The following is a 136,913-nucleotide window of genomic DNA, read 5'->3' on the forward strand; positions in this document are numbered from 1 at the left end:
AAAAAATAAAGCTATATAGATACACATACATAATACATATACGTATGTGACACACACATACATAATACATGTATGTGTATGTATATTCATATCATGTATATATACAGTTTCCTATTGATATGCATAGACACATATGTATCTATGTATATACACACATTGATAAATATAAATGTTTTTTCTGAACCATTTGAGATAAGTCACACACATACCACACATATCACCTTCACCCTAAGTATTTCTTTCTACCTTTAAATATGTCTATTTCCTAAGAATGGGGATAGTCTCTCATACAACCACAGAGTGTTATCGACTTCTTATATTCACCCTGTTGTAATAATTTCACCTGATCCACCTTTCGTACTATGATTTTGCCAGTTGATCTGACGATATCCTTTATAACATTTCCTCTTGCTGAAGTACAGTGCGGTATCAAGCATTGCATTTACTTGCATGTCTCTCCATCTGCTTTTTATGTGCAAGATTTCCACAGCCTTACCTTGTGTTTTATGACATTCATATTTTTAATAAATACACTTCAGGGTTTTCTTTAAATGAAATACTTCATCATTCTTGTTAGGCTGATCTTTCCTTACAATTAGATTGAATTACACTGAGATTACACATTTGTGGGTGGCATATTGCTTGGGTCATGTTCCTCGCAGGGTACATCCCTATGTCCCTCAGATCTGATGTTAAGTTTTGTGTATGTGATGTCAATTTTGCTCCTCAGGTCAAGGTGTTGCCTGACTTCTCCACTGCATAATTACTGTTTAGCAGGCAGTTACTCTTCCATCTTGTTGTTTTCACTTAGCATTATAGAAGATTGAAAAGAGCGGCGCCTGAGTGGCTCAGTCATTAAGCATCATTAAGCTTCTGCCTTTGGCTCAAGTCATGATCCCCAGGTCCTGGAAGCCCGCTTCTGGCTCCCTGCTCAGTGGGAAGCCTGCTTCTCCCACTCCCCTGCTTGTATTCCCTCTCTCGCTGTGTCTCTCTCTCTCTCTCTGTCAAATAAATAAAATTTTTAAATCTTTTAAAAAATTGAAAAGAAAAAAAAAAATCAAAGATTGGCAGACTCTACTTTCCCTTCAACATCCATTCTCCAAAGTTTTTAGCTGGTTATAATCATGTGACTTGAAACTGGTTATAATCACATGACTAAGTACTGTCCAGCAATGTGGGAACAGAAGTGACACGTGATTTCCAGGCATATGTTTTAGAGGGAAAGAACATTTCTGTTACACTTTTCTATTTCCCTCTTCCCATTGGCTGGGATTTAATCATGACAGCTAAGGCAAAATTATGGACTGTGCAATGGAAGCCGCATGTGTAGAACAGTAGAGCAACAAGTTAGAAGGAGCCTAGCATCCTGGGAATTTCATGGAGGAGAGCCACCATACCAGTTGACACTTCTACAAAGAGAGAGAAGTAAACTTCCACTGCATTTGTGATATATTTGGGGGTTTTCTAACAGCTTCAGTACCTGTAACTTAACTAACATAGGTGTTTCCCCTCATTGCCAGTTTTTACAATTGTTAATTGCTTCATAATATCCCATCATAATATATAATATATATAATTATATAATATTACTTCATATTTCATCAAGTGATGTGTTAATAAATTAACAACTGTTCTCCTATTAAGTACTTATTGCTTATGTTTTTCCACTATTATATATATAACTATATTCTACTATATTATATATATAGCATTATATTCAATCTAGCATTACATATAATCTTGCATTATATATACCATATATATATCTAGCTATATATATATAGTGCTATATAACATAGCAAATATATAGCATTATATATAATCTAGCATTGTTATAATTAGGAGTTATATATGTTATATATGTATGTTATATATGTCATATATAATTAGGAGTTTAGTGTATATAACTTTTTCATTTTTGTGGATTATTTCCTTAAGATAAATTCCTAAATATGTGATTAGGCTAGAATTAGAAAAGAGATCATGGCTCTAGGTAGATTTTGTTCAAATGCTTTCCAAAAAGAAATTCTGTGGTTGGATTCTGATGTGCAGTACTGAACAACTTATGCTTCTAGATAATTAACTGAATGTGATGCTAAGTGATATGCTTTAGCAATTAATATATAACTTTAAAAAATCAAAATGTGAATTAAGGTTAATTATAATTGATATGTTAGAGGATATTTATTTACATATTTTTCAATGTCAATAGTAGTGCCATCTTAATAAAATAACGTAAAAATTTATAAAATGTGGGCATATGTAGAACTACCATACAATCTAGCAATTCCACTTCTAGGTATTTATTTAAAAAAAAGTGAAAACACTAATTTGAAAAGATATATGCATTACTATGTTCATCACAGCATCATTTACAATAGCCAAAATATGAAAGCAACCTAAATGTCCATCCATGATGAATGGATAAAGCAGATGTGACACATATATAATGAAATATTACTCAGCCATTAAAAAAAAGGATGAATTTGGGGCGCCTGGGTGGCTCAGTGGATTAAAGCCTCTGCCTTTGGCTCGGGTCATGATCCCAGGGTCTTGGGATCAAGCCCCGCGTCGGGCTCTCTGCTCGGCAGGGAGCCTGCTTCCTCCTCTCTCTCTCTCTGCCTGCCTCTCTGCCTACTTGTGATCTCTATCTGTCAAATAAAATAAATAAATAAAATCTTAAAAAAAAAAAAAAGGATGAATTCTTGCCATTTGAGACAATACAGACAGACCTGGATGGTATTGTGCTAAATGAAGTAAGTCAGACAGAAAAAGAGAAGTACCATGACTTCACTTTTGTGTGGAATCTAAAAAACAAAACAGAAACTGACTCATAGATACAGAAAACAAAGTGATGGAAGAGGAAAGGGTGTTGGGTGGTGGTGGTGGACGAATAGGTGAAAGGGATTAAAAAATACTAATTTACAGTTGTAATAAGACACGGGATTATAATGTACAGCATAGGGAATATAGTCAATAATACTGCAACCACTTTAAATGGTGTCAGATGATAATTAGGCTTATTGCAGTGACCATTTCATAATGTATATAAATACTGAATTACTGTTATACACCTGTAACTAGTACAATATTGCATGCCAATTATTCTTCAATAAAAAATGAGAAAATACAAAACCACTATGATGTGGGCATATACGTAGAGGATATAATTCATCACTTCATGACTAAGTTATTGCTTTTTCAATTCTCCATTTGATTACATCAAGGAAAGCCTCCATTTGGTACTGGCATGTTTTTAACAACACTAATTTTCTTTTTAAATTCCCCATTTTCAACAAAAAGAGAGCCAGGCCTTAGGCCCACAGCTTTGGGTGGGCAACAGAATCTAGGGGGAAGAGAATAGTTATATCTGCGATTACTTCTTAATTATGACAAGGGGCTGATTTCCTATTCATCATCACGATGTAACATTTCTTTTTTCAACTTAAAGTTTAAAAAGGTCAATTTAAAGAGAATATTAAGTATATACCATACCTGGAAGCAAAATAGAAAGTTAAAATCAAGGACTGAAACTTGAAAAATAGTGACATAAGGAAAGAGACTGAACCCAGGAATTTACTACAAACTCTTTTTTGATCTCCAGCAGAGTGCATTTGTTTCCTTTTTTCTTTTTTAAGATTTTATTTATTATTTATTTGACAGACAGAGATCACAAGTAGGCAGAGAGGCAGGCAGAGAGAGAGGAAGGGAAGCAGGCTCGCTGCTGAGCAGAGAGCCTGATGCAGGGCTCGATGCAGGGCTTGATCCCAGAACCCTGGGATTATGACCTGAGCTGAAGGCAGAGGCTTAACCCACTGAGCCACCCAGGCGCCCCGAGTGTATTTGTTTTTAATGAGGATAGTCTGGCTAACTTAATAGAATTTAGGCTTTTTCCATGGTTTGAAAGTAGTGTCAAAAACATTACTCATTGGCTCTAGTCTACTTGTAACTCTACCACTCTTTGAAGTGAAGCGGAGACAATATGGAGTGTTTAGTAATTTTTTTGAAATTTCCATCTATAGTTGGCAAAGAGAAGTCTTCATCACCTATTATTTACTAGTGTAGTAGGCACTTTAGATACGTTGTCCCAGTAATCTTTACAACATTACTGGGATACGAAGATCATCATTTCTTTTAGAGATAGGGCTCAAAGCAGTGATGGCAATCTCCCAATATAAGATAGAAAGGAAGATTAAAGTTTCTAGTGTAGTGTCTGGCACATTAGCAGATACCAAGTAGATGGTAATCATCATTACTATCCTAGCAATTAGCAAGCTCAGGATTTAGTCTGAGGTCTGCTGAATTCCAGCAAGCCCATGCCTTTTTATAACACCATGCTGGGCTCTGTAGAATCCCAGAAGAAAAAAAAATAAAGATAACTCAAAACAATGTTAAATCCATGTACCATCCACTCACCAGATCTTCACTCAGTGTCTAGTACAGTCCAGTTGCTATGAAATGAGCATATAATCATTCCATGTTGCCTTAAGCTAGCTTGGGATCTCACAGCATCCTATAGTGTCATTCTTCCTGTCAAACCCAATGCATGTAACTTCTGCTTTAACATCTACCATTTATTCTAAAGACAAAACTTTTTGGAGGAAATATGTCTACTGTGATGACCTCTTTATCCTTTGCCTGTATCATACTAATATATAATAAGCTTAAATATTTGAATTACAAAAGAATTACATAAAAATCTATATATATATACACACACACATACACACACATTAAAACTTCCCTTCAAGAAACACTTTCAAACCTAAAAAGAAATTCATATGATCCCAGCTATGTTAAAAGTAGGAAGAGTGAAAGGAATTTCTCAAATTTCTTTATGGATGGTGGCATTAACAGTATTTGCCATACTTTCGATATTTCTATGTTCTGTTTTCTTACATCTATATTAGTAGAAAGGAGAAAATAAAGAAAAACCTAATAATGCCAGAAAATAACCTGTAAACTCTTAAAAGTGTTAACATAAATGTACATAGATGTAGCATCATCTACAATTACCATTCTCAAGACCTATCTGCTTCCATTCTCCTTACCCCTCATGTAAACAGAGATTCATGTAACAGACGCTTAGGGACAGCATGCCCTTCCCTCAAATCCTTTGTTAGAATTATGAGGTGGTAATTAGATTGCATGGGGAAACTTCCGAATGAAATCTGGAAGTAGTTGGGTGAGGCAGCCCTCTTCTGGGGAAATAAGAAAATGCACCTACTCCAAAGGATCTTGACGGACTGAAAACGGCACGAAATGCCTCCAGGGCACGAGGATACCGAAATATATTTCCTGAAAACAATGGATTTTTTAAGCTAAAGGTCATTGTGAAAGTTGAAGTGTAAATATTTATTTCTGTAAATATTGATTACGTGTTTAAAATCTCTGAACTTCAATTTCTTATCCATAAAACATAAGTAATAGTACCTCATAAGATGACTCTGAAATTACTGTGAAAAAATACAATCATTTAACACAGTGCTCAGGAAGGCAGACAGGAAACGCTTAATAAATGATAGCCATTATTTTAGCTGTTACTCACATTTTATAATCTTTGCAGTAATCATTTTACCTTGTGCAGCTTTTCCAGTATTTACAAAAAAAGGACTCTAGGAATCTTAAGAGATTGCATATAAGAAAACAGGTGCAAGTCTGTATGCATTTAAAAAGCATAATATACTACACTACATCTGAAACTAATATAACATTGTATGTCTATTATACTTCAGTAAAAATCACTTTAGTGACAAAGTTTTAAGGCAGAAAGCATGAAAATATTCAACTGAGATTTGTACACTGAAAAATTGTTTATTAAGATGTTAATGTTTTATATAGTTAGTTCAGTAATTATATAATTTAAAATTCTGAATCACCTCTGGATAATCTAGACATGTATGTAAACTACTATATTTCCTGATATTTAACATCATTAGACTTCTCTAACTTTCAATTATCAGACAAAATATTAAACTTTCAAAGTCACATCCTTAGGAGTTCATAAATTCCTATTTGCCCCAGTTTTTTAAATATATGATAAACCTTAAAGGAGGAAGCCAAAATCCACAAATCAAGTCTTATTCTGCCTTTCACAATGTATATCAAATCAACACAATGTACACTTTAAATATCTTCATTTTGTGAATTATGCCTCAATAAAGCTAAAAAAAATGAAATCCCACACAAAAGTCTTAATCTGCACCAATGCTGAGAAAGAGTGCAATGAAAGATATTTTATTCATCATGTGAGCAAAAATACAGAATATATTTACTGATTAATTTTCCCCTAAAGAGAATATACTTTGTATGTAGAGAAGTAAATGGTTAATTGTCGGGAGTTGCTTTTGGAGAATAATCTATCAGTGCCTTATCAACAGTCGGATACTGATACCAGGGACCATCACCTCTCGCACGCATTAACCTTCGCACTTCCAGCTCCTGTAACCTGTAACAAACAGGATAGCAATATTGTGAGTCCAGTATTTCCAACTGCAAAGTTATCTCCATAAAGAATAACCACTAGAGAGTCTTTTGCTTTTATGTAAAGTATTATCTAAAGAATTTATGTATTCATGTACCTCAATAGATCCATGTGTATGCATATATCTGATATGCACCTATGAGCAAAATTTGGGACTTATTTTTGACTTTCATTATCTTGCTTGGGTAGTTAGCCAACAAATCCTGTTTTTAATCTCCCGAACACCACCTGAGTTGATAATCTATTCTCTCCTCTTGTCCGTGCTGTTTATCTGGACAGATCACTTTTACATAAATAATGGTAATGCATTTCCTGTCTTCCTGCCTTTTAGAAAACCTCTTGGAGACCACATACTCCTGAAATAGTCCCTCTCCAAAGTAAACCATAAGAGACTCTTAACTATAGAGAACAAAAAGGGTTGCAGGAGGCGGAGGTGAGTGGGGGATGGGCTAAATGGGTGATGGGTACTAAGGAGTGCACTTGTGTTGAGCACTAGGTGTTGTATCTAAGTGATGAATCGCTAAATTCTACTCCTGAAACCAATATTACACTATATGCTAATTAGAATTTAGATAAAAACTTCAAAAATAAAAAATGAAAGTCTCTTCTCCATCAAACCTTTTTCCTTCCATTTTTACAGATTATATATTAAATTTTTCATATGACTGAAAATTTATCACAGTTAAATAATTCACTTTATTAACCTTAACCAGCTTACTAACCCTATATCTCCTGTCTATGAGAAATTACAAACCTTTGTGATTGTTATCTAATAGAGTACACATCTTCCTTTTTTTTTTTTTTTTTTTAGGATTATGTATCTTCATATTATCCTTTTTCTTTTCTATTCTTTAGAATGTAATTATCCAAGGGGCACCTGGGTGGCTCAGCCATTAAGCAGCTGCCTTCATCTCAGATCATGATCCCCTCAGTCCTGGGATTGAGCCCCGAGTCTGGTTCCCTCCTCGGTGGGAAGCCTACTTCTCCATCTCCATCTCCCCCTGCTTGTGTTCCTACTCTTGCTGTCTCTCTCTTTGCTAAATAAATAAATAATTAATCTTTTAAAAAATCAGAATGTAATTATCCAAAATCAAATATTAAAATACTCATCAAAAGGACTGGTTAAATGACTAATGTTTCCCCCTTGTAAGAGAATACTAGGCACCTGTTAAAAAGAATGAGGAAAACCTATATACAGTAAATATAGATGCTACATATATGGTTAAATTAAAAATGCAGGGTCTATAGTAGCAACGTTCACAATAGCCAAACTGTGGAAAGAGCAGAAATGCCCTTCAACAGACCAATGGATAAATAAGATGGGGCACAGATTGCATGGATCACTACACCAAACAATAAATCATGGAACACTACACCAAAACTAATGATGTACTGTATGGTGACTAACATAATAAAAAAAAAAAAAATGCAAGGTATAAAATGAGGATGTGTAGCATCTTCTCATTTCATTAAAAAATAGAAAGTAATCATCTGTGACTATGTAGATGTACACATGCAGAGAGTTTAAAAAACCTGGAGGGTCATAATTAATAGTTATCTCTAGGGAGAGCCATTATGGGAGAAAGTCCCTTTCTATTTTGTATCTTTCTTTTATGCTTAAGTTTTCCAAATACCTAAATACACTTTTTAAAAAATGTAGGTACTTAAAAAAAAAAAAAAAAAAAAAGTAGGTACTCTCATTCCATCCTCACAATGGCATCTTTTCTTTGGGGATAGAAGGCAGGGTTTTGTTTTTGTTTTTACTTTGTTTTGTCTGGAAATTTTATCTAAGGAATTCTGGGACTTTTTTTTTTTTTTTTTAAGATTTTATGTATTTGACAGAGAGATCACAAGTAGGCAGAAAGGCAGGCAGAGAGAGAGAGGAGGAAGCAGGCTCCCCGCAGGGCAGAGAGCCCGATTCAGGGCTCTATCCCAGTACCTTGGGACCATGACCTGAGCTGAAAGTAGAATCTCAACCCACTGAACCACCCAGGTGCCCCTAAAACATTATTTTTTTTAAAAAGATTTTATTTGGGGCATCTGCCTTCAGCTCGGGTCATGGTCCCAGGGTACTGGGATCGAGTCCCGCATCAGGGCTCTCTGCTCAGCAGGGAGCCTGCTTCCCTTCCTCTCTCTCTGCCTGCCTCTCTGCCTACTTGTGATCTCTGTCTGTCAAATAAATAAATAAAATCTTAAAAAAAATTTAAAACATATAACATTTGGTTTATCAGTGCCACTGCTAGGAATTTATATTTCAGATACACTAAATAAATATGCAGAAATCTACGTATGAGGATATTCACCATAGCACTATGTATATTATCAAAAAACTTGGAAAGAACCTAAGTACCAACAACACGGGACTGGTCAAAAAAATTAAGGCACATCCATCCAGCGAAATATATATGACCAGCCATTGAAACGAATGGGGTATATACTATTATAGAAAGATCACCAAGATATATTTAAGAGAAATGAAGACAGGGTGTAGAACAGTGTTTATAAGAGGATTCTATTTGTGTTAATATATTTTTATTTTTTTATTTAAATTCAATTAGCCAACGTACAGTACATCATTACTCTCAGATGTAGTGTTCAATAATTCATCAGTTGCATATAACACCCAAGCCTCATCAAATCACATGCCCTCCTTAATGCACATCACCCAATTACCCCATCCTCCCACCCACCTCCCCTCCAGCAGCCCCCAGTTTGCTCCCTATAGTTAAGTGTCTCTCATGGTTCTTCTCCCTCTCTGATGACTTCCCATTCAGTTTTCCCTCCCTTCACTTATGGTTCTCTGCACTGTTTCTTATATTCCATATATGAGTGAAACTGTGTGATAATTGACTTTCTCTGATTGACTTATTTCCCTCAGCATAATACCCTCCAGTTCCACCCACATTGATAAATGATAAGTATTAGTGTTAATACTTATAAATAAAAATACTAGTGTATTTTTAATGCACAGGTGTTTTTTTAGCAACAGATGAAAGAAATAACTAAATAGTAGTCACTTTCAAATATGAGACTAGGTAGAAGAGGAAAGGAAACTGAGGGATGGGGCAGAGGGAGGGGAGGGCTGCCCTGCACTTAAGAGTGGGATATTTTAAAAAAGAATTTCTTTTATTCTGACAGATATTATCAACTAATAGTCTCTCAGTCTCCAACTTATAAACTCACTACAAACAAGCTATTCCCTCCCTATCTTTACCTTTTACATGGAGCATCCTGTGCTGCTCTAGTTTATTAAATTTTTTCTCATGGCTTGCAACAGTAAAAAAGGATTTTCTTCCTTGCTCCCTTTCCTTATTTATTTATTTATTTACCGTAAATCAGACTTCTCAGCTTCAACCTGAAGGATAGCCATTGTTTTTTCATAATTCTTTTCAGGACTATCAAAGAAAGTTCGGGCAATCCATCTTGATATAGGATGCTACAAGAGAAAATTTGTTTATTTTTGTGAACAGTACTTTGCTCTTCTAGTTTCCTATTCTTTAAAATGGCCATCTCAGTTAAACCGATAATACTTACTAAATGCCAACTACTTCATATGTACTTTAAATAATTTTAATCCATTACATGGATACTATTTTTGTCCCCATTTTATACACAAGCAACTTGCACAATGTTATACAGTTACTAAGTGCCAGCATCTGGACTCAAACCAGGTCTGTCTAACTCCAAAACCTGTGCTTTTGCCGTTATACTACATGGAGTACCTTAAGTGGCAGATTTAGGAACCAAACCCAGAGTTTGGTGATCAAAAACTGAAGCTCCTTCTCTCAGCACTCCTTCTCTCTGTATGGCCTGCCTTAAGTTGCAATAATGATACATTTCTTTTCTGAAATACAGTTCATTTAGGTAATAAAACACTATAGTATTTAATCTAGGCCATCTCACTACAATACTTATAAAGACAAGTAACAGACTTAACTTCAGGTTTTAGTAGCAGTGATAGCATAGTAAAATGACTAACAGTATGGGCTGTCGGGCCATGCCTACCTAGGTTCCAATACTGGCCCTACTTCTTGGACAGGTCACTTATCCTATTTTAAGCCTCAGTCTCTTCATCTCTGAATTGGGAATAATAATAGCACATTTCACATGGGATAAGAGAGTATTTGCAAAATACTACCATAGTGCCTGCTACACAGCTGATGCTCAATAAAGAACAGCTAGCATTAGCACAGGTAACATCTTTCCTCGGGCATTGAACTGAGGATAAATGCTGACTGTTACTCTGCTAGGATAAGAACACACTACAGAGTCATTCTTTAAAAAAAAAAAAACCATGAAGATTAAAGTAATAAAACAGAAAATTACCAAAAGAAGTTGTTTGTAAAAGGTTAGGACAAAATGCATCATCTACTTGTTATCGAAAACTGAATATAAAACAGTATTGTAATTGCTAAATTAAGACATTAATCAGTGCACCGACAAGATACCCAACAGAAAGTAACTTTCAATGGCCCAGACCCACCTTGAAATATTCCCAGTGTTCTGGGATGTAGCCTTCTGGAATCTCTGCTAACTCAGCTTCACCTAATAAGAGAAAACAGTGATGTCCAATTTTAGTATCAGGAGTTTATAATATTAATTCTTCCCCATTTAAGTAAGAAACCAACTTCTTGTGATTTTAAAGGAACTTCTGTTTGTACCAATGAAGATTAAAACACAGCTGACCCTTGAACAACATGAGTTTGAATGGCATGGGTCTACTTACACATGGAGTTTTCTACTGTATAGTACTGTAAATGTATTTTCTCTTCCTTAAGATTTTCTTAGTAACATTTGTTCTCTAGCTTACTTTATTTTTTCATTTAATTTTATTTATCTGAGAAATAGAACATACGCATAGGTGGGGAGGGGCAGAGAAAGAGGGAGAAGGAGAGAAGCAGACTCTCTGCTGGGGAGTGGCCGAGCCTGATGTGGGGTTGGATCTTACAACCATGAAATCATGACCTGATCTGAAACCAAGAGGTGGACACTTAACCAACTGAGCCACCTAAGCACCCCTCTCTAACTTACTTTATTAATAAGAATACACTATATAATTAAAAAAACATTCAAAGTATGTGTTAATCCACTCTTTTTTTTTTAAAGATATTATTTATTTATTTGACAGATAGAGATCACAAGTAGGCAGAGAGGCAGGCAGAGAGAGAGAGAGAGAGGAAGAGAAGCAGGCCTCCTGCTGAGCAGAGAGCCTGACGTGGGGCTCGATCCCAGGACCCTGGGATCACGACCCGAGCCGAAAGCAGTGGCTTTAACCCACTGAGCCACCCAGGCGCCCCTGTGTTAATCCACTCTTTATGTTATTGATAAGGCTTCTGGTCAACAAGAGGCTATTAGTAAAATTTTGCGGGGAGTCAAAAATTACATGTGATTTTTGACTGAGCAGGGGGTTGACACCCCAACACTATTCAAGGATCAAGGAGCAACTGTATTTTAATCACTTTAATGTGGTTGAAAATCATTTCATTCATTAGATATTTTTAGATGTCTTCTATGTGTAAGGCATTGCCTATAGACGTTGTGTAAGAGTTTCAAACTTTGTTTTTATATAGTATAACAAAATATAATAAAGAACACATTCCTTTTGGTTTTTCCTATCATTGCCAGACAAAGCATTTTAGAATTCAAGATGTTAGAAGTACTTTGGGCAGAATTTCCCATGGAAACCTAATGTTAGCTGTCTTTCACAGTTTCATTCTTTTTTATTTAGAAGATTATAATTTTATGTGTTCCAAGAAGGATAAAAAAAATTCTTCCATCACTCAGCCTCTCTTCCACCTCTCTTTCTATTTTCCTTATTCAGATTTGTCCAAACTGGTTTGGAGAAATGAGGAGGAGGAAAACAAGGCTTTTTGAAGCCTTCTATAGCCTCTACAGAGTTGATGACCTTAAAGGTTTTTGGAGGGAAAAAAAAAATTTAAAAAAAACATTGTATACTATTGCAGATTGTTATTTGGTTACTGTAAAATAAAATCTCATGCCTATGTTTATTATTTAAATAATTTTTCTCAGGGCACCTGGGTGGCTCAGTTAGTTAAGCATCTGCCTTTGGCTCAGGTCATGATGCCAGGGTCCTGGGATCGAGTCCTGCATCAGGCTCCCTGTTCAGCAGTGCCTGCCATGCCCCCGTTTGTGTTACCTCTCTGTCAAATAAATAAATAAAATCTTAAAAAAAAAGATTAAAAAACAAATAACTTTCTTTATAATATCCATAACTTCTGTTATTAATGTAGAGGTCTTAAAATTTTACCAATTCAGTCAGAGAGGTACTTACCAATGAATATATTCACCAGAGTTATGCCAATGACTACTGGAATCCCAGTCAACAAAATGTAGAATTTCTGTTGAGATTAAAAAATGGTTTTCAAATAATCATTTTCTAACTCTCTTTCCCCACTCTCAAACTGTCTACCATTTTTTAATTCCTTACATTTCCTATAAAATAAACTGGCCAAATTGGAGATGTGGTACCAAATTACTTCTGAGATTTTCTTTCACTCTAACTTCTAGATGCCTATGTTTGGCACTAAAAATGAAAGAAAAAAGTAAGGATGAATTAATTATATAATACCATATCTATTTAAGTGGTTTTTCATTTTTTGGTTGACACAATGTAATAATAGTTGAGAAGTTTTTGTAGTAAGATGAAAATGGTAAAAACATCTGAGTGACTTCAACCACTACAGAGTTTGAGTTGGTGATGACAAGAAATGTGGGAGCTTAACCATGAGGATGAAGAGGGACATTAAGCACAAAGGGCAAGCAAGAGGTCTAGAGGGCAGCCATTGCTCAAACGGTCAGAGCTGAAGGAAGTGTGGCAGAGTCCAGACACTCTTCCATCTTCCAAGACTCTACTTTTCCTTATAGAACCTTGATATACAAATATACAGCCAGTAGCCCACTTGATCCTCTGAAATCAATGTTCCTGAACAATACAGAAATAAAAAATTATAACCCAAAATAATGGAGTTATTTATTTAAAGAAGTCTTTCAATGAGTTCCCTGGTAATTTAAAGAATATTTAAGTAATACAGATAACTATCCCCAAGCAAATACATTTTCAAAGTCCTATAATTTATAGATTTTGGTGTGTGTGTGTGTGTGTGTGTGTGTGTGTGTGCATGTGCAAGGGAACACAGATTATATTTCAAAACCCCACAATCTTAAGAATAAGGGAATGGCTCAAATTTTACCTCTAATGCATATGAGTCCTTTTTATAAAGAAGTAAAGGTTCACTAATTTAAAAAGAAATTCAGGAACAAATCAGACATTACTCAAAATCTCAGTATCAATTGAGAAAAGAAATATGAATTTACAAAATAACAACTTTTTAAAATGAAAGATGTTCTCTAAATAAACAACAACAAAAAAAAACCACATTCCTATTTGTATGTAAAGAGTTTAGTTCAGCAAAATTTTTAACTCACCATTAACCTCAAAAAACGCTTGTCATAGAATGCAGATGGTTTGATGATAAATAGTCTTTTCCCATGGTCTCCACTATGTCGCACAGGAGCTGGAAATATTAAACTACCCTGTTATATGCAAGGCTCAAGTTATACTGTTATATTCTGAGATCAAAGCAGGTTATAAGAAAATATACACGCATAAATGTTTAATGTGAATTAAGATAAAAATACATATTTTTATTTGAGTACTAAAGGCAGAGTAGATATCTTTAAACAGAGACTGGTATACTGTTGTAAACTATAGTTCTCTCCATTTTTCAACATTAAAGAAATATCTAAATCATGTTTGAATTTGTTTCCATTGCAGGCAAGAAGGTCAGATACTTGGCAGGCTACTTATCTTTGTTTACCTCTACAATAAATATTTGCTACAGTTATTAAGTAAACAAACTTAAATTGTGTCATTTCACATGATGAGGCAATATACATTAGGAGCTCACAGCAAACTAGATAGAAAGACATTTATTTAACATATCTCCAGCAGGAATTTGAACTTGTTCAAAAGTAAACACTCTAACATACCTCGATAAAATCATTCGGTAATACGTTTCTGATTGTGAGTATCATCCTCTTCATATTCTCACTCAGATGGAATGTAATCAATTCTCACTGGAGATAAACTGAGGCAAAATTTCACTCCTGATCTTTTTTCTACATGATTTCCCTTTCTTGGATGTCTGGAAGGACCAATGCAAACACTGTAAGCCCTTTCTGCTGAAAGCAGGAAAGGATCTTACTGTTACTGGGAAACTGAAGTTACTGTTTCTGCTGAGTGTAACTGTATTCAAGGAAATTTCACGTGAGAGTCACTGTGGGATAAAAACTACTTCCCATTAAAGGAATTTCAGTCATTACAGAGCTCATAAAGATTTGTATCCTTTGTTCAAGCTTAAATGTCTGGAATGCCCTCCCCTCTCCTGAAATCTATTCTTTAGGCCCAGATGACATTTTATCCTCCAAGAAACCAACCCTCTTTCCAAGCATGTGAGATCTCCACCTTTCAACTGCTGTACATTCTAGTGATATTCATACTTGTTTTCACTGTTCCCACTGAAACATAAACGTCCCACTGAAATATAAATGTCTTGAAGTTAAGAATACAGGAACTGTATTCTTAATTTTGGCATCACATACAGCAGCTTGTAATGAATTTAGAAGGTTAATTCATAAAAGAATTAGAAGCTGGCATGAATTTACTGGGTACAATTCATACTATTAAGGCTTCTAAAATAACAAGAGAATGTGACAAAGTAATTATGTATTTCAGAAAACAATTTGAAAGATACAATGGAATTCTTTATGGACTACGTGGGGAAAAAAGGGCTGGATAACAGTATAAACCACTCATTAATTAAATAAATATCTAAGTGCCTACTATGCAGAGGTCCTATGCTAGGCCTACAGTCTCAAAGGGATATAGATCCTGCTGGGAGAAACAAATAAACATAATTAGACATCTGTAAGGACAAAACAGAGAAGAAACAGGATGCAATGTCAGAGAAAAAACAGGCCCAGGAGTTTCTATTTACACAGGATGGTGAGGATGGGGGAGTATGAAGAAGGTGCATTATAAGCTGAGCGAAAGAGCAATTTAGGTGAATTTGTAAGGGGTAACTGATTGATTGATTACACCCAAAGGTGCTGGTTACTTAATTCAGTAACCTGCCAAAAGGCTCTCTCCACAGCCCTGAGAGGTCAAGACTTCTATACATGGCCTGGATGAGGTGAAAATGACATTCCTGATGACACAAAGCTACTACTACCAGAGTGACTACTACACTGATGATGAAGTGGGATCCCAAAAGTCTTCATACTGATTTTTTTAAAATTTTATTAACATATAATGTGTTATTTGCTTCCAGACTACAGGTCTGTGAATCATCAGTCTTACACAATTCACAACACTCACCATAGCACATATCGTCCTCAATTTCCATAACCTAGCCACCCCAACCCTCCCACCCCCCAACCCCCTGCAATCCTCAGTTTATTTCCTGAGATTAAGAGTGTCTTATGGTGTCTCCCTCCCCAGTCCCATCTTGCTTCTTCATACACATTTACAAAAGGCTGATTCTAAAAGGATTAAATAGAGTTAAGTGGAAGTTCCTGACTGCATCCTCTGAAAGTTGCTCACAGGTTTAAGAAGAATCATTGGTGTGATGTGGTTATCAAGAATGCCAAAGACAGGGCGCCTGGGTGGCTCAGTGGGTTAAGCCGCTACCTTCGGCTCAGGTCATGATCTCAGGGTCCTGGGATCGAGTCCCGCATCGGGCTCTCTGCTTGGCAGGGAGCCTGCTTCCCTCCCTCTCTCTGCCTGCCTCTCTGTCTACTTGTGATCTCTCTCTGTCAAATAAATAAATAAAATCTTAAAAAAAAAAAAAAAAAAAGAATGCCAAAGACAGTTCAATCTTAATCTTATGTACTAGAAGCATAGGGTCAAAATAGGAGAAGCACCCACCCCCATCTCCTAACCACACCTGCAGAAGTGTATCCATCCCAGAGCACACTGTTTTAGAGAAACAATCTGGAGAACACTCCAATTTTAGCAACCAGGATGGCAAACAACCTGGAAACTGATACAGTGAACCTTAAAGAACTGAAACTGATTGGCCTACAAAAAAGAAGTCTGGGTAGAAACCAGATAAATGTCTTTAAATAGCTAAAGGGCAAAAAAAAAAAAAAAAAAAGCAAGCTAAAGGGCTGTCCCATGACAAAGGGCTTATACTAGTCTGTATTGGCCTGAAAGGAAGAACCAGGATCAATGTGTGAAAGAAAAATTTTCAGCTTAATACAAGGAACAAATTTCTAACAATTTTACTGGTTCAAAATAAAATTGGACTATATCTCCAGTTCCCCTTTATGGAATTATTCAATATCAACAATGGGAGGTAACAAGGATACTCTGGGGGTTGGCCTAGAGGATTTCTAAGGTCCTTTTCCTCAAAGAATCTGAACATATGGCCTATCTTAGAACAAAAGGGCATACCATTGGACTTTATCAGTCTGAATGATTCCCTTCCAACTCCGAGAACTCTTCTTTTGAACTTACTTTCCTCTTTTCCGAAAGGTTTTCCCCAGGCTCTTTGAACAGTTACCTCCACACCTCGTGCTTCAGGGTCAAGATCAAATGTAACCTCCTCGAAGAGGTCTTCTCTGGCTACCCTATTTAAAGCTGGCCTCCCACTTATCCTCCTTAACATCATTTGGTTAGTTCCCTTAGAACAATACACACTAGGCCTGATTTTTTTTTTTCCCAAGGCCTGATTTTTTTTTAAGCCTGATTATTTTGCTGAAGTCCATCAGGTGAAGGACTAGATTATTCAGTACTTCATCTCTAGTACCTTTAGCGTCTGCCACATGGAAGGTGCCCCATAAATATTGCTGAATTTACATTTAAGTAAATTAAATGTTAGTCAGGATCCTTCCTTGCCTTCTGAAAGTACTCAGAAGAGATAGTGTCCTCCCAATTTTCCTTTTCAATCTGGCAGACAGGCACAGAAAGACACATACACACAAACATACATACTCCACAGAAAGTGAGATGGATGACACTGCACGTTTTAAGGACAACTGATTATGAAAAACACTATTCATAGATATGGAAAATGTAACAAAAACTATGGGAGAATGCTTGGTCTGATTGCCTTCTAGCAATATTAATGCAGTTAGGAAAGTGAATTGCTTGCTTTCTTTACATACAATTACCCTAATGTTAAACAATAATTATTTTTGTCATTAAATGTGGTAAATAACTATTATTATTATTAGCTGTTCTAAAGTATACTTCATAGCACTAAACTCTTTTCAAATATTCTAAACCTTCATGATTTGTTGTTGATGTAGTAAGGCCATCTGCTTACAATCTAAAAATATTAGGGTGAACATTGCTTACAACCAGGTGACTGCCAGGATTTCTGGAACTCGATTCTCCTTCCACCAAAATACACATCTTCTACCATTCTCTAAAGCCTGAAATTTCTCAACTAGGTTTTCATTTAGCTTTATGAAACTAATTTAGCTTTATGAAACTAAATTTTTTTTTTTTAAGATTTTATTTATTTGACAGACGGAGATCACAAGTAGGCAGAGAAGCAGGTAGAGAGAGAGGAGGAAGCAGGCTCCATGCTAAGCAGAGATCCCGACGCAGGGCTTGATCCCAGGACCCTGGGATCATGACCTGAGCCGAAGGCAGAGGCTTTAACCCACTGAGCCACCCAGGTGCCCCTCAATAACTAATTTTTTTAAATGCAAATAACCTCAGGAAAGTTATGTTTTTGACAACTGTGGTATTTGTGAGGAACAAATAAGGTAGATTTTGTGTCTTCATGACAATAGAAAATTGGCCATTTTCTTTTTCTCATTCTCAGACTATTCCCAGTTAATGACTCCACCAACTCAATTACCCAGGATAAAAATCTCACTCATCTTCCTTGCACCTACTCCACGTTCATCAGCTGACAAGGCCTCTTGATTCTAAGATTCAAATTTTGTATTTCTTTCCATGCTGTCTTCACCTCACTCACTGGCTAAAGTAATCAACACCCCCTTAGAAGTCAACCAATATTCAGAAGCATCTTCCCAAAACACTACTGATGTTGCTCTCCTGCTAAAACATTCTCTCTCTGCAGCCTACAAAAGAGTTAAGATACTTTGGTTTCATATTCAGTGCTTCCACTCCTCCAATTTAACCCCCAACTTCCCGTTGTTAAGCTTTTTCTCTCAACACTTACCTATCCCGAGAGTCCCACATTCAGATCTATCAGAAAATACATCCTTGGGGCACCTGGGTGGCTCGTGGGTTGGGCTCTGCCTTCAGCCCAGGTCATGATCCCGATGTCCTGGGACTGAGCCCCACATTGGGCTCTCTGCTTAGCGGGGAGCCTGCTTCCCCCTCTCTCTCTGCCTGCCTCTCTGCTTACTTGTGATCTCTCTCTTTGTGTCAAACAAATAAATAAAATCTTAAAAAAAAAAAAAAAGAAAGAAAAGAAAATACTTCCTCTACTTTTCTGCCAATTGCATTTTTAAAACTATCCAGAATCCAGTTAAAATGTCTCACCTTCTATGTCTGAATTAACTCCATACTCTTTTGTTTATATAATCATTTAAATACTCTTCTCAGTTTTTTTAAACCATAATATGCACACATCAGTCTTCAAGTTAAAGCTCCTGCAGCTGAGGGAAGAACTTAAGCTTATTTCTCGAATCCTTTGATAGAAGACAATAAATAATTTAATAAAATAGAATACTTGCATCTCCTTACCTCCTGATTAAGGTTTTCAATGACAGTGGATGAAGATAACGGGACAGTACCAGATGTTTAAGAAAGGGGTGGCCACAGGGCTCTGTAGAAGGCTAATGCTTCTAAATCCAGGTGCTGTAGATTTTCCCACTCACTCTCACAACTTTCTTATGAGGTAGGTTAAAAATCACCCTCTTTTTTTTTTTTTTTTTAAGCAGTTCTTATGGTAAAATAAGTACCTTTCAAAACGACACTCTAAAAAGATGCAAACTTTTGCAGAAACGTATAAATTCTTGTCAGTTATAAATTCTTGTCAGTAGGAAAGAGTTTAGATTTATTTTATTTCTCTTGTCAACAGAATATAAGCATAGTTGTAATAAACATCCTCTTTTTTTAAAGATGAAGAAACGTAGGCTCCAAGTAATTGCCTTCCACTTGGCTTCCAAGATATGATGACCCAAAACCACATAGCTACTAAACTCTGAAGGCAGGATTTGAACATAGGCAGTCTAGCTCCAGGCAAAACAAAACAAGGCAAGGTTCTCTTCACTGCTGGATCTTACAGTCTCATAGGAGCAAACATAAGCAGTAAGAGATTAAAACCTTTTATTCCATGGTGAGAGTTGAGACCACCTGCAAAATACCTTGGAAAACAGGTATAAGGCTGCAACACAGTAACTCTAGCATAGCTATTAGATCCTTTCCTGCTCCCAGGTGTAGATTATAGATCCTTCCAGAATTCCATGAATGGGGAATAATATATAAAGAGGATTTGGGAATGATATTTTACCTGAGTTTATCTCCAGCAAGGCATGATTAAATACTATACCCAGCAAGTATTTGAAGAGGATATTTGTAATCAGAAATGGCTTACAAACAGGATTTATCAAAAAATGTTTGCACATGGAGTTTTTTAACAGGTTCAAATTTCTGCTGGAAATTTATTCAATACCACTGGTTCTTCCCATCATTTTTGCAACAAGTCTCTGTATAATGCTTCATCATGTGAAGTGACATAACTCAAATTAAACTGGAAGAAGAAAAAGGGTAAACAGATATTTTGAGGGTGGAGACCTTTTTGGCTTCACTTCCTCTCTACCTGCTTGTATTGCATAGAGCAGATAGCTTATGGTATATTTTTTTACCAAGAGCATTAAATGAATTAATACATTTAAAATCTTAGGATGGTACATGGCACATAGATGTTCAATAAATGTTAGCTACTGTTACTATTAAATTTGATGCAGTACTGCATTATTTTTGTAATAACGAAGTCACAGTTCCTTCATTAGTAAAATGGGGATAATAACATTATACGTACTTTGCAGAGTCTTTGAAAGAATTAGGTTGAATACAAGGCATCTGAGGCTTTGCTATTACGATTATTCATTCTCCTATAAGTCAATACACAGTCTCCAAGAAGCTCCAACTAGCCTTACCATGACCTTCCTGGACCTAGCGACTTTTCCTGCATGAGCCCCTTCCTTTCTAAGAAGTTATTAAAACTTATTATTTTATGACTCTGTTGATATCAAACGAATACAATCCAGGCTAGATTCATTACCACATGTTATTAACATTAACCCTAAAAACATAGTTTTTTTTTCCCCTTTGGTTTTAAAAGAAATATAAATTAAAACATTCTCATGGACCCTAAAAATATCGTGAAGGCACTGTGTCTACTTAAATGAGCGAGCCCTGAGCCTCTCCACCTCGGTTATCTATTACTTAGCATCGGTGGGCTCCTGGGCAACATGACTTCCAATTTTGTGGAACTAGTACGTGGTGTGGGTGGAATATACAAAGAATCTGGTGCCTGAGAAACATAGGTCTCAGCTCTATGCCCTTTTAACCCCTACTTCATCCGCAAATTAGCACCAAGTGGAATGGCTGAGAGGCAAAGTGCTTCACAAATGCTAACAACTGAAACGCGAACGCTCTAATTACTTCAGGAAAACCCTTGTCTTTTCACAAAGACCACGCTCCGTCTCTTCTCTCAAGCCCCAGGCCCTCAATTTCTCCCAGATCTCACCAAGGTCACCTGGAAAGAGTTCTCCATCTCTCACCCCACATCCCCTGAGCGCGCTTTCTCCCAAAGCTAGCACCCACCGACAGTCTTCGGAAAGCCACGGGTGAGGAAGCCCCCGAATCCGAGCCGAGTACCAAGCCGGCGGCCGGAGAGAGCAGCCACTGCAGTGACCGAAACCCGCCGCAATAAGCTCATGGCCGCCATGGTTACTACGGGCAGTTGACAAACTGGGGGAGGGGGGGGGGGGAGTAACGGGAGCCGAAAGAGCCAATTTACGAACCAGGACGAAGGCGGAAGGTGACCATGTTGAGTGAGGGCAAAGCCTATTTCTGTTTTCTCCATCCGGTCGGCGTAAAACACCGGAAGTGACGTCATGTGGAAAAACGCAGTGTGCTTCCGTCTGTGGAAATATGGCTGCGGCCAGTTTCGGCGTTCTTTGCCGAAACGTCTTAACTAGCCTGAAGGTTTCCAGGTCGCTTGTAAGTCCTCAGGCCCTAGCTAGCACAGGGTAAGTGATGTGAGGAATAGGCTTGTTCTCCTCTCCGGTTTTAGATCTTGTTTGGCCGCCGAGATGTTGAAAACCGCTGAGAGGTCGTGCGGATGGATGAGACCGAAAACACTAGCGTGAGGAGGGAATAACCTTAGAAAAGTCTCCCACCTCCGACATTTCCGTTCCTTTCTCAAACATTTTATTGTCATTTACTGAGGACCACGCAGTCCATGGGGTCTGTGGATACCCAGTATTTGTTGAATTAAACCTAAAGGTGCAGGCGCATGCCGTTTGGCTGGGTGAGTTGCACTGAAGAGTTTTTGGTTATGGAACGGAGCCAGGTTTGGATGGATGAAAAAGAAGGGGGCCTTTGTAATTCCATAATCAATCATAAAGAGACTGTTTAATAATGTTCAGTGGATAAATGAAACTCAGATGAACGGAAAGTAGCCCTGCAGGTGTGAAAAAGGAACATGCTACATATGTTCATTATTTCTGGCAAGAGTTTGTTTTCTAGACAGACGAACTAGAGTTTATGGTGTATGGTTTCCTCATTTATTTTGGCTTTTATGTGTAATGAGTTGAATTTTATACATAGTTGGGTATGTCGGATTTTTAAAAATTATTTATTTATTTTAACTAGGCTCCAGACTCCTACGGTGATAGGACAATAATGAGTGTCTGTTATGTGCTACAATATTATTGCTTACGCTTTCCTAAGAGATAATATTTTTTTTTCATTTCGTAGAGGCTCAAAGGTTGTAACTTGATAAAGGTAACGATCAATTGTTTCTTTCTCATCATCCTTTTTTCTTCAAAATAAACTAAGATTTTTATTAATGAATACCTGTTCATTTGCAGACACTTTGGAAAATAAGACAAAGTGTTTTGAAGAAAGTAATAATTTTTGCCACTCATACATAAAGATTTCCTTCCATTCTTTTTAATTTTGCATATGTACACATACAATGTGTATATACACATACACATGTAATTTTAGAATAAGGCAGAATCGTATTTACATATATGCAGTTTTGTGCTTTATTCTTGTTTCCCCAACTTTTTATTTTTAAAAATTTCAAACCGACAGAAAAGTTGTAAGAATAGACAAAAAATAACCATATGCTCTTCATCTTTATTAAGCAATCCTTAGCAATTTTGTCACATTTTCTATGTCTCTGTATATCCATGCCTTTATAATTTTTTTCTGAGCTATTTGAGGCATGTCAGAATTGCAAACATCATGACACTTCAGCATATATCTCCTAAGAACAAGAGCACTATCTTAACTACATACAGTACTACAGTGATCACGCTGGATAATGTAGTGTCAATATATTACAATTACTGTTCTTTTATCTAGCATACAGTCCAAATTGAAATGTCATCAATATCTTGCTAATTTCTTTTTCTTTCTTTCTTAATTTTTTATTCAGGGTCCAATCAACAATCACTGATGGCATTAGTTATGTCTCCTTCATTATCTTTAATCCAGAACATTTTTTGTAAAATCAGATTATCCTGATTTTTAGATTATCCCTCCATTTGAATTTGTCTGATTGCATCCTTGGTTTAGATACAGGTTAACTTTTTTGGGAAGGAATACAACACTTGTGATGTAATTTGCTTTTGTGTTTTCAGTGATTTCACCAGGTTATTAAATATTCTTTAAAAATATGATTTTTAGGGACATCTGGGTGCCTCAGTCAGTTAAGTGTCTGCCATTAGCTCAGGTCTTGATCCCAGGGTTCTGGGATTGATTCTGTTGGGCTCCTTGCTCGGTGAGGATCCTGCTTCTCCCTCTGCCTACCGTTCCCCCCTGCATGTGCTCTGTTTGTGTGTGTGTGTGTGTGTGTGTGTGTCTCTCTCTCTCTCTCTCTCTCTCTCTCTCTCTCTGACAAATAAATCTTAAAAAAAAAAAAAAACCAAAACCATGATTTTTAAATTACTTCACAATAATGTCATAGAAATGAACAGTAATTGAGGCACTTAGGTGGCTCAGTCTGTTGAGTGTCCCAACTCTTGATTTCTGCTCAGGTCATGATCTTAGGGTTGTGGGATTGAGCTGCCTCTCCCCACACGCAGGCTCCACACTTAGTATGGAGTCATCTTGAGATTCTCTCTCCCCCTGCACAAGTACATATGTGCATGCACACACTCTCTCTCTCAAATAAATTAAAAAAAAAAAAAAAAAACCCAAACGCACAATTTTTTAACCATTTCCTGGTTGCATACCTGCATTATTATCTACTTTTGGATATCACATATAATGCTTTAATAGACATTTTTACTTATCAGTTTCCAGCTATAGTATTTTTAGTTGATATTTCTAGATGAGGAATTATTGGATTGAAGGGGGAAGCATGGAAGCTTGTGATATATGTTGCAAAATTAACCTTCAGAATGTCTTTATCTGCTCATAGAACTACTATCAGTTTATGAAAGGCCTAAAAATGTTACTTTGAAATATAATTGTATCAGTGGGGGGGGGGGCTGACTGTCTTAGTCTTTAGAGCATGAGTTTAAGCCCCATGTTGGAGCCTACTTAAAAAATAAAAAATACGGGGCACCAGGGTGGCTCAGTTGTTAAGCGTCTGCCTTCGGCTCAGGTCATGATCCCAGGGTCCTGGGATTGAGCCCCACATCGGGCTCCCTGCTTAGTGGGAAGTCTGCTTCTCCCTCTCCCACTTTCCCTGCTTGTGCTCCCTCTCTTGCTGTCTCTCTGTCCAATGAATAAATAAAATCTTTATAAAAAATAAAAATACAGTTTTATCAGTATATTACCTTCAAATCATGCGAATATATTAACCTGTGAAATTAAAGGGTAGCAACATCTGTAATGCAGTGTTAAAAATAATTTCTAAAACATTTTATGTTTGTTTTTTGTGCAGAAACATGAGTGATTTTCTTAACATTACAGATGAGAAAATGATTCTAGTTAGTGCTTATAAAATCCAAATGTTGTAAAATTTAATCACTTGTTTATATATGTTCAGTTGCAGGTTTTCTCTTAGTTTTTTGTCTAAGAACATACCAAATATCACATCTTTTCACCAGTGTAGATTACTTCATACCACATTGTCAAGGAAAGGACTGGAAGAATTTTTTGATGACCCAAAGAATTGGGGGGAAGAAAAAGTGAAATCTGGTAAGATATTTGGGTTGATCAATGTTAAATATATTTATTGAACCCTTTATCATTTTGGGATTATTCATGCACCTTGGAAATCATTTAGGTGTTCGTTTTTTTCTTTCCTTTGGGAATGTCAAAGAAAATTAAAAGGATAATGTAATACAGAGTTAATTGTTGATTGGCAGGTGGCAAGAGGTTTAGAAGAGCAATATGTTGAAATTATTAACTGAAGGGCACCTGTGTGTCTCAGTTTCTTGAGCATCCAACTCCCAGTTTTTGCTCAAATTATGATCTCAGGGTCAAGAGAGTGAGCCCCATGTCCAGGCTTCCTGCTCTTCAGCTGGGAATGTCTTTAGATTCTCTTCTCCCTCTGCCTGTCCCTTCACTTGCATGCACACATGTGTTCTCTCTCTAAACAAATAAATAAAATATTTAAAAAAGAAAAAAGAAATTGTTAATTGAAGTGAGATTAAGGTTTGTTTTAGATTTTTTTTTTTAGAGATAATTACATATTAATTTATGATGACATAAGATATTTTGGCATTAAGTTTTGGAAATATATTCTTTATTAATACAACATTTTTTAAATGTTATTGCCAATCACATTACTGATATTTTCATGCGTTACCTAATTTAATGCCAATTTAATCCTAATTATGTTTTACATATAATGTGATAAAACTATTATATTTTATAGATTAGCAAATAGGTTTAGAGAGGTTAAGTAATTTGCCACAGGGCACATAGCTAGAATATTATTTCATGTTGTGAATTTCATAATTTTAATAGGAGCTTCATGGACCTGTCAGCAATTAAGGAATAAAAGTAATGAAGATTTACATAAACTTTGGTAAGTATACTGAGTACATTAATATGTAGGTGTTCAAGGAGTGCCGGAGTGGCTCAGTAGAGCGTGTAACTCTTGATCTTTGGGTTGTAAGTTCAAGCCCCACATTGGGTATAGAGATTACTTAAAATCTTAGGAAATATATATGTGTAAGTGTTTGAAGTAGTTAAAGTATAACAGTGAGGTATAAACATTATATATTTGATGTAAGAAATATAGTAACGTAATTTGTCTTATAATACTATGGATGATGTATAAAATCATTATAGATTTTATAAATATGACAGGTTAAGTTACATTAAGACAAATGTAATAGTGTTCTTAAGTATTTGGGGATTTAGAAATTTTACTGTTCTACTAATCATACTAGCATATTTATACTAACAATTTTAGTAAACTAATGAAATAGAGTTTGTTAACATTTAGGCCTTCCTCCTTTTTATTACCTTATGTGTGGTCTGTAATCTTTAGCTTATTTACTCTGGGGAGTATGTTGGAGAGTGCATTTAATTGGGAATTTAGCTAGATACTTCTGGCAGATTTTCCTGATGAATTAGAGAGGGTTGAGAGAATTTAAGATAGGGTTGCATTTTTAATGGATTATTTATTTATTTACTTATTTACATATTTGTATTTATTTTTATTAAGGAGCAATTGACATAACATTGTATTGGTTTCAGGGTTACAACTTAGTGATTTGAGACTTGTATGCATTGTAAAATGATCACCTTAAGTACAGTTCAGATATGTTACTGCACATAGAAATTTTTTTTTCCTTGTGATGAGAACTTTCAAGATCTGCTTTCCTAGGTATTTTCAAATGTACAGTACAATATTAACTAATCACTATGCTGTACATTACATCCCCTTGACTTACTCATTTTATAACTGGAAATTTGTACTTTTTCACTCCTCTCACCCATTTCGCTATTAACCTTAAAAATAGTTATTTTACCAGTAAAATGGGTTTATTCAGGAATAATGGAATTGAAGTTAAGGATAAGCAAGCTATCAGAGGAATTACTGCCTATGCTCTCTTGAATTAAAACCATAGGCCAGTCTAACAAAGGAATATTATTTTATGGAGAAAGTTGGGCCAGATTGTTTTGAGTGAAAGTCCATTGGAGAAAAGCAAAGAGTTCAGGGTGATGGTTTCTCATTGGCTGAGCTGCTGACATGGTCAGTTTCTTATAGGAGATGGCAGTGTATGTCTTTCCCTGTTGGAGTCTGTAATTGATTCTTTCCTGTTGAAGATTCTTCTATTAGGGATCTGTAATTGACATTTTTTCCTATAATTGACATGGCATGTTATGGCTCCCTGCTTCAGCAACCCCTTCCATCATCTCCAGTCCACTTTAGTTAGGTTTCCTTTTATTAATTCACACTTTCCACCTTTTGGTCAAGATCTTTCCTTGAAAGCAGTGGTGTTCAAGACTCAGTTTTTCTATATTTAGTGGTATTGTCCTTCAATGCCGGGAAGGATCTTTCCTGGTTGTCATGTCCTACCTTGGAGGGAAAGTGCCTAACAGTTAGGAACGTCAAAAGCCCACTTTTGAGTAACAAGGAAGGTTAAGAGAGAATTCTCTGGCAGTTCCCATCTAAAGTTTATACTTCTCAAGGCCTAACTATTAGAGATCATCTCCTTATTAGGTGCATCATTTTTTTAAAATTTAAATTTCAGTGTAATTAAAGTGTTATATTAGTTTCAGTTGTACGATATAGTGATTGAACAATTCTATATATTACATAGTGCTTGTCACTGTAAGTGGACTCTTAATCTCCTTCACCTGTTTCCCTATCCCCCACCTCCCTTCTGGGAACCATCAGTTTGTTCTCTATAGTTAAGACTTTTTTTGTTTGTCTCTTTTTTTTTTACTTTGTTTTGTTTCTTAAGTTCCACATACGAATGAAATCATATGGTATTTGTCTTTCTCAGACTTACTTCACACTTAGCATTATATCCTCTAGATCCATCCTCGTTGCAAATGGCAAGATTTCATTCTTTTTTATAGCTGAGTAATGTCTATTGTACATATATATATACACCACATTTTCTTTATTCATCTATCAGTGGATAGTTGGGGTGCTTCCATACTTCGGCTGTTGTAAATAATACCTCAGTAAACATATAGGTGCATATATCTTTTTTGATTTGTTTCAGTGGTTTTTGGTTAAATACCCAGTAGTGAAATTACTGGATCATATAGTAATTCTAGTTTTAATTTTTTGAGGAACCTGCATGCTTTTTTCCACGGTGGCTGCACCAGATTGTATCCCCATGAACATAGACAAGAGTTCCTTTTTCTCCATATCCTTGTCAGTACTTTCTTCTTGTGGTTTTTATTTTAGCCATTCTCACAGGTATGAAATGATATCTCATTGTGGTTTTGATCTGCATTTCCCTGATGATGAGTGATGTTGAGCATCTTTTCATGTATCTGTTGGCCATCTGTGTGTGTTCTGTGGGGAAATGTCTGTTCATGTCTTCTGTCCATTTTTAAATTTGGTTATTTGTGGTTTTTTGGTGTTGAGTTCTATAAATAATTTGTGTATTCTAGATACTAAACACTTTATCGGGTATGTCATTTGCAAATATCCTCTCCCATTGTCTGTGTTGTCTTTTTGTTTTTTTGATTATTCCCTTTGCTGTGCAGAAGCTTTGTATTTGAATTGTCCCAATACTTTATTTATTTTTTAAAAAGTAGACCACATCCAATGTGGAGCCCATCATGGGGCTTGAACTCACGACCCTGAGATTAAGACCTGAGCTGAGATCAAGAGTCAGATATTTAAAAAAAAAAAAAAAAAAAGAGGCAGATATTTAACTGACTGAGCCACCCAGGTACCCCCCAATGGTTTATTTTTGCTTTTGTATCCCTTGCCTGGGGAGACCAATCTAGAAAAATGTTGGAATGGTTGATATCAGAGAAATTATTGCCTATGCGCTCTTGAAGGATTTTTTTGGTTTCAGGTCTCACATTTAGGTCTTTAATCCACTTTGAGTTTATTTTTATGTATGGTGTAAGAAAGTGGTCCAATTTCATTCTTTTGCTTGTGGCTGTCTGGTTTTCCCAACACCATTTGTTGAAGAGACTGTCTTTTTCCCATTGCATAATCTTGCCTCCTTTCTTGAAGATTAACTGACCACATAATTGTGGTTTTTTTTTTTTTTTTAAGGTTTTTTTGTATTTATTTGAGAGAGAGAGAGTGAGAGAGCAGGTATGTGAGGCAGAGAGGAGCAGAGTGGGAGGGAGAGGGCGGGATAAAGAATCTTAAGCAGACTCCCTACTGAGCACAGAGCAGAACCCTGAGATAAGGACCTAAACGAACTAAGAGAGGCTTAACTGACTGAGCCACCCAGGTGCCCTTCGTGCGTTTATTTTTGAGCTCTCTGTTCTGTTGCATTGATCTAGGTGCCCGTTTTTGTGCCAGTACCATATTCTTTTGATTACTACAGCTTTGTAGTATAACTTGAAACCTGAAATTCTGATACCTCTGGTTTTGTTCTTTTTCAAGATTGCTTTGGGTGTTCAGGGTCTTTTGTGGTTCCATGCAAATTTTAGGATTGCTTATTTCTAGTGCTGTGAACTATTGGTATTTTGATAGGGATTGTGTTAAATCTGTAGATTGCTTTGGGTGGTATGGCCAGTTGAGCAGTATTTGTTCTCCAAATCCCATGAGCGTGGAATATCTTTCTCTATGTGTTGTCTTCAACTTCTTTCATTGGTGTTTTATGGTTTTCATAATACATATCTTTCACCTCCTGGGTTAAGTTTATTCCTAAGTACCTTATTATTTTTGGTGCAATTGTAAATGGGATTGTTTTATTAATTTCTTTTTCTCCTGCTTCATTATTAGCATACAGAAATGCAGATTTCTGTAGATTGATTTTGTATCCTGTGACCTTACTAAATTCATTTCTTCTAGTAGTTTTTTGGTAGAGTTTAGGGTTTTCTACATATAGTATGTCATCTGCAACTAGTGAAAGTTTTATTTCTTCCTTACCAATTTGGATGCCTTTTATTTCTTTTTGTTTTCTCCTGTGGCTAGGACTGTACTGTGTTGAATAAAAGTGGTGACAGTGGACATCCTCATCTTATTTATGACCTTAGGGGAAAAGCTCTCAGTTTTCCCCCATTAAGTATGATGTTTGCTATGGATTTTTCATAGATGGTCTTTATTATGTTGAGGTATATCCTCTAAATCCACTTTATTGAGGGTTTTTATCATAAACAAATGCTGTATTTGTCAAATGATTTTTCTGCAGCTGTTGAAATGATCATATGGTTTTTATCTTCTCTCTTGTTGATGTGATATATCATATTGATTGATTTGCGAACATTGAGCGACCCTCTCATCCCAGTAATAAATCCCACTTGATTATGGTGACTTATTTTTTTAATGTATTGTTGGATTCTTCTTGCTAATATTTCATTGAGGATTTTTGCATGTATATTCAGCAGAATATTGGCCTGGAGTTCTCTTTTTTTGTAGTCTTTATTTGGTTTTGCTATGAGGATAATTCTGGCATCATAGAATGAATTTGGAAGCTTTCCTTTCTCTTCTATAAAAGAATAAGTATTATTCTATAAAAGAATTATTTTATAATAATAGAATAAGTATTCTATGAAAGAATTCTTTTTCTATATTCTTTTTTTAAATTATTTATTTATTTATTTTTAAATAGAGATCATATTGACTTATGAGTTTGTTTTTTTTCAAGATTTTTATTTATTTATTTGACAGGCAGAGATCACAAGTAGGCAGAGAGGCAGGCAGAGAGAGAGGAGGAAGCAGGCTCCCTGCGGGGCAGAGAGCCTGACGTGGGGCTCGATCCCAGGACCCTAAGACCATGATCTGAGCTGAAGGCAGAGGCTTTAACCCACTGAGCCACCCAGGCGCCCCTTAAATTTTTATTTATTTTGACAGAGATCACAAGTAGGCAGAGAGGCAGGCAGAGAGAGAGGGAGAAGCAGTCTCCCTGCTGAGCAAAGAGCCTGATGTGGGGCTCAATCCCATGACCTGAGCCGAAGGCAGAGGCTTAACCCACTGAGCCACCCAGGTGCCCCTTTTTCTATATTCTTATTCTGTAAAAGAATAAGTATTATTCTATAAAAGAATAAGTATCAACTCTTCTTTAAAAGATAGAATTCTTGGGGCACCTTAGTGGCCCAGTCAGGTAAGCATCTGTCTCGATTCCAGCTCAGGTCATGAGATCAAACCCCATGTCAGGCTCCTCACTCAGCAGAGCGTCTACTTGAGATTCTCTTTCTCTCTCTCTGCACCTCCCACCTGCGTGCCTCCCACCTATGTACATGCGTGTGGTGTCTCTCTCAAATAAATAAGTAAATCTTTTAAAAAATAAGTAAATAAAAAAAAAAAATAAAAGGTAGAATTCCCCTGTGAAGTGATCTGGTCCTGGACTTTTGTTTTTTGGAAATTTTTGATTATTGCTTCAGTTTCTTTGCTGGTAATCAGTCTGTTCAAATTTCCTATTTCTTCCTGATACCGTTTTGGGAGGTTATATGTTTCTAGGAATTTATCTATTTCTTCTAGGTTGTTCAGTTTGTTGACACATTTTCATAATATTCTCTGACAGTCCTAGTCCCTTCTTTGTCATCAGGTGTTATTTATGATTTTGTTTGGGTTCTTTTGTTTGGGTTCTAGCTTTTTTTTTTTTTTTTTTTTTTTTAAATGAGTCTAGCTAAAGGTATATTTGCTGATCTTTTCAAAGAATCAGCTTCTGGTTTCATTGATCTGTTCTCTCTTTTGTTTTAATTTCTATTTCATTTATCTCTGCTCTAATCTTTATTACTTCCTTTCTCCTGCTGGTTTTGGGTTTTGTTTGTTGTTCGTTTTTTGCTTCTTTAGGTGTAAGGTTAGATTGTTTGAGATTTTTTTCTTGCTTCTTAATATAGGTCTATATTGCTGTAAATTTCCTTCTTAGAAATGCTTTTGCTGCATCCCAAAGATTTTGGACCTGCTGTTTTCATTTTCATTTGTCTTCATGTATTTTTTTAATTTCCTCTATTTCTTGGTTGACCCATTTCAGTTTTTAGTAGCATGTTATTTTAACCTCCATGTATTTGTGGGTTTTTTTCCAGATTTTTCTTGTAGTTGATTTCTGGTTTCATGGCATTTGTGGTCCGAAAAGATGCATAGTATGACTTTGATTTTTAAAAATTTGTTAAGACTTCTTTTGTGGACTCATGTGATCTGCTCTAGAGAATGTTCTGTGTGCACTTGAAAAAAGAATGTGTATTCTACCATTTTAGTATGGAATGTTCTGAATATATCTGTTAGATCCATTTGGTCCAATGTGTCATTCAAAGCCACTCTTTCCTTGTTGATTTTCTGTTTGGATGATCTCTCCATTGATGGAAGTGGGGTATTAAAGTTCTCTGCTAGTATCGTATCACTTCCTTCTTTTATGTTAGTAGCTGCTTTATATGTTTAGGTGCTCCCTTTTTGAGTGCATAAGTAATCACAATTGTTATGTCTTCTTGTTGGATTGTTCCCTTTGTGATTATATAGTGTCCTTCCTTGTCTCCTGTTCTAGACTTAAATGTTTTAAAGTCTATTTTGTCCAATATAAGTATTGCTGCCCATTTTCCTTTTGTTTCCATTCGCATGATACATACTTTTCTATCCCTCCGCTTTCAATCTGCATGTGCCTTTAGGTCTGAAACGAGTTTCATGTAGGCAACAGATAGATAGGTCTTGCTTTTTTATCCATTCCAGCACCCTTTGTCTTTTAATTGCAGTGTTTACTCCATTTACATTTGAAGTAGTTATTGATAACTAGCCATTTTATCACTGTTTTATGATTGTTTTTGTCCTCTGTTCCTTTTTTTCTCTTGCTCTCTTACAGTTTGCTGGCTTTCTTTCGGGATATATTTGGATTCCTTTCTTGTTATTTTTTATATATTGATTACTGGTTTTTGATTTGTGATTTACTCTTAGGTTTATATATAACCTCTTGTGCATATAGCAATCTAATTAGGTTGATGGTCACTTAAGTTTGGAACCCATCCTAAAAGCACTACATTTTTACTCCTCTGCTTCTCATGTTTTATGTATATTGTGTCATACTTTACATCCTTCTATTCTGTGAATTTCTTAACTGATTTTTGGAGATATACTTACTGCTTTTGGGCTTCTTACTTTTATTCCTGCTTATGGTCTTTCTACTCAGAGTCCCCTTTACATTTCTGATAAGGCTGTTTTAGTGATGAATTCCTTTAACTTTTGTTTGTCTGGGAAACTCTTTATCTCTTCTTCTATTCTGAATAACTTTGCTGGATGATACAATATTGTTAGTTGCAGGTTTTTTTTCTTTCAGCACTTAAAATATATCATGCACTGTCTCTGACCTGCAAATTTTCTGCTGAAATCAGCTAATAGCCTTATGGGGTTTCCCTTGTATGTAATTGTTTTCTTTAGCTTCTTTTAAAATTCTTTCTTGATCACTATCTTTTGACATTTTAATTACTGTGTGTCTTGGTGTGGACCTCCTTAAGTTGATTTTATTGGGTGCTGTCTGTGCCTCCTGGATCTGAGTTTCTGTTTACTTTCCCATGTTCAGGAAGATTTCAGCTATTATTTCTTCAGATAAATTTTCTGACCCCTTTACTCTGTCTTCCCCTTCTAGGATCCCTGTAATATGAATATTATTATGCTTGATGGTGTTCCTGAGTTCCCTAAGTCTATTTTCATTTTTCCCCCCCTCTCACATTCAGCATGATTGCTTTCCATTATTCTGTCCTCCCGGTCACTGATCTGTTTTTCTGTTTCCTATAGTCTACTTTTTATTCTCTCTAGGGTATTTTTAATTTCAGTTATTGAGTTGTTCATCTCTGATTAGTTCTTTTTTATACTTTCTGTTTTTTGAGGGTCTCACTGAGATCCTCCATTTTTTTCTCAAGTCCAATGATGATCTTTATGACCATTATTTTAAATTCTCTATCAGGGCACCTGAGTGGCTCCGTTGTTTAAGAGTCTGCCTTCAGCTCAGGTCGTCATCCCAGGGTCCTGGGATCAAGCCCTGCATCAGGCTCTCTGCTCAGCAGGAAGCCTGTCTCTCCTTCTCCCTCTGCTTGTATTTCTTCTTTCACCATCTCTCTCTTTCTGTGTCAAGTAAATAAATAAAATCTTTAAAATAAGTAAATAAAATAAATTCTCTATCAAGAAGATTACTTAACATCTGTTTCGTTTGGGTCTCTTGCTGTGATTTTTATCCTTTTCTTTCATCCTTGCCCCTCCAGCATAGGTCCCAAGATTAAGAAACAAATCTCTCTCCTGTATACCCTAGGATTCTTTCAGACTGGTGCTGTTTTGTATCTCAGTGGAACTGTTTGTTGTACTGTCTCTTTAAGAATGGGGACTCCATTTCCTCTCATCCTCAACTCTCTTGGACCCAAGCCTGCTGCTTTTTGAAGTTTAAAGTGTTAAACCCCAGTGATTGTAAGAATTTGAGAAATTAAGCCCCTCTGCTTTTCAAAAGCAGATGTTACAGGGATTCATCTTCCCAGTGCAGGTCTTCCATGCTTGGGGTGCCTGGCACAGGATGCAAGAGTATGCAAGCCTGGTCTGGGCATGCTGAGAAAGCTGTCTCATCACACATCTGCTTCAGTTCCAGGAAATTCACACCTTCAGGTCACTGGATTTTGTGCAGGTCCAGTGAGGGTTTTGTGCTTTCCTTAGATGTGTCATGTGAATGCAGGATCCTTTTCCTTGGAGTTCGGTGGCACAAGGTTGAAGAGAGTCTTTCTGGAGGTGTCTTTTTCAATAGATGAAATCTTTAGGTTACAAAATATGATGCTTAAGGTTGCCGTCTCCAGGGAGTGCACTGTGAAAAGCATTTTTTTTTTTTTAAGATTTTATTTATTTATTTGATAGAGAGAGAGACAACACAAGCAGCAGAGACAGACAGAGAGAGGGAACACAAGCAGGGAGAGTCGGAGAGGGAGAAGCAGGCTGAACAGGGATCCCGACGCAGGGCTCAATCCCAGGACCCTGGGATCATGACCTGAGCCAAAGATAGACGCTTAACCGCCTGAGCCATCTAGGTGCCCCTCCATTACTATGTCTTCAGTGGCCTTAATTAAAGGGATGGTGGCAGGAGTGACTCTGAGACAAGGGGAATCCACATGCCACAGGGTCTAGCTGTTAGCTGTAATACTCTGTAGGTTGTTGATGGTCCCCATGTTTTGGCGTGAGTACTCCCAAGGGCATTCCCTTCTCTTTTACAAAGAGGAGAAAAGAAAGTTGATGATTAGGATGTCCAAGGGCAGGGTACATTACTAGGCTTTTTTAAAGTTCCAAAGGTTACGTTTTCCTGACCTTCCCAAATAATAAAGTCAAATTTGTCATCTTTTAGTAAAGCATATAGAGTTTGAGTCTTAAGAGGGAATTTTGGGATGCCATTTCCAATGGTAGCCAGCAAGTCCAAGAAAGCCTCATAGTGGATGCTTAGTTTTAGGTTTGGGGAAGTTCAGGATGTCTTGAAGTCTGCCTGGATCCAAAAGTCCTTGTTCTAAGATCAGGTGCCCTAAGTATCAAACCTAAGTTTGAGCAAACTGCAGTTTATTTTGGAGAGCTTATGTCCCTTTAAGGCCAAAAGTTGCAACAGTTAGTTGTTTTCATCCTGTGAAGAGTTTTGAGAAAGGGAGCAAAGAGGCAAATCATCTACATATTATAACAACATAGACCTTACAGAAAACTATATGATCTAAATCAGTTTTTAAGGTTTGTGAGAGTAAGAAGGACTCTCTGTAGGCCTGGGGCATTTCTGGCCTGGTATATTTCCCATTCTTCCCAAGTGAAAGCAAAAAGATTAACTGTCCTTATCAGCTAGAATACTAAATATGTACTGCAGAGGTCAGTTACAGTGGACAATCTGCTTTCAGTGGAAATGAATGTCAGTAGCAGATGGGGGGCGGGGAGCCCTTAGGAACAAGGTGCCAAGGGATAACAATGTTATTTATTGCTTGGGCTAACCTCCATCCTTGGCCATTGGGTTTTCTTACAGGTAAAATAAGGGTATTACAGGGACTAGTGTAGGGATTAATGCACTCGAGAGCCTGGTTATCTTTTATTATGGGCTTCTTTATTTACAGGCTGTTCGTTAATTCCGGGGACAGATTTTGAGGGATCTGTTTGAATCTTGATGGGAGATGCACTGTGGATTCTGCCAATAACAGTTGAAGATCTTACTCATAAAGAGGATGGTAGGGGTGCCTGGGTGGCTCAGTGGGTTAAAGCCTCTGCCTTCAGCTCAGGTCGTGATCCTGGGGTCCTGGGATCGAGCCCCACATTGGGCTCTCTGCTCAGCGGGGAGCCTGTTTCCTTTCCTCTCTCTACCTGCCTCTCTGCCTACTTGTGATCTCTGTCTGTCAAATAAATAAATAAAATCTTTAAAAAAAAAAAAAAAAAAAAGGATGGTAGCTGATCCAGTAGGGACAAATGATCAGTGTCCACAGACTCAGCTATAGTGCTGTCAGAGATGGAGCAAATAATAGATGTCAGAGGGCCATTTAATTTACCTAGTTGGCAATTTTGATTACTACCTTCAAATTCCAGAATTATTTCCCTGTCTTGGAAGAAAGGAATTCTGGTATGGTATTTTTCTAAGAAATATTGGCCCAGTGGGGGCATAGGAACTAAGGAGAAGATTGTTTCTCTCAGAGTGCCTAGACAAATGGGGATCGGTTCAGGGATAGGAACCTGTTGAGGTGTATTAGCCATCCCTACTATTTGAGCTGTTTTAGCTCTGAGGCAGAGACTGCTTTATAGCGGTGGGTTGAGAACCTAGAGTGTAGCTCTCACATCAGTAGAGACAGATTCATTCCCAATCTGGAGAATGGTTTCTCTGAGGTGATTAAGAGGGAGGATTGGGAAAGCTGTTGTTCCTCAGAGCTCTGTCATTGGGAATTAGGAAGACATTGGAAAGGCCGGCTAGGGGGCTGAAGGCTCCTGGAGCATTTCAGTTGGTGATGGTCTTTTTTGTTGTTATTGTTGTTGTTGTTGTTGTTGTTGTTTTTAAACGTCCTGGCTCTTTGCAATAATGAAAGTAGGAGGGTTTTTGTTTTGTTTAGGGCCCTTATTTGCAGGAGTTGAAAAGTAAGAATTTTAGTGGTCTTATGTGTTTCCTCCAAGGATGCAAGTAAGGTTATTTACCAAATTAACTAAATCTGAATAGTTTCCCTTTCCATCCTGGTCCTTGTAACTAAACCAAAAGTATCTTGGTTCATTCCATTAGTAAATATATTGTTAAATGTTACTCAAGTGGATTCAGCATATTAAAGGAAGACCAAATTGTCTTTAAATTTGCTTTAATTTAGAAATTATAAATTAGAAATAATAAATTACTATTATAATTGACTCCAAATTGTCTCAAAGAAAATTTAAAGACAATTTGGAGTTGGTTATAATAGTAATTTAATGACAGATTCACCAAAATTTTGCATATAATTCATTCATTTCATTCATTCTAGTCAAGGGGCTTAGAAAAAAGTACCGTATTGCTTGGTGGAGCGTTCCAGTGAGGGTTCTAGCATCTTGCCAAAAGTTAGGGGTATGTTTCTCTAAATACTTTTAGGATGTTTCCATCAAGTTTCATCTAGTCTTTGGTCTACCCCTCACCAACAAGGATATAGACTAATTATCAATCTGAGACACCAGGTTGATGAGTTTGAATAACTGTGCTGAATTCTTCAGCAGATCTCTTGGTGTCCTCAGTCACTTTAGGGAGCTCTTTAACTATGGCCGCAATTCAGCCTTAGTTCAGTGACCATAGATAGGTAGGGTTTATTTAGACCCTCAGAAGACTTAATTTTAAAGGGGCAGGTTTTAATAGGTTCAGGAAAGGAAAGGACAGAGTAGGAAAGGTTTAGAGGAAAAGAGAAGTTTGGTGAGAATCAGCATGGGGGAGCAGGGGGTGTGGAGGGTGAGGCAGTGCAGAAGGGAAGGAGGGTGATGGCACCGGATGTGCGGCCTGAACACAGGTGGCTGCTGTGCATCCTGAGACAAAGAAGATAGGAGGGGAAAAGACCTTATGAGCCTTTTTGTCTTTTTAATTGTTTGCCTCTTAGTCTAGAAATTATATTTTTGCAGAGAGGCAGTTTTAGTTTCCTAATAATGTGTGGCAGTTTCTAAATACCAGTCAATCCCATTCCATCTTGGCGGTTTTAGAGCCTTGGCTGTCCAGTTCAGTTTTGAAAGAAGTAAGTTTAGGCTGATTGAAAGATCTCCCAAACAGCCACTGAAATCCCAATTTATAGTTGTTGGATATCTCGGGGGCCTGGAACTTGCTATTGGCCTATAAAGTGGGGGACAGTTTTCGGGGACTGGAAGCCTTAAATCTGTACAATCTGGCTCTACGGGGAGTGTCAAAGTGGTGGAGAAGTGGTGTTGGAAAAGTCAACACGTATTTGGCCTCAGGATGGAAAAAACCTTTCATTTGGCATCAGAAGTGTTATGTGTAGAACAGCACAGCTTCATTATAGAGCAATTAGTTGTATGAAAGCACTGTTACTTAGGTTATTGGTAAAGGGCTAGGCAGGGCTGTTAGTGTTCATCTTGGCTAAAACCAAACAATTTCTCTTCTGCAAAATCATCATCTTCCACAGCTCAAGATACCCCAATGCCTTTGTGTTGTTTTCAGTGCCCTCCACATTTATTACCTTTCCTTTCTTCCAGCTGTAAATCTCAAACAGATTTATTCATAAAACCTACACCCACACTTCAGCTCTGCCACTTCAGTACGTTTGGTCATGTTTGCTTTGCTTTCCTTTCTAGCCTAACAAATCCCATCTCTCTGAGGCTTTGCTTATCATCCTAGTGAGAAGAGATGTGTCCCCTCTCTCTCACTTAATTCTTTTGGTATTTGTCTATACCACTTAATATACACATTACATTCCAATTTCTGAGGCAGCATAGTAGAATGAAAACAAAAATAATTAATGCACACAAGGAGTCCAGAATTTGAATCTTGAATTAGCTGTGTGCCCAGAATAGCTTACTTCTGTCAGCCTTACTTTTTTCTTTCAGAAAGTGTTAATAGTACCAACCTCAAAGGGTTGTTGTGAGAATTAAATGAGGTAATATATGTAAAATGCTTAGCACATTGCCTGTCATAAAATAGGCACCGAATGTTATCTTCCATCTTCTCTTTCTACTTGGAATATAGGGAATTTTTCTTATGCTTTTTTATAAACTCTCTTGGTACTTAATACAGTTTATGGTGGAAAATTTATGAAACAAATGAATAAGAATCAATTACAGCTTTGTTTAAAGGATAATTCTTCATTTTTTTTTTTTTTTAAGATTTTACTGATTTGACAGAGAGAGATCACAAGTAGACAGACAGAGAGAAGGGGGGAAGAAGGCTCCCTGCTGAGCAGAAAGTCCAATGCAGGGCTTGATCCCAGAATCCTGAGATCATGACCTGAGCCAAAGGCAGAGGCTTAACCCACTGAGCCGCCTAGGTGCCCCTAAAGGATAATTCTCTGTAATGATATTCTATAAATCAGCATTTCTAAAGGACTTTTGAATACAGATCATAAGTTTTGATATCAAAAATTACAACCTTAGGGGCACCCAGGTGGCTCAGTTAGTTTAACATCCAGCTCTTGGTTTCGCATCAGGTCATGATTTCATGGCTCCTGGGATCAAGCCCCAGGAGGTACTCTGCGCGCAGCCCGAGTCTGCTTGAGATTCTCTTCCTCTGCCCCTCCCCCTATACTCTCACTCTCCCTGTGTCTCTCTAAAATAAATCTTTTAAAAAATTTACAACCTTAATGTAACCATAGACTAGCATCACAAGCTTTGTATTCTTTGCTGTAGGTATGTCCTACTGAAAGAAAGAAACATGCTCCTAACTCTAGAACAGGAGGCCAAGCGGCAGAAATTGCCAATGCCAAGTCCGGAGCGGTTAGAAAAGGTAACATTTATGGGAGGCTGAAGACTCTTGGGTGGGATAAAAGCCAAAAGATATAAGTGTATGGTTCTTATTTTTCTTGGCAAGTGGATTTCTTTTTTTTAATTTGTTTGATCTTTAGTAAATGTACAGAGCTGTGCAACCTTCACTATTTTAGAATATCTCCATCACCCCAGAGTGAAGTATCATGCCTATCTGTAGTTACTCCCCATTCCCACCCGCAAACCTCATTAGATAAGTGGACATGTGTTTTTATTTCTCTTGGGTAGATATCTAGGAGTGAAATTGCTGGGTTGTATGGTAAATCTATGTTTAATGTTTTAAGAAACAGTCCAGCTGTTCTCTAAAGTAGCTGCGCCATTTTACATTTCTAATTCCAATTTAACTACTTCCTTATGAACAAGGTCAAAGTTTTAATACTTTTTTTTAATTGTGGTAAACAGATACCATAAAACTTACCTTTTTAGTCATTTTTAAATGTATAGTCCAGTGGTGTTAAGAATATTCACATTGTGGGGCACCTGGGGGCTCAGTGGGTTGAAGCCTCAGCCTTCGGCTCGGGTCATGATCCCAGGGTCCTGGGATCGAGCCCCACATCGGGCTCTCTGCTCAGCAGAGAGCCTGTTTCCTCCTTTCTCTCTCTCTGCCTGCCTCTCTGCCTACTTGTGATCTCTGTCAAATAAAAAAAAAAAAAGAATATTCACATTGTTGTGAAAAGGTCAACTATTGTTCAAATTAGGTTTTCTTCATTAAAAAAAAAATTCCCAGGGCGCCTGGGTTGCTCAGCCAATTGAGCAACGGACTCTTGATCTCAACTCAGGTCTTGATCTCAAAGTTGTGAGTTCAAGCCCCACATTGGGCTTCATGCTGGGCATGGAGCCTGCTTAAAAAAAAAAAATGCCCTGGGTTCATTATTTCCACTCCTAGAGGTAATCATTATACATGTATCCCATTTATCCATCAGAATTTTTCTCTGCCTGTAGAAGTGTGCCTATTTTTATTTACATTAGATAATTCCTCTAATTTGGTTATACTGTATAAACTTTTCTGACATTGGCATTTTCCCCTTACCTTGTATATGCTGGCTATCTTTTCCTATCAGTATATGCAGATCTGCCTTTTCTTTTTTGTGGCTGTACACATGTAAGCTGGTTCTTCCATGTGGAAGTTTTTTGTTTTATTTAGTTAGATCTCTCAGGGTTTTTTGCCTGGATTGCTTGCAAGTCAGCTATTTGTTGATGTGTCTGTGCCAGAGTAGATAGTCAGTGAGAACAGAGCTACCAAGGAAAATTTTTTTTAAACCTCAAATGTATGTGACATACTACCAAGGAAAATTTATCAAGAAAAATATTTAAAAAGAATTATTCTCAATTTAAGATATAAACTGAAGATTTGGAAGTATGTGTAAGGACACTCTTGGCTTTGAAATAGTTAAACTAGAAAGAAAGTTCTTTGAGGTTGGCTTGTTTTGAATAAGATGTATCTAATTGATATTCCGATTTTCCTTCTTATCTGGTGGCATGAACATGAGTAGTCAGATGTTAACTCTGTGGACTGGGTAACCATTTAACTTTCTTCGTGAGCTAACATTCGATTTCAGTTAGGCGCCTCAGAAGAAACCTTGCATGGAGGAACTCTAATGTAGTCGGTTCACAGCCAGGCTTACTAAGTTCCTAAGGGCTGCACAGCTTCATATTAGGCTCTGACCAGTCTGGTTTCTTCACTCTTCTAAGTTTGGGTGTCTTCGAAATAGGATTCACCGTTCTCATCCATCTTTTATTTCTCAGAGATTTTGTAGAAATTCATATAGTTAAGAGGAAGTACATGTGGATTCAGCTGCTCAGTGTGGCTTTGATTGAAGAAGGGAGAATAGAAGCACTGAGTGTGAGCTGAGTGTATGGGTTATGAGGTAGTCTATCTAAATTTGTGGCTTTCATATCTCTTTTGGGTCCCGCAGCTACCTGGAAGACCTTTTTTTTTTTTTTTTTTTTTTTAAGAGTGCACGCACCTGTTCATGTTGGGGAAGGGCACAGAGAAAGAGGAATAGAGAATATTAAGTAGGCTCCATACCCAGCATGGAGCCCAGTGTGGAGCTCAGTCTCATGATCCTGAGATCATGACCTGAGCCAAAGTCAAGAGTCAGACAGTTAACCAACGGAGCCAGTCAGATGTCCCTAGAAGATTATAATCTAATCTGTCATCTCTTCACCCCCACACGCCCCCCCCCCATTTTTGAGAGCTCTTTTAAGAAACAAATGTTTATATGCAATATTTCTATTTGTTATGATGGCTCACAGATAATACATAGAACCAGCTAAAAATGCCTCTCTGGTATTTAGAGCTATGAAAAAATTCAGCTTATCTGTCATTATAGTCCCCAAATATGAATATTTATTTATAAAGATATATATATTGCCTTACCAATATATTATCATATGCATTGTAAAACTCAATAGAAATGTTAAAAGAAAAAGATAAAAATAAATAGAGGTTCTAATAGGATCTTCTTGCTTCATAATGGATCTTTAGAGATTAGGATCAGGGTAGACTGATATTCTGTTCTTGTAATAGTAGCAGCTGCCAATTAGGTCAAAACATCAGTGTCTGTGTTGGGCACACTGATTAGTTGAGGCCAAAACATGGGTTTTAATATTAAAAAGTAGCAAACTGTTATCACTTAATAGTTCATTGAGTTTTGAAATAACAGGAGTCAGATGGGGTCTCTGTAAGGAATCTCTACAAGTGTAGCCCACTCCAAACAAAACTAATACCTACATATATATATGGAAATCTAAGTAGATCTTCATTTAAATGAAACTAAACTTTTGGGGCACTTAGGTGGCTTAGTCAGTTGAGCATCTGGCTCTTGGTTTCAGCTCAGGTCATGATCTCAAGGGTTGTGAGATCAATCCCCGAGTCAAGCTCATCCTCAGTGGTAGTCAAGAATCTCTCCCTCTGCCTCTCCTCCAACTTGTATGCACTCGAAGGTTTTCTCTCTCAAATAAATGAATCTTTTAAAAAATCAGTAAAACTAAACTTTTTAAAAAATTACAAAAAGTGGTATTATAAACACTCATGTATGCCTACCTGTGCCAAAAAGACTCTTAGGAAATATTTGACAGAATGTTTGGGTTTTTTTTTTTTTTCCTTAAAGATTTTATTTATTTACTCGAGAGAGAGAGCACAAGCAGGGGGAGAAGCAGGGCTCCTGCTGAGCAGGGAGCCCATTGTGGGGGTTGATCCTGGGATCCTGAGATCATGACCTGAGCTGAAGGCAGACGCTTAACTGATTGAGCTGCCCAGGTGCCCCCAGAATGGTTCTTTGACAAAAATATTCATTAAGATTTTCTGTAGCATTGTCTTTGTATGTTCTCTCTTCTTTTTTTGGCGGAGGCAGGGGGAGTAATTTGCTGTAGGTGATTGTTCCAATTCTGTCTTCTTATTCTCTTACCAGGTAGTAGATTCCATGGATGCATTAGATAAGGTTGTCCAGGAAAGAGAAGATGCCCTAAGACTTCTTCAGACTGGTCAAGAAAAAGGCAGACCTGGTGCTTGGAGAAGAGACATCTTTGGAAGAATCATCTGGTACATAGTTTCCACTGTGGTTTTTCTAAGATGAGAGTGGCAGTCTCATGCCTTATTCTCCTGTCCAGTATCTTTTATAAAAACTCTCATCATATGAAATATATTATAGATGTATCTAATGTAAACAGAGGTCCCCAGGCCCCTTTGGGGCCCCAGAATATGAATGAAGGTAGCATTATCTGGTAGGCCAAGCACCTCATTCTCATGATTCAGTTATCTGTAGGTTCTTTATAACAGTAGTTCCTAATCTTATGTCAATCATATGACTTTTTGAGAATTTAATTAAAGTTACAGATCCTTTCCCTAGCAAAATGTACGTGTGCACATACAATTTCAAAGGGTTATAAATACGAATACCATGAAGCTAATTTTAGGACACATACCTGCCCATTAAGAACCTGAGATTTTAAAAATTCTAAAAACAAACAAAAACAAAAAGAAGTTCTTAAGGAATGAAACATTGAAACCATTTCACATGAAACCATTTCAGTGTTTGCTTGCATTGCCATCAGGATAAGCCCTAGTCCAAATTATGAAACAGTTTATTTTCATTACATCTTTCCACCTTTTGTCCCTCTAGTTGCCAAAGTTATGTCAGACCTTGGGAGAGGATATGATAATAAACATTCAAACTGTGTAAATGAGAAGACGACCCCCAGTGTAGTCTGTCTCTTCCAGGGCTTTATTGACATTTGGACTGAGCTGCTAAAAGGAAGCATACTTAGTAGAATTTTAAACATCAGTCAACAAAATGAAGAAGGCATTGTGTGTGGTTGGAGACTTTTCCTGTACTCTTAAAATTAAATAAAATAATACTGCTTACTCAGTAGATAGGATCTTTTAATGGAGTTTGCAGTAATGGGGCTGCTTGTAGCCAAATGTAGGGGAGTAGCAGTATGTCTAACTGTGTAATCCAATACAGGAAAGAGAGAAATTACCAAAAGTAGAAACTTTATTTTTTACTAATATTATTTGGATTAATCCAGTTGAGATCAATTAGGAAAGGGTGAGGATAAAGGAGAGAATCTCTGTCGATATTAGAATTAAATGAGTGCTCGTCTCCAGATTTTTTTTAAATTTTGCTTTTCATCTTTTCCAGAGCTAAACAAAGTAGTGAACAAAGCAATTACATCATCTTTCTGATGTAACTTATTAACTCAAACATTATAATTCCTGTGCCTTCTCCCTAATTTTCTGTTGCATGTTAAAATAGTTAAGATAGCCTTTTAAATGCAGAGCTCCTTCTTAAAAACATTTCATCTAAGGTTTTTTTTTCTGTCAAAAAGAACATGTGGCGGTGCGCCTGGGTGGCTCAGTGGGTTAAGCCTCTGCCTTCGGCTCAGGTCATGATCCCAGGGTTCTGGGATTGAGCCCCACATCGGGCTCTCTGCTCCACAGGGATCCTGCTTCCCCCCTCTCTGCCTGCCTCTCTGCCTACTTGTGATCTCTGTCAAATAAATAGATAAAATCTTAAAAAAAAAAAGAACATGTAGCATATTATGTTAATTATATTAACATTGCAGTGGGGAGCAGCAGAGGGAAAGAGAATCCTAAGCAGGCTCTGGGCTGAGCATGGAACCCAGTGCAGGGCTTAATCTCATGACCCTCAGATCATGATCTGAGGTGAAATAGTCGGATGTTAACCAACTGAGCCGTGCAGGTGCCCTGTAAAATCTTTTAAAAGCCAGTTACATCTCATTTTATTGAAAACATATTTAGCTCAAAGATGGCTAAAACTGTTCATAAAAAGTGAAAAATATATTAAATATTTTCTGTTAAGGCAGTATCTTTTTGTTTTCTTGGCAGGCACAAATTCAAGCAGTGGCCTATACCTTGGTACCTAAATAAAAGATACAATAGGAAACGATTCTTTGCAATGCCCTATGTGGAACGTTTTGTCAGGTGAGCACAAATACCTTTAATAATGAATATTTAGAGGACACAAGTTAAACTTTTATAGAAGTAATATATGCACACTGTGGGGGAAAAAATAGAAGAAAAAATAGAAGAATCAGGTAGAAAAGATGAAATTAAAGTCATCCATAATCTTACCATCCAGCAATAGCTGCTTTTGACATTCTAGTGTGTATCCTTTCAAAAATGTATTGCCTTTCTATTCATCAGTCTGTATGTAAGTACATGGTTAAATCCCTCTCTAGTATGAAAAGAAAGTCCAAATACTTCAACTGCATAACTTATGAGTTCATGTTATTGCATGAAAAGGGGCGGGGGTGTCTTTTGTTAGGTTAATGGTGTAACTTTTGGAGAGCACCTAATGATGGGGACTGGTTGTTGTAGGAACCAACTTTGAATAGATGGTTGAAACTTTCAGTCCCACTCCCTGATTTCTGGAGAGGGGAAAGGGGCTGGTGGTGAATCAGTTGCCAGTGGCCAGTGATTTAATCAGCTTGTGCCTATGTAATGAATCCTACATAAAAACTGAAGAGGCCAGGGTTCAGGGAGCTTCCCTGTTGGTGAGCAGTACCTGGAGACTGGAGGAGAGTGGGACACCCCACTCTTTGCCCTGTGCACCTCTTCTGTCTGGTTGCTCCTGAGTTTATATCCTTTTATAATAAATCAGTAATGTAGTGAGTAAAGGGGTTTCCTGAATTCTGTGGGCGACTCCAGCTAATTAATCAAACCTAAGGAGGATTATAGCCTGTCAGAAGTACAGATAAGAACCTGGACTTTAGGGGCGCCTGGGTGGCTCAGTGGGTTAAGCCACTGCCTTCGGCTCAGGTCATGGTCCCAGGGTCCTGGGATCGAGCCCCGCATCGGGTTCTCTGCTCAGCAGGGAGCCCGCTTCCTCCTCTCTCTCTGCCTGCCTCTCTGCCTACTTGTGATCTTTGTCTGTCAAAAAAAAAAATAAAAAAATCTTAAAAAAAAAAAAAAAAAAAAAGAACCTGGACTTTAACTGGCATCTGAAGTTCAAGGAGGAAGTTGTGGGAACTTCCAGTCTGTAGCAGGTTCTTGAGCACAGATGATAGTCTCTGATGCAATTTCCATGTAGGTAGTGTCAGAAGTAAGTTGAAGTCTCAGACATTCTGCTGGTGTCTGAGAATTGCTTGGTAAGAGGGTGCTGTTGGGGGGACCATCACAAGTGGAATTAGGTCCAGAACCCTTTTATATAGTACATCCATTCTGCATCGGCATTAAGCAGCACTTCTCTTTATCATCAGTGCTCTAGATGCAGTCAATCCTTGATTTAATTCTTCCTGCAGAAGGTCTCCAGAATCTGTCCTTTGTACTCCATCTCTACCCTAGTGCATTCCCCCTTCATCAAAATGAATTATTGAACATCTTCCTCACTCCAGTCCATTCAAATACAGCTTCCTGGCTCATTTTCCTCAAACCTTTTATCACACCAGTGCTGTTCTGAAATCTGCAGGAGCTTCATGTCTACAGAACAAATCCAACTCCTTCCCACCCATTGTTTCCACAACTTAGTGTTACTGCATATCCTTCATAAAACTCAGACCCTTCTCCTTATTTCCTGAACAGTCTTGCTTATTTTCCTTTTGTTGCTTCTTTATCTACAGGTCTGAAATCTCTCCACCATTCACATTTTAAGGCCCAGTTCAGATGCTAAGCAACTGAAGAAATTCAACTGCACTGTTGTTTTTTTTTCCCTCCATAGCTTCTCCAAACCTAAAGTGCCATTTGGTTCTTTTGTCCCTTAGTCACGTAAGGTGAAGCTATAATTGACTTCTAAAATAACATATGAGAATTTATGAATCCAGTGTCACTCTTACAGGCTTTATACATGTTCTAATTGTTTTTGAACCTTTTTTAGCCTTACCTTCAGAGCATGAAGCATAATTGTTCTGTTCTTAAGAATAGCAAACCTTTATTCTTTCATATGGGTTTATTGATTTTTTTCTTTAATGGCTAAAATTTAGTTGGAGCAAAGACTGATGAATAGAATGGGTAATCTGGTTTCAGCTTTGCTAAGTCTTTATACTGAATTTGCAAAACACCTTATATTTTTAAACATCTGTACCTATTTTGTTCTTCACCCAGATAGAACTCTCATCTCAAATTTCTATGACCTCTCCCACAGCACTGGCATATTAAGTTATTCACTACATATCTCTTAATTCTTGTTATATTTTATATAAACTTATGCCTAGTGACCAATAAAATATTCTGGAAAATATCAACTTAAATACAGTAAAGGGTTGACATCCATGTATTTATCATTTGTAATTTTGATTCATAAGTGACCCTAGAGAGCACAGTAATTTAGCTGAGGCACAAATGCTTCATGCTCCAGGATGCTAATGGGTATCCACAAACTCACATAGAGAATGGTAAGTCTAACTAGCACCCAAGTAGCATCTCCTCGTATAAGTTTGATTCTCTCCATTATAGGGAAAATGATATGGTAGACTGAGTGCTATTTGGAATCAGGGAATTCCTAGAAGCCTCATGATAGATCTCAGGTACAAAAATCTAATAAAACTAGTGCTTTTAAAATAAACTATAAAAGGTAGTCCAGTCTGTTACAGGCTCACAAGATCTATTCATTCTTTTCAGATAGGAAATAGAAGAATTGCTGTAGGGTAACAGATGGTTTTGATTTCAAGTCTATCTTTGACTTGTGTCAGTTTACAGTGATTATTCAAGTTTTATAGTTTATATGACATACCTAAGATGGAGGCTGGCATGATTGAGGCTTTTAAGTAACTGATTTGGACATACCTTGATAGTATTGAATAACAGGGGAGTAGTTTTATATAAATTGTTATGCTTTTATATTCTAGATTGAGACTTGAGAAACAAGCCCGGATTGAAGCAAGAAAGAAAAGCTTAGAGAAAAAGAAAGAAAAATTTCTTCAGAAAAAGTTTCCACATCTTTCTGAAGCCCAGAAGTCAAGTCTTGTCTAAATGTTTGAATTCTTAAGTTGGCATTTTGTTTTCCTTTGATAAGTCTATATACAAACGTAAATGTGTATTACGTAATTTTACAAAGAAATTGTGTTTTTAATCAAATAAATGTCAGCTCTTTCAAGGGTTAACGTGGCATGCTAACTCTGGAAGTGGTCATGCTTCTGCCAAAACTTTTTTAAAAATCAGGTATAAAGTTCAGACACCCACTTTAGAAATTCTGACATCTAAGCAGAGTTTAATTAACATCACCTGTACCTTAAGGTGGGAAAGTGATGTCAACTGCTATAGCAAAGGCAAGTAAGGTCATTTTGGAATTCAGGTAACATTTTTACTGTTATGTTAATAGCATATGAAGGGGGGTGTGAATATTACTGTTAATGAAGAGTACTTTCACTCAGAATCATGATAAATACATTTAGTCCTTAAAGTAGTTGTCATAACAACAATAATCCAAAAAAGTATTTCTGGAATGGCTAATAATTTTTTATTTAATTTTGCAAGCCTAAGGTAAAAAGCATAGGCAATAAGTTTTACTAATCAATAAAAACCAATTCTACTAATCACTGGTAATTAACATACTAAACAGTTGGAAAGCATTTTACTGAAAGCAAAATATTTAGAGAAAATAGACATTTATACAAAATTATAAAATGCTTGTAATAAGAATAAGTGCATTTCAAGGAAAGCACAAACTTATCTTAATTTATAGAGCCAGTTAAAGCCTTAAAAATTTTAAGTGGAAATTGAAATATGCAAAAATGTATAAACATTCTACAAAAGATGGTCATTCTTTTCCTGAGTATACTAAAGCTATGAAACTTAAGGTGACAACAGGAAGGTAGAGCTCTGGGAACTCTTTTCAAGGGCATTTCCTTTCTACACACTGTTTCCCTCCTTCTTCATATTCTTGTTTGGAAATCCACATCTGTTGAAAAGTACCCTGTAAAATGAAAAGAAAGGTTACACATTGTGCCTTTTTTTTTAGAAAATACTTTTTTTTTTTAAAGATTGTATTTATTTATTTGACAGATACAGTCAGAGAGGGAACACAAGCAGGGGGAGTGTGAGAAGGAGAAGTAGGCTTCCTGCTGAGCAGGGAGCCTGACATGGGCTCTATCCCAGAACCCTGGGATTATGACCTAAGCAGAAGGCAGATGCTTAACAACTGAGCCACCCAGGAGCCTCCAGAAGATACTTTTTAAATATCTTTTCACAACTCTTAATCTTTAAAGAACCTCTAAGCCCCTCCCCCAAGTAGTTTTCCATTACTCCCCTATTACAGCCCTCCTCCAGAACACCCAAAGACACTATTTAGAATGAATATTAAGTCTTCCTATTCACACTTGTCATGAGGCTTTAGAAAATGGCTGTGACAGGAAGACTAGAGGTTTGGCTATGATGGCTTGCTGCCAACCTATGACAACAATAGAAACTGTTGCTGAAGCCTTGATCCCAGTACAGAATTGAAGAGCTATCCTAGCATTTTGACTAATGGCAGCATTTAGATCTTGAAAGTGCTCATCCATCAGGACTAGGATGAAGTTTTGCAAGTACACACATGATAGTTACACAGGCACTACAGAAGGAGGAAAGGAGGAAAATGACCCAAGGAGAAAGCCTATGCTACATCAGTAAAAAAAAAAAAAAAAACATGTTAGTAGGACAAATTCATTCCTTAAGACTGACTATTCAAGTGGATTCATACATGTATTCCATTTCGATCTAAGATTTTTTTTTTTTTCTTTTAAACTGAGACACCGCAAGAGAGGGAACACAGCAGGAAGAGTTGGAGAGGGAGAAGCAGGCTTCCTACTGAGCAGAAAGCCCAATGCGGAGCTCAATCCCAGGACTCCAGGATCATGACTTGGGCCAAAGGCAGACACTTAATGACTGAGCCACCCAGGTGCCCCAATCTAAGATCTATTAAAAGACTGCGAATAGAACAAATACATAAGTAGACACTTACTACCTTAAAAATGTCAGTATAAGTACTTCATGACATTTACTTTGGCAGCTCTGAGGTGAAAGGGAAGTTCTGAGTCTAGGGTTGCAGAAAGTACAAGGACTTTTTCTCTTGATTCAAAGTAATCACCTGTCTAAGCAAAACCCAGCACCATGACTTCACATATGCCCCAAGAGCCAACTCCTGATTTCCTCCACTTCAGCAAGAGGTGATGATTTAATTTTAAGTGCTACAGAGAAGTCTTGACCAGTGCCAGTGGGAGTATGAGAAGAGGCTTAAGTTAGTAAATTCCCACCTTTGTTTGAGAAGGGAAATTGAAATTAGCTGACAAATAGCCACTGATAAGGCACTGAAGCATTTTGTTAAATTAGAACATGTGAAACTGGCATTATTAGGTCCTCTACTCATTCATTTGATAGTTATAAAATACAAAGATAAAGGATGCACTAGAATTATTTTTAGTCTTTTTACTAAATTTACTATATTCACTGGTACATTTAAGTTAAATCATTCAATAAGACTATTTTTCAAAGTAGTTTAATTACTAACCAAAGATGCTAGAATTGAGCCACCAATCCATGAACTAAACCTCCGTTCTACTGTTGTATTATTTGCAATCAATTTCAACCGCATACTCTAAAACAGAGGGAAAAATAAATATTAGTATAATCAAAACAGATGACTCCACTCAGAAAATTCAGTTTTAATGACTGCCTAATGACTCTTTAAAACACCAATTATACATGATTATTTTTGCAACACCTAGACTAATAGTATGCATGGGCTGAATTATTATATAAAGTACTTTGACTAAACTACTCTTACTGTGGCTTTTAATGTATAGTATTTAATAATAAATTATATAAACCTTGGAAACTGCATATAAAAAGTATAGCATTTAAAATTTATATTCTCGAATAGCAAACACATATTAAATACTTACCTATAAATCATGTACTATGCTAAGTGCTTCATAAATTTTATTTCTTCCAACACCAAATCTAATTATCATCCCAACCTACTACCACCCTTTCTATAATCCTCCTCAACTTGCTTGCTACTACTTTTTTAGGCCTTCACACTGTCCCTCCTACCTAAGGTAACTCCACACCTCCACCCCCGCAACTTCCAAACCAAAGTGCAAACATCAGATTTCAGGTTAAATTTTCAGTATATGTGCTGCCAAAGCAAGCACTCAGGCTGTTTTTAACTCATACTGATTTCCTCTCAAATCAGTGTTTATTTTTGAACTCTTAATAAACACAGTTTATGGCTCAGTATCGTCCCTATCTCCCTATATTGAGAGTTTTCCTCTACCTAGGACTTTGTTTCTGGGGATAGTTCTCAAATTGTTGATACTTCCCTATTATTTTATATGAACACATAGCTTGAGTCTTTCTCACCGTGAATAAGTATGTATGTTTTGGGAGTAGAGTATGTACTACAGAAGGAGGTGGGTGCTGGGAGTAGGAGGGATGAACATGGATTTTTTTACGTGAGGAATTGGTTGATATTTATTGCAATGAATTTTTTTTTCCTGTTGTTGCACTGATTTTTAATTGCCTCCTAAATGACAAGGATAATACCTAACTGCTCTTGACCAGACCTTGGAGAGCCCAGGTCTACATATTCATTATTTTGGGACTTCGTATAACATCTAATGATTAGTACTATAGTTAAGGTCTTTTCCAGATCAGACTGTATCTTCAAGAATGTAGTAAATACAAGTCAGGTGTCAATCCTATGCCTGTATCAATATTTAAATAACAATATAACAAATTAAATAACAATTCTAAAAATGTGCCGTAAGTAAAATGTTCCTTTATATGAGAAACAAATAAGATTACCAAATATACAAATTCTATAGATACAATTAGGGCCTATGTAACCCTTAATAAGTTTTTTTTTTAATGAAATAACTAGTACAGAGTAACATACAAAAGCTACTTGAGAAAGTTTTAAAATCTAAAATTAGGACTACTACTCTGTTATCAATGTGTACCAGACCTTCTCCCCAAACTATGTTCTTCTAATCCTTTTAAAATCCTTTTTAAAGTTGTCACAATGTACCCAGTGATCTTTTTAAAACAAACACAGGAGCTCTGTAGTCCTCTGCTGGATTTTATCCCAGAAGTTCACTACTTAATAAGCAACAAGACCTGGTACCTATCTGTGTGGGTGGAATTGTGTCCCCCAAAGAGAGATGTTGAAAGTAGAATTCTAACCCCTGGTACCTGTGAATGTTATCTAATTTAGAAATAGGTTCTTTGCAAGTGTAATTAGGATGCAAATTAAGATAAGGTCATATTAGAACAGAGTGGGCCCTTAATGCAACAGGACAAGAGTTTTTATAATGAAGAGAACAGACCCATAAGAGAGGATTGCTCTATGACAATGGAGACAGACTGAAGTGTTGGAGCTGCAACCAGTGATCCCCAAAGGATTCCTGACAAACCATCAGATGCTAAGAAGAATGAAAAGAAGAATTCTCTTCTGTACATTTCAGAGAAAGCAGGGCCTGCTGATATGTTGATTTGAGCTTCCAGAAGAGAGAAGAAATTCCTGTTGTGATAAGCCACCAAGTTTAGTTTGTGGTACTTTGTTATGGCAGCCCAAGGAAATTAATATACCATCCATCTTCCCAGCCACATCACTCTTCCCACTTCTGCACAGACTAAGCCAACTATGTTGAAATACTGGAATATGCCATCTTCCCTTCAATAGTTTGCACATCACATTCCCTCAACCTAGACGTCCTTCCATAAATTACCAACCAGATGAACTCCATTCAGTTTATTCATAAGGGACTTAAGTGCCTGCTCTACAGTGTTCCCCAGAGTGCCTGGTTCATGACCTAGTAAAACCTCTTAGCATGTTACAGTCTTGATGCATGTCTACTCCTGCTAGCAGACTGAGCCCTTAGAGGGTAGGAACTATAGTTTATATCCCCAGTGCCTAGCAGACTATAGATATTTAAATGTGGAATCAATGAATAAAAGATTCAAGTACAAGAGTCATCTAGGAAAAGATCTCACCTATGAAAATTTCATTAACAAGGGCTATTAACCTTTTTTAGGTAATACTATATTAGGCACACACAAAAATATCAATCTACTACTGAAAAACCTTATCTATAAGATTACAGCAGTGATGAGGACACACATGACTGAAGAATACCACTAAAGAACAAACAAAACTTACTGGTGGAGTTTTCTGAGAGAGCTCTCTATTCAACCTGTCAGTAAAGCTCTGTATTAGCGTGTTTCCTCCTGCCACTATAACACTTCCATAGAGACCCTAGGATAAAAAAAATAAATTAGTTCCAAATGTTTCCAACAGTTTGTTTTTTTAAAGATTTTATTTATTTTATTTAAGAGAGAGAGCAGAGAGGGAGAAGCAGGCTCCCCGCTGAGCAAGAGCCCAACATGGGGCTCAATCCCAGGACCCTGGGATCACGACCTGAGCCTAAGGCAGATGCTTAACTGACTGAGCCACCCAGATGCCCCTTTTTTCAACAGTTTTAAATACAACTACAACTAAAACTGCATCATCCTCTACAATTTTCCCTTTCTTTTTAAATTTTTTTACTTCTATATACACCTAGTACCTTAATCCAGTGATTCTCAATCCTCACGGCACATTCAGTTCATTTAGGGAATTTATAAAACACAAGGCCAGAAGCAATTAAATAAAAATCTGGGGATGGGCACAGGCAAAGGTTTTGTTAGTTTGCTTAGAACTCCAGATGACTTTGGGGGCACCTGGGTGACTAAGTCAGTTGAGTGTCCAACTCTTAGTTTTGGCTCCTGTCATGACCTCATGGCTTATGGGATCAAATCCTTCATTGGGGGCTCTACACTCAGTGGGAAGTCTGCTCGAAGATTCTCTCTCTCTGCCCCTGCTCCCACTCGTGTGCTCCCGCTCTCTCTCAAAAAAAAAAAAGAAAAAATCCAGATGATTTAATGTGCACTTAAAGTTTAAGAACCACTAACTTCAAGCAATTATTCTAAAACTAAAACCCAAACATAATTTTTTGGCAAAAAACTGCCAGTATTTAGAGGTTTATTTTATACCTTCATCTTAGAATGCTCAGCTAGAAGTTACAGTATTTAAAATTAGACAATAAAGATTATTTAATGATTATGATGGACAACGCATAATCATAATATCCCTGGCCAAAATGACTGCTACCTTTCTCTTGCAGGGGTATTGCATGAGAACCACATGGGGAACTTTTTCAAAATCGACATGCTGATTCCTCCCCCAAATAAAAACAAGTCCCTACTTACATGGAGTATACTTACCTCTAATTTGCCTGTATGTACCAGAAAGCTAAATGTCAGCCTGCCTTTTTTTTGAAGTTTTTATTTGAATTCCATTAGTTTACATACATGTCAGCCTGTATGCTTTTTTAGTGGCTAAATTCCTACTTTAAAAATTTATTCCAAATATCTAAATCATCTAACTTTTAAAAGATAAAACAGAATATAGAAGAATTATGTCCTCTGTAATCAACATTAACTAAGGGAGGTTTCTCACTAAAAACAAAAAGTTATCACACTCTTATAGTAAGTACAATTCAACTCAATTGCCTTCTCCTAAAGTGGCCTTGAGTTTGTGCTAAAAAATTCCATCCTTACATCACTTTTGTCCTAGAAGCAGCAAATGCCTGCTACATGGCTAGCTGAAATAAAGAATATTTTTCATAGCCACCCAAAAGTCTCTTTTGAGCATGTTTTTTATACATCCCTAGCTATCAGCACTATGCTCTAAGCAAATCAGTTAACTCAAACAATTTTTAAGGCAGTATGTAGGCTACAAACTGAATCTAGGGGTTTTGTGTTTTGTTTTGTTTTGTTTTTAAGATTTTATTTATTTATTTGAGAGGGAGAGCACATGAGCGAGCATGAGCAGGGGGTGGGGCAAGGCAGAAGGAGCAGCAGACTCCTGCTAAGCTGAAGGCAGCCATGTAACTGACTGAGCCACCCAGGCACTCCTGAATCTAGGATTTAAATAAGATATAATCAATCTCATAATTAGTATATATATAAAATGTAGTTATTATTTAAAACTTGGCAAAGCACAAAAAATATGAAGGTTCATTCTAAACTAAACTCCATGTAAAAGTTACATACTTTAAACCCATACCTTCCTGAACAATAAAAGTAGCAAAATTATGTAAGAAAAATCACCAATAATATATGTTTTGGTTTGTCACGTTCTAGGAAATCTCTAGAAGAGCAATGTCCAAAAGAACTTTCAAGGGGCACCTGGCTGGCTCAGTTGGTAGAACAAAAGAATTTTCAGTGATGACAGAAACGTTCCCTATCTGCACTGTCAAACGTAGCCATTAGCTATATTTACAATGTGGCTAATGCAACTAAAAAACGGAATTTTAAATTTTTACTTATTTTAATTTAAATTGTCACATGTGGCTGGTAGCTTCCACACTGGACACCACAGCTCTAGAGTTTTGCATTTTTCCTTTTCTAGTATTTCACAATTTTACATATTCTAAAATGGATTTCAAAGTCAATGGCCAATGTTGACAACTTAAATACTGAACTAGGGGGTACTTCCTTAACTAAAAAATACTTTTATACCATAAGCAGAAGGCTGACACTTACTGGTCTGATATCAATATCACACATTCCAACACTTGTAGTGACAACGTGACTGACTCCCAACATTGTATTTCCTGATAAGCCCTACAATAAAACAAAAATGAGCAGTCAACAGAAGAACTTCAAACAACGCACCCAAAAATATCTAGTCAGTCTTATTTAGGTTTTTTTTTGTGTGTTTTTTTTTTAATTTATTTATTTGACAGACACAGCGAGAGAGGGAACACAAGCAGGGAGAGTGGGAGGGGGAGAAGCAGGCTCTCTGCTGAGCAGGGAGCCCGATGCGGGACTCGATCCCAGGACCCTGGGATCTTGACCTGAGCCGAAGGCAGAGGCTTTAACCCACTGAGCCACCCAGGTGCCCCTCTTATTTAGGTTTTATAATTAAACAAGATCTTCACGTATATGGGACAAGCCAAGCTAATTATGAAAAAAGCTTTCATACCTTTACATTGGAAGGGTCAAATAATCCTTCAGGAATCTTTAACCGTTCTGCTCCAAAGTCACAATTGTACCCATTGGGGAATTCATAATGAACAGTTGGCATCTGTGCAGCTACTCTGAAAACATAGTAAACAACATTAAACAAAAGAAAAAAAAATCCTGCCCAAAATTATAAACTAATTATCAACTTGTAAGAAAGCAGAGTGAGAATATCTTTCTTTTATAATGTTAGTCAGTGTTTCTTAATATAACTTTTTACCTTTAGACCAGTTATGCATATTCTGCAATTCTTTAACTAAACAAATCAATTTCTTTCCTCATTTATGAAGTATTCAGTGTTTAGAAGATTAAGATGAAGGTTTTAATGAGCTATTATAAATCTTGTAGATAAGAAAACATACTGTTCATCGTAAGTTGAATCTGATACTTGAAGTACTGAAGCTTGAAAGTCCTGGATAACACACTATGGATTAAAAAAAAAAAGTTTTTAAGAAACAAGGTTATGGAGATTTGTCTCTGCAATCTATACTTTTGTAATATTGTATTTAAAATACTTTTCTTAATGAAACCGGACCATGATCCTGGATGGCAAAGTCATTTCAGGGGTATAAGTCTATCCAGCAAAGACTCAAGAGTATCAAGAAACCCAATTCTAGGGGCGCCTGGGTGGCTCAGTGGGTTAAAGCCTCTGCCTTCGGCTCAGGTCATGATCCCAGGGTCCTGGGATCGAGCCCCGCATCAGGCTCTCTGCTCAGCAGGGAGCCTGCTTCCTCCTCTCTCTCTGCCTGCCTCTCTGCCTACTTGTGATCTCCATCTGTCAAAAAAAAAAAAAAAAAAAAAAAAGAAACCCAATTCTAAACATTTGCATTATAAACTATATAACTATATATATAAGCTATATACAGTTATATATATAACTATATAGTTAATATATAAACTATATTATACCACATTTAAATTAACAATAATTTAAAAAAATCAATAATTATGGAAAAATGATGAAATAAAAACAATTAGGAACCTGTTCTGCATAACAAAACTGGTTTCAGAACACTGTTTTTTCCTTAAAAATAAGCCTAGACTTAGAAGCAAGATTTCGTTATCTGAATAAGTACACACGTTGCCCATATGTGGCATCTTATATAATTTCTAATGACTGCACATAGTGCAAAACATTTTAAAATTTTGCTACAAAATACATACAACCTCTAGGCTGCTAAGGAAAAAATCTAATATCTATGCAAAATTGTTAATCGTCTCCACAATTTTCCCTTCTACTGAACACCCACAGAAATCTTTATCGTTAGGTACAAAAAATATCAGAGAGGAGACATCCCTGGCATAGTAAATTATTACTTTCATATCCTTTTATGTTAGGAATGAATATACGTCTGTGGTGTGAGAGGTTTTACTAACCTCTCTTCCTTTAAGTTATATGTTCAGAGAGGGATTTTTGGTAAAGAGAATCTTACTGGCTCCTTACTAGAATAATGACACGTTTTCTTAATATGGCTGACTGATGTTAAATAAGAGAACATTACTGAGCCATACTCCGTTCTCTACAGACTGAAACAATTATCTTAGATAAAAAAAAAAAGGTACAGAATAGCATAATATTTGTTTTTACTCCAAAATCAAAGTTCCTTTCAGGTCTTAATGTAATCCAAATGAATATAGTAGTTTGTTGAGATAATTTGTTTGACAAATATGAAAAGCACCCCTTCCCTCTCAAAATAAGCTATTATTTTTGTTTGTAAAATACCATTAAAACTATGAAGTGCTCAGGGTGCCTGGGTGGTTCAGTCAGTTAAGCATCCAACTTCGGCTCAGGTCATGATCCCAGGGTCCTGGGAGTGAGCCCCGCATTGGGCCCTGCACTCATCAGGGAGCCTGCTTCTCCCTCTCCCTCTGCCCCTACACCCACTCATGCTGTCTCTCTTTCTCAAATAAAATCTTGAAAAAATATAAAATATTTTTCTAAATATTTAATATATACAAACTACTCAAAAACTATTCTATCAAAAACTTATAGCCTACAATAGTTTTAAAAAGAGAATAAGGGTACTTACATTACACATATAATTGTGCCAAGACCTTGTAACCTGTGGCAACTTCTCTTTTCTTTTCCAGTTTGCTGGAGATCCTTCACGAACAGCCTCCTGAGTACCAAGAACATGTGCTAGAGTTCATTCACAACATAGGAGGCAGGGAGTTAAGAGATAAATTCCAAAGAGAAAATTCAAGCATCCCTTACTTTTGATGCAATCATATACGGAGGAATCAGTTCTATATTCATTTCTTGGAAGAGTTCTCTGCATTGCATAGTAATGAAGTCTCCAGCAAGAGGGGATTTCACAATGCCTATGAAAATAGATTAAACAAGGATAAGACAGTAGTAAATCCAAGCTCCTTGGGACAAATTCTTCTGTGTATTTATATATGAATAATTTTTTCAAGGAGAATTAACTGAACCAACCCTTTAAGCATGAATGAAGCCATGCATCAGTTTTAAATACATATTATAAAGATTTTTTTAAAAACTCTTAACAAAGAAACATTTTTTGGACACTGATATGACTTGATAGTCCAACTCACTGCTCTGTTATCCACGTCTTCATGACAGCTAACATCATCTCAGCATACCCACATTAAATCCACTTACCCTGCTGAAGAACATAGCCATCGTGAACTGGAATTGCAGTGGTATGAGTGGCTCCACTGTCCAAAATAAGCCCAGTAGAACGACCATTAGCAAATCTAGTTTAAAGCATTAAGGAAAAGAAAATACCAAGGCTCCTAAAATATGTTTAATTGTAAATGCTTACTGTAAAGGGAAAGTTTTATTAAGGCATTCTTAAACATGTATATTATAGCTTAAAATGTGTTGAAGTTAATCCAGGGATGAAAACTAGTGTCAAATATCCGGCTTAAAGAGAAATGACATCAGGCAGGACTTCCAAAATGATGGTGAGAGGAAGCCAGGGAAACCTTTATCCCAGAGAGACACCTATTGAACTGGTCAAAATTAGCACAACCATTCAAAGTCTCTGGAGACAGATGAAAGGACTTATATTTAACAAAATCTACAGAAATTCAGTAAAACGGTAGGAGGCTTTGGCATTTGAGCTAGGAACTAAAACTGTTCTCCACACAGGTTAAAGAAAAACCATTGTAGCAGTGTGGCAGCTGAGTGGCAGTTCCCACAACTCAATGGGAAAGAATTCCAGGTGGATTCAACAGCCAACAAATATTGGCAGATCCCATCTTCCACAGCTCTGTGCTGCAGAGGGCCTGTGTCACATCAACCTCGTACACCAACACGCAGGAGCAGGGCCATTCACTTGGTCATCAAATATTTACTTAGCACCTATTATATGCCTAGTGTTAAGTCTGGTACTGAGTAAGGAACCATAGTTAGTCTGGTCCTGGCATTTCCAAGCCCAGAAGGCACAAGAAGGTGCTCCGAAACGGACTCTGCCCTGAATATCCTGTTTAGTAGAGATCAGTAATGCTGTGAAAAAAACAGCTTGGGGTGCACTGGGGGTATAATGGAGAGACCACCTAACCAACCCTGGGGAAATCCAAATGTAAGCTAGCAAGGAAAACACAGGGAAGATATAGGAATATGTGGAAAAGGCAAGCGGCAAGAGGATATGGTGAGGCCAGGGTGCAAAGTAGTTCAGCAGAGCCTGCAAGAATGTGGAAGATGATTCTAGCTTAAAGCAGCCTGGCAATTAAAGATTACTAGAGGGGCAGTGAGAAGAGTGGGCAAGGTAAGAGGAAGGGTTGCAGTAATCCCAGAAATAGCTTGCACCAAAAGCAATGGCAGTGGAGAGAGAGAAATCAATGGATCTGAGAGGTCGTGGGGAAGAAAAAACATAGGTCTTGATGACTAACTAAATTTGAAGGGTTAGAGAGAAAGATTTTGGGATGCCTGGGTGGCTCAGTCAGTTAAGCGGATGTTTTTGACTCAGGTCATGATCCCAGCGTCCAGGGATGGAGTCCCGCATCTGGGTCCTTGCTCAGGGGGAAGCCCGCTTCTCCCTCTGTCTGCTCTGCCTGATGTTCCCCATGTTTGTGTTCTCTCTCTTGACAAATAATAAATAAAATCTTAAAAAAAAAAAAAAAAAAGAGAGAGAGAGAGAAAGAGAAAGATTTCCAGTCTGGGCAACTGGGAGTAAGAAGATATAAAGAAAGAGAAGGAATAAATTTGAGGAGAGAGAAGATTAATTCAGTTCTGGACATAATTTAAAGTGCTTCAACAGATAATTAATACAAAAAGTTCTAGTAGGGCAGGTGGATGTCGGCCTGGGGCTCACAAGAAAGATCTGGGATACAAAACAGATACGTATTTGGAACTTGTTAGTGTAGAACTGGTATCTGAAGCCAAGGAAATGGATAATTTAAACCAGAAAGAGCATGTCAAGAGAAATGAAGGGCCAAGGGCAGAAAACCAAGGAATGCGTAAGAATGATCAGAATCAATGAGGATCAATGGCCAGAAAGACAGGTTGGTGATTTACCTTTGCTAATTCTGGTACTCTACTGACCTCTGGTCAACTATATACACAAACATTAATTTGATGCTCTGTTAGTAGAAAACAACAGATGCAGTAATACCAAACTAAAAAGTGGCATAAAGGTACATGGATCTTCCTATAAATAACAAAATCTGGACAAATTATCTTAGATGACCATTTTAAGATACTGGAAAGTGTTTAAATGCAGTCAAAATTCAGCCAAAATTTATTCTCATAAAACTGCAACTGGAAGGGGTAAGAAGTTGGAAGTTTGTAGCTTCCTTGCCTGAAAGTGTTCCCCAGCTCCATAGCTACAATTGGGAAAGCAATGATGGAAAACTGCAAGTTTACCACCTTGAATGAACAGAGAAAGGAGTTCAGGGCCAGAAGAAAAGCTGGACAGCTAAGGTAGAAACCCTAGAAGTCGGAGAATTACAGAAGGGATCAAACCCAAAATCAGAGTATAAAACGTACCCACATCTCTGACTGACTGCTAAACTCTTCAGGGGCAGAACTTCAGGGGGCCCAACAAAAACAGAGAGAACAAAGAGTAATCCACTCTTCAAAGAGCAGCACCTAGGAGTTCTGTGATTTTCTTTTTAGCTAATTGCATTCTCCAACAGTGTGCAGCTTGGACAGAAGGCCCTCTTTACTAGCTTGAGGTGTCAAGAGGGCAGAGCCTGAGGTTGGCAGATATGAGAATCCAGCTATCAATTAAATCAAATAAAATAATGCTACCCTTCTAATATTTTTGTTTTGGAAAATATATTTTTTCTTAAAATGTTATTTATGTTAACCTAAATGGGTCTTTTTGGGTCATTTTTAAGTTAATAAATAAATGCTAAAACAATTTTCAGTTGTGGTGCCTGGGTGGCTCAGTCAGTTGAGCATCTGACTCTTGGTTTTTGCTAAGGTCATGATCTGGGGTTCATAAGATAGAGCCCCACACACATTAGGCTCAGAGCTCAGCTGGGAATTTGCTTTTCCCACTCCCCCTGCCACTCCCCCACCTCACACATATGCTCATTCTCACAAATAAAAATGTTTTAAAAAACAGAACAATTCTTAGTTTTTTTCTTTTTCTTTTAATCTAACACTTTTTTTTTTTTTAAGATTTTTATTTATTTATTTGACAGAGATCACAAGTAGGCAGAGAGGCGGGGGCGGGGGGTGCAGGGAGCTCAATCCCAGGACCCTGGGATCATGATCTGAGCCGAAGGCAGAGGCTTTAACCCACTGAGCCACCCAGGAGCCCCAGAACAATTCTTAGTTTTAATTTCTCACAGTAATCCTGACATACAACCCACATAAACAAAATCTTTATAGTCCTCAGAAATTCTTTAAAGTGTAAAGGAGTCCTAAAGCCATACATAATCTTTGAGGTCAAAACAATTTTTAGGGACGCCTGGGTGGCTCAGTTGGTTGGGCAGCTGCCTTCGGCTCAGGTCATGATCCCAGCGTCCTGGGATCGAGTCCCACATCGGGCTCCTTGCTCTGCGGGGAGCCTGCTTCTCCCTCTGCCTCTGCCTGCCATTCTGTTTGCCTGTGCTTGCTCTCTCTCCCTCTCTCTCTCTCTCTGACAAATAAATAAGTAAAATCTTAAAAAAAAAAAATTTTTTTTAAATTAAAAAAAAAAAAACAATTTTTAGAATACTACTAAGATGTTATTTGCCCTTTTCACTGTCATTCTCTCATGAGTGTATATGCGACTTTTCCAGAGACCACGTCATGTATGACAGAGAACAGACTGAATGCAAAAGACAGATATGAGAATCCAACATCTGTTATTAAGCCTGATGTTAAAGAGATTTGAAAAGATGTAAAATAATTCCACTCTTCTCAATTTTTTTGGTTTTAGAAATCAGTTGATTTTCATTAAAATATTTTATATTATGACTTATTACTAATCTACTTGGACAAAGAAATCTAATTTTTTTGGTTTCTATTTTAATTTCCAATATGGTCAACACCACCAAATACAATCTACCACTAAGTAAAAGTTCTGGATGTAAAAGGTTGAGATCCACTGGCTGGAAGAACATAGTAAAAGGACACCAATCATCTAAATCCAGAAATGTAGGAAATTCTACATGACAATCTACTTCCTTAACAGACAAATTACAAGGGAAAAAAAGGGTCAGGGGAGTAGAACCTACAGATTAAAAGAGACCTAAGAGACATACCAAAGAAATACAATGTATGACCTTGTTCAGGTCCTGACTTATATACACCACACTGTTTTGTTTTGATTTTTAAAGATTTTATTGATTTATTTGACAGAGAGAGAGAACACAAGTAGGCAGAGAAGCAGGCAGGAGGGGTGGGAAGCAGGATCCCTGCTGAGCAGAGAGCCCAATGCGGGGCTCGATCCCAGGACCCTGAGGTCATGACCTGAGCCGAAGGCAGAGGTTTTAACCCACTGAGCCACCCAGGTGCCCCTACATTATACTGTTTTTTTAAAAAGTTGTAATTACTTCCTTTTTTTGTCTTAAGACACATGGTAAAATCTTTTAAAGACACATGGTAAAATCTTTTAGAGACACATGCTAAAGTTTCTATGGATAAAATTATATCAAATCTGGGATTTACTTCAAAATCATAGTGCGAGGGGGAGAGGGAAGGGTTTTAACTACTACAAGTTAGCTATGTTTTGAAAATTGAACTGTGCGATAGGGACATGGAGGTTCAATATGACATTCTATATTCTTCTGTATTAGAAATTTTCCATAATAAAAGGTTAAAAAATATACAATGCCCGATTCTGTTTACATACTCCTTGCAAGGAAGCAGCCAAACAGACCTAAGTTCAAATTCAGTAAAGCCACTTTCAAACTATGGACTTGAACTAGTTTGCTTACTTCGGCCACATTCCTGAGAGAGTTATTATGAGTATTAAGTGAGATAATGCACACAGTGCTAGCTAGCATTCTCTATGTTTTACTCAAAAACCTGCAATGGTACACTAGAGTTTAAAGTTCAAATTTTTAAAATCTGACAGGCAAGGTATGTACAGTTTGACCCAAACCTATTTCCACAACTCCTTCTGAAGTCTAACAGAAATTCAACTATAGGGACGCCTGGGTGGCTCAGTTGGTTAAGCAGCTGCCTTCGGCTCAGGTCATGATCCCAGCATCCTGGGATCGAGTCCCACATCGGGCTCCTTGCTCGGCGGGGAGCCTGCTTCTCCCTCTGCCTCTGCCTACCACTCTGTCTGCCTGTGCTCACACTCTCTCTCTCTCTCTCTCGAACAAATAAATAAATAAAATCTTAAAAAAAAAAAAAAAAAGAAATTCAACTATAAACTAAGTCACTGGAAAGAACACTTAGACTTCCTCCCTCCACACTTTTGCTAAAATCATCTCCAAAACACACCATTACAGACAACATTAGATTACCACAGTGATTCTCATATATATATGTAAAATTTACTTGAATATTACAGCAATCCAGGGAGGTATACAGCATAAGTGAGTAAAAAGTAAAGCTAGGTTTTAAGTACTTAATTCAAAATCACACAGTCTGTAAGCATGTCAACTTAAACCCTAAATACAGGGCTCCTTCCCCCACATCATACAAATAAATTCTATTTTCTTTATAAAGATTTTTTTTTTAAGATTTTTATTTATTTATTTGACAGAGAGGGAGCACAAGCAGGCAGAGCAGCAGGCAGACTCCCCACAGAGCAGGAAGCTTGACTTAAGGCTCAATCCCAGGACCCTGAGGTCAGGACCTGAGCCGAAGGCAGATACTTAACTGACTGAGCCACCCAGGAACCCCTTCAAATATCTTCATAAAGATTTGTCAGGCTATTATTTTCCTCTGATGAACTTCCACCATTATTATACAAAAAATTCAAATTAATATTTACTTCTTCATGACTTTTGCCAGTTATTTTGAAGTACTTTTTTTTTTTTTTAAAGATTTTATTTGTAAGAGAGCGAGAGCACATGTGCACAAAGAGGGGGAGTGGCAGGCAGCTCAGGGAGCTGCTGAGCAAGGAACCTACCCAGGACTCGATCCCAGGATCCTGCCATCATGACCCAAGCTGAAGGCAGACACTTTACCAACTGAGCCACCCAGGCATCCCTTAAAATACTATATAAATCTATTACTTACCTTTTAACAAGAATATTACATTACAAATTCTTTGAGATAAGGACATAATATATCCTGGTCTGTCCCTTAACATATCTACAATAAATATTTGGTGATTTTTTTTAAATTGATGATTAAATCTTAAGTGAACTTACAGCTAATTTCCACTTTTCTATGGTAATGGGAGAAGAGAAAGAAAATGGCAATCTTTTTAAACTTGTTTAATCCAACTGGCTTAAACACTACCCTCTATTCACATTCCCCTTCTAAAAACAAATGTTTTAAAAACCTTGATAACAAGTAGGATTTGAGCATTTCTTTCTTATTTCCCTCTAATAACTTCTGGCATATCTATTCCAATAAGAAATACTAAAAGACAGCCAAAAATTAAGGAGAGAGGAAAAAACCCAAATTTTTGAACAAGCAAGAACTGGCTCATGTCTTCCTGCTGGGGGCATTCTCTTTAAGGGCACCACATTTACTTTGAAAGAAAAGCTGAGTATTACTCTTTAAAGGATACGCTGTCAAAACTGCAGTTTTGCAAAGGAAGAATGCAGGGATATTGTAGTGTTCAAACATTAATTCTGTCAGTTTCTCTCTCTTTGCTCTAGTATTCCACTTGAGAAGAGAAGAAAAAGAAATGCAAGTTATTTACTGTTTAAAAACTAAAAAGTTGATTTCAAGATTCAATGTAGCACTATATTAACAAAGATATAAATATATAAATATTAAAAATAAAATAGAGTACCACAGAAAATAATCCTCATAAGAATATATATTTTTTTGTTTGTAAATAAATTTAGTAAAAATAAATTAAAATTTACCATTTAATAAAAAGTAAAATTGTTTCTATGAATTCTACAAGTTAGTTATACAGACTTTTCAAAGTACAAGAAAATCATGATTCTTATAAAGTATTATTAAATCTTCAGAGTGAATCTAGTAATTTTAAACCACCAAATCTTCCTACTTAGAGCTGGTACTCCTAAACGAAACTAGGTTAAAAACAGTAACAAAATGTTGATAATTTATGATTGTTAGCTAGCCTGCTAGGCCCTTTGGACTCTGTACCAAATTTATTTCACAAGAGACTTCAGTCTGGTAATTTCCAGCCCTAGTTCCACACTGGACTTCTCACTTGGAGAGCAGAGTATACAAGCAGATACACCCTGCCTCTGGGGCACAGGGGTAACTCATAAACCCAAAGGGAAGTAGCCCAAGGAAATCAAATGTTAAATAAATCCCTGGAAAATAAGGAGGGCACAGACTGCATGGAGCACCGGGTATTATACGCAAACAATGAATCATGGAACACTACATCAAAAACTAATGATGTACTGTACGGTGACCAACACAGCACAATAAAAACAACAACAACAAAAATCCCTGGTGGGGAGGGGGGACCAAACCCCATTTAGTGTGCTTTGTTATTGTTCTTTGAATCTTTTACTTATTGAAATAATAAAAATTATAATAGTATGTAAAAATTAATCCCCCTTTCCCTAATTTTCAAAATTCAAAATATGAACTTCTATGTCTCTTTAAAGAAAAAGAAAACATTCTTCAAATGAGTTTAAAGAACAACAACTACAGAAACTCAGAAAACAAAGTCTGTCTTACCGGTGCTTCTGACATGAGAACAGGATGCAGGCTGGCTTCTGATTTGACATGCATTTTGTAGGTATGATCCAAAATAGCCTGGAAACTATCCCAGTCTTCAACTACAATATAAGATTAACACCCTGAAAACAATGCTTAGTTGAAGATGAATACAGAAATCTTTTAAGAGACTGTTTCTACAGTTTAGCATTAACAACAGAACCTACTTATTTTATAGATTTACTTCATAATATAGTACTTTAGTGCTCACTTCGGCAGCTCATATACTAAAATTAGAACCACAATACAATATTTATATAGACATAATCTTTGTTTTCTATGAATATGGAAACTCTTTGTTTCCTTCAGCCCCCACAGTATCACAATCTGTAGACCTGTCCCAAATGTAATTAGTGTATCTAATAGACCTAAAATACAAAAAAAATATTATTCAGTAAGTACTTACTAGAGGCATAGTATGCAATTTAAGTGGTAAGAGAACATACAAAAGAATGGTATGATCTAGATCTGATATTCAAAAAGCTTACAATCTACTTGAAAAAACATTAAAAGATACAAAAAAAGAACCCTCAGGGAATTTAATATGCCTTAACTTGGCTTTTACCTAAACGTTCCATCAAAACTACTTGCATAAGTCACTAATGACCTTCTAACGGACAATTCCAGAGGAAACTTCCCATTTGTACTATCACTTGACCTCTTTTAACATTATCTGACACTACTGACTGCTCAACAGTTTAAAAACTTGTTTTGCCACTGTCCAAAGAAGAATGTCATGACTTGTATAACATACTCCCACAGGTGTAGGAGGACTTTGTTTGTTTTGGTAAATGAACTTTGTTAGTCACTCTAACTTTTCTCTTCCCTTCTTAGTGTAAATCTCAATGTCACAGCTGAGAACAACAAGAATTAATCACTTCCATGCTTCCAGAACTTGTTCTTCCCTTGGCCTTCTGCTGAATATTAATTCTCCTACATCCCTAACTATTCCTCCTTCAGGAGCACCTTTTCTTCTCTTCTGTTAAATACAGAACAAGCTCTGACAAGGAACCCCATCCTCAATCCGTGTCTCAAATTTCACATTCTTTCTGGCTAATATAATGCAACTCCATGTCTTAAAATTTTTCTCACCCACTTGCTCTAACAGCACCTATATTCAAATACTTTGAATGCAATAAACTCATTTACACTCTGTACATAAAAACACCTGTTTGCAAGGCTGACCCCAGCTGGTATCTGGGAACTTGACTGACAACCAGTTCCCTACACTGATATAAAATTTCCCCTAAATAATAAGAGTAGTTCACTGTGCCTAAACTGTTTGTACACTGTGGTTTATGCTGAACACCTTCTTTCCCTCTGGGAGCCTTGGATTTTAGTACATGCAAGGCGCAGGGTCTCTATGTGACCACCACAGTAAAAATCGTCTCCAATGAGCTCCTCTGGTAGACAACACACGTTACATCTCATCACTAGAGGAATTAAGTACATCCTGCCTGACTCCACTGTGAGAAGACTTGAGAAGTTTGCACTGGTTTCCTCTGGACTTCACTTGATGTCCTTTTTTCCTATCTATTTTGCTTTGTATCCTCTCAGTGTAATAAATCTTAGCCATGAATACAACTATATGCTGAGTCCTGTGAGTCCTTCTCTTGAATAACTGAATTTAAAAGTGATCTCATGTAATATACTTGTCTGTTAAGACCGTAAAACTTGCTCCTTCCCATTCTATCCTACTTCAACGAGTGGTACCCAATCACCCCAATCAAAAACTGAAGAAACTTTTTCAACTCATCTCTTTTTACCTCTTTGATATCTCTCAAAGCCACCTCAGGATCTCCACCATCAATGATAAAATTTCAACCCTCTTCACTTTTCATCTGAATTCTCACCTCCCTACCTGATCCTCCTGTTTCTATTAACACCTTCCAATCTAGCCTACATACTGCTTTTAGAATCTCTCCAGCTGGCAGGTATGAATATTTCACACCTCTGTTTAAACTCCTTTGGGGTTACCATTCAGAGCTGCCAGCTTAATAAACCCTTGGCATGGTTTACAAGCCTTATTATTACTGCTCCATGCTCACCTTTCCTGCAACTGGTCCTAATGCATCCACTGTTACAGCTATACTTAATTGATGATCTTTCTAAACAGGTAGGCTTCTTCCACAGCCCCACCTCTTTACATATGCCAGCCTTCCAGTCAGGCTAATCTTTATTTATTGATCAAGATCCAATACAAAAGTTACCTTCTTTATGAAAACCATCACTGACCCCCAATGACAGAGTTAAATACCCCTCCTTTCTAATCCCACTGCTTATCAAACATAACTATACAAATATGCAAATATTTGTATATTTATTGTATATTTATATCTATCTACCCTACGAGTCTTTTAAGGAAGAGGAACATGCTCGATGCCTCTTTGTATTCTTAGTGCCTGGAACATCAGTTTGTGGAATAAAAATAATAAAATACCCGATAGTCAACTTACAAGTTTTATGTCTAAAACACAGCATGTATATTCTATAAATCAAATCCACAGAAGCAAAGATCATACCCATCCCATTTTTTAGTGGTGAAATGGCCTCCGTATTCTCCCTGGGAACACGCAGGGCATTAGTATCTATATAATAGGTGGGGCCACCCTGTTTGCCTTTATCACCGTCGATTTCCATCAGTGTGCTTCCATCATCTCTTTCTACCACCATACCAATAGCTGTGGGGAAATCCACCTGGAAGAGTCAAGAACATGATAATACAAGTTTTACCTGCTTTTATCAAGTAGTCATTTTTTTCCAACTAAAGTCTTTTACTGTAATTGAATCAGAATTTCTGCATGAATTTAATTCTACATAAATGGCCTTTTCATATCCAATTAACTAATACTACACTTACTTTGGGACAGTCTTCACCAGCATAACCAGCTCTCACAGTGTAGGATCCAATATCAAAAACAAGAGCTCCAACTTCATCTGAAAAGATGAAAGGATAATTAACATTAACAACCTATAGGTATCATATGAAAATTAAGAGCACTTAATGTGCTTAAAATGAGAAAGCATATGAAACCTCTATTACAAATTAGAGCAGGTATTACATTCATATTATTACTAGCTTGAACCTAGTTTCAAATACATCTTAAAGATTCATTTAGTTAAAATATAACAAGTCATAATTGTATCAGTATAAGTTCAATCAGCAATGAGACAGTACACTAAAATTGGGTAATTTGCAAGACCTTACTTCTCAAAAGAGCTATTTACAAAGATGTGGGGATAATACAGGAAAACCAAAAGGGATAGTATGATACCCTAGCACTAATAATACCACCCTTAGAACTGAAGAAACATGGAGAAGAACTGTTACCAGAACCCAGACAGAGTTGTGTTTGGAGGGCTACCTGACAAGGAACTGTGACTTCAGCTGAGGGATGCAGTGAGCCATGGCTAACCCTGAGGGGATGGAACCAGGCTAATAAATATGCCAAACTCTCTCTCCCCAACTCTCCATCCGCTCACGTGATCTCACAGTTTATCACCCAAACTGGGCCACTTCTGAGTGCGAAAAGGGCTCCCTATTAATAGTTCTACCAGGACAAGAGCCATAGAGTAGGAAATATGGTTACCCTATCATGGGTCAAACCAGAGGTTAAGAGACTCACTGAGGCAGTCTATGAAGATCAGCCTTTCCAGGCACAAAGAGGATGTAAATGTGTGGAAAGTAGATCTGGAGGGGCAAAGGGAAGATATGCAATATACTTAGGTACCATTTTTTCAAATATTAAGGGAAATTACATCCCAAGCAATTAGAGAAGAAACTTAGCAAAACTCCAAGAAAAAGAGGGACTCCGAAGAATAAGAGTTTAAGATGTAATTGTATAGACCAAGTAAAAATCATCAAAATGAAGTTATCAAAGTTCGCACATTTCAAAGATTTTTAATAAAGTTTAATGCTGAGGAAGAAAGCTGGTAATTTTTTTTTCACATTCATATTCAGAGAATAGCCTTTAATTATACTTTAAAAATATTTCACCCAAAACAGCATGACTCCAAAAACAAAACACTTGGGTTTTCCAGACACTAATTGTTCAAGTAAGAATTTTTTTCAATCCTTGGGAGGGAGACAAACCATAAGTGACTCTTAATCTCACAAAACAAACTGAGGGTTAATGGGGGGAGGGGGGTTGGGGGGGTGGGATTATGGACATTGGGGAGGGTATGTGCTATGGTGAGTGCTGTGAAGTGTGTAAACCTGGCAATTCACAGACCTGTACCCCTGGGGATAAAAAGGTATTATATGTTTATGAAAAATAAAATTAAAAAAAAAAAAGAATTTTTTTCAATCCTTAAAAAGAATAAAGAACTATTATTTACCTCCATTAAATTGGCAAAATCCACCTGATAAGATCAAGTGTTGTCAAAGATGTAGGCAAAGAAGAGCTCCTACACATTTGCTTATAAAAGCCGTAAACTGGTAAGACCACAACGTACAATTCAGTCATATGCATTAAAGTTTAAAATGTGCATACATATTACACTTTTATCTCCTCTAGAGAAACTCTCGCACACATACCAAAAGGAGACACATTTTAGAATGTTTACTAGCTATGTGACCTTGGGTGATTTCTAACTTCTCTGCCTCAATTTCCTCATAAGTAAATGTGCATAATAATAGTTCCTATCTCACAGGATGCTCAAATAACTAAACATGTTAAATGCTATAGCATGTAATCACCTGGAACAGTACCTGCACATAATAATCACAGCAGGTGGTAGCCCCTATTACCATTATCATCATCACTCTGCTCGTCACAGGAAAAAATAGAAATAATCTAATAGTCTCTCAGTATGGAGACAGATAAACTATAATTTATTCACACCATGAAATATTATACAGCAGGTAAAATGAATGGTCTAGATCTACATGTATTAATATGGATAAATCTCCAAAAAATGATTAGTTCGAAGAGCTAGTTAATACACACACACACACACACACACACACACACACACACGTTATGATACTATTTAATTCATTATGGACACACAAACAGTAAAAGCATAAAATCTGTATGGGGTCTGGGAATGTTGCCTACAACTTCAGTTCTGCGGCTTCTTCTATGGAGGGAGAGGAGGGGACTCTATATCAATAACATTCTACTTCTTAAAATATTTCAGGCAAATACAGTAAAATACTACATCTATTTATCACACATAAACTTACACATTTTTAGTATGTCCGAAGTACTTAAAATTAAATTTTAAAGAAAAATCAGTGGTTATACAGATATTCGTAGTTTAGAGATGGTGTCCTTATAGAATAATGATCTCATTTTTATTCAAATAAACTGAAGAGCTACTTATCTTTACTTCTAATTTGAAAGGAAGTTTCTGTACTTACTACATTTCACAAAGTAATTATCCATTCTCTATAAAACCCTCTGATCCAAATAATTTTGTCTGAAAGTAGGGGTGCATTTGTTATCACCATAGCTGTACATTCAGGAACAAAGAGTAAAGTTAACCAATGAATATGAGTTAATAAACGTTAACACTGACTAATCAGAATACTGGCTAAAGAAATATCCTAACTAAACAAATGGATTACCTTTCTCAAGGATCAATCTTTTGTACTACGCCAGGGCTCTTAACCTTTTCTGTATCATGGACCTCTTTCACAAAGCTCTGGGCTGAACTGTTTCCCCCTAAAATTCCTATGTTGAAGTCTTAACTCCTATTATCTTAGAACATGACTCTATTTAGAGATCAAGGTCTTAATTTAAAGAGGCAATTAAATTAAAATGAGATAGTTAGAATGGCCCCTAACCCACTATGACTGGTGTTTTGGCATGAAGAGGACAATTGGATACAGATACGCAGAGGAAGGACCATGTGAAGAAGACACAGGGAGAAGAGAGTGCTGATAAGCCAAGGAGAAAGACCTCCAAAGAAAACGACTCTGCCAATACTTTGATACCAAATTTCTTGCTTCCAGAATAGAGAGAAAATTAATTTCTGTTATTTAAGCCACACAGTCTGTGGTACTTTGTTACAGCAGCCCTAGCAAACAAATACAGACACATCAGGACACTTATGACTCCCTTCTTATAATGTTTTAAAATAGATCACAGGGGCACTTGGGTGGCTCAGTGGGTTAAAGCCTAGGCCTTCGGCTCAGGTCATGATCTCAGGGGCCTGGGACTGAACCCCGCGTCAGGCTCTCTGCTCGGCAGGGAGCCTGCTTTCCTTCCTCTCTCTGCCTGCCTCTCTACCTACTTGTGATCTCTCTCTGTCAAATAAATAAATAAAATCTTTAAAAATAAATAAATAAATAAATAAAATTCCATCTCAAATCTCTCAAGCCCTCACCTTCATCTAGATCCATATCTCAAACTTTTTAAAAAACGTTACAAATAAGATTTTTTGTTACCATTAAATGTCCAAACTTTAAACAGATTCTTGGACTGGTGGCTCATATCCAACCAACTTCATCAGGGACACCTGCATGGTGCAGAGGATTAAGCATCAGGCTCTTGGTTTCTGCTCAGGTTGTGGTGGAGTCCCCAAGCCCCCTATGCCGCCTATGCTCCATGCTGAGTGCAAAGTCTGCTTAAGACTCTCTCTGCCCTACCCTCCCCTGCAAAGCGCACACACTCTCAAATAAATAAATCTTTAAAAAATAAACAGTAAAAATAAATGCAAGTTTGTCATTCTGTAGATCAGCAAGGCTCACTTCAAAAACATGATACTTAGGCCTTCAGATGCGATTTTGGCTCCATTAAGTTCTCTTGCCTAGTGTTTTTCCCGTACTTCTTTTTTTTTTTTTTTTTTTTTTAAAGATTTAATTTATTTATTTGACAGAGAGATCACAAGCAGGCAGAGAGGCAGGCAGAGAGAGAGGAGGAAGCAGGCTCCCCTAGAGAGCAGAGAGCCCGATGCGGGGCTCGATCCCAGGACTCTGAGATCATGACCCGAGCCGAAGGCAGCGGCTTAACCCACTGAGCCACCCAGGCGCCCCTTTCCCGTACTTCTTAACACTGAACACAGGTGGTACTTTCACATAATACCAATTTTTCTTAGAAAACAGATCAACTGCTTTCTTCTCGGGTCCCCTTCTAGACCCTTTACTAAGGCACTTGTTCTTACCAACTGCCGTGGTGCTACTCAGAGAACCACAAGGTCGCATCTCAAACTTCTTAGTGTACAACATCAATTCCTCCTGATGTCCCACTGGTACCTCAAATTCAACATATCTGAAACACTGTCTTCTGTTCCCCATCCTACCTAACCTAGTCTCAGCCGTGCTATCATAATTTGTAGCCTAGTTAGCAGAGGCAAAACACTGAGAACTGTGAATGTCTTCACATTTTTCATACCCCTCAACAAGTTTTGCAAAACATTTCTGCTAAATATTTCTCAATTACCTTCTTCTTTACTATCATTGCCACTGTCTTGGGTCAAGCTCTTCTTTTAAAAAATTTGAGAGTGCAAGTGCACGGGAGACGGATGGACACACACACACACACACGTAGGGGAGGGGTAGAGAGAGAGGGAGAGAATCTCAAGCAGACTCCCTGAGAGCAAAGAGTCCAAGGTGGGGCTTGACAGAACGATCCCAGGATCATGACCTGAGCAGAAACCAAGAGTTGGATGCTCAACCAACTAAGCCACCCAGGAGCCCCCTGAATCAAACTTTATCTCAACAGGGAATTATTATGATTCCCTATATGTACTGTTTCCCATCTCTTCACCGTCTCCATCCCCAATCAATCTGCTGCACTGTTATCTTTCAAAATTGTAACTCTGAACATATGGGTACATAAATCCTTCAATGAAAAGAGCATCACTCAGTGGTTTCCCATCATCTACAAAATAAAATTCAAATCATTCCACTGAGTTCATGTTCAAGGCTTAGCAAAATCTGACAGTAGTTTTATATCCCACCTCACATACTAGCATTACCACCATTGCGCTCACTAAGCTACCTTTGCATATGCGGTCCTTCTCTACTCTTCTTCCACCATCCCCATAACCTCTCTTGTGAAGTTCTCTGACTTCCCCACACTGAGTTAGTAACTTTGTCTGTTCTACCTTTGTAACTTCTACATATTGTCATTACTGAACACACTGTGTTGAATTAGTTACCCTTTCTCATCATGTCACCCAATTCTCATCACATGGTATAAATAAGATGCACCATTATTTCATGCATCACAAAGAAAAAAAAAAAAGCATGCTGCCAATTAAACTCTGCCAAACTATCAAGAAATGTTCCATGTTAATTAGACTGGAATTAAAATTTTTTAAATTTTAAATATGTAAAGTAGAAAAACCCACAAAAGGAGAGAGAAATATTCCAACTTCAGCTCTTTAAAATTGGGGGGGGGGATATACAACTAAAAACAGATAAAATATGGTGTCTATTTATTGACTGACTCACCTATAAGGCTAAGCGTCTTGGTAGAGGCTATACCTGCCTGGCACATAATTAGCACTCAAAAACTGTTTTTTTAATGAAATGAAAAAATCTAACAAATCTATTATGCTCCTGTCCTAATTAGATGGCAAACTATTTTTGGGTGGGGGGGCAAACTAGACAGAGTAGAATTTTAATCTGAGTGACGCTCCTGATTCTTGGAATTTTGCATCTGCCTATTTTCCTTTTTCAAAGGATGGGAAATAGATCTATTTCCTGTATCTTGTTTTGTTAAAAAACTAAGTGCCAACAAACCCAAAATAGGAGAATGGCAAAGGGAGATAGGGGACTTAAACCATAACCATGGAGGTCTGGATATTTAAAAACCGGGATACAATTTCTAACAGAAAAAAATCCGCTGGATCCCTTTGCTTCAAAAAACACTGTTTTCACTTCTCTGAGGATACTGATGTTTTTCCACAGAGTAAATGGCTTTCATATTTAGAGGTGTGGTGATTTTTCTGGGAAAACATGAACCAATGGTGGCAATTTTCTAACCTGGTCTTAAAACATTCCAGTATAATACTGAAGGCAAATGACTTTGGAAGAAAGCATTTTATTTATTTTTTGTTTCTGTTTGGAAAAGGGTGCCCCAACTCATGGGGATGATGGTCTTGAGAAATTTTTTTTTTTTTTAAGATTTTATTCATTTATTTGACAGACAGAGATCACAAGTAGGCAGAGAGGCAGGCAGAGAGAGAAAGAGGAGGAAGCAGGCTCCCCGCAGAGCAGAGAGCCCGATGCGGGGCTCGATCCCAGGACACTGGGATCATTACCTGAGCCGAAGGCAGAGGCTTTAACCCACTGAGCCACCCAGGTGCCCCGAGAAATTTTTAAGATTAGAGATTTGGGGGTGAGAGGGTGCAGGAATGATGAAACACAATTTTTCAAGATTGGACTGCTTATTTTTATAATGAGGGTATGAAGAAAAGAAGAACCATGAAAAATGGTCACAGGAGCAATGAGTAGGCCCAGAAATCAGTTAGAAAGTATGGAAATCTGCATTTCCATATTTTTTCCAAAGTATGAATTATGCATTATACCCAAGCTAAAGATCAATGTCAGATCTAATCAGAAATCATTATTAGAATAAGATAGCTGTAAATTCTAATATTTAAACTGCTAAGATCTTTTAAATAAGCAAGCAAGTTAAAAATACAGACTACTTGGGGGCCTGGGTGGCTCAGTTGGTTAAGCCTCTGCCTTCAGCTCAGGTCATGATCTCAGGGTCCTAGGATCAAGACCCGCATCAGGTTCCCTGCTCAGCGGGGAGCCTACTTCTCCCTCTCTCTCTGCCTGCCTCTCTGCCTACTTGTGATTTCTCTATCGAATAAATGAATAAAATATTTTTTTAAAAATACAGGTTACTAAGTTAATTACACAAAACCTGGGTGGGAGGTTTGGTTTCTTCTCACAGTACATCCTTCGGAATAGGTGACCTACTACAAATACCAGCCATACCCGGGTAACTGAAACACAAAATCATACACTTATTTTTGTGAGTTTGAAGTATTTTATATATGAAATAGGCTTTAAGACATATTCCTCTCCATAAGCCAATAAGACAGAGGACGTTTATTCTGAAGACCTAAAACATACATGAATATGCTGTGGCTATATAACTGAAAAATGACCTATGGAGAAACAACCAAAAAATTTTTTTTAAATAGGAAAGGGTTTTTTTGAAATGCCTTTTTCTTCATCCCAGAGATTCTTGTTCACCACTTATTCGGAAGTTATGTAACTCTGGGCCAGTTACTTTATCTTTTCCATACCTTATTTTCTTATTCCATTATATGAGAATAGCAGTATCATTTCCTAGGGCTACTGCAGATTGAGTTAATGCACATGTTAAACGCAACACATGAAAAGTCTCTGGAAGAGCTCTTAGTACAAAGTATGCACTCAAAAAATGTTTGCTACTAGCATTTATTGGTATCCATTTTTACCTCAGTCAAATTAAACAATGCCTTCTAAGGAAAAACTCATGAACAGCTTCTAGTCTTTGGATCAGTGAACCTAAAGGTCAAAACAAAGTCAACAGCCTCCAAGAGGCAAAGGCATAAACACCCAGTTTTTTGGTCAGGATGGCATCTTCAGATGGGAAAGAAGTAAATCATGAAGACCCATCGGGCTTTCTCCAAAGCAAAAATGGGAAACTATTGACTCACGTTTGAGAAATCAAAACCAAGAACATAAACGGGGAAGAAAAGGATGAGGATCAGCATACTACCGCAAAGAAACTCAAGCTACATTTCAAAAACTACTAAGAACTTTGAAAGCCTCATTTCTATCCCTTACCTGTAAAACGCCATCCTCTTCAGAAACAATAACCTTAATAGACACAATAACAAAAGCAACGCTCTAGATTTGTCTTGTTTTCTAAACTCCTCAAACACAGCAAAAACCAGAATCCTATACATCAGTGCTTCCTACCCATCTAGCAAGAATGAAAGCTCTGATTCAGTGCATTTCAAGTGGCGCTTGAGATGCTGCATTTCTAAAAAGCTTGCAGGTGACGCGGACACTGCTGATCCATGGACCACACTTGGTGTAGCAAGTGTATCGTTATCTCACTTAACCTTCACAACCAACCCCACTGGGTAGGAATCACCATTCCCAAAATGAGGAGCCTCAAGTTGGGAAAGGCTGAGTAACTCGCCGAACGTCAAAGGGCTCCATAAATGGTGAGACTGAAAGTACAAGCCAGGTCTGTGTAACTCCCAGGCCCGTGCTTATCTTTCCACTACACCACAGCCGACCCAAGGACAACGTCTTTACAGGTTACAGGTGTTCCCACGAGTAACTCCGGAGAACCCACAGTCAGCAAACAGGCAGAAGTTACTGAAAGGTGTGGGGCAGTAGAGCTCGGAACGAGAAGAGGCTGCGTCCTGAGCGGCCGCCACTCCTCCAATCAGTGGTACCTCTCGCAGCTCGCGCTACCCTCCACAGGACGATGCGGAAACCCTCCGTCCACGCTTACACACTGCTGGGACCTCCCAAGTTTAAACGCGCGCGCGCGCCCCGATGTAACCGAGTTATGGAGACGCCGGGGAAGATGCGACCCTACGCCCGGCCACTCAAGCCGGGGCTCCGGGCCCGACCCCTCAGGATGGAGTGCCCGCCCAGGCGGAGACCGGCACGCACCCCCAAAACCCTGCTCCTTCGGGGCCGAGGCTGGAAGGAACCGCAGGAGGCGGCGACTCCCGGCGCCCGAGGCTCTCGCCGAGCCGGGTGGGCTCCGGGGGCGGGCAGAGCTCGGGGCGGGGATGGGGCGGAGAGGCTGGGGTCCTGCGCGGGGGAGACCGGAAGGGGCCGCCGGGGAGAGGAGGGCTGGGGGCTGCGGTTACAAATCCCACACGCTAAAAAGGCGCGCTCTCTCGTCCAGCCGCACTCACTCACCTCCCCCGTACACCCCGCCGCTCATGGCTGTTGTCCGCGCGACTCCTACGCTAAAGGCTACCGGGCGAAGTGACTGCGACGGCCGCGAGTGCGGGTCCTGAGAAGCACTAACCCCCTACCCCCTTAACTTCCACCGCCACCCCCCTCAGGCAACAAAGCGGCGTCCACACACCCCGCAGCTCAGTCACACTTGCTGTCTGGTCTTATCGGCCAATCATGAGAGGCCCGGATACCCTTTAGCCAATCAGAACGAGCCTCTGCTGCATCCCTGCCGCGGCATAGCCAGTTTAGCCAATCGGAGGTAGCCAGGGAGGCGGGGAAAAGGGAAAGCGACGGAAGGAGGGTAAGAGTTGGGTTGCGGAACCGGCCGCAGGCCGGCGGCGTGGGAGGGGGTGTGGGGAGGCTGGGGCGGAGCTTCCCGGGTGGGCGGGAGAGTAAGCCCGAGGGAGCCGGAGAGGGAGGAGCCAGACAGGAGGGAAGTGTCGGGGTGGGTCCAGGGGTGTGGCTGGTCGCTGAGTACCGGAGGGAGTCTGGTAACCCGAAGTAAACCTCTGGAAACAGTCTAGAAATAGAAAGTGTCTCCACGCAGCAATTCCTAATTGGACTGTGGAGAATGCAGAATTTTTTTTTTCCCCAGGAAATGTACTTTCAGCTAACCTTTATGTTAAAAAACTTAAAATGTTATGCTCAACTCTAGGGTAGGGAACAGTAAATCAGACAAACCAATAGGATCCCGCAATTTTTGAAATGGTTATTAATAATTAAAAGAAGAGGGGCGCCTGGGTGGCTCAGTCGTTGAGTGTCTGCCTTCGACTCAGGTCATGATCCCAGGGTTCTGGGATGGAGTCCCGCATTGGGCTCCCTGCTCGGTGGGAAGCCTGCTTCTTCCTCTCCCACTCCCCCTGCTTCTGTTCCCTCTCTCTCCGTGTCTCTCTGTCAAAAAAAAAAAAAAAAAATCTTTTTTTAAAAAAATAAAAGAAGAAAGAGATGATATACTATGTACTTACCCAACTAAATTTAGGTAGCACTTTAAAAATTATTTTTAGAGGTATCAGCAATTTCTTTTATCTTGTGAGACAAGTATGAAACAATCCTCATCCAAGCAAGTACCTAATACTAAATACATACTCAGTCCGTCTACTGTTCTTACTCTCCTATTTTTACCAGACCAGTCCAGGTCACTATCATCTTTCCCCTGAATTACTGGAATAACTTAATTGCCTTGCCTGTTGGCCACGTTGCAAGCAGCTCAACCTATAAAAACGCCCAAATGGGGTCATGTTACTCCAACTCAAACCCTTAAGAACGATTGTATATTCTTGTAGTTGAAAGCAGTTCTTAGGTTGGTTTGTCTAGAGTCTAGACATAGAGGCTGCTCTTAACCTTAGGAACAATGGAATAAAGCCTGGTAAGTCTTAGTGCCCAGCAGCAGGCAGAAAGTGATAGTAGGGTGAGGAACAACGCTAGTGAGGAACTTTCCCATTCACTTAACAGTATAATCTCAGTATATCTGATCATTTAGGAAACACCCATTAACCCAATGAGGTAATGCAGAGGTCTGCAAATCATTGCCCATGGCCACAACTAACCTACTTTCTGTTTTCCTGTGGCCTGTGAGCTAAGAAAGATTATTCCACTTTTAAATGGTTTTTTGGAGGGGCACTTCGGTGGCATAGTTAAGTGTCTGACTCTTGTTTAGGCTCAGGTCCTGATCTCCGGGTCAGGAGATGGAACCCTGCCCAGGCCTCTGCTCTGAGTGCTGAGTTGGCTGGAGTTTCTCTCTTCCTTTCCCTCTGCCCCTCAGGCTTGTGCGCGCGCGCTCTCTCTCTCTAAAACAAATAAATCTTATAAAATAAACACTTTTTTTAAAAAAAGAAATTATTTGTTTGTCAGAGAAAGAGAGAGCACAAGCAGGGGGAGCAGTAGGCAGAGGGAGAAGCAGGCTCCCCACTGAGCATGGAGCCCGATGCAGAACTTGATTCCAGGACTCTGGGATTGTGACCCGAGCGGAAGGCAGATCCTTAACTGATGATCCAAACAAGTGTCCCTAAGATATTTATTTTAGAGAGAGAGAGTGGGCACTTGCAAGTAAGGTTGGGGTGGGGTAAGGGGCAGAGGGAGAGAATTTTAAACAGACCCCAAGCAGGCTCCATCTGAGGACCCTGAGATCAGGACCTGAGTGGAAACCAAGAGACTGACCTTCAACCAACCGAGCCACCCAGGCGCCCCCACTTTTAAATGGTTTTTTAAAATATTTTTATGAATAATATTTTGTGACATGTGAAAATTATATGAAATTTGCATTTCAATGACCATAAACTAAGCTTTACTAGAACATAGCCTGGCTTATTGGTTATTCACTTATGGCTGCTTTTGCTCTGTAGAGCCAAGTTGAGTAGTTATGACAGAGACTGTGTGACACTAAGCTGGAGAGCATGTTTACTATTAGACCCCTTGTAGAGTTACCAACCCCTAAGATAGTTCATTTAACACATCTAGCACAGTGCACTAAATACTCTATGTTAACTGTTGTCCCATCGTTATAGCTCTCACTATATAGATACATATCAAATCCTAAACCACATTTCCATTTCCGCTCTGTGGTTTTATGTTGTGTTTGACTAGTAAAGCTGATGAGCTATAAAATATGTGATACTTTGGTAATAATTAAACATTGAAGCAATACTATTTGTGTTCGTAATACAGTAATTCATTTAAATCTGTTCACAATTTAAAAGCATAAGAATTTATATATACCAGCTTAAGTAGATTATATGTATTGCTATCTCTCTTCAATGCTATCTCCAATCTCTTCCATACATGTAGAGTTGGGTTGAAAAAGTAATATATTTGTCCTACTATTTCAGAGTTCGTCAAAAAACAGAACAGTTCAGTAAGGTGAATGAGAACCATACTTCTAGCCTTCAGGGAGGCCTGAGATACTGTGAATGTCTCCACCCATAAAGAACACAGTGGAGTGCAGGGGATTGTCAGTATAACAACACATAGAAGACAGCTTGAGAAAATACTGGAAAGTTATTCTTGGCTGTTTTTGTTTAAAATAAGGGTTTTGCTTCATTTGATAATTTGAAAAGATATTATAAAACAGATCATTCATTCATAATTTTAGGTCAGCTTATTCTCTTGATATATCACTGGACATGTTACTTTATATGATAATAAACCATCGTAATGAACTTCAAATGAACTGAACTTCAGAGTTATTTGATATGTCTTAACATATCATGATATGGCATGTTAATGCAGATAAAAGTATACACTTAAGTCTTTCATAATTTTATTTTTTTTAAAGATTTTATTTATTTATTTTACAGAGAGATCACAAGTAGGCAGAGAGGCAGGCAGAGAGAGCGAGGGAGAAGCAGGCTCCCTGCTGAGCAGAGAGCGTGATGTGGGGCTCGATCCCAGGACCCTGAGATCATGATCTGAGCCGAAGGCAGAGCCCCAACCCACTGAGCCACCCAGGCACCCCAAGTCTTCCATAATTTTAATCAGCAAAATTGTTACAGGGCACTAAGATTGTTGGCCTTAATGTATTGAATTGTCAGAGGAAGAGACTGTTGAAAGAGGAAACCTATTTGGTATCCCAAGAGAACAATGTCAGGGAACTGCGCATCCTCAGTAATAATGACATTGTTTCCTTTGTGGCAAGACTTACACTGTGGCAGCTTGTCTTCCATTCTTCATAATTAGGAAAATTGGTAGAAAATTCATTAAAAGAAAAACACTGACCCAGCAGAATCTACTTTGTAAAATATAAAATATGTGAGGGTTTTGGTTTTGCTTTTGGTTTTGGTTATTTTGGTGTTAATATTTCTCCTCTGTAGACTAACATGTTTTCCCTTAAGTCTTGATTCAGCCTACGTTAACATTACTGATAGCTAGTTGGGTTAAAAAAAAACAACAAAAACAACAGCAACTCAAGGTTATTGTCTGTTTGCCAGTTCTCAAGGGCATAACATACCCAAGCAATCAATGCTTGCAATTTTCCCGCCTAAGCCAGCATTCTCCTCCTGTCTATCAACCTAAAAATAAAAGATATTGAATTAACATATATGTAAACTTATTGAGCCCTTAGTAGATGCTCAGTGGTTGCCTCTGAATCCAGATCAATAAAAATAAATGCCCTTTCAGAAATCCTTTGTCATCTCCAAGCTGCGAGAATTTTCTGCGTAGCCGCTGCAATACTTGGTTTTTCCTCACTGGGTCGCTGGTCTTCCATTCTTGTAATGCTGCACCGGCCTGCAAGAGATGCCGTACCTCTCTTCCTTATTCATCAGCTCTGTCAGATTTCAGATGATGGAATCACAGCAGGTGTTACAAAATATTATCCATCTTGTCCTGTCTCAGGCTTTATCAGTCTCAGAGTTGAAAAAAAGTTGCAACTTACTGATGTAAGTTAGGAAACACATTCAGGAGATTATCATTTGTTAAAAAGAAGGACACAACAAATCCTGTACATTTAGAATTACTTTGTTTCATGCAGCAAAATACGTGATATTAGCAATTACCAAAAACTAATTTCAATGTAAGCAGTTTTGTGGAGATATGTTTGTGAATAAGGAGTCATTGTAAGTACCAGTCTGTTCAGAGAAATTCCAAAAAAATATAAGCACTACTGGGATAAAGAATAAATATCTGGAGTTTTTTACCAATAGAAATATGATTGATCAGATTTATACGTCTGTTTGCCATTAGAGTAATAAGAGCTCTGCTAACCATTCAAATAGTACGACATAGAGAGGCAAATGAAAAATACGTGGTTATAGCTGGTACCTTTATAACAGGCCAATAGATTTGTCATAGTATTAACAATGTGATCCTGAAAAGACAAATAAGGAAAGAAGAGAAGATGAAAGTGCTAGATGTTCTGTGGATTTTATGTCTTTGTTGCTTTTTTCATAATCTCTTTAAAAATCTCTTTGCTCATTTGATAGTGCTCTTTTCAGAAATCACAGCACAAGCAAATACTGTCAACATTTAATCAACCAGTGCTATGAAGTGGCACCATGCCACCTGGGGTCACTTCAGGGTCAATGCTGGGCTTCCCACTGATCTAGGTCAATGCCAGTGCCACGTTATGGGACTTTTACACACCCCACATAGCAACACTGACCCGAGTCCAAGGTTCTTATTCAGTATTGCTTCCTTAAAACCCTTGAAACTGTTCTTTGGAATACGAAGTTCATCGGCCATATAGTAATGACTACAAATTACTGACCTCCTAATAAATGCTGTCATAGGAAATGCCACTTTATATGTAGTATTTTCTAGGTAATCCACACAACATTCCTGTGAGGCTTTTTTCACAAGAGGCCTAGAGATTTCAGCAAATTGCCCAATATCACACAGCTATTGAAAGAGTCAGAATTTTAGGACGCCTGGGTGGCTCAGTCGGTTAAGCGGCTGCCTTTGGCTCAGGTCGTGATCCTAGGGTCCTGGGAGCCTGCTTCTCCCTCTGCCTCTGTCTGCCTGTGCTCTCTCTCTCCCTCTAACAAATAAATAAATAAAATCTTAAGGAAAAAAAAAAAGGAAGAAAGAGTCAGAATTTGAAACTAGGGCTTTCTGACCCCAGCAAACATGCTGTTCCTATTTTCCAAGATACCTTTCCTTTCCACTTCCTCTATACCTCTCATAAATTTTATCTTTTTTTTTAAGATTTATTTATTTATTTGAGAGAGAGAGTACATAGGGGAGGGGCAGAGGGAAAGGAAGAGAGAGAAAGAGAGAACCTCAAGCAGATTCTGCATTGAGCAGGGAGACTGACACAGGGCTAGATCTCACAGCCCATGAGATCCTGACCTGAGCCAAAACCAAGAGTCTGACGTTTAACCAACTAAGACATCCAGGTGCCCCACTTCTTGTAAACTTTAAAAACAAAAACTATACACACACACACACACACACACACTTTTTTTTTAAATCAAAAGGTACAAAAAGACATACAGAAATTCTCCTCTACCTGTGTCCCCAGCTGCCCCATTCTCCTCTTCAGCTCTTCAGAGATGTTCTATGCTTCTATGAGTAATTATGTAGATATATCACTCCCCCCCCTCGCAACTTTCCTGATATAAATGGTAACTTTCACTATGGTAAGTGAGTTTTAAAAAACATTCTCTTTGGAAACTAATTTTAAGATGTTTACTTTTGAGCATTTTTATTTAAAATATCTTAGTAGCTAGTTTATACACACAGCTAGAAACTGAAATAATACAGAAGGGTGAAAAAAGCAGGGTGCCTGGGTGGCTCAGTCAAGAGTCTACCTTCAGCTCAGGTCATGATCTCATGGTTCTGGGATTGAGCCCTGTGTTGAGCTCCCTGCTTGGTGGGGAGTCTGCTTCTCCCTCTCCCTCTGCCCCATCCCATGCTCGCTTGCTCTCCCTCTTTCTCAAATAAAATCTTTAAAAAAAAAAAAGAAAAAAAAAGAGTGAAGAAAGCAAGTTTCCCTCCCTCCACTCCTTGAAATTCTATGGTTTCTCCACCGAGATTCACCCACTCTTACCAGTTTCCTTTTTAACCTTCCAGAGATAGTTTTTTCAAGTAAAGACATACATGTGCATCCTTTCTCCTACCTTTTTGTTTATTTACACTAAGCAGTAGCATACTGAACATGCTGTTTTGCACCTGACTTTTTTCACTCAACCATGTTATCTTGGAGATCATTCCATGTCAGTATGTGTAATTCTGTCTTACTCATTTTAACATCAGACAGAATTCCATTATATGTATATACCATAATTTACCGATTCTCTATATACAGATATTAAGTTGTTTCTAGTCTTTTGCTGGTATAAAGAATGTTGCGATTACTATTCTCTTCTGTATGTATATGGGAGCGAGTTCTTATGCAGGATGAATTCCCAGAAGTGGAATTGCTAGATCACAGGTTATATGCATTTCTTTCACTGGTCATTGCCAAATTACTCAGAGGTTGTACAATTTACATTCATCCCTTAACATGTTCGGGAGTATACTTTTTCCTTCAAATCTCACCGGCATAGAACTGTATCAAACTTCTGTCAAGATGGAGTTTTTATATAAGATGTTTCATTCATTCATTAGCTGTTTAGGCAGAGCCCCTGATTATACTAACTGATTATACCAATGGCATACCAGAATCAGGAATACATTTTGCAGGCTCTAGCCTCTGGATGACAAAAGCAAGCTGAATCTTTGATCACCTAATTTACTGAACACCCAGTGCCTCTAGAGCAGGCACTGAGAATACAAGGAGAAAGGAGCTGTGGTTCCACTCAAGGCCTATAATAGCTCTCACATCCTATGAAAATGGCTGCGAACACATTCCAATTGCTACTTGGAGAATGGATTCCAAATGTTTACTTAGGCTTCGGCTTCCACCAAAGCTTGCAAAGATGTGGGTGGTGGTTGTGCAATCCTTTCATTTAAAGTCTTTTATCTCCACCCTGGCATATGAATAAGACAGTCTTAAAGAAAAGGGAAAGCACTCGGCACACCCAGCCGGTGGTCCTCCCATTGTAATTGCAGGAGGCACTCCGGCTCTAGCCAGGGAACAGTTTCTAAATGTTTGTTTTGTTGGTAGGTATGAGAGGGTATTTCTTTTGTTCTGGTTCTTTGACAGGTAGGGGGAGATTCAGGTTTTTTAAAAGAAGTGTATCAGAAACGGAGGAATCATTAATTACAAAACCATCAGTCTTTAATGATAATTCAAATAACTGCCATCTTCCAGCGCTACCTAAACAGACTCTAAGAAAACCTGTATTTAAAATTACCATTATGTTTGTTGATCTCTGATAACAATGTCAAAAGTGCCCATATCCAGAGGGAAAAAACCAAACATTGAAGAATTTGAGCATGAAACTGGGTCATAATTAGCCTATGTACATAATCAGTACAATGAGATGTGATTCTGGAGTCCAGCCTCTCCTTCCCACCCTCCCTTTACCTCATATAGCTAATATGGAATCACATTATGCTACTCTAAGATTACTCACTTTATCAACTGTCAGACTTTGATAAATTCACACAGGGATTAATAAGCCCCCTGATTTTACTCCTTTTACTCCTTTACCATCTGTGGCGCACCAAATCCGGGAATACATTTTCAGGGCTCTAGACTCTGAATGACAAAAGCAAGCAGAATAATTCACAAGCTAAACCTTTGATCATTTCCTATCGTTCTGTCAGCTCTTAGAAGCATCAAAGTCATTCCCACTGTGCCAACTGGGCTAAAGTAAGAAACAGAGAGATAGCAATGCTCTGGGAAACTTTATAGTGTCTATCCCCTGGGACATCTGAACAAAGAGATTAGGAAGGATTTTATCCCTTTGGAAAGGTTCCTGAGTAACATTTGACAGTAACCTTTGTGAATGCAATTGCTAGTTTTTCCCAAGAAGCCTTGTAAAAAACTTTACCTAAAATTGCTCTACTTCACATCATTATCACTATGATCATAATCACAGCTGTTAACTAATATTTATTGAACTGTGGTTATTGCAAACTGCTGACTCTGAGGATACAATAGGAATAAGGCAAAGAAAATCAGGAAAAAATACACTTTGACAAACATATAATGCAGATAAGGATTGAAAGAGAACACAGACATGAAAACGGTTATATATAACTAGTAGAGTCATGTGTACATTTTTTAATGTTTAGTTTTGTGTCATAAATTTGTTTAACCATTATTATTTTTAAAAAATCATTTAAATTTTTACACTAGGAAAATAATTTTACAATCCTAAATTGGGATATCATTCTCCAAGTTAAAATTGGTACATTATTATTTTAGGCTTTTTTCCTTTGCTTGAACTATCTCTTTATCAACATAAGGATATAAATATAATTTTATATATTGTTGGGCTGGCAGAAAGAAAGGGCTACTTAAGATGGCGAAAGTTCTCACCACAAAACCTGAGCTCAGACAGGAGAACAAAGACCTAAGCAGGAATCTGAAAACCCCCGGCCCGGGGCTCCCGTGGACCAATGGGACCCTGACGAGCAGGCAAAATATCCAAATAAGGGAAACTTGCCAAAAGACCCCTGAACTCCCCTCGAGGCCCCTTAAGAGCCCCCTTCTCCCTGCCTTAGGCGTGACTTCCGCCACTCTGCTTTCCAGAGTCTCGAAACCTCGCCCGAGGGTGCCCATCTCCTCCCGGGGTAACTTTCCTGGCTCCCCTTCTCCTGAGCCCCGAAACTTTGCCAGAGAGTGCCTTTAATAAATCTTGCCTTGCACCCACTTTGCCTGGTGTTGTGTTTATCTCGCCAGAAAAACTTTACATATATAACTATAATACTTTAATATATAATCATATAGTCACACATAATTTTATTAATATAATTTGATGTACAATATATTTAATAAAATAACACTATGTAAGTACACATTCTGTTCTAAATTACGCATTTTTTGCTTAATATAATTTAAACAGGTTTCCATAGTATTATATATAGATTTATCTCGTTTTTATAAAAATTATTATTTAGAACAGGAATCAGCAAACTATAATCTGTGGGTAAGCTGCGTATTTTTGTGAATAAAGTTTTATTGGAACATCTTATGGTTTTTTGTTTCTTGATTGTTTATGATGGGTTTTGTGCTACAATTGCAGAATTGAGTAGTTGCAAAAGGGACTTCATGGCCCACAAGCCTAAAATATTTATTATCCGGCATTTTAAGAAAAAGAAAGCCTTCAAATTTCACTGTCAGGATATTTCATAGTTTCAGCAATTGTCTTTTGATCAACGTTTCAGTCATGTCTGATTTTCTGCAGTTATAAATATTCATATAGATTAAACGATAGTTTTTTTTTTTTTTAAGATTTTATTTATTTATTTGACAGACAGAGATCACAGGTAGGCAGAGAGGCAGGCAGAGAGAGGAAGGGAAGCAGGCTCACCGCCGAGCAGAGAGCCCGACGCGGGGCTCGATCCCAGGACCCCGGGATCATGACCCGAGCCGAAGGCAGAGGCTTTAACCCACTGAGCCACCCAGGCGCCCCTAAACGATAGTTTTATCTTGAGTTATAAATATTTTGTGTGCTTATGTCTTTGCGTCTTTGTGAATATTTATTGACATATAGAACTTTAAACTTTCTTATATTGACATTGGTATGACTACATCAGTCTTTTCCTTTATGATTTTTGCCTTTAGTATCTAGCACAGAAAGGTGGGTCATTCACTTTTGTTAAAATATCCAACCCAGAGCTACTAGGGGCTGGCAGGTTTTGTGGGGTTTTTTGTTTGTTTGCTTGTTTGTTTCAGAATATCTAACCCTCAGCTGTATTCCTCAATACTTGGATAAGTCTGCTTACCCTCTTTCCATTTACATCAGGAAAACCGCTCAAAACCAAAGCAAGGCAAAGCCACTGCCAACCAATAGCTCAGTGGTCCTGTCCTGGTTGTGCTCCCAGCTGGTGACTGAGTTGATCTTCCCAGGCTCTGGCTGAACTCCTTTCTTTATCTTCCTGCTAACTCCGAGTTCTGACTGGCACACCCAACTTGGGGCCCACCTGGCCTGGCTTTCCCCCTGGACCTCCCTGTGATTCTACCTGTGCCCCTGATTAGCCAGACACAGCTGAATTCTCCGAGTGCTAACCTCTAGGACTCCATACTTGCTCATGCCTTCCAAACCTGTCTCACACCCTTACCTGCAACTTTTTAACTCTGCTAGCCTTATTTGTTGTGTGGTCACCAGCCTGGAAAGGTGAACAGAATCATTGCCCAATTAAACTGCTCTTCAGATAGTTCTCAGTGCATGGAGTTTGTATATATGCATATTTGTTACTCAAGAAAAAAAAATCCATCATGTAAGAAAAATCCAATTAGCCCTCTGGAGTACCACCTCTCAGGTACTTGAATGAAATCCCAGAGAGCCTCAATACCATCCAAGAAAAGATCTGGGAGCACTGGGGAAAGAGATGAGAAGGACACATCTATATTAATAAAATTAACTCTTAAAATTTGCTGTTTTTCTTTAAATAATCTCTATACCCAATGTGGGCTCAAACTCATCACCCCAAGACCCAGAGTCACATGCTCTACTGATTGAGCTAGTCAGGAACACCTACAATTAGCTATTTTTTAATGATTCAGAAGACCTAGAGGTTGACACTACAGTATAACAATTTATAGGACAAAGTGGAATCTTCCTTAAATTTTTAAAAAATACTCTTTCTTGAAGTTTATGAGAATTTACCATCACAAGTTTTATTGGTGCTAAGAATTCATTTCCCGGGGCACCTGGGTGGCTCAGTGAGTTAAAGCCTCTACCTTCAGCTCAGGTCATGATCCCAAAGTCTTGGGATCGAGCTCTGCATAGGGCTCTCTGCTCACTGGGAGCCTGTTTCCCTTTCTCTCTCTCTCTGCCTGCCTCTCTGCCTACCTGTGATCTCTGTCTGTCAAATAAATAAAATCTTTTTAAAAAAATGAAGTTAATATCATTAAAAAAAAGAATTCATTTCCTCATAACTGTACAGAATTACCTTATAAAACATAAATGCATGGAATAACTCTGTTGTTGTTGTTGTTTTTAGGATAGCTATTTCTATTAAAGATTTTATTTATTTATTTGACAGACAGAGATCATAAGCAGGCAGAGAGGCATGCAGAGAGAAAGGGAAGCAGGCCCCCTGCTGAGCAGAGAGCCCGATTCAGGGCTTGATCCCAGGACCCCGAGATCATGACCTGAGCTGAAGGCAGAGGCTTTAACCCACTGAGCCACCCAGGCACCCCTAGAATAGCTATTTCTAAAATGCAGTATTTATTTTCTTTTAAATTTTTTTTCATCATTTACAACTCTTTCACTGAATCTTTCCAGGAGGAATTTCCAATTCTCTTTGCAAACTAACAAACATAACTTCAAAACACCCTGGAATTTGTGTAGAAGCATAGAGCGATTGCATTTTTTTCCTGAGAAAATTTAGCTATTACTTCTATTGGATTTTTTTTTTTTAAGATTTATTTACTTACTTGAGAGAGAGAGCGAGTGGGAGGAGGGGCAGAGAGAGAGAGAGAGAATCTCAAGCAGACTCTCCGATGAGTGTGGAGCCTGACCTAGGGCTCAATCTCACAACCCTGAGATCATGACCAGAGCCGAAATCAAGAGTCAGATGTTCAACCAAGTGAGCCACCCAGGCACCCCTACTTATATTGAATTTTAAAGATGAGGAATAGCAAATAACAATTCCTCATTATTTTCCCACTTAACTCCAGCCATTCTTTTCTTGCATTTTCCTAACATTGTGAAGTCAAAGTCTGGATTCTCTTCAATAATCTCATTAGATATTGTATTAATTTTCTATTACTACTATAACAAAGTATCACAAAATTAGTAGCTTAAAACAGCACATTTTTTTTTTCTCTTACATTTCTGAAGGTCAGAAGTCCAAAATCAGGTCTTAGGGGGAACAGATCAAGGTGCCTATAGGTCTGTGTTTGTTCTGGAGGTTCAAGGGCAGAATCCATTCCTTGTCTAGAGGTTGCCTGCATCCCTTGGTTCATGGTTCCACATCACTGTGCTCTGTTTCTCTCAACATAGCTCCTTTTCTAACTCTGACCCCCCTGCGTATCTTGAAAGGACTCTTGTGTTCACCCAGGTAAACCAGGATAATGTCCCAATCTTAACCTTAATCACATCTGCAAAGTCTGTTTTGCCATGGAAGTTAATACATTCCCAGACTTTAAGGATTAAGTCACGGACATCTTTGGGAGGACCATTATTCTATCCACTACGGATGGCGTTCTAATCTAGTCATCCACTTGATCTGCTTTATAATTTTGTCTAGATTAACACACTAACAGAAAAACACCATTAATATTCTCTGCCTTAAAACTAAAGTATAGGGGTCCCTGGGTGACTCACTTGGTTAACTGTCCAGCTCATAATTTCAGCTCAGGTCAGGATCTCATGGGTCAAGGGATCAAGCAAGCCCTGTGCTGGGCTCTGTGCTCAGCAGGAAGTCTGCTTGAGAATCTCTCCCTCTACCCCTTCCCCCACTCTCTCTCTCTCTAAGATAAATAACTTTAAAAAAAGTAAAACTAAGATATAAAGACAATAGCTCTGCCCATGAAAAGAGAGAAAATCAGAGATTAGGGCAAACTAATCTTACAGAAGATTAGTTTCTTCCATAACCTTCTGTAGTGATCTATTTCCATAATTATATAACCACATATCCTCTCTGCTAGTCCCCTGCTTTCATATGTTGGCTCTGTTCATTCTCATATCTCCCATGCCTGGCCTTTAAATAGGATCTCCTTTTGGACAGTAGGAACTCCCTGTTCTAGGGTCAACAAGCTTCCCTACATCCTTGAACACAGTTTTTCTTAAATATAGTTCATGTCTCGTCATGATTAAACATTGGTTTTCCCCGGGCACCTGGTGGCACAGTCGGTCAAGTATCCGACTCTTGATTTCTGCTCAGGTCGATCTTAGGGTTGTGGGATCAAGCCACCCTCCACCACTGGGCTGCACAATGGACGTGGAGCCTGCCCAAGATTCTCTCTCTCTCTCCTTCTGCCCCTCCCCACCAGACACACACACACACACACACACACACACACACACACACTCATTCACTCTCTCTCTTTCTCTCTAAAATAAATAAATAAACCTAGGGTACCTGTGTGGCTCAGAGGGTTAAGCTTCTGCCTTGGGCTCCAGTCATGGTCTCAGGGTCCTGGGATCCAGCCCCACATTGGGCTCTCTGCTCAGCAGGGAGCCTGCTTCCCCCTCTCTATGCCTGCCTCTCTGCCTACTTGTGATCTCTCTGTGTGTGTGTCCAATAAATAAATGAAATCTTTTAAATAAATAAGTAAATAAATAAATCTTTTTTTAAAAATTTACTGAAGAATAAAAATATTTTTCATCTCTTCCCTTGTGTGTTAATCCCTGGGACAATGTTCTGACCCTGTAGACCTCCATGGGTCCTAACCTATCTCCTTTATTTATTTTTTAAGTTTATTTTTATTTTTTGTTAGTAAACTCTATACCCAGGATGGTGCCTGAGATCAAGAGTTGCCTGTTCGTCCAACTAAGCGAGCCAGGTGTTCCTCCCACTTTTTAAAAGTTTATTAATTTTTTTTTGTAATAATTGACCTCTCTCCTTTAAAACTGCAATCCAAGGCTGGGGCTTTATCTGTGACCAACTTTCCTGGCACTGAAAACCTCTTTTGTATTGTTTCAACTCTCTGAATGTTACCTGTGTCTAGATCCCGGCACTGCATTCACCCTGTGGCTGACCATTCACTGGGAACCTGAATTATATAGGTTCACATAGTGCCTGACTACTGTATTCTGCCAGCTTGACTGGACATTCTTCCAGTACCAACAGCTGGATTTCTATCCCTGGCACCTGTCCACAAAAGTAGTCTGGCCCAGCTTCAGTTTAGTCTAGCTCACCAAGCTGCAGTGAACTTCTCTGTGACCAGCTATGAAATGAGATACAGTAATATCTCACTCCCCTAGCTTTCTACCACTCTCTCACCCTTTTCAAACTAGATCTTCCATCTCCCTTTGTTCTCCAGTCCCTTAATATCTACCGGGCTGCACAGATGCTCTCCTTCTTCTTTGCATCACTCCAGAACATTCCAACCACTTTAGATTCTCTTATGTCTTGGTTTCTCTGCCGTATTCTCTCTGCCAATATTCCAAACTTGGTGGTCCCCAGGGTAATCATTCAGACCATTTATAAAATTTTCAGTTCTCTTCCCTCCAGGTACCTGGTAGGATCATACTTCCCCATTCCCCTACTTTGGCCAATGAAATGTGAGTAATTTTGAGGAGTCATACATCCAGGTAGAAACTTTAAGAGATAATGCTTCCTTTGTCATGTTCTCTTTCCTTTTGCCTATGTGACAAACAACACTCTCTGAAGTGGGGAAAGTGGCCCCAGACTGACCTACAGTGGATGTAACAACAGGAGAAATAAATGCTTGTTTTTTGAAGCCTTTGAGATTATAGGTTTATTGTTGTAGCATAACCTAACATATCCTGAAAGAAACTGGCCCTACTATTTATTTTCTCTACTGCTGTTCTCAGTCTGTAATGGACCGGGTTGTTTTGCCTGACTGGCATTCCTCTGAAAACCCACCCCTTCCTCACTTTGGGTCCATGTGATTCATGGTTTTAGGAGTGAGTTTATGATTAAGATTCAGGCAATCAAACTGTCCCAGCCCCTAAGCCCCCATGACTGGTCCAGTATGGGGCACCTTATCCAAACTGGGCCAATTATAGTCTATACCAGGATTTGGCTGGAAAAATTGGGAAAGGAGGGCTCTTTTTGTGTGGGCTTACTAAAACAGGTAGACTATGTTCTTGGGGCTGCCAGTGGCTATCTAGGAAAGCAGAGCCAAACAACAGAGAGAAACATACTTTTGATGACAATTGTTTGAGGCCCTGGATTCAGCTGTCTTAAGAATCTCTAGACATTCTTCGGGCTTTGCTGTTATTTAAGCCAATCGATTATCTTTAGACTCTAATCTAGTTTGAGTTGGGATTTCCATCAATTACAACTGAAAAAGCACTGACTAATATAGCTTGAAGTGTTTATGGAAATATCACAAAACTGCAGAATTTTTCCTTCCACTTTTATGCTATTGAGTATCTACTGAATTCTCACTGGGCTCAGCAGTCTTTTGTTCAGCTTTATTTAGTTCCTATTACATTCCTCATGGTGCTTATTTACCAAACACTTTCTATTCTCCTTAATTCCTTTCTCGCTCTCCAAGATGAGCTGGCCTTTCACTCCTCTGAAATCAATTTCATCTGTCTTGACCACCTCCACTTTGACCCCATTCCTACATATTTTCATCTATCCATCTCTTTCTAAAGATACCCACATCCCTCATTCCTCCTGGTGGCTTCTGTGTCGTGGCTCTCCTCTCCTACCTCTGACCTCTCCCATGCCTTCACTTCCTTGTACTGCAGCCTGGGAACGGTTATTCATAGCCTCTACCTTTCTTTTCTCACAGTACACATCCCTGATACCTTTGACTGTATCTGCCAAATAGCTCTCAAATCTGCGTATTCCAGTCTTGGCCTGCTAGACGTTGGCATTCACACATCCCAGTTGGGAATGTTCTTCAAACCTGACATGTTCAAAAGTGAACTTATTCTGCTTTTCCAAAATTCAAGCTCTGAGTTATTCCCAGCCATCCCAGTGACTGCCTGGTACCCTCAGACCCAGTGAGTTGCTATGTCCTGTCCGTATCGCCTTAGCGCCTCTCTAAACTATACCCTCCTTACGACAAACACAGCTACTAGTTCTGACTTTTATTACCCGGTTTTCCCTTCCAGGATCAGACTCCAAAGGGCCAGAAACAAAATGATGTAGAAAAAGACACATTAAAGTAAGTTTTAGGTTGCTTCTTCTTGTCCAGGTGCCTACATCAGTTCAGGACTCTCAGTTGAATGCCTGCTAGAGATCTCTTGTAATTCATGAGTTGGGTCTCAGTATTTCCTATCCCTAATGATATTCTTGGCACACTTGGAATTAGCACATCTTATGCTCAGCGAACATTGCTGCAAAATTCTTTTGTCGTCCTCAGGGCTCCACTGAAAATGTCCAACATGCTACTGTGAAAGGTTTCCAGAACTCATGCAACATCACTTTTCTTAGAGCATTTCTTAGAGCATTCTCCCAGCCTTGTCCCAGACTCTGATCTTCTTGTTCCACTACCATCCTTTTGTATCAGAGCCTAAAAATATGCAACATTTTATAAGCCTCAAATATAAAGACATAAACCTGGAAGAATCAGCCCCAACAGCAGTAATCTACCCAGCATCCCTCCTGCCTTCTTTTTAGCTCACTCTCTTCAGAAGATGCTTCCAGTTCCTTTCCCGAAGGGCAGCAAGGATCACATCACCCCCTTTAAAAAGTTTAGTTGCTCACACTAACTACAGAATCCAACCCAAATTCATTTGCCTGGTGTCTTAGACCCATTTGAGCTGTTAACGCAAAATGCCATCAACGGGGCAGCTTATAAACAACAGAGAGGCTGGGAAGTTTAAGATCAATAGGGTCAGTTTCTTCTGAGGCTTCTCTCCTTGGTTTGTAGATAGCCATCTTCTACCTCTGTGTTCACATGGTCTGTCCTCTGTGCGTATACGTGTCTGTGTCCAAACTTCCTCTTCTTGTAAGGATATGAATCATTGGATCAGGGCTCACCTTCAAGACCTCATTTTCATCTAATTATCTCTCTGATGAGTACTTACCAATATGCTAGTCTTTGAAAGGTAGATTTCACTTGAATAGGCAAAAATAGGGGATGCTGTAAGGATGTCATCTTGTGAGCAAAGCCCAGGGGCAAGGAAACTTCAGGGAATGCCGTGTGGCCAGTTTGGCTGACTGGAGAACCTGGTCATGGATGGATAGGCTGTGCTATGGGTTATATGGGGTCCCCCCCAAACTTATATGCTGAAGTCCTAATCCATGGTTCCTCAGAATATAACTGTAGTTGGAGATAAGTTCTTTTTTTATTTTACTTATTTATTTGAGAGAGAGAGAGAATGCCTGTGCAATGAGGAGGAGCTGAGGGAGAGGGAGAAGCAGACTCCCCGCTGAGCAGGGAGGCAGGGAACCTGGCGCAGGGCTGGGTCACAGGACCCTGGGATCGTGACCTGTGCCCAAGGCAGATGCTTAACAACTGAGTCACCCAGGTGCCCTGGAGATAAGTTCTTTAAAGAGGTAATCAGCAGACAGCCCCTCCTCTGCTATCCTACCTACCCCTCCCTTGCAGTGTATTCAGTAAACTTCTATCTCCTTAAAAAAAATAACTAACTAAATAAGGATGTACTTAAATTAAAGCGAGGTTTTTAAGGTGGGCCACCATCCTAATCCTAGCTATCTTTCATGAAGTCTTTGCAGACACTGGATTAGTTAATACTGAACAATTGCTACTAAAGAAAATAGAGGGTTACGTTCTCGTGAGCCTCTGGTCACAACATTTTCATCAATCGATTAATATATAATCTTGTTTTTATGAGTGTTTCTGTTTAAAGGTGTTTTATTTAATATATATAGTTGATTCATTAACATTGACCTCAGAGCCAACAGCGCTATAACACGTGCCTGAATGAAGATCATGGAACGCACAGGTCTGTTTCTGTAGAGCACGTGGCAGCCTTCTCGTGCTTGAGAACACCAGGTAGCACCTCACCGCTACGCTTGGGGGTCATGTTAAATGGCAAAGTCACCAAGAGAAATCACAAAAATGCAAAACCGTGGCCCAAAATAGACCTAAAGACTCCTTATTTACAACATGGTCTGAAGCCAGAAAGCAAAGTATCACCGTGTTTTAAACTCGGCTGGGAACATGCCTGTCAGGTGACTCAGATTGTTCATTGCACCTCACAGGTTCACGAATGCCTCCAAAAGGGCTGTGAGTATTCATTCGGGGATTACAAACAAATCCTTGCAAGCAGATGAATTTGCACATATGGGATCTGTAAATATTGAGGATCAACTGTGCTAACTAATTTCATTTTATAGGTAAAGAAACTAAGACTCAAAGCTGTGGAAAACTTACACAAAGTTACAGGTGGCACCGCCAGGATTCAAATTCCATTTTGTAGAAGAGGGAGATGTTTTTCACCTCTCCTGAGTCAGGATAGGATGAAGAGACTTGAAGAAATAGTCAAGCACATTAACACGGAGGCAGCAAATAGCAAAAAGCCTTTACCAAAACTTGCCAATTACCAGAAGCATGCTTTCTGGGAATGGCAAGATATTAGTGGTGAGCAGTTTCATACTTTAAACAAGAGGATGTTTGTTAAAAGTACAGTGTTATACCCGAGTTTTCACATCTGAGAGACCACCAAGGAGCCAACACCAATGCAATCACACGAGGGTTTATTCAACAAGCTTAGGCTTGGGCCCAAGGATACCTAACACAGCGGAGTAGGGACTTGGACCCCGAGCTTAGTTAAGTCAGGTGTATTTATGGGTTCCTGTTACTAAAGCCGGGTGGGGGTTTCTGTAACCAAAGCAGGGTGGATCTTCCTGTTACTAAAGCAGGGTGGGGGTCTCTGGAACTAAAGTAAAGTTGGGGAAAGTTCAGCCGTTGGGCACAGGGGTCTGAGATGGCTGCCGGAGCTAAGATGGCTATACTTATGCTAAGGCTAAACCTGAGGTGGGATGGCCTTAATTTTTTTTGGCCTCCACATACAGTACTAATATATTTGTGTGATGGCCCTAGAGCCCAACGGACCAAAATCCGTAGCCTTCACATCTACAGAAGTTATGTTGTCATCTTCTCAATACAATTCTGCTTAAAAAAATAAAAGAACATTCACACCAAGGCATTATGGGATATACAAAAGCATAATTGGGGCCATATTATACTAGAGCAATTCAAGGAATTCATTGTCAAGTCTATAAAGGAGGTTTCATGCACCAAAAACTTACCATATCACAATAAGCCATTTTTTTAAAAAAAGCATTTATTTGTCAAAAAAAAAAAATCTGTTGAGGGACGCCTGGGTGGCTCGGTCTGTTAAGCAACTGCCTTCAGCTTGGGTCATGATCCCAGGGTGCTGAAATCGAGTCCCACATCAGGCTCCTTGCTCAGCTGGGAACTGCTTCTCCCTCTGCCTGCTGCTCCCTCTGCTTGAGCGCTCTCTCTGACAAATAAATAAATAAAATCTTAAGAAAAAATCTGTCACATTGCCACCATGTACTGAATGTTAGGTTAGGTACTAACATCAGTGGTCCATATGAAACCGCTTCTACTTTGGCCATATTCACAGCATAGCACCTGTTATACGTGTGGAATAATTGTGTGTACCCTTGTGTGTGAACTCCTTGGCAGCTCCTATCCACTTCCCTCTCCCTCTGCACTTAAAGCATCTATAGATTTGTGCAGCTGAGAGCCTCCCAGGAAAACTCAAACCACCTCCCTTAGGGCTGAGATACATACAACAAATGGGTTGATCTGGGGATGTCAGAAGTCAAATTACAAAGCAATTTCAAGATACCGGAGAGGCAAAAAAGAGTCAGGAATGATAAGAGAGGGCAACAAGAGATTCTGGGAGTCCCAGGAAAATGGTGCCTTGGGCCACTTCAGAAGGACTCTTTCTTGAACCTGTCTTCACTGAGCCACCACATGTTACTGATTTTCTTCCCCTGTCAATGACCTCCCCCTTGTGGAACTCACCTCCTCTTTCCAGCCCCTATGTAAGAGTCAGTCCTCAAGTCTCTTTTCTTTTCTATCTCTTCTTACTCCCTAAGTGATCTCATCCAATCTCTGATTTTAAATTCAGTCAAGGCACCGACAGGAAACAGATGGGACACTCAAATTAAGGTAATTCAAGCAGGGTCCACTAAAGGACTGTTTATAAAAGTGTAAGGATGGGGTACCTGGTGGCTCATTTGGCTAAACCTCTGCCTTCTGCTCAGGTCACGATCCCAGGGTCCTGGGATTGAGCCCTGCCTCCAGCTCCCTGCTCAGCGGGCTGCATCTCCTGCGGCCCATCTGCCTCCCACCCCGCCCCTGGCCCTGTGCTCTCTGCTCTCTCTAGTTCTCTCAATCTGTATCTCAAATAAATAAAATTTTTTTAGAAAGTGTAAAGATATCATTACTTTGAAGCTAGTGAGGGGAGGAGCTGTCCCAACCATAGTCCTGCAGGGGTGAAGAGAGGGAGTACTTACTGCATGGGAGAGAGACAGTTGTGTGACCTGCCTGACAGGTCATGTATTTTCATGGAGGGACTCAGGCAATTGAGGGAAAAGTGCAGGGAGGGTGCTGGGAGAATGAACTACCCCATCTTACTCTCCTCCCTTCTGATCTGAATCCAGCCCAAACCAGAAGTTTGGAGTCTATCCACCTAATCCATACTGGTTAGTCAGTATGGAGACAGAAAGAAGGGTGGACAGGCAAGGAGAGAGAATTTGGAAGGCCTATAAAGATATCCAGCACACTGTTATATTGTAAACCCCAAGTTTGCAAGCTCCGATCCTAACTTTTCGAGCTGAGTCACAGTAGCCTACTTGGACATCTCCACCACCTGAACTTTAACTTAATTTTTCCCCGCTGCAGACTGGTCCCCTCCTAACAGGTTCCTTTCCCACTCCCCTCCAGTTTTACCACCATTCACTTGGTTGCTCAGGCCCCAACCTAGCTTTCATCCCTGAATCGTTTATTTCTCTTACAGCCATCCATGAGCAAGGTCTGTCAGCTCCACTTTGAACAAGTGTCCAGAATCTGGATAACTCTCATTACCTCCACAGCTACCATCACAGATCGTGCCTGTCTCTTGCCTGTATGACTCCAATAGACTGCTAATTGTTTCCCTCACCCCCCTCTTACCCCTACTAGGGTCTATTCTACTTTTGGCCCCAGGAGGTCTCCACAGTCAGTGTCTAACCTGGTACCCTGTTTACATTTCCTCCCAGCAGCTATCTTAACTTAAATGCCTGTTACATGTTTATTCCTTTATCTCTTTCTCATTTTCTCTGTTCAAGTGTAGGCTTCATGAAGGCAGGGGTCTTCTTTACTACTGAGTCATCCCCTAAGTTGAATAGGGTATTTCTTGTTTTGTTTTACGATTTTACTTATTTATTTGTCAGAGAGAGAGAGATTGAGTGCGCATTTGTGCACCAACTGGGAGGGGCAGGCAGAGGGAAAAGTGGTCTTCCTGCTCCCCAACACAGGACCTGATCCCAGGACCTTGGGATCATGACCTGAGCGGAAGGCAGACACTTAACCAACTGAGCCACCCAGGCATCCCAAATAGGCTATTTTTTGAATGAAAAAAATGGATAATGCTTCTGTGGAAGATGTTGTGAAGAGAATGAGAAGACACACGGCAGACTGGGAGAAATTTTTTGTAAAAGACAAATTTGATTAAAAAAAAAACCTCTATTATCCAAAATATACATAGAACCTTTAAATTCCAATAATAAGAGGGATGCCTGGGTGGCTCAGTGGGTTAGGCCTCTGCCTTCAGCTCAGGTCATGATATCAGGGTCCTGGGATCAAGCCCAGATCTGGCTCTCTGCTCAGCAGGGAGCCTGCTCCCCCATCTGTCCGCCTGCCTCTCTGCCTACTTGTGATCTCCGGCTGTCAAATAAATAAATAAATAAATAAATCTTTTTTAAAAAAGAGAGAGAAAAAGAAAAAAGAAACACAAACACCTTGATTTTTAAAAATGGGCAAAAGTCCTGAGCAGCCCATATCACCAAAGAAGGTATACAGACATTTACCCCATTCTCCATCACGGCACAGGATCAGGTTGAAAAAAGAGAACCCCATGTGGGAACCCTGCATGCCACTATGTCTGTGTTGAGAGAGTGGAGACAGACTGGCAGCCATAGCGCTAGAGCAGTGGTAGAGCCCTGTGTTCTCCAAAGCTAGATATACCATCAGATGCTTGGGGATCAGGACAAATGAAAAGATTGCACAGTCCGTAGGGCCAATGTGGAAGAAATTCCAAAGGAAAGTCTAAAGGCATGAGTGTATGAGTCAAGAAAAATAACTTCTCAGATGCTAAAAACTTTGGTTTTGGGATCCAAGAACACATTGATCTCGGAATCAAGTGTGCCGTAAGCTTTGGTATCCATAGCCTGGACCCCTACGTGGTGCTGAGTAGGCCAGGTTTCATCACCACAGACAACAAGCGCAGGGATGAAACAGAATTAGCAAAGAAGAGACTCTGTGTTGATTCCAGTAGAAGTATGAGGGGATCATCCTTTTTTTTTTTTTTTTTTTTTTTTAGATTTTTTTTATTTGTCAGAGAGGGAGAGAGAGCGAGCGAGCACAGGCAGACAGAATAGCAGGCAGAGGGAGAAGCAGGCTCCCTGCCGAGCAAGGAGCCCGATGTGGGACTCGATCCCAGGACGCTAGGATCATGACCTGAGCCGAAGGCAGCTGCTTAACCAACTGAGCCACCCAGGTGTCCCAGGGGATCATCCTTCTTGGCAAATAAATGCCTATTCCTATCCAAAAGGCCCATGACATTTTTTCAAAGAAAAAAAAATAAGATATACAGATGGCAAACAAGCATATGAAGAGATGCTGAACATCATATGTCATTAGGGAATTACAAATTAAAACAAGATATCATGGGGCATCTTGATGGCTCAGTCAGCTAAACATTAAACTGTTGGTTTCGGTTCAGGTCATGATCTCAGGATTGTGAGATCCAGCCCTGTGTCAGGCTCTGCATTTGGCGGAGTGTCTGCTCGAGATTCTCTCTCCCTCCCCTCCTGTCCCTCCCCTTCCTCTAAAATAAAAAACATCAACAACAACAAAAGAAATTACTACATACTCATCAGAATGGCCAAACTCCAAAACACAGCCAACAGCAAATGTTGAGAGGGCTATGGAGCAAAAGGGACTCTCACGGCTGCTGGTAAGAATGCAAAATGGTGCAGCCACTTTGGGAGACAATTTCATTGTTTCTAACAAAACTGTGTATATACTTACTATATGACCCAGCCATTGTGCTCTTTCAAATTCACCCAAATGAGCTGAAACTTAAGTCTACACAAAACTTGCACACAGATGTTTATAGCAGTTTTAGTCATAATTGTCAAAACCTGGAAGTAACCAAAATGTCCTTCAGTAGGTAAATGCATAAATCAACTGTGGTACGTTTAGACAATGGAATTTACTCAGCACTAAGAAGAAATGAGCTATCAAGCCATGAAAAAAATATGGAAGAACCTTAAATGCATATTGCTAAGTGAAAAAAGCCAATTTGAAAAGATAACATCCTGTATGATCCCAGCTGTATGACTTTCTGGCTATGGTTAAACTATGGAGATAATGAAAGGATTGGTGGTTGCCAGGGGTGGGAGGGAGGGACGAATAGGTAGGACATAGAAGATTTTTAGGTCAGTGAAACTATTTTGTACAATACTATAATGGTGGGTATGTGCCAATAGACATTTGTCAACACTCAAGAGAATGTACAACACCAAGTGTGAACCTTCATGTAAACTATGGACTTTAGGTCATAATGTGGGTTCATTGATGGCAATAAATTTATCCTTCCAGTTTGTGATGTTGACAGTGGGGGCGACTATGCATATGTTGGAGGAGGAGGTATATGGGAACTCTCTGTACTTTCTGCTCCATTTTGCTGAGAACCTAAAACTGCTCTAAAAATAAAGTCTAATCATGCCTGGGTGGCTCAGTTGGTTAAAGCCTCTGCCTTTGACTAAGGTCACAATCTCAGGGTCCTGGGACTGATCCATATATCAGGCTCCCTGCTCAGCTGGAGCCTGCTTGTCCCTCTGCCTCTCTCTCAACTTATGCTCGCTCTCTCTCTCTCTCATTCTCTCTCCCTCTCAAATAAATAAATAAAATCTTAAGAAAAATAAAAATAAAATCTATTTAAGAAAATAAGAAGAGTGTGTATAGAGATCCCAAAGAAAGTAATCAGTACCATGAAAAATCCTGGTTTGGTACTCTTGTAAGAATGCACTACATAGTGGGAACCTGGAAGGGGGAGATGGGAACGTACTGTTTCTGCAGCTCCAAATAAAAAACTCATAGTCCAGCTTGGGTTAAAACCTCCTTCATGATTTACTCAGGGGCATGGCCTGCAAGAAAAGCTGTCAGATTCACTTACTAGGGCCTGGGCTGATCAATCAGTGGACACCAGTGGGGCCATCCCCAAAGGCTGAAATCCTGATACATCCTTATATATTTGTTATATAACCACTGCTGGAATCCCCTAGTACCTGTCTGCTGCCCATTACCTTGGCCCATGCCACATCCCCTGAATCTCCCCTCTTCGTCCAGCTACTAAAAGAGAAACTCTACAACCTGCTATGGCTGGTCTACAATTTGATCCACTGGGCCACCTCTTAGCAGTTGTTAAGTATTTTGACCAAGGCCAGCTTCATGAGTGTACAACATGTGCAATTTGGTTTAATGCCCGATTGTTACCATCTTGAAATTTTTTTTTAAGATTTATTTATTTATTCGAGAGAGAATGGAGGGGAGAGGCAGAGGGAGAGGGAGAGAGAGTTTTAAGCAGACAGTGCAGAGTGCAGAGCTGGACACAGGGCTAGATCTCACAACCTTGAGATCACAATGTGAGCCAAAACCAAGAGTCAGATGCTCAACCGACTGTGCCACCCAGGCACCCCACCATCTTGGAATTCTTAATATTGAATAAGTGTCTTGCATTTTCATTTTCACTGGGCCTCGAGAATTATGCAGCCTGTTTTGATTATGCCTTTGTCCCTGGAAATGGGGCATTATGATTACATGGTTGGAGTAGGGGGAAAGCTAGAACAGAGCAGAAGTAAATGCTGGACACACTACTATTAAATGTCACTGAACATGTACACTTGCAATTTGAGGGATAAATGAAGTCCTTGGGACAGTGCAAGGGAGGAGACTCTTAGAAGTAATAAGCTCTTAGGGTGCCTGGGTGCTATAGTCAGTTAAGCAACTGACTCTTGGTCTTGGCTCAGGTCCTGATCTCAGGGTTGATCTCAGGATCATGATCTCAGGGGCGTGAGATCAAGCTCCACATCCCTCTCAGCACGGAGTCTGCTTGGGGCTCCCTCTCCCTCCCCCTCTGCTCCTCCCCTCCTTGCTCGAGGGCTAAATAAATAAATCAATCTTTAAAAAAGAAGAAGTTAAAAAAAGAAGAAGAAGAAGAAGTAATAAGCCCTGAAAGAAAGCTCTAAAAAATACTTTCAGAAATAGGGAGGATGGTTGGGCTGGGATTGAATGGGAAGAGGCATATGGGAACTGAATCGGTTGATAGTGGTGTTTTACGTCTTGGCAGAAATTTATATGCATTTTTTATTTTTTATTTTTTTATATGCATTTTTTAAAACTCAGCAAATGTACATTTAAAATTTGTGCATTTCATAGTTTGTAAATGTTAAATCAAAAGAAATATTGAACTATAGTTAATGATATGTATGATGAACTATTTAGGAAGTATACTCATGCCTGCAATTTTGATGTTTATATCAAAAAACAGATGGCTTAAGGTAGGACAAAAGGACCAATATATGGATGGATGGATGGATAGAGAGTAGATGAATATGTATGTAATAGGGCCAGTAGAGTAGAATGGTAATGACTCTGGGTGATGAATGTACAGGTGTCCACTGTAAAATTCTTTCAACTTCCTATGTTTGAAATTTTTCATATTAAAATATTGGGGAAAAATACTTTCAGAAGAAATGGGCAGCTGCCATTTGTTTTTGAGACTTGCTAGGCCCCCACTTTTTTATGGATTTGACAGCTACTGTGAGACACAACACCAAGTGAGTAACTGAATTGTATTTTGCTTAAATTAAAAACTGAAAGATGCTCTTTTCAGATCTCACAATCTTAATAAGTTTATGAAGAATGTTTGTAAATGGAAGATTGCTTGTGCTCCTCTTAAAGCCATTTAGTGCCTATATGAGCCTAAGAATTTGAAGTCCTCAGAATTATCTCTAATGTATGGAGTGTATGCTCTCAGCAGTGTTTTTCCTCTTTTCTTGACGTCAGTTGCCGTTTGTAAGGGTTGCCAAGGTAATGACCAGACACAGCTAAAGACAAGCCTACAAGAAAGGACAGCATACTTTTTTTTTCCCTTTTAGCATCAAATATATTTAAAATTCATAACACATTCAGTTTGATGAAATTTTATTTCACAGAGAACCAAACTTCACAGTACGGAAAAGAACTCTCCCCTCCCTTGTCCTTGCAGCTCTGCCTTAAAAGACAGGATTTGTTCAAAAACTGCACATAGACATTTATATATGCCACAGGTTTTTTTTTCCCCCCCTGGGAAAAAATGTGAGGTGTGGTTGTATTTCATAAAATCATCTTGGTAAAGTCAATAGAAAAATCTAGTTTGGCTCAAAGGCAGGCATGCGAAAATCTGGGATCTGTTCAAAAAAGGAATATTTCATGTACCTTGTAAAGCGGTTGATTTTTTAAAATGTCTTAAGAAATAATACTTGAGGTTATCTATCCACATGTTTAATTAATGTTTCAAATGGGATAGACCTGTCACATCACGCTAATTCTAAGTTTTCTATCCATACTAGTGTAAGTTTTACAACTTTATACATTAACAAATATGTTTTCATTTTGTGGTAGCAATAAGTAAATCATTCTGGGTTGAGGAGAAACCCCATCATAGTTAAACTGAATTTCATTCTGTTTTGAAATGCACTCAATCTAATATTAGAAAATCAAGCTCTCCCCTGCGCTTCAATATTATATTTCTGTTGGTGGCTCTTTCATTTCAAAATAAGTTCTTACTATTGTATACTCTTAAGTATGTATGTTTTGGTGTCATTGAAATTCATTTATTTACATTTCAGATGAAATTAAGAACACTGAGCAGAAGTTGTTTTCTAAGGAAATCCTTTGCAAAATGCTGAAGTCGTTTTATGTCTGAGCAAATACTGAAAACATGTTTATATTAGATACAGGGACTTTTTGTTCTTGAGCATGCTTGCCTTGAGGATGCCAACCATAGAGGATCAGAAATATATCTTGTCCTCAAACACCCTTAGATTCTCTTAATAGCCCATTGTGAATTTGATGATCAAATATATTTACCTCTTTGGGGAGACACATTCTATTTTCAGCCTGAACCACTTCTTGAGCAGAAGATACCATAAACTTGTACCAAGTGTGTCAGATTGTAGCATACCTCTTTTCAAGCTTCAAATCGTGTGCCCTTTTGGTATGGAGTCTGATGGAAAATTCTGTCTCCATTCACATGGTGCACTCCTTTCCTTACTTCAAGGGCCTGAGTCATACCACTTTCCTGAGTCTCCACCACAGGCCCACGACTCCACCCAGTCCACACCCCTGGAGGTCGTTCTCTCGCCTTTGGTCATTTTGGAATTTCTGCTTTGGAACTTCCCCAGCTCTGTTATGTTCTCCTTGAAAGCAAACACCATTTCATGGAGTGTGCAAATGGATTTCAGTTTGATTCTCTCTCTCTCCTTTTTTTTAAGATTTTATTTATTTATTTGACGCAGAGAGAGAGATCACAAGCAGGCAGAGATGGGGGGAAGCAGGTTCCCTGCTGAGCAGATATCCTGATGCGGTGCCCCTTCAGTTTGATTCTTAAAAACAAATGAGTGCCTAGGGGCATCTGGGTGGCTCAGTGGGTTAAAGCCTCTGCCTTCAGCTAAGGTCATGGTCTCAGGGTCCTGGGATCGAGCCCCGCATCGGGCATCTCTCTCTCTGCCTGCTGCTCTGCCTACTTGTGATCTCTGTCTGTCAAATAAATAAATAAAATCTTTTAAAAACAACAACAACAAATGAGTGGATAAATAAATGTTGAATGGTTAATGTCTTCATGGAGTGGGGACTGCTGGTGTGGGAAATGGGGAAGGAGGAGGAAAAAATACATTTTGAAATATCCACTGGGTTGTGTTAGTGTTCTCAAATTCTCTGAACCTTTGTTTTGCTTGAATTTTTTTGGTCAAGATTTTATTTACTTATTTGAAAGATTTTATTTATTTATTTATTTGAGAGAGACAGGGAGAGAGAATGCACACAAGCAGAGGGGAGGGCAGAGGGAGAGGCAGACTCCATATTGAGCAAGAGCCCTATGTGGGATTTGATCCCAGGACCCTTAGATCATGACCAGAGCTAAAGGCAGATGCTTAATGACTGAGCCACCCAGGTGTCCCTTATTTACTTATTTGAGAGAGAGAGAGAGAGAGAGAGAGAGAATGCAAGTGTTTGAGCAGGAGGGAGGGACAGAGAGGGTGATGGAGACACAGACTCCCCAGGGAGGCTGATGAGAGACTTGATCCCAGGACCCTGGGATCATGACCTGAGGGGAAGGCACATGCTTAACAGACTGAGCCACCCAGGCATCCTGTTTTGCTTGAATTTTAAGGGTAAGAAACATCCATAAGTGAATCCCTTATGGTCACACCTGTGACAGTTAATTGGTCAATGACTATCAATGGAGCCTGCTTTGGCACCTGGTACCACCCTGGGATATTATAGTATTTGTGCCTCCCTGGGATTTCCCCAAGTATTAAGCTTCAGAGTCCATGCAAAGAGAACCTGTATGACTCTGATGCCCACACAATCCTCCCCTCCCTAAGTTCCCATCCCTCACAGATTCTTTCTGGCTTTGAGCTTTGGGTTCTTCATTCTAGCTCTTCTGGCAGCGAACCTGCTCAGACCACCCGTTTTGCTCCACGGACACCAGCACTGCACCTCCACGGCCCAGTTGCCTGGTTTGCTCCATTCTGGCAGGCTTTCCTACTCAGAGAGCCTTTCCCCACATGCCCCAGACCTCCTGCTTTTCCCTCTGCTCCTCACCCTGCTCGTGCTCTCTCTCTTGCTCTCTCTCTCTCAAATAAATAAATAAAATCTTTTAAAAAAGAGTAGAGTGGGAGCTGCTGAGCAGAACTCAGAGCATGAATACTAGAGGCAATGGAGTTGAGAGCTGTGTGAACTTGGGCAATTTAATTAACAATTCTGAATCTGTTTTCTCGTCAGTAAAATAGAGGTGATAATGTTAACTTCCTTGGGTTACTGGAGGGATTAAATAAGATAATATACAGAAAGAACCTTTTACATAATGTACTTTTAAAAAATGGTAGCCTTTTTTTTTTTTAAAGATTTTATTTATTTGTGAGAGAGAGAGAGAGCACACAAGCAGGGGGAGTGGCAGGCAGAGGGAGAAGCAGGCTCCGGACTGAGCAGGACTCAGGACATAGCAGGACTATGGAGGAATCAGTTCCAGGACCCTGGGATCATGACTTGAGCCCAAGGCAGATGCTTAACCAACTGAGCCACCGAAGATGGTAGCCATTATTATTTTGAGATTATTTCTGAATTACTGTGTGTAATACTTGTGTGGAAGCCTGAGCCTAGGTTTAAAAACAGAACAGGGCGCCTGGGTGGCTCAGTGGGTTGGGCCTCTGCTTCGGCTCAGGTCATGGTCTTGGGAGTCCTGGGATCAAGGCCCGCATCAGGCTCTCTGCTCGGCGGGGAGCCTGCCCCCCCCCCCCTGCCTGCCTCTCTGCTACTTGTGACCTCTCTTTCTCTCTGTCAAATAAATAAATAAGATCTTTAAAATAAAACAAAACAAAACAGAACAACAATAAGGAAATGAATCCCTTTGGCCCACAGAAGTTTAAAATGAAAATGAAGAAATGGCCCATAGCAACTCTGTCTATGCTTCTCATTTTTATGCATACTCATTCAGCAACATGTACGAAATGCTTTCTATTTGCTAAGCGTTGTGCTGGCAATAGATAGGTGAGTAGATGTCCCTCTCCTCCAGGGACTAGCAATCTAGCCAAAAAGAGAAACATGTAAATAACCGTTTAGTGATATGTGACAAATACTGAAAGGGTCATTGCTGTGAGAAACCCTTGACTCTGCCTAGAAAGGTCTGGAAAGACCAAATCCCTGTTTTCAGTTCTTTGTAGAAGCAGTGAGGTGAAAAGAAGAAAACTTTTACATTGTTGATCTAACCAGGGTTGAAAAATGGTGGTTTACGGTCCATCTTAGGACCACAAATTTGTTTTTGTGTTGGTCCATACAGGTTTTTGGTTTTGTTTTTTTCAGATCTATTAATTTATTTATAGAGAGAGAGTGTGCATGCCTGTGGTGGGGAGGGGCAGAGGGAGAGGAAGAATCCCGAGTAGACTCCCCATTGAGCAAGGAGCCCAGTGCAGGGCCCCTCTCAAGACCCTGAGATCATGACCTGAGCAGAAATCGAAAGTTGGATGCTTAACTGACTGAGCTCCCCAGGCACCCTGGTCCATATGGGGTTTTAAAAATCAAGATTGTCTCACATAAAAGTCCAGAACTATGGATTTTCTGAAAATTTACAAGATCTGGAAATTCTGGACCCAAATCAACTGGATCTTGACTAGTTGCTTTCAGTTTGCTTTATAACCAAACCACTAGACCCCTCTGTTTGACCTACTCAGCCTCTGTGGGCATTTGAGATTTCAGCCTTTCAACCAGGCAACACTTGGACCAGAATCCCACTTTCACCACTGACTAACTGTATTGCCGTCAGCAGTTGACTGACTATTACCTGTCCCTTAAATGGGATCTATACCACCACCTTTTCCTCTTACAGAAAGTGGTTTCTAGAAGGGCATGGATTTGAACAGCATTTTTCAATGTGGGCAGCAAACACTGTTTGTCCGTATCACCAATAACAGCGCTTCTAAAAATTTACCGACACTTAAGTCACCCAGGGACTCTGTAAACTGCTCTAAGTCTTCGAGCTGTGTCACCTAGCACAATCCAGTACACTAGTCACTAATCATGTGTGACTCTCAATTTAAATTAATTAAAATTTAGTTCCTCAGTCACACTAGTCACATTTCCAGTCCTTCATAGCCATATGTGGCTTGTGGCAACTTGACTGGACACTGCAACTATAAGAATATTTTCAACACCATGGAAAGTTCTATTAGGTACTATTGTAGACAACCTTGTCTAATGAGTCCACCTGAGATCACCTGATTACCTCAGGGATGTAATTTTGTTTGATCTGTTATGTTTTATTAATTAGGGCTCCAAGTCTTTAAAAGTAGATGTTAGTGGAGAACAAACTGATGGTCGCCAGAGGGGAGTGGGGTAGGGTATGAGCAAAATGGGTGAGGGGGTGTGGGAGATACAGGCTTCCAGTTATAGGATGAGTAAATCCCAGAGATAAAAGGTACAACATGGTAAATACAGTGAATAGTTTTGAAACGGTGTTGTATGGTGACAGATGGTAGCCACACTTGTGAGCCCAGCATAACATACAGACTTGTCAAATCACTATGCTGTACACTTGAAACTAATGTAACATTATGTACCAACTATATTTTTGGAAAAACCCTCAAGAAAGTAGATAATGTCTAGAAGATTGTTACATTGCAACTTATTTTTGTCTTATAGAGATAAAAATGATTTATGTCCCATAGAAAATAACCCTGAATGTTTGGTTTTATTGCTCTGTAGAACATTAGTCAGTTTTCTATTCCGTATCTTTTGCAATCTTGTCCGGCATCCTTTTTTTCCACTGGTGAGACATGAACACACACACACACACACACACACACACACACGCACACACGCACACACACACACACACACAATCTTATATCCTCTCCTTTGAAACAGCTGGTTCTCTCATAAATGAGGTAAGTAAATCTTCCACATTATATGTTTGTATAGAGATCACGTAAAAATCTGTACTTTGACAGGGTCAAACTTTAAATTTATAACCTCGGGCAAATTATTTAACCTACAAAGCCTCAGTTTGCTCATTTATAAAATGAGGAATAATTTCGAAAACAGGCACATTCCTCATTGGGCTCTTGAGACATAAATGGGATAACAAATATGAGACAATACAATTCTTTGCCTGTAAAAATGGCTAAATAAATGTTAGGTATTATGCCTATTACTTAAGAAGGCTTTATCAACAGTATTTCTAGATGTCTAGGCATCTCAGTTCCTACTCTCATGTAGTTCCATTCAGATGCTGGAAGTTCCAAATGTATTCTGGTCACAATGCCTGTATCTCCCGACTTTGGCTTCACTCCATGCGCAGTCAGCACCTTTTCATCCTTTTTGCAGCCACGGGAGTAGTTTTCTGGCCTATATCTGGTTCCAAATTGTGCAAGAAAGTCTTCCAGGCTGAGAACAACTAAAAATCTGGTGCCCTGCTCTGTTCTCCCTCCGCCTTCTCTACTCCTTCCTGCCAGCAGAAGTCAATGACTCCCCGCTTCCTGCCTCACACTATGAACACTTCTTCCAGCTGCTGCCTGCATTCACTCAAGGTTTAACTATTTAATTGCTAAACGACCCTTTCTCCAGAGCAATGCACACATATCAGTCTTACCCTCTATGTTAGGGAATTGTTCACAGAACTTCCCTACCCTTTCCCTTAAACCTACTTGTGGATTCTACCATGACCATTTGTACCAGTCCTATATAAAAGTAAATTTTGTGGTTAATTCTGGGAATGATGCCAAAAATAATTTTCCTATAGCTCAGTTTATTGAGGATCTTCGATGTGTGTAACACTGTAATTTATCTATCCTGTAAGGGACTATGCAACAAGGAAAAGAGAAGATTTTTGTTCTCTATTTTTCAAAGTTTATGCAAGCAGATGAAGAAAACTCAATCTAGAGTATAACTTGACAGGGTCTTGGCCCAGAAGCAGAGTTCAGATTTGCAATAAAAATAATAAAGACAGTGTTGAGTTAGAGAATAAAATAGAGATGTCCAGGAAAGATCAGCAGACAGCTCAAACAGAGCTTTAAAGAGTGGCCCTCCAGGGACCAAAGGGTAGCTCTCAGCTTTGTAGGGTCAAGAAACTCCATTTTTGGTTCAGATATTAGAATCTTATGAGAAAGTTTGCTCAGATATCTGCAAATTTTAGTGTAGTATGTTTTCTCTTCGGTGATAATGGAGTGGAGAGAGGTAAGGAAAGCTCGAGTTTAGTTTGAAGCCAAATACAACCTGCCCTTGACTCACACAGCACCTGGTGTTAACACTCAGTTTCATCACAGAACTTATATTCTACTTACATTTTGAGTTGCATCTGAAAATAAACAAATTGTCCTCAATGCATTGTCAAATGGCAATACTTCCTATTAGAATGTTAACATATGGATCGATATCGAGGTATTACATCAATTCCAGTTTATCAACCTCAGTTCATAGCTATAAAACCCCTGGGGGCAGCTTACTTAGCCTTCCTGTGCTTGGTTTCCTCCTCTGGGAAATGGGCATAAAAATAGTAACTGCTTGATGTGATTGTTTGAGGGTAAATGAATCAATACATGAGGAGCACTTAGAGTGGTGTCTGCTACATTGTAAGTACTCAGTGTTAATGATGTTACTGTTGTATTAATTTTATTGTTATTATGTTTATTATTAGGTCATTTTACCTGAAATCACTCAGTGTGACTTCTGAATATTTATATGGAAGTTAGCATACTCCTATATGATCCTGGGTGGCTCTTCGGGGAAACTGCTTCTCCCTCTCCCTCTGCCTCTCCCTCTGCTTGTGCTCTCTCTCTCTCTGTCAAATACATAAATAAAATCTAAAATAAAAAAAAAACATACTGTAAATATGAATGGAGGTGTTCAATATCAGGTTATCATACTAAGTAACAGCAATGGAGTTGCTGTTTAAATGCAGAAGCAAAGCTTGAAGGGGTAAGAACAATTCCATTATTTTAAGATAGGACTATTCTGAAGTCCATTCTTTAGTAAGAACCAAGAAATATTTGGGGTGCCTGGGTGGTGCAGTTGGTTAAGCATCTGCCTTAGGCTCAGGTCATCCCCCAGGGTCCAAGGATTGAGCAGCATGTAGGGCTCCCTGCTCAGCAGGGAGTCTGCTTCTCTCTTTCCCTCTGCTCGTCCCCCTGTTCAGGCGCACGCACGCTCTTCTCTCTCAAATAAATAAATAAAATCTTGAAGGAAAAAAAAAAAGAAGCAAGAAATGCCCTAAACCAAATGTTAAACTCTATGTCTTCGTCTGCTAAGACTGTCTCAACAAAATACCACAGACTGGGGAGCTTCAACAACAGAAACTTTTTTTTTTTTTTTTTCCACAGTTCTGAAGCGTGGAAGTCAAAGACCAAGACGCTGGCAGCGCCGTTTCTGGTGAGACCGCTTGCTGGCTTACAGATGGCCACCCCTTTGCTGCTTCCTCATCTGATCTTTTCCCAGATCACACACACTCCATGTCTCTTTACCTGACTCCAGTCCTATTGGATTAGGACCCCACCCTCATGACCTCAGTTAGCCTTAATTACATCCTTAAAGGTCCTATCTCCAAACATTGTCTCACTGGGTTAGAGCTTCAACATATGAATGGGAGGAGAGGGGTTTCACAATTCCCTCTGGCAACACTCTGCCTCGGGCCCTTACTTTGAAACTTTAAAGGTCTCCTCACTGGCTTCAGAGATGATCCAACCTAAATGATGATGCCTGAGGTTTGCTTCCCACCCTGCTTCCCCATAAGCTCCTTCAATGTTTTAAGCTAAATGCTTCAGGTTTTGCTTGAGGCATATTCCTTTTTGTCTGTACTTGTGTAGCTCCCAGCATCTGAGTGCCAGTCTCCATCTTGGTCCACGTCATACCTACATCTCACAACTCAGCCTAGATGCAGCTTCTGCCCGGAAGCCTGTCCCCGTCCTCCCTGAGGGAAATTCTCTTTTCTCAGCTGAGCTTGCAAAGCAGGGGTTCTCTCTTTCATAATTTTACATATTCTCCATTTTCTATCAGTCCATGGCTCAGCGCCTCTGAGTTCCGTGGAGGCCAGATAGTTCTGATTCATCTACCATCATCCTTTCCCAGTACAGAGCCTTATTCTACATAGATCCTACCCAAAAAACGGGTTGAATTAAAATGTTGGTTTCATGCCAGTGACAACTAGGAAGGGGTTGACAGAGCATGAAGGATCAGGAAGGAAAACACCAAACTTGAGCTGTGGTTATCCATAAGAGAGTGGAATTTCAGATGTCCTCAAACTTTTTTAAAAAGAGGTAGGTGGGAAAGAACAGACTGATGCTGGGAAACATAGCTATTACACCTAAAGTGCATTGTCTCGTGGCCAAAGTGGTGAAGAAGGAGGACTTTGGCGGCAACTGCACAGGTATGGACATTTGCAGAATTGTCCTTCCTAAGAAATAATTCATAAGATTTGCAGAATGATTTGATTACTTAAAATATGTGCATGTAGAGCTGATGACAAATGCCTTATACCTACTTTATATGGTATTGAAAAAATATTAAGTATGTATTAATGCAATCCATTTTAAAATATATATATAATTTTTTTATTTTTATTTTTATTTTTTAGTTATTTTTATTTTTATTTTTTTTTACCACAAATTGAGCCTGCAACTTGCCATTTCTTATTTTTCTCTTCTGGTCTTCACCATCCAATTCTGGTCTTCTCCCAGAATGCTGAGAGAAAAAAAAGAGTTGTATTTTTTTTTTAAGAATTTATTTATTTATTTGAGAGAGAGAGAGAGAGAGAGAGAGAGAGTGAGTGTGTGTGTGTGTGTGTGTGTGTGTTTAGGGATTGGGGGAGTAGAGGGAGAGGGAAAAGCTGACTCCCTGCTAAGCAGGGAGCCTGACACAGGGCTCCATCCCAGGAGCCTGGGATCATGACCTGAGCCCAAGTCAGACACAACCAACGGAGCCACACAGGCTCCCTGAAAACAGAGATTGTTTTTGCAATTAAAAAGAATAAAGTCTTTTCAGTGATAAATGGAGATGATACATTTTAGTAAAGTAAACAGTAATATGTTTGGGGAAGAAAAGAAAGTAAAATATATTTCAGAACATACCTTCAGGCTCTTATGCATACCTTTAGGATTACCTACACAAAGCTGAATTACATACACACAAGATATTTATGCTCATTATACATAACAATGCATATGTACGGAACTTAAAACGATGGTTGGTTACTTTTACTCTGCTTTGAACACAACACAGAAGTGAGTCCAGAGAAAACATAAAGTGTGCTTTCCCAGAGTCCAGTCCTGCGATCAGACACAGTGAATGCTGTCCTCTGGGAGAGAAGCAAGCCATTTAAATTCAGAGGACAGATCCTCAACACTGGCAAGCTATTTTTAGCTCAAGCTGTAGCTTAATTTGGAATCCAACTAGTTGAGGTCTTGCCTTTTCCTTGGATTGATTTTTTTTTTTTTAATGGCAGGAGATATCTATACATATGGAAGAGAAGTTCTCCAAAAGTAGCATTCTAAATGTTCTTGAAGAATATGTATTCTAAAACTGGTTTAAAAAATGTTCACATTAGACCTTTGAAAGTTTTTGTTTATTCATATATTGTTGTTGTTTTTAAATTCATGGTGTATGGCCTTAGAGAAAAAGAAAAAGGCTCTTAATTGGTTTACTCTACCACAGTTCTGGGGGGTGTGCTAACCTGCCCAGCTACCTTGATAGAGGGGAAACACTGCCTTGATGCCAGGTGTCTGGCCTAGGAGGCCTGACCAAAATAAAGATGTGGGGGAGGAGTTTACTGGCTTCTAGGAGACTGTGCTGCTCGTGCTCAGAAGGACGTTGCTGGGCTTAACAGGCAGCCAGACTCTGTCAGCCATGATGACTTGGCCACTGTAAAAATTCCTGCTCCTGACTGCCTGTCAGAGTAGTCCAAATTCAAATTCTAATTAATTAAAATTAAATGAAATTAAAAACTAATTTCCTCCATCATGCTAGCCACATTTCAAGGGCACAGCAGCCCCATATGGCCAGTGGGCTATCGGATTGAACAGTGTGGAGCCTTTCCATCATGACAGAAAATTCTATTGGATAGCACTGGTCCGATGACAGAGTAACATTAATCAGTTTTGGGAAAAACACTGGATAAGGAATCAAGAGACCCAGAATTTGGTCCTATTCCAGCTGCTAACCGACAGGTATGTATAATGCTTACTATGTACTGAGTATTTGAAGCCCTTTATAAATATTATTTAATCCCTATAATAACTCTGTGGGATGGTACAATGATCCCTATTTTCCAGATGAGGAGATTGAGGCACAGAGACATTAAGTTAATGTAGATACTCCTGAGCCAGTAAGTGGTAGAGCCTGGATTGAACCCAGGCCTTCTGCCTTCAGAGTCTATGGGCTTACCCCCTGCTTAATGCTGCCTTTCTGAACGTCCATGTGATTTTGAGAAATTGCTTCACCTCCCTCATCAAATAAGGAAAGCAGCGTGGGTATCTTCTAAGGTTCTCCCCACTGGCAAATTGTCTGGGATCCACTCACGCAGTTGAGTACCTCCTCTGGTTGGGGAGTATATTAGGTGCTGGATGTGCATTGGCAGACAAAGTACACATGGTCCCTGCCCTCTGAGTGAAAGAAGCAGACACGAATCCAACACATCAGTACGTGGACAACTGCAATGGGGAGCAGTGTGACACAGGCTTGGCTTTGGGGGCTGAGAGTGCTTAATGAGATGTGACCCAGTCAGAGGCCAGATCTGGCTCTGTTGAGCAGGTGGGATGTGAGCACTGCAGCCCACCTGCAGAGAAGGGAGTCTCACCGTGCTGTCCAATGCCACCCAATGAGGGTCAGCTCTGCCCACCATTCCCCCAGGGGGGTGTGCTCATCTGTGGTCGGGGGATGGGAGTGAGAGGGTAAGAATGGAGGCTGTGGGCAAGCAGGACCACAAAGAAACAAAATTTGCCCTCCCTCAGGGCACTTCTCTCCAGGGTTTGCCCGGATTCTTGTCTCCTGGGCAACCAGTGCATGTGCCTACGTCAGAGTTAAAAATGGAACACAGGCTAACATCTGTAATGGGGACCAAAAATAATTTGGGTTTCAGCCTATGCACAGCTCACACACAGGGGATAGTCGAGTTCATGCCTATGTCAGTAATGTCAGTGTGTGCAAACCGACTCAGCCACAGACAGGAAACTTCTGTTAGAGATTCACTTCAGGGATTCTGGTTACAGGGTTTTGCTTCAGAAAGTGTACTGATTCTAAACTCCCTAAGTGGACAATGTTGTTAAAGGAAAAAAGTGAAAAAGAAAGGAGCAAATAGGAACCCCCTTCTGAAGAGACTACTTCTCTACCTCTCACTTTTCTACTGTGGGGTACCCCCCACCCCGACCACTTAGGCTTGGGCCTCAGTCTCCTTCTCTTTGGCAAATTAATTCTATTGCATGGCAGTAACCACCTCATCGGTAGCTGGTGCAAATGCAGACGGGAGGTCACAAGAGGTACCCTGTTCTGGCCTTGAACCTGGATCCTAGGAATAAGGATTGCCTTCTGAGAGTTAATGACCCCGCAGGGGCAGTGGCTCAGGAGAGTGAGTGATCCTACAGAGGCAGCTTAATACCATGGTTGCAAACTCAGTACCTACGCTGTTTAGAGCACAAGAATCCTCTTCAAGTAATAGGTGCATGTCGAGTCACTTGTGCAGAGATGGATACCTCAGATGATCCCGCCTTGATGGTATCAGCCACTGGGATTGCCCAGCTACCTCTGTTCACTCTGGCTTGCTGCTCCCCATACTACTTTTGCATAATTTGCTCTCCTAAGATCTGTCTACAGATAGAGAATGCAAATATAAATAGCCAGTTTATTTGATAGTTTTACTCCACCTTCTAAAATATTAGTCATTCTGATTTTACAAATTAACCTCTTTTGGTTAAATCAAGCGCATTCCCCAGGACCTTATCACCTAAGACATGCTAGGTAATTAAATGACTATATGATGAATTTTATACACACACACACACACACACACACACACACACACACGTATCTCAGGTCCTAGATCTGGAATCACTCATTTCTGCAAGGAGCCTTGGCTTCTTGAGTGGGAAATGGTATTTAAAGGCCACAATCTGTGCTGTCATTACATCTAGCCTTTTCAGTGGTCAGAGCTGTAAAATACGTATTTCTGGAAATTAAAAAAATCACAGGCTCCTACTGATATTTCCAATTCAAATTTAACATTATAAGGGAGATATATATACTACTGTGGGAAATCTTGATTCCTAACAACATTAACATAGTTAACATTTGCTTTATCCTGAAATGTAAAAAACAGTTTCAAAATAATACTAATGTGACTGTTAACAATTAAACTATTCAATGCATGAAATTAATGCTTTCTTTGCAGCTCTGTTTGTCCCTAGAATACATTCCACTGAGCATATATAGTAAAAATACAGTGTTAATAACTTGAAATCATTATTTTTTCTGTGCAGTTCTAGCACCAACTTGATATGGAGCTAAAAATAATGAAACATGCATTTCATTTTTAAAAACTTACTAGGGATTGCTTTTTCCATTATCTTTTGGATGTGTAAGATATTGATAAGATACAAACCCTGAGACTGTGTATCTTTGCAGTCTTTATCTTTACGGTATTTCTTTTTACAATTATAAACAGGTAGGTATCTATTTTAACCCAGTCCCCTCACATGATACTGAAGGACGGAGCCTCACATCACTCTGGATCCTGCCACTCCATGGTGGGTCAGCGGTATCCACACGTGCCCCCATGGCGATGTGTTTGCCATGGGTCTGTATGTGTGAGAGTACTGTGGTCATATCAGAAAATGTCTTTAAGCGATCTGATTTAAAAATGGGCAAAGGACTTGAATAGATGTTTTTTTCCAAAGAAGACATACAAATGACCAACAGGCACATGAAAATATGCTCACCATCAGTCATCATCAAGAAAACGCACATCAAAACCCCAGTGAGATGTCACCTCACACCTGTCAGACTAGCTACTATCAAAAAGACAAGAAATAACAAGTATTGATGACGATGTGGAGAAAAGGCAACCCTCATGTACTACCCACGGGAAAGCAAAGTGGTGCAGCCACTATGGAAAACAGTATGGAGGTTTCTGAAAAAATGAAAAATAGAGCTATCATATAGTTCAGCAATTCACTTCTGGATATTTACTTGAAGAAAATGAAAACACAGATTTGAAGAGATATATGGACCCTTATGTTCATCGCAGCATTATTTACAATAGCCAAGATATGGAAGCAACTTAAGTGTCCATTGACGGGTAAACAGATTAAAAAAAAAAAAAAAGGCACGGTATATATACACTGTGAAATACTGTTCAGCCATTAAAATGCATGAAATCCTGCCATTTGCAACAACATAAACGGGACTAGAGGGCATTATATGAAGTGAAATAAGTCAGACAGGGAAAGACAAATACCATGTGATTTCATTTATATCTGGAATCTAACAAAACAAAACAAGTGAACAGAAACAGACTCATAGATACAGGAAAGAAATTGTTGGTTACCAGAGTAGGGAGAAGATGCGGGTGAGGGGCAAAATAGGTGAAGGGGAGTAATAGGTGAAAACTTCTAGTTATAAAATAAATAAGTCATGAGGATACATGAGGATATAACGTACAGCATTGGGAATACATAGTCAACAATATTGTTATAACTTTGTGTGGTGACAGATGGTGACTAGACTCATCATGGGGATCCTCTCATAATGTATAAAAATATCAAATCACAATGATGACCACCTGAAAAAAAGAGAAAATGTCCATCTTTCTCTTTTCCATTAAGATACTGTCAGTGAAAATTCAGTATGTATAAAGTCAAAGCATTGGCCCTTTCCTCAAACTAGCTCTGCCTCCACACTTCCCTGCATCTGTTCTCAGCTCCTAATCACCCAATATCAAAATTGTGGTTAACCTGGACATCTCCATTCTGTTTAGTCATCATCTTCTATCAATCACCAAGACATTTGATATCCACATTTTTTGAGCATCAACCCTATGCCCTGCATGTAAGAATCAGACATACTGGTGATTCCAAGGAGCTTACACTGCAGTGGGAAGACACAGAGTAACTAACTGATCCCAGTATAGGAAATGCTATAATTAAAACAGGCAGGAAATGGTTTGGCAGGGCAAAGGGAGTACAGAAATCTCAAACTAAGGAAGACTTCACAGAGGAGGTGATGCCTGAGCTGAGTTTTGAGAGAAAGTGGAAATGGGATTTAATCATAAGAAAGGGATGAAGATGGGAGAAAGAACATTCTGGCAGAGAGAGCTCAGAGGCAAATTAGAGTAAGACATGTTCCAAGAACCACAGATTTTTTTCAAAATGTGTGGAGTGTCATAGTTTGGTGGAAGAAGAAAGATAATTAGTGACCTGACGGTGAAGATTTTTGTCCACTCACCATGTTGCAGATTTTGCTGTTTTTATCTGAACTCTCAGTTTAAATTGTATGGTTATATAATCAGAATTACATTTTAAAAACATCACCATGGACGCAGGACAGAGAATGAGAACAGAATGAAAGAGGGAAAGGAAAGTCTAAGGGCAGGACTAACACAATAATTCAGGGCAGAAATGATAAGGGCCTGAACTAAGGGCAGTGGTGGAAAAGATGGTGGGAAGTAAACTAACTGGGAGACATGAAGGAGAACTGGTAAGACGTGAAGTGGATGGTGACTCTAGGACACTCTCAGACTTCTGGTTTGGCCACTTTCATGAATAGTGGCCCCATTGACTTAGAATACAACACAAGAGAAGCCACAAATTAGAGGATGGGGAAAAATCGTGAGGGTATCCACATCATTGGAGTAACACTATGAAAAACGTATTCATTTAACAAATATCTATTAAGCATCTACAACATGAAAGATACCATGTTTTCTGGGGTGTGAGCAACAGATTGTAAAATAAGGACAAAGATGTACAGGTGTTTACTTAAAAGAGGGACAGGATTAGAGAGGGTGACCTAAGGAAAAAGGAGACAGAAAAGAACAGAGGGATGAGTGGTATTAGGAATGAGAGTACGAGCTTGCATTTGAGAAGCGTAAAGGAAGTAACTGATCTCGAGGACCCAGACAGTGTGCTGACCTAAAATTGCTTCCATAGGAATGAAGGCTGAAGCCCAGGAGAGTTTCAGAGGCTGGGCAGCTGGTTCCTCTCAATTCTGTTTGTATAAAGCTTCTTGCATCTTCCTTTCCCTTCTCATTGCTGTCATCGGAGCTCAGACACTTTCCTCCTATTGCTTTACTTTGTACATTTCTCCTAATTTTTGTTTGTATTTTTCATTTTGCTTGAAAGTATTTTATATCACTCCAACTCATATTTGATTGGCCAAAGCAAGCATTATGGTCAAGCCTGATGTCAGTAAGTGGTGGAGTATCACCCTCTTACATGGAGAGACAATCACTGGAAACAACAATAAAATCCAACTTGGCTCTAAATTCCAATGATACATGTATTTTGCTCATTCTTGATGTATCATCTTTATGAACTAGATGGATTTGTGGGACAAAATTTTAAATAGCTTTTTTTTTTTCACCATCTGAAAAAAATATGCCGGAATGACATCTCCTTCTCCGGCTATAGCGATTATCTGAAGGAGATCCGGAAGATTTTCTTAACACTTTGAGGTATTAGCACACAGTCTTTGTAACTTAAAAAGCTCAATTTGATCAAAATAAAAACTGTGATTCTGCATTCGGTGTAAAGCTCCTTCTCTCTTCCAGAACTCTATTTTTTTAAAGATTTTATTTATTTATTTGACAGAGAGAGAGACAGTGAGAGCAGGAACACAAGCAGAGGGAGTGAGAGAAGGAAACAGGCTTCCTGCAGAGGAGCAAGCCCGATGTGGGGCTCCATGTGGGGCTCAATCCCAGGACCCTGTGATCATGACCTGAGCCGAAGGCAGATACTTGACCAACTGAACCACCCAGGTACTCCTCTCTTCCATGACTCTTAATCAGACCCAGGTTTGGACATGTGTAATGAGAGGGTCTGCCTTTCTCTACTCGTTCTACCTCTCCCCCTAACCGTTTAGCTTGACTGGTGTCACAATGGTATAGAATCTCTGTCCAACAGATGCAGAATTGCTGGCTGTTTCTCCCAGGGGTTGTTGTGTGGGTTGTTTGAAAACTCCTTGCTGGAGCAACCAGCTGCCCTGCTCTTTGATGTGGGCAAGCATCTTCCTGCCGAACCTGCACCTGCTCCCATAGTGCTTACTTCTGGCTTTACATCCCAGGACCATTCTTTCTCAGAAGGCCATCTTTTCAGACAGACAGACCTCTGGAATGAAGATGCTTTAAGACAACTCATGCTGGCCTTCTACTGCTAGTGAACTGCATGTCCACTCTGGTTCATGGCAATACTCACATTTTTGCTCCACCAAATTCTGAAGGTGCTGGCTATTCTCACTAATTCTGACAATGCCAGAGTGAGAGCCTACACTCACTGTCATCAGGGGCAGCTCTAGTTAGTCCTTGTCTTTAGACTTTTCGGGTGAAAGTCAGCATCTGGATCTTCCAAACACCTGAGGACACATGGCAAGCTCTCTGAGATGTTCTCCTACTTTTCCTTATCTCAGCAAAGGTGGGGAGGGGATGGGAAGTCTGCAAAGCACAGCACTCCAATAACTGTTTCCAAAAGTGATTCTCACCTCCAATGGTCCTCATCTCATCATAGGCTGGAGGTGGGAGATGGACTTAGACTCACAAAGTGAATTTTACAACCTCCTAGCAGGTCTTAAACGTTAGGGCAGCACCTCCTTTGGTTTACTACTTGGGGCAATAGCCAAAGCTAAGACAAAATGATATCATATATATTCAGAAAGTATATTTTCCACCTGTCACATACTTTATGCCTAAAATGATTAGCATCAGGCCTGACGGAGAGATGGGAAAAGATGATAGATAAAACTCTACCTCTTTCTCATATCTAAGGTAGCTGCATAAGGGAATTTCGCCATTTTTTTTTTTTTAAGCAGAGATTTGTGAAACCTCAGGGAAGACTAGAAAGTTCAGAATCATGATTAATACAAATGAAAGGGATTATAATACCAGAGGGAAGCTTACCCGTTCCCATTTATCCCTGGAAACTGTGATGAAATGGAGGAAAAAAGTACACTTAGAAAGATCTGGGAATTCAGAACTCAGAACCATTCCCCAGTTTAATTCAATGTAGCTTTATCTGTTATTAGTCTTACACACAAAAGAAAGCAATTTGAAGACTTAAAGTAATATTTCAAATCTTTGCTGCTAGCAAATTAAAAACAGATTGAACACGTTTGGCTTGTGATTCATCCCACAATTGAAAGCCGTTGCCCTTTAATTTGATCTTTTGAATGCAACTATAGTAGGTTTGCATCCTTGTATTTGGATAATAAGCCAACCCACCATGAATGCTGAAGGCTGTGTCTGGGGCTGCTTGCCGGCACTACATAACTCTGAGTGCTATGACATTATGCCTCCAACAGTGTTAATTATAAGGGTCTTAGAATAGAAACACAGAACAGAAAATCAAAGATGTTCTTACTTCACCGTTAGTAAACAAATGGCAGGCCACATATGGCAGAGGCTCTCTTTGTTGGAGGTAACACCACTGAGATATTGACCAGCTATTAAGCCCAGAACACTGTAATGAACTGTGTGGTTGACAATAGGATTTTTTCCTGACATTTTATTATAATAATTTTCAAACATACCAAAAAGTTGATAAAATTGTAACCTCTCACATATTTACCACCTAGATTCTATAATTAACATTTTATTATATTTACTTTATTAGACAGATAGCTAGTGATCTCTTAATCTATCTGTCCACCAATCCATCTTTTTTTTAAAATGCACTTCAAAATAGTTGCTGACATCAGTCCACTTCACATCTAAATACTTCAGCATGCCTATTATTATTATTTTTAAAAATATTTTATTTATTTATTTGACGGACAGAGATCACGAGTAGACAAAGAGGCAGGCAGGGGGGCGGGGGGAAGCAGGCTTGCCGCTGAGCAGAGAGCCTGATGCAGGGCTCGATCCCAGGACCCTGAGATCATGACCCGAGCCAAAGGCAGAGGCTTTAACCCACTGAGACGCCCAGGTGCCCCAGGTTCAGCATGCCTATTATTAACCAGAGTTCAAAATTTGTTCTTTTTTGTGTGTGTGTGGTAAAATTTACATGTGGCAAAATAGACAGATCTGAAGTGTACCATTTGACAAGTTTTAACAAATCCATACACCTGGAACATGAGTTTTAATCTCCAGTTAAAACGGCTGTATTTTGGGACACCTGGGTGGCTCAGTTAGTTAAGCATCTGCCTTCAGATCAGATCATGATCCCAGGGTCCAGAGATCAAGTCCCACGTCTGGTTCCCTGATCAGTGGGGAGCCGAGCCTGCTCCTCTCCCTGCTTGTGTTCTCTCTCTCACTGACAAATGAATAGATAAAATCTTTTTTTTTTTTTAAGATTTTAAAATTTATTTATTTATTTGACAGATGGAGATCACAAGTGGGCAGAGAGGCAGGCAGAGAGAGAGAGGGGGAAGCAGGCTCCCTGCCGAGCAGAGAGCCCGATGCGGGGCTCAATCCCAGGATCCCAGGATCATGACCTGAGCTGAAGGCAGAGGCCTTAACCCACTGAGCCACCCAGGTGTCCCAATAAATAAAACCTTTTGAAAAATTCAAATAAAATGGCTGTATTTTACTTTCAGGACTGTATATTTTATCTTATTAGAAGGTTATTGAAGTTCAGGGTTTTTTCCAAAATCTTGACTATCAAAGACCACCAGAAGGCTAAACTATAGACTACCACCACCCACTCAATTACTTCTCTCCACTCATTAGACAAATATACCAGCCAATAGCAGGCTAGAAAACACAGTAAGAGCAATGCCATTCACAACAGCATCCAAAATGCATAAGTTTATAAGAGAAATGTGTGACATAAATAAAGGACACTGTAACTCTTGAAAGATAGAAGGCTTTAATAATACAAAAAATTTTCTTTATTCCTGAGTGGAGATATTAAACATTGTAACAATGTCAGTTCTCCCCAATTTAGTTGATGGGCTTTAGACCATTGAAAGTGAGATATCAGTGGGAATTTATATAATATAACAAAATGATTATGAAATTTATGACTGAAAAGTTTAAAATAAATAAGTAAATTTTCTTAAGGTACAAACTTCCAATTATAAAGAAAGAAAGAGAGAGAAATAAAAGAAAGAGAGAGAGAGGGAAAGAGGAAGGAAGGAAAGCAGGAAGGAAAAAAGGTAGGAGGGAACAAAGGAACTCAAGGGTGATGCCTATTTTTTTTTTACCTGAGTTATTTTTGGAAATGTGGAAGACATCTCACTAAATACTCAGAGGGAGAAGGAGGGACTCAGAAGTTTGATTTTCAGCTTTTGATGCTGAGTTTTAGATGCCCATTATATATCCAAGAGGAAACATAAAGCAGGAAATTGGATGTTTGGGTCTGGAGTTCAGAGAAGTGAAGGAGCCCATGTTCAGGCTAGAGTTTTAAGTGCAAGATAAGATCACCTAGGGAGTAACTGTCAAGGAAGAGGAGAAGGGGTCTGAGTACCAAGAGCTTCAGAGACAAACGCAGGTACTGTCCAGATTCCCCTTCTGTGAAGGACTTGCAGCCCCACTTTTGGGACAGTGGTCAGCAGGAAGCCTCAGTTGTTAGCTCCTTTAGCAGCTTCCTGGACTGAGAAAGCCACCTCAGCCAAGGTCCCACACTTTCTCAGGCATCCTAAATCCATGAAAGTACAACCATTTACGTCCAATTGTAGGACAACTCTGACAAGTAATATTTGTTCGAGGCACCCCACTGGGTAGACCACAGCTTTGTCGAGTTTGCACTGAAGTTAAACTCTGTCTGCCCATTTCCGCTTTCTCTTCCCTTCTTTCATACATTTTGAACCCTGAATAACCAAGAAAAAAAGGGGGGGGGAGGTTAGAAGCCAAGAAAAGTTCAAATGCTTATTCCGTGAAGCCTACTGTGTCCGAGATCTCTGGGTGTCCCTCAGTATCTATTCTTCTTTACCCATTTGATAACTCCCAGCTTTCAGATGAGCACCTGGCTGTCCAAAATAGAGACAAAATTTCACAATTTCCCTGAAAGCTAAGGGTCATGGACACATAGCTGGTTCAGGGAAACTTCCTCATTAAACAAACAAACAAATAAAAAAAAAAAACCAACTGGCAAAATCTTTGCCTTTCCCTGTCCCTCCCTTCCTGTTACTTGGAACAGGGGCATCTGTGATGGCTACAACTCCATTCTGGACAGGGACAACAAGGTCAGGACACGATGCCAGGACAGAAGGTAACAGTCAGTCTAGAATCCAATGATGGCAGAACCTCTACCCAGCTCTGGAATGCTTCCATCCAGACTTTTATAAAAGCAAAAAATAATGATTTTTTAAAATTATTTTGAGTCTCTGTCACTCTTAGGCTAATCTAATCCTAAGTAATATGTCTACCCCAATCCTTTACCCCTTCACCCACCAGGTTGGCCACTCCATCTTTCTGGCCCTGCTGCTCTTTTTTATGCCCCTATCACAGCACTTTCCTTTCTTTTCTTTTTTTTTTTTTTTTCAGGTTTTTATTTATTTATTTGAGAGAGAGAGAGAGAGAGAGAGCACAAGCAGGGGGCAGAGGGACAGGGTCCCTACTGAGCAGGGAGGATCAATGCAGGATTTGATCCCAGGCCCTGGGATCATGACCTGGGCTGAAGGCAGATACTTAACCAACTGAGCACCCACGCACCCACAGCACTTTCCATAATGCTATTGTTATGATTTAGGTGTGTTAGTAAATGATGTGGGTTTATTGAAATCTATAAATGGATTTCAATCTATTGATTTGGTTCTTTATTCTCTTATGTATTATTGTGAATTTAATTTTCTTATCTTTTCAATTAGATTCCATAGACTGTGAACAGATGAAGCTCTTCTTATCCATCTTTGTAAAATTTCCATTTGGTTCTTCTTTTTTTTTCATTTGGTTCTTCTTTATATTTTCTATTTCTTTGCTGAGAATTTCCATCTTTCTCTTTGTTTCAAGAGTGTCTACCCTTATTTCTTAGAGCATTTTTAATAGCAACTATTTCAAATATCCTATCATAAAATACTAATTATATGTCATTTTGGTATTGGCCCTTAATGACTATCTTTTCCCACCAGAGTTAAGGCTGCTTCTTCCAGTGCTGACTAATTCTGTATTGTGTCCTGGACATTTTTAATATTATAGGGTCGGGGGTCTTAACTGAAATCTTAGGGAGGATGTTGGTATTTTTCTTTTAGCAGTAATTGACCTGGTTGTATTCAGGCTACAAATTTTGACCACATTTCTGGGTGTGAGGCTACCTTCAGTTCAGACAAGGGAATATTGAAGGGATGAAAATTGGAAAGTCGCTGCCAGTTCAGTGGTTCTTCAAATTCTGAAATTCTTCTCTAATCCGTCTTCTACTACCTGCTTTGTCAGAGTGCTAAAACAGCTACTGCATTCTATCTAGATTCTGTAGTTATATTCAGTGGCTGAAACTAAGTGAATTGTGTTTATCTTACCCAGGACAGAGCCTTAATATGCCATTTAAAAAATGTATGTCCTCAATTTCTACAGAGCTTAACTAGAAGAAGTTATCATAAAAATGGTTCTGAGAATATTTCTGAGGGTCCAGTAAAGTCCTTAAGATGTATCTGACACTTTATAGGGTTTTAAATGCTCTGTGCCATACATAAATAAATACATAAATACTAAACTAATTAATTAAGTGCTGTGTATAAAGCGGCTGGGAAATGTGGAAAAAACTTAAACCTTGGAATTAAGCAGTCCTAGATGTGAATCTACATCTTGTAGAATGGAAAATGGATTAATATGATGCTCACTGAGATGATTAATGCATATCATATATGTAAATTCCCCAGCATACATAAAATTAAAAAATGAACATTAATTCTACTTCCTTTTAGAATTGAGTATCAAAAAAAGATTGCCTGAAGAAATTTTGGTCATATGGTAAGAATTATGTAACTTGGATTTTCCTTTATTCTTTGGCTCATCTCAGACTCAGAGCTAAGTGTAATAAGCAATCAGTATGTTCATTTGTGGATTAGTATATTCACCTTTGTACAACAACACAGCATTTGTTTTCCTTTTTTTTTAAAAAATATTTTATTTATTTATTTGACAGAGAGACAGAGAGAGCTAGAACACAAACAGGGGGAGTCGGAGAGGGAGAAGCAGGCTTCCAGCCAATGCAGGGCTTGATCCCAGAACCCTGGGATCCTGACCTGAGCCGAAGGCAGATGCCCATTGACTGAGCCACCCAGGTGCCCCTATTTTCCATTTTTTAATTTCAATATCCAAATTGTATGATGTGATTTTTATGGTAAAATACTTTAAGCTTTTTGGGTGTAGATAGAACATAGCCATAAAAAACTAGTTCCTTGCCTTTTATTTATTTATTTTTTAAATTTTTTAAAAAAGATTTTATTTATTTATTTGACAGAGAGAGAGAGAGAGAGATCACAAGTAGGCAGAGAGGCAGGCAGAGAGTGTGAGAGGGAAGCAGACTCCCTGCCGAGCAGAGAGCCCCATGCAGGACTCAATCCCAGGACCCCGAGATCATGACCTAAGCCAAAGGCAGCGGCCCAACCCACTGAGCCACCCAGGCACCCCAGTTCCTTGCCTTTTAATTAATTAATTAATTTATTTTAAAAATTTTTTAAAGACTTTATTTATTTATTTGACAGAGAGAGAGAGAGAGAGATCACAAGTAGGCAGAGAGGCAGGCAGAGAGAGTGAGAGGGAAGGAGGCTCCCCGCTGAGCAGAGAGCCCAATGAGGGACTCGATCCCAGGACCCCGAGATCAGGACCCGAGCGGAAGGCAGCGGCTTAACCCACTGAGCCACCCAGGCGCCCCTTTGCCTTGTAATTTAAGTGGTATTACTAAATGTTTTATATCCCTGGGATGCCTGGGTGGCTCAGTCCATTAAGTGTCTGCTTTCATCTCAGGTCATGATCCCAGGGTTCTGGGATGGAGCTCTGTGTCAGGCTCCCTACTTAGCGGGGAATCTTCTCCCTCTCCCTCTGCTCCTCCCCCTACCAGTGCTTTCTTGCTCATCCACTTTGTCTCAAATAAATAAAAATCTAATAAAAATAAAAATAAATGTTTTATATCCCTTAATTGAAAGTTTGCAGTTGTTTCCTTATAAATCACTTTGAATTAAAATATAGTTATTTTAGAGTTATGAACACTTCATCACAGAATAATCACCTTTTATATTTTATAATTAGAGCTATCATTTTAAATCTCAAAACTAGTATTGCTCCTATATGTGACCCATTTTAAAAACACTTCATGTAAGATACTGGTAACACATGAAGAATATTTTTCTAACCAAATATGATGTGAGATGCCGTTGTATAATCTCCTTTCAAATGTTATTAGCACATTCATCACAGTTAACAGTATGCCTTTGTTAAATACTGTAGGAATTGGTTTATCATCTAAAGACATTCAGAATAAGCACATGTTGCATTAAATGACTCTTATTTAAAATGGGTTTGGTTAGATTTTGAAACAGTGAAGTGTCTCATGCTTCTAATGAAAGCGTTCTCTTTTTTCTTTCAGATTTTCCTTAGAAGGAGCCATTTTTAAACAGTGTTTTCTGATTTCAGGCCCAGGGTCTCCAGCTTGATTGATGCAATATGTTTTTAGAAGAGTGGTTGATTATGTTGTGAGGCCAGATGTTTACACAGTCTTGGCTGGCTTTTAATTTTCAGGCTCACCTTTCCCAAGGCAACACAACTTCCTAATGATTGATTGAGAGCTCTTTCTGAGGGCTTAGAGTTTCCCTAGTAATTCGGTTCATGGCAGGGCAGCAGAATGCTGAGGCACCCACTTCACTGAATTTAAGGCAAAACTTTGCTTTTTAAAATGAGGTGGCCATTTAAACAGAGCAAACAAAAAACAAAAACAGGCTCATAAATACGGAGAACAAACTGGTGGTTGTGAGAGGGAAAGGAGTGGGGGAGGGGCTGGAAGAAAGAGGTGAAGGGGGTTAAGAGGTGCAAAAGAAATGAATGGATGTATGGATAGATGGACGGATGGACAAATGGACGGGTGGGTAGGCTGGCCAGCTTCCACCTGTTCAGGTCTCTTTTGGAATTAAATGTGCATGTAATTTGCCACATCAAGTAAAAAAGGAACAAAACCTTTCCTATGTAACAGAGAATTCTTGAAATTCACTTAGAATCCTAGGACAGCTTATTGACTTATTGCAGGAGATGTCAGGAATCTACTTCTTTTCTTTTCATATTTTCTTACTCTTTGGCTGAAAAATACAAATACTCTTCAACTTTAGGCAAAGATTAATGACTGTAGCTGGGAATTGGAAAAGCTAGATTAACAGCTCCTCAAATCAGGGCGCCTGGGTGGCTCAGTGGGTTAAGCCTCTGCCTTCTGCTCATGTCATGATCTCAGGGTCCTGGGATCGAGCCCCACATCAGGCTCTCTGCTTTGCAGGGAGCCTGCTTCCCCCTCTCTCTCTGCCTGCCTCTCTGCCTACTTTTGATCTCTCTGTCAAATAAATAAATAAAATCTTTAAAAAAATAAATAAAAAATAAAAGCTCCTCAAATTAATATCACAATTTTAAGATGGAGAACAATGCAAGATAAACAGGGAAAGTTCACAAAATAGGGAATTTATTTAGTAGATATGTGGGGTTTTTTTTAAAGATTTTATTTATTTGACAGAGAGATAGTGAGAGAGGGATCACAAGCAGGGGGAGTAGGAGACGGAGAAGCAGGTTTTTTGCTGAGCCGGGAGCTGGATGTGAGACTTGATCCCAGGACTCTGTGATCACAACATGAGCGAAGGCAGACACTTAATGACTGAGCCACCCAGGGGCCCCAATATGTGATTATTTTAAATTATTCAACAGAAGAATGGTTGAAGAATATTCACAGTTAGTAGAAAGAAGAGGGTTACAGAGGACACCTGGGTGGCTCAGTTGGTGAAGCATCTGCTTTCGATTCAGGTCATCATCTTGGGGTCCTGGGGTGGAGTCCTGCATCAGGTTCCATGCTCCACAGTGGGGGGAGGGTCTGCTTCTCCCTCTCCTCTGTCCCTTTCCTCCACTCATGCTCTCTCTCTCTCAAATAAATAAATAAAATCTCAAAAGAAAAAAAAAAAAGAAGAAAAAGAGGGGGTTACAGAACCCACATCCCAAACCAGCCTCACTCTGGCCTGGTGGGCCCTACGTTCACACTGGTTTTGCAGTTCCCAGACCTGACATAACTGCCTTCCAGAAGAGCCTTCTCACCAGCGATTCCTTTTCTTCCCTTATTTTCTTCAAGTTTCAGCTTTAACATCACTTCTTGACCTCTGGGACTAGGTTGGACGTTGTTTGCTTTAGGCACTACTAGTTGGCCGCTAAAACAATAGTGGGAGGTAGGCAGGTTAGGTAGTTATTAACCTCATTTAGAGACGAGACAAAGGAGGACACTGAGGCCCAGAGCAATTCGTTGATTTACCCGAGATCACACAACTCCTACAGTGAGTGATAAAACTTGATGAAACATCTTCTGAGGCTACTACAGCAAGTCTTTGAAATTAGCCAAATGGTTCTTCTCATTCACAATACTTCCCAAGTAAGGTCCTCGAAACTTCTAAAAAGAAACAAATCTAAGGGGAGTTTTGTAAAAAAGATTTTATTTATTTATCAGAGAGAGACAGAGATCATGAGCAGGGTGTGAAGGGGGAGGGGAGGGGTAGAGGGAGAAGCAGACTCCCTGCTGAGCAGGGAGCCCAGTGGGGCCTCAATCCCAGGACCCTAAGATCATGACTTGAGCTGAAGGCAGATGCTTAACCGACTGAGCCACCCAGGTGCCCCTAAGGGGATTATTGTAGTTTAATTCAACAGTTTATATTTGGGTTAGGAGCAAAATAATGATATCATAACTGTATAACTGAAATACAAGTTTCCCAAAGAGTTGGGATAAGAGGAAGGGATTTAAGAGTGAGTGAGTGAGTGAGTGAGTGAGTAACTATAGTTAATTCATTAACATTGAACTCTTGGCCAACAGCACTCCATCATGTCTGAATGAAACTTACCTAATACACACATAAGACACACCATAGCCTTCTTGCACTAGGAACACGAGACAGCACCTCAGCATGATGCTTGAGGGCCATTTTAAACAGAGAAAGCACCAACAAAAGAGTACAAAATTGAAAAACAAAACAAAACATGGCACTAAATAGACCACAAAAGGGACACTTATGTACAATGTGAGAGCTGAAGCAATGTGAGTGTCACTTTGCTTGACCTCAGCTGGGAATGCGCACGTCAGACAACTCACATTTGTTGCTGCTCTGTGCACGTCCTCGAATGACCATGAAGGCATGGTGAGTATTGATTTTGGAAATCCAAATAAATTTTAATGAGCAGAGGAATTTGCAGATATGGAGCCTACAAATAATGAGGATTGACTTTTTAATCTAGCAGAAAGGCAAATGATTCCTATCCAATGGAACAGAACCCCATAGGTTATGATATATGGTCCTGCCAGAGTCAATTTTATACTTAAGACAGAAATCAATTAGATTACCTATATAAATCTAGTTTCTCAACTGCCCTTCGAACTGGTTTTAATATCCTACTGGTTCCCTCACTAGTTAACAAGTTATATAGGGGAGCCTGGGTAGCTCAGTCAGTTAGGTAACTGACTCTTGGTTGTGGTTCAGGTCATGATCTCATCGGTCTTTGAGATCCAGCCCCACATGCAGCTGTGTGTTCAGTGGGAGTCGCTGCTTGATTCTCTCCCTCCACCCCTCCCCTCACTCACGCGTGCTCTCTCTAAAATAAATAAATAAATCTAAAAAAAAAAAGTTAAATGAAATTTTTGATATGGGTTAATTTTTTAATTTATTTGAGTTTTTTTTTTACAATTTGAAAATTGTACTATCTCCATTTCCAGAAACTAAAACACTGAGAAAATATACCCATAACTACTAAATGAGGAGATGAACTACAAGAGTTCTAAGGTCCTTGCTTTCAGGTCTGAATTCTGCAATTTTAAGGGACTGAATGGCTTCCAAAAGGAACAGGTAAGGGATAATTCAGAACTATTTAAACCATATTGATTGCAGTAAGATTTGTTAAATATTTTCATTTTAGTTAACATTTTCTAACCCTACTCTTTATGAGGACACTATCAGAAAAGAAAAAAATTCTCTTAAAGTCCAAATGGAAATAAGCCATCTAAATAATCTACAGAGAGTATCAAAGATAAGTCAAACCATTGTCTGGTAAAAGGTAACACTTTTTTCAATCTTAATAATAGAGGTTATATTTAGTAGCCTTAGAAACAATTATGTATTCGTCGTAGGTTTTCTGCCATTTGTGACTTTAATAATTAGTTTATCATATAAATCTACTATAGTGTCCCCCACTGAATTAATGAAGGAAAATGAAATTACGCTGATTGGTTCTTTCTTTTAGTTTTAATTGCCAGGCAGCTTAGAGTGAAATTTGAAGCTCAACTGTAACAACTATATAGTTTTTCTAAGACCTGTGCCTTTGTAAGCCTTTTCCTCTTCCTAATCTTATTAATAATTTATATAACTTACTTATAAATTGACATAAATGCATTGTAGTGTAGTATATATTCATAAATTACAGAGTTATTACTATTTACAATTTTCTCAATCCCGACTTTCTACCTCCTATTTCTTTTTTTTTTTTTAAGATTTTTTTTTTATTTATTTATTTGACAGACAAAGATCACAAGTAGGCAGAGAGGCAGGCAGCGAGAGAGAGGAGGAAGCAGGCTCCCTGCAGAGCAGAGAGCCCAATGTGGGGCTAGATCCCAGGACCCTGGGATCATGACCTGAGCCGAAGGCAGAGGCTTAACCCACTGAGCCACCCAGGCGCCCCTCTACCTCCTATTTCTATTTTACGTTTTCATTTTATGTATCTTTTGTTGTCAGCCAGACAATTCTGGAATTAGAAGGGAAAACATCTTCTTTTTTGTGGAAGGAGGCAGAATGTACACAGGAAAATAGCAAATAAAGGAAATAAATAAAGGAAAGCGTTAGATTTTCATTTGGAGAGAAAGAGAATGAGCCATTATTTTCCTGCAGGCAGAACTAGGTCTATGACTTCTTCTGTATGTGGACATCATGGTTTTATTATCATGAACTGGGGGTGGCCTTGAAAGATAACTGGTTAATGGGGCGCCTAGGTGGTACAGTCCGTTAAGCCTCAGCTTTTCATTTCAGGTCAGGTCATGATCTCAGGATCGTGAGACCCAGCCCTGCATCAGGCTCTTCATTCAGCATGGAACATGGAGACTGCTTATGGTTCTCTCTCTTCCTCTGCTCCTCCCTCCCACCCCAACTCACACTCTCTCTCTTGCTGAAAAAAAAGTAAAAAAATAGGTAACTGGCTTACTAGCTCATTATCGCTAGAAAAAGAGCTTCAGAACAACACCTTCTTATACTTCACATGATAAAAAATAGAAACCAAAAAGTCTCACCATTTTTTAGGGGGAGGAAGGTAAGATGCCTTATATCTCAAGACTAACTTCACACACTGAGGCCAGAAAAATCAAATCCCAGATTATACTTTTTATTTTTTTAAAGATTTTTATTTATTTACTTGACAGAGAGAGATCACAAGTAGGAAGAGAGGCAGGCAGAGAGAGGGGGAAGCAGGCTCCCCACTGAACAGAGAGCCCGATGCGGAGCTCGATCCCAGAACCCCGGGATCATGACCTGAGCCGAAGGCAGAGGCATTAACTCACTGAGCCACCCAGGCTCCCCTATACTTTTTTTTTTTAAGATTTTATTTGTCAGAGAGAAAGAGCACAAGCAAGGGGAGTGGCAGGCAGAGGGAGAAGCAGGTTTCCCCATTGAGCAAGGAGCCTGATGCCAGCGTGATCCCAGGATTTTGGGATCATGATGGGAGCCCCAGGCATATGCTTAACGACTGAGCCACCCAGGTGCCCCTAAGATTTTATTTATTGATTGATTTGTCAGAGAGAGAGAGATTGATTGAGAGAGAGATGTTTAACTGACTGAGCCACTCAGGCAGAGAGAGAGATGTTTGACTGAGCCACTCAGGCATCCCGAAACGACCTTTTAAAGAAGCAACTAATGAAAGTAAGTTCATTTTATCCTATGTTGAACAAAATTAGGTTGTGATTGAAACTATGCATGAAGTCTTAGAATGAACTGAGTCTTTTTTTTATTAAAAGATTTTATTTATTTATTTGTCAGAGAGAGAGAGAGAGAGAGAGAGATCACAAGTAGGCAGAGAGGCAGGCAGAGACAGAGGGAGAAGCAGGTTCCCTGCCAAGGAAGGAGCCCGATGTGGGACTCAATCCCAGGACGCTGGGATCATGACCTGAGCCGAAGGCAGCCGCTTAACCAACTGAGCCACCCAGGCGTCCCATGAACTGAGTCTTGACTTTGTTTTGGAGCAGTTGATGGAAGAAAATATACTCAATACTTGCAAGCATGATTAAAAAGATGATTCATCATAGGGGTGCCTGGGTGGCTCAGTGGGTTAAAGCCCCTGCCTTCGGCTTAGGTCATGATCCCAGGGTCCTGGCCTGGGATCGAGCCCTCGCATCCGGCTCTCTGCACAGCAGGAAGCCTGCTTTCCCCTCTCTCTGCCTGCCTCTCTGCCTACTTGTGATCTCTGTCAAATAAATAAATAAAATCTTAAAAAAAAAAAAAGATGGTTCATCACTTTATTCATTAAAGCATTCTTTTTAAAAAGCCAACTGGGCTGCTTCTCCCTCTCACTCTGCCTGCGGGTCTGCCTACTTGTAGTCTATCTCTATCTCTCTGTCAAATAAATAAAATCTTCAAAAATAATAATAATAAAAATGCCTACTGTGTTATGATTCTCATCTCATTTCTTTAATTAGCAAGTTTAATCTTCTTAAACTTTGTCAGATCCTCATTATCAAAAATATTGGCTATCTGAAAAATTAGAGGGAACAAAGTAATAATCTTTATTTCTCAGGACTAGTTTTACAAAAACAGACCTCATGTAATTCTGCCATCTTTTACCAGAACTTTTACAACTTCAGTTTTCAGTTTGCATTGTGTTCCCATTATTTTAGCAGAAGGTTCCCATATCTAAAAATCAGGTAGAGATGACTGACCAAGTTGTAAATGCCATGGGTAAGGAAAGGCCATAGTGTTAACTATGTGGGAGTTTGAGCAGTCATTTCATTAGTGAATATTTTCATGAAATAATACGTTTTGCTTCTTTACACTGTATTTTATCTGTATGGACAATAAACACAAGCCCTACCGTAGTTGATGACAGTATCAAGTTGTGGGTGGGGATGCACAGCCTATGAGATAAGAGCTAAGCAGAAGACAAACTGTTTCCCAGGCTCCTCCTAGAGGAAGCAGAGACCTTGGTAATGACTTGTTGATAATGGAGAGAAGGAAAAATAAAGACACTGAGAGTGAAAGAGAAATAGCCTATGAAAAGGTGCCCAGAGCTATGGCCCTGAAAATTGTTATTGCTGTTATGACAGGAAAACAGAATATCTGAGCTCAGCTTCAGACGTATTCAATACCTTTAAGCCACTCGTTTCCACTGGGGACACTTACGGTTCTTTTTTGAAATGAAGGGTTGGGGGACGCCTGGGTGGCTCAGTTGGTTAAGCAGCTGCCTTCGGCTCAGGTCATGATCCCGGCGTCCTGGGATCGAGTCCCACATCGGGCTCCTTGAGTGAGAGGGAAGGAGGCTCCCCGCTGAGCAGAGAGCCCAATGAGGGACTCGATCCCAGGACCCCGAGATCAGGACCCGAGCGGAAGGCAGCGGCTTAACCCACTGAGCCACCCAGGCGCCCCTTTGCCTTGTAATTTAAGTGGTATTACTAAATGTTTTATATCCCTGGGATGCCTGGGTGGCTCAGTCCATTAAGTGTCTGCTTTCATCTCAGGTCATGATCCCAGGGTTCTGGGATGGAGCTCTGTGTCAGGCTCCCTACTTAGCGGGGAATCTTCTCCCTCTCCCTCTGCTCCTCCCCCTACCAGTGCTTTCTTGCTCATCCACTTTGTCTCAAATAAATAAAAATCTAATAAAAATAAAAATAAATGTTTTATATCCCTTAATTGAAAGTTTGCAGTTGTTTCCTTATAAATCACTTTGAATTAAAATATAGTTATTTTAGAGTTATGAACACTTCATCACAGAATAATCACCTTTTATATTTTATAATTAGAGCTATCATTTTAAATCTCAAAACTAGTATTGCTCCTATATGTGACCCATTTTAAAAACACTTCATGTAAGATACTGGTAACACATGAAGAATATTTTTCTAACCAAATATGATGTGAGATGCCGTTGTATAATCTCCTTTCAAATGTTATTAGC

The 136,913-nt window shown here is 39.0% G+C and overlaps 3 protein-coding genes across 7 annotated transcripts; 1 reads left to right on the forward strand and 2 right to left on the reverse strand.

Annotated features, from left to right (window-relative positions):
* Window positions 1–6,219: 6,219 nt before the first annotated feature.
* On the reverse strand, window positions 6,220–21,574 carry LOC111147306 (NADH:ubiquinone oxidoreductase subunit B5). 3 transcript variants are annotated; one of them, XM_022503285.1, is made up of 6 exons: window positions 21,321–21,574; window positions 13,931–14,019; window positions 12,777–12,843; window positions 10,968–11,029; window positions 9,814–9,920; window positions 6,220–6,448 (listed from the first exon to the last, which is right to left on the reverse strand). In XM_022503285.1, the coding sequence occupies exons 1-6, from the start codon at window positions 21,442–21,444 to the stop codon at window positions 6,328–6,330; spliced, it is 570 nt and encodes a 189-aa protein (XP_022358993.1). In that variant the 5' UTR covers window positions 21,445–21,574; the 3' UTR covers window positions 6,220–6,327. The 3 variants fall into 3 exon arrangements, with proteins under 3 accessions (XP_022358993.1, XP_022359002.1, XP_022359006.1); XM_022503298.1 differs by lacking the exon at window positions 9,814–9,920 and having other exon boundaries at window positions 6,335–6,448; window positions 21,321–21,457; XM_022503294.1 differs by lacking the exons at window positions 12,777–12,843; window positions 13,931–14,019 and having other exon boundaries at window positions 6,222–6,448; window positions 21,321–21,453.
* A 49-nt stretch (window positions 21,575–21,623) lies between these two features.
* LOC111148475 (mitochondrial ribosomal protein L47) lies at window positions 21,624–48,252 on the forward strand. 3 transcript variants are annotated; one of them, XM_022505046.1, is made up of 7 exons: window positions 21,624–21,748; window positions 24,727–24,878; window positions 25,653–25,713; window positions 39,556–39,652; window positions 43,104–43,234; window positions 45,041–45,136; window positions 47,998–48,252. In XM_022505046.1, the coding sequence occupies exons 1-7, from the start codon at window positions 21,651–21,653 to the stop codon at window positions 48,119–48,121; spliced, it is 759 nt and encodes a 252-aa protein (XP_022360754.1). In that variant the 5' UTR covers window positions 21,624–21,650; the 3' UTR covers window positions 48,122–48,252. The 3 variants fall into 3 exon arrangements, with proteins under 3 accessions (XP_022360754.1, XP_022360762.1, XP_022360772.1); XM_022505054.1 differs by having other exon boundaries at window positions 21,650–21,748; window positions 24,733–24,878; XM_022505064.1 differs by having other exon boundaries at window positions 21,650–21,748; window positions 24,793–24,878.
* Window positions 48,253–48,583: 331 nt separating this feature from the next.
* On the reverse strand, window positions 48,584–78,488 carry LOC111148468 (actin like 6A). Its single transcript, XM_022505033.1, has 14 exons — window positions 78,271–78,488; window positions 69,289–69,365; window positions 68,951–69,125; window positions 66,390–66,490; window positions 65,290–65,387; window positions 58,818–58,912; window positions 58,410–58,516; window positions 58,225–58,314; window positions 56,557–56,618; window positions 56,157–56,271; window positions 55,715–55,795; window positions 53,289–53,384; window positions 50,637–50,723; window positions 48,584–49,064 (listed from the first exon to the last, which is right to left on the reverse strand). Exons 1-14 carry the CDS (start codon window positions 78,293–78,295, stop codon window positions 48,984–48,986), a joined length of 1,290 nt encoding a protein of 429 aa, XP_022360741.1. The 5' UTR covers window positions 78,296–78,488; the 3' UTR covers window positions 48,584–48,983.
* Window positions 78,489–136,913: the final 58,425 nt, after the last annotated feature.

The sequence above is a fragment of the Enhydra lutris genome, unplaced genomic scaffold (assembly GCF_002288905.1).
Source record: "Enhydra lutris kenyoni isolate GAN:26980312 unplaced genomic scaffold, ASM228890v2 scaffoldscaffold2, whole genome shotgun sequence".
NCBI classification, from domain to species: domain Eukaryota; kingdom Metazoa; phylum Chordata; class Mammalia; order Carnivora; family Mustelidae; genus Enhydra; species Enhydra lutris.

What these genes read in the sequence shown, in the direction of transcription:
- LOC111147306 (XM_022503285.1), bottom strand. Translation starts at nt 21,444, where the DNA reads ATGGCGGCCATGAGCTTATTGCGGCGGGTTTCGGTCACTGCAGTGGCT. An exon ending in TGGCTTTCCGAAGACTGTCG is followed by an intron (nt 14,020 to 21,320) that starts GTGGGTGCTAGC and finishes TAATATTTCCAG; the next exon opens with CTCCTGTGCGACATAGTGGA. An exon ending in AACACTGGGAATATTTCAAG is followed by an intron (nt 9,921 to 10,967) that starts GTGGGTCTGGGC and finishes TTTCTCTTGTAG; the next exon opens with CATCCTATATCAAGATGGAT.
- LOC111148475 (XM_022505046.1), top strand. Translation starts at nt 21,651, where the DNA reads ATGGCTGCGGCCAGTTTCGGCGTTCTTTGCCGAAACGTCTTAACTAGC. An exon ending in GAAGATTTACATAAACTTTG is followed by an intron (nt 25,714 to 39,555) that starts GTAAGTATACTG and finishes TCTTTGCTGTAG; the next exon opens with GTATGTCCTACTGAAAGAAA. An exon ending in GTCCGGAGCGGTTAGAAAAG is followed by an intron (nt 39,653 to 43,103) that starts GTAACATTTATG and finishes TTCTCTTACCAG; the next exon opens with GTAGTAGATTCCATGGATGC.
- LOC111148468 (XM_022505033.1), bottom strand. Translation starts at nt 78,295, where the DNA reads ATGAGCGGCGGGGTGTACGGGGGAG. An exon ending in TTCTCATGTCAGAAGCACCG is followed by an intron (nt 65,388 to 66,389) that starts GTAAGACAGACT and finishes TCTCTTCTCAAG; the next exon opens with TGGAATACTAGAGCAAAGAG. An exon ending in GATTCAACTTACGATGAACA is followed by an intron (nt 56,272 to 56,556) that starts GTATGTTTTCTT and finishes CTATGTTTTCAG; the next exon opens with AGTAGCTGCACAGATGCCAA.